Source organism: Daphnia magna, linkage group LG3, assembly GCF_020631705.1.
Source record: "Daphnia magna isolate NIES linkage group LG3, ASM2063170v1.1, whole genome shotgun sequence".
Lineage (NCBI taxonomy): Eukaryota > Metazoa > Arthropoda > Branchiopoda > Diplostraca > Daphniidae > Daphnia > Daphnia magna.
This window is the reverse complement of record NC_059184.1, coordinates 9,857,417-9,995,595: the sequence shown is the minus strand read 5'-3', so window position 1 is coordinate 9,995,595 and position 138,179 is coordinate 9,857,417. Positions and strand designations below refer to the sequence as shown.

At 40.3% G+C, this 138,179-nt stretch overlaps 14 protein-coding genes, 5 long non-coding RNA genes and 4 pseudogenes across 27 annotated transcripts; 10 read left to right on the top strand and 13 right to left on the bottom strand.

The window, feature by feature from the left end:
• Positions 1-2,553: 2,553 nt before the first annotated feature.
• LOC123470659 lies at positions 2,554-3,990 on the bottom strand (annotated as a pseudogene).
• Positions 3,991-13,558: 9,568 nt separating this feature from the next.
• LOC123470500 lies at positions 13,559-14,563 on the top strand. The gene has a single exon (XM_045170803.1). The coding sequence runs from the start codon at positions 13,631-13,633 to the stop codon at positions 14,468-14,470; it is 840 nt and encodes a 279-aa protein (XP_045026738.1). The 5' UTR covers positions 13,559-13,630; the 3' UTR covers positions 14,471-14,563.
• Positions 14,564-15,834: 1,271 nt separating this feature from the next.
• Positions 15,835-17,670, top strand: LOC123470658. The gene is made up of 4 exons (XM_045171209.1): positions 15,835-15,859; positions 16,554-16,766; positions 16,837-17,028; positions 17,114-17,670. Exons 1-4 carry the CDS (start codon positions 15,835-15,837, stop codon positions 17,644-17,646), a joined length of 963 nt encoding a protein of 320 aa, XP_045027144.1. The 3' UTR covers positions 17,647-17,670.
• A 767-nt stretch (positions 17,671-18,437) lies between these two features.
• LOC123470494 lies at positions 18,438-20,636 on the bottom strand. 2 transcript variants are annotated; one of them, XR_006644184.1, is made up of 3 exons: positions 19,578-20,636; positions 18,993-19,519; positions 18,438-18,933 (listed from the first exon to the last, which is right to left on the bottom strand). XR_006644184.1 is itself a non-coding variant. In XM_045170799.1 (2 exons), exons 1-2 carry the CDS (start codon positions 19,089-19,091, stop codon positions 18,607-18,609), a joined length of 426 nt encoding a protein of 141 aa, XP_045026734.1. In that variant the 5' UTR covers positions 19,092-19,547; the 3' UTR covers positions 18,439-18,606. The 2 variants fall into 2 exon arrangements, 1 of the variants encoding a protein (XP_045026734.1); XM_045170799.1 differs by lacking the exon at positions 19,578-20,636 and having other exon boundaries at positions 18,439-18,933; positions 18,993-19,547.
• Positions 20,637-23,067: 2,431 nt separating this feature from the next.
• On the top strand, positions 23,068-24,212 carry LOC116918806 (craniofacial development protein 1). The gene is made up of 4 exons (XM_032924574.2): positions 23,068-23,253; positions 23,321-23,450; positions 23,523-23,726; positions 23,834-24,212. Exons 1-4 carry the CDS (start codon positions 23,196-23,198, stop codon positions 24,147-24,149), a joined length of 708 nt encoding a protein of 235 aa, XP_032780465.2. The 5' UTR covers positions 23,068-23,195; the 3' UTR covers positions 24,150-24,212.
• Positions 24,213-25,062: 850 nt separating this feature from the next.
• On the bottom strand, positions 25,063-37,121 carry LOC116918804 (ubiquitin carboxyl-terminal hydrolase 24). The gene is made up of 36 exons (XM_032924572.2): positions 36,971-37,121; positions 36,538-36,814; positions 36,337-36,475; positions 35,914-36,251; positions 35,578-35,817; positions 35,366-35,521; positions 35,138-35,294; positions 34,858-35,027; positions 34,390-34,656; positions 33,917-34,294; positions 33,651-33,839; positions 33,307-33,587; positions 33,063-33,240; positions 32,883-32,991; positions 32,692-32,801; positions 32,381-32,616; positions 32,064-32,317; positions 31,765-31,961; positions 30,834-31,698; positions 30,643-30,761; positions 30,269-30,571; positions 29,801-30,079; positions 29,371-29,571; positions 28,945-29,307; positions 28,759-28,878; positions 28,312-28,675; positions 27,988-28,193; positions 27,733-27,927; positions 27,340-27,660; positions 27,116-27,235; positions 26,546-26,935; positions 26,361-26,483; positions 26,228-26,293; positions 26,064-26,154; positions 25,542-25,783; positions 25,063-25,480 (listed from the first exon to the last, which is right to left on the bottom strand). The coding sequence occupies exons 2-36, from the start codon at positions 36,772-36,774 to the stop codon at positions 25,310-25,312; spliced, it is 8,175 nt and encodes a 2,724-aa protein (XP_032780463.2). The 5' UTR covers positions 36,775-36,814; positions 36,971-37,121; the 3' UTR covers positions 25,063-25,309.
• On the top strand, positions 37,042-37,911 carry LOC116927563 (zinc finger BED domain-containing protein DAYSLEEPER). The gene is made up of 2 exons (XM_045171208.1): positions 37,042-37,052; positions 37,428-37,911. Exons 1-2 carry the CDS (start codon positions 37,042-37,044, stop codon positions 37,885-37,887), a joined length of 471 nt encoding a protein of 156 aa, XP_045027143.1. The 3' UTR covers positions 37,888-37,911.
• Positions 37,912-44,389: 6,478 nt separating this feature from the next.
• On the bottom strand, positions 44,390-45,616 carry LOC123470743. The gene is made up of 2 exons (XM_045171470.1): positions 45,076-45,616; positions 44,390-45,008 (listed from the first exon to the last, which is right to left on the bottom strand). Exons 1-2 carry the CDS (start codon positions 45,161-45,163, stop codon positions 44,737-44,739), a joined length of 360 nt encoding a protein of 119 aa, XP_045027405.1. The 5' UTR covers positions 45,164-45,616; the 3' UTR covers positions 44,390-44,736.
• A 162-nt stretch (positions 45,617-45,778) lies between these two features.
• On the top strand, positions 45,779-49,042 carry LOC116918801 (pre-mRNA-splicing factor CWC22 homolog). 4 transcript variants are annotated; one of them, XM_045171466.1, is made up of 10 exons: positions 45,779-45,934; positions 46,051-46,228; positions 46,291-46,780; positions 46,839-46,967; positions 47,068-47,413; positions 47,630-47,785; positions 47,853-48,067; positions 48,130-48,410; positions 48,475-48,576; positions 48,640-49,042. In XM_045171466.1, the coding sequence occupies exons 2-10, from the start codon at positions 46,068-46,070 to the stop codon at positions 48,980-48,982; spliced, it is 2,223 nt and encodes a 740-aa protein (XP_045027401.1). In that variant the 5' UTR covers positions 45,779-45,934; positions 46,051-46,067; the 3' UTR covers positions 48,983-49,042. The 4 variants fall into 4 exon arrangements, with proteins under 4 accessions (XP_045027401.1, XP_045027402.1, XP_045027403.1 ...); XM_045171467.1 differs by having other exon boundaries at positions 45,779-45,969; XM_045171468.1 differs by having other exon boundaries at positions 45,779-45,973.
• Positions 49,043-49,554: 512 nt separating this feature from the next.
• On the bottom strand, positions 49,555-50,937 carry LOC116918802 (protein-S-isoprenylcysteine O-methyltransferase). Its single transcript, XM_045171469.1, has 4 exons — positions 50,471-50,937; positions 50,313-50,404; positions 50,027-50,196; positions 49,555-49,963 (listed from the first exon to the last, which is right to left on the bottom strand). The coding sequence occupies exons 1-4, from the start codon at positions 50,687-50,689 to the stop codon at positions 49,566-49,568; spliced, it is 879 nt and encodes a 292-aa protein (XP_045027404.1). The 5' UTR covers positions 50,690-50,937; the 3' UTR covers positions 49,555-49,565.
• A 3,892-nt stretch (positions 50,938-54,829) lies between these two features.
• LOC116928718 (uncharacterized protein C01G6.5-like) lies at positions 54,830-56,637 on the bottom strand. 2 transcript variants are annotated; one of them, XM_045170671.1, is made up of 5 exons: positions 56,210-56,637; positions 55,947-56,030; positions 55,534-55,890; positions 55,158-55,476; positions 54,830-55,089 (listed from the first exon to the last, which is right to left on the bottom strand). In XM_045170671.1, exons 2-5 carry the CDS (start codon positions 55,964-55,966, stop codon positions 54,973-54,975), a joined length of 813 nt encoding a protein of 270 aa, XP_045026606.1. In that variant the 5' UTR covers positions 55,967-56,030; positions 56,210-56,637; the 3' UTR covers positions 54,830-54,972. The 2 variants fall into 2 exon arrangements, with proteins under 2 accessions (XP_045026606.1, XP_045026607.1); XM_045170672.1 differs by lacking the exon at positions 55,947-56,030 and having other exon boundaries at positions 56,084-56,635.
• A 2,538-nt stretch (positions 56,638-59,175) lies between these two features.
• Positions 59,176-60,513, bottom strand: LOC116918628 (annotated as a pseudogene).
• Positions 60,514-66,063: 5,550 nt separating this feature from the next.
• On the top strand, positions 66,064-68,212 carry LOC116915844 (annotated as a pseudogene).
• A 13,328-nt stretch (positions 68,213-81,540) lies between these two features.
• LOC123470746 lies at positions 81,541-82,190 on the bottom strand. Its single transcript, XR_006644519.1, has 2 exons — positions 82,135-82,190; positions 81,541-82,070 (listed from the first exon to the last, which is right to left on the bottom strand). It is a non-coding gene; the product is annotated as an uncharacterized LOC123470746 (long non-coding RNA).
• Positions 82,191-83,476: 1,286 nt separating this feature from the next.
• Positions 83,477-95,997, bottom strand: LOC116936164 (girdin). The gene is made up of 11 exons (XM_032943349.2): positions 95,462-95,997; positions 95,290-95,384; positions 90,393-90,498; positions 90,061-90,273; positions 89,446-89,622; positions 88,331-89,371; positions 87,983-88,075; positions 87,688-87,897; positions 87,007-87,191; positions 85,983-86,943; positions 83,477-85,898 (listed from the first exon to the last, which is right to left on the bottom strand). Exons 1-11 carry the CDS (start codon positions 95,558-95,560, stop codon positions 84,111-84,113), a joined length of 4,968 nt encoding a protein of 1,655 aa, XP_032799240.2. The 5' UTR covers positions 95,561-95,997; the 3' UTR covers positions 83,477-84,110.
• Positions 89,512-90,369, top strand: LOC116936166. Its single transcript, XR_004401620.2, has 3 exons — positions 89,512-89,651; positions 89,721-89,900; positions 90,002-90,369. It is a non-coding gene; the product is annotated as an uncharacterized LOC116936166 (long non-coding RNA).
• A 1,136-nt stretch (positions 95,998-97,133) lies between the features above and the next one.
• On the top strand, positions 97,134-99,963 carry LOC123470745. The gene is made up of 2 exons (XR_006644518.1): positions 97,134-99,285; positions 99,371-99,963. It is a non-coding gene; the product is annotated as an uncharacterized LOC123470745 (long non-coding RNA).
• On the bottom strand, positions 99,691-100,407 carry LOC123470744 (CDGSH iron-sulfur domain-containing protein 3, mitochondrial-like). The gene is made up of 3 exons (XM_045171481.1): positions 100,246-100,407; positions 99,995-100,186; positions 99,691-99,936 (listed from the first exon to the last, which is right to left on the bottom strand). The coding sequence occupies exons 1-3, from the start codon at positions 100,285-100,287 to the stop codon at positions 99,778-99,780; spliced, it is 393 nt and encodes a 130-aa protein (XP_045027416.1). The 5' UTR covers positions 100,288-100,407; the 3' UTR covers positions 99,691-99,777.
• A 1,011-nt stretch (positions 100,408-101,418) lies between these two features.
• Positions 101,419-104,421, bottom strand: LOC116936155. Of its 2 annotated transcripts, none has more exons than XR_006644516.1 (3): positions 103,212-104,421; positions 102,615-102,935; positions 101,419-102,527 (listed from the first exon to the last, which is right to left on the bottom strand). It is a non-coding gene; the product is annotated as an uncharacterized LOC116936155 (long non-coding RNA). The 2 variants fall into 2 exon arrangements; XR_006644517.1 differs by having other exon boundaries at positions 101,419-101,648; positions 102,299-102,527; positions 102,615-104,414.
• Positions 104,422-104,739: 318 nt separating this feature from the next.
• Positions 104,740-106,364, top strand: LOC116936153. 3 transcript variants are annotated; one of them, XR_004401612.2, is made up of 3 exons: positions 104,740-105,593; positions 105,681-105,725; positions 105,783-105,879. XR_004401612.2 is itself a non-coding variant. In XM_032943345.2 (2 exons), exons 1-2 carry the CDS (start codon positions 105,545-105,547, stop codon positions 106,235-106,237), a joined length of 504 nt encoding a protein of 167 aa, XP_032799236.1. In that variant the 5' UTR covers positions 104,746-105,544; the 3' UTR covers positions 106,238-106,364. The 3 variants fall into 3 exon arrangements, 1 of the variants encoding a protein (XP_032799236.1); XR_004401611.2 differs by having other exon boundaries at positions 104,761-105,593; positions 105,678-105,725; XM_032943345.2 differs by lacking the exon at positions 105,681-105,725 and having other exon boundaries at positions 104,746-105,593; positions 105,783-106,364.
• A 5,589-nt stretch (positions 106,365-111,953) lies between these two features.
• LOC116936160 lies at positions 111,954-113,011 on the bottom strand. Its single transcript, XR_004401616.2, has 3 exons — positions 112,741-113,011; positions 112,023-112,669; positions 111,954-111,966 (listed from the first exon to the last, which is right to left on the bottom strand). It is a non-coding gene; the product is annotated as an uncharacterized LOC116936160 (long non-coding RNA).
• An 825-nt stretch (positions 113,012-113,836) lies between these two features.
• On the bottom strand, positions 113,837-117,439 carry LOC123470657. Its single transcript, XM_045171207.1, has 3 exons — positions 115,961-117,439; positions 115,263-115,825; positions 113,837-115,055 (listed from the first exon to the last, which is right to left on the bottom strand). Exons 1-3 carry the CDS (start codon positions 117,437-117,439, stop codon positions 113,837-113,839), a joined length of 3,261 nt encoding a protein of 1,086 aa, XP_045027142.1.
• Positions 117,440-136,442: 19,003 nt separating this feature from the next.
• Positions 136,443-137,397, top strand: LOC123470656 (annotated as a pseudogene).
• Positions 137,398-138,179: the final 782 nt, after the last annotated feature.

Sequence of the window (138,179 nt, the reverse complement as noted above, 5' to 3'; positions counted from 1 at the left end):
TCCACTTTCTAGCGGCAATCAGGTCGGCGTTTCCAGGCCCCCTCTGAATTTTTGTCTGAAACGACAAAAAGATTAGGATCCATATAAAAACCCAGTCACTAAATAGAGTATGAGTGTAGGACTAAACCATGGCCACTTACGCCAACCCCCAGGCAGAATGCTGCCAACGTGGGGCTGAGACTGCGGGTAAAAAACCCGGAGCTAAAGCCTTTTAATCGGGTTGGTCGATTAAAATGGTTCACATGGAGCGTCCAGAAAACCTCGTTTTTGATGCTCAAGCAAAGTGAGTCAAAATAGGGGTTTTTGGTGGGTAAGAAAAAAAAGTAATAAATAAAATTTTGTTGTAAAACACAATGTTGAGGCATACAAACATTTAGAAAAACGCTATTTTTCTAACTAAGATAATTAAACATTAAACAATAGATAATTAAACGCCTTATCAGGGATGCAACCCCGATTGCAATCGATTGATCGACGTAAAAAATAATCGATCAAGTCGAAATTGATTATTATGATGAAAATCGGGGAGTTCACCCTGGTGGCCCCGATAAAAACCTGACCCAACTTCGTAGTTTGAATTCAGGCGCTATTTTTGAAAAAGGCGTAGGCATCAGCGGGTTAACCTCGATTTGTGCAGCCACCCCACCCCGGCTGACGAAATGGCACCCCGATTCATCCCCGATTGCCCTTTTTCGAGGCAGGGCGGTTAACCCGATTTTGGCTAATCAGGGCCGATCGCTACACACGACACGTCACAACCGAAAGAATTACAATGATCAAGATTTTTCGTCTGCAATTTGAAATTCTCCACAGTTGCATGTATTATTTTTGAATGGCATGTAAAATGTTTATAAGCAATAAGTGCATGCTACTAAATTACAAATAAAATTGTTTAAATATAAAACAAATAGACGATGAGAATTTTTAGAAAATTAATAACTGTACCTTATTTAAACGTAATTGATCTACATAGACTAACACATTCTTACCACAGCTTGATTCAAACCAACAGTCTTATATTTAGCAGTACTGCGCTATACCACTCAGCTACCCAAAACTGCATATTCTTTCATCATTATTAAGGGCTAAGAATAATAGATCCGTTCGTAGACATGATGAAATCAATACTAATATTACGTAAAAAACAGAATCCAATTTATAATAAATGAGTTTAGTAAAGTATTACTTAACTACGCTTTTTTCAGATTAGATAGTAAAATAGTATAATTAATTTTACTTTACTTTTTAAATTAAAATATTGTTGAATAGTAAGGAAAAAAGTAACATTACTTTATAAAAACGTAACTTAAATACATAACCTAAGAATATCTAACCGTTACTAGATTTGAACCATAAAACTAATGCAAAGCAACCCAGTTCTGTACCACTGAGCTATCCCATGCTACACTTAATTAAAATTTTACCTTAGTTCAATAAAATATACTTTATCAAAAAAAAAGTATAGTATAGTATAGTGCAGAATAGTACAGCGAAGTATAGCATAGTAAAATATATCATAGTACAACAAAGCAAAACATACTATAGTCTAGAAGTAAACCATAATATAGAAAAGTATAATATATATTCAATAATCGTAGTTAACTCGGTGGGTAGAGAGCACTGAATTGCATTCACTTAGTTAGACAAGATGTGATCTCAACACCAGCTTGACGTAGGGCAGACTGCCGCTCGCTCTCGGCCCGCTGGCCTTCAATGAGTGAGCCACACGACCTCTAGCCCAACAATATAGTAAAGTATACAAAATGTAAACATACCAAAAAGCCCAAATTTTAACTTAAGAAGTTTAGTAAAGTATTATTAAACTATCTATTCCTCGGACAACAATAGAAATACAATACTTAACTAAACTTTACTTTTTAAATATATATTGCTGAATAGTAAGGTAACACGGAGAAGGCCGAATCTACTCGACGATTGTATTCGTCGCTGGAGCAGCTAAGGCCCATGGACGCTCGTAGAAAGTGGTAGCGGCCCCACAGTCATGAAAGACGTTAAGTGCTGGCTATCTGGATGAATGGGGATTTGATAGTACCCATTGGCCGCATCAAAACAGCTGTAAAAGGTTGCATCACTGTCAATTTCTGAAACTGCATCTCGTGGTGTGCGTGTTGGGTGAGTTGGACGCAATGAGAACCGGTTCAAGCGGGTGTGGTCCACGCAGATGCGCAATTTACCGTTCGGTTTCCGGATGACAACAAGAGGGGCAACCCAATCCGCGGGTTCCGAAACCAGAGAGATGACGCCGGCCGCCTCCAAGTCGTCCAGCTGCTGCTTCACCGCCGGACGGTCTGCGTACGCAATGGGGCGGGCACCTGATACATAGTATGGCACTGCGTGGTCTGCGAGATGGATTGTCATGTCAGGTCCGTTCATGCGTCGTAGACCCGAGGATTGATCGAAGACATCGTGAAAATGGCCAACTATGGCCACCTTGACGGTTGCGACCTGTTCGGCAGAAGGAGAGAGCGGAATGACTAGGTCGGCGAGAAAAGACGTGTCGAATGCCGGCAGGTGGGTTTGAAGAGTCTTAATTTAATTCATGAAGTGAATTTGTTGGATCGTAAGCGAGTAATCCTTGTGTAGAATATGCAAAGCGATACAGTCGAGCCAACTGAGTAGGACGCCGGTGATTTCTGGGCATATGACGACAATGATGATAGCCGACTGGTTCCCGTATCTGAAGCGGATGTCCCTTTGGCCGATGGAGAGGAGGGACACCGACTTATCTGCCATAACGAGGAAAAAGACGACAAAGCGAGGTCGGGTTCCGTTAGACCAATGGCCGAGAGGAAATCCAGGCCGCCAACGGTCAATTCCATGCCGGGGTCGGGCGTAACATTCCAGAATGACTGCAGAAAGATGTAATTGTCGTCTAGTAAATCCAATGATATTAGCGGGGTGCGGCGTTCACGATGGGTCGTCTGCACATTCCCAATGAGTAAACGCGCCATTCGATTCTTCTGCCCGGTACTGCTATCTGTCTTGCCCTGCTATCTGTCTTGCCCCCGGGGTGCCGCCTCTGCCTTCCGCGCTCAGTTACCGCCTCCACTTCCTTCCTGACGCGTGCCGTTAGCGCTGCCGCGTGTACCACTGGCTTTATTTGGACATTTGGGCGCAAAATGGTTGGCTTTGCCACAGATGTGGCAGTTCTTCCCGGTAGTGGGGCAGGTTTGGCCGAAAGAATGTTGCGAGCGACCATATGCATTTCATTCGGATGTGAAAGGCTTCCCGTTTTGTTTGTTGTGCACCGATGAGACGCCAGATGAGCTACTGAGAGCCTTCTCGTTTGTCCAGGCCGATTCCTCGCTCCTACACAGGTTAACCGTCTCTTGGGCGGATGGAAATGGGCTGAGTGCAAGGAGCTTCTTTTTCGTCTCAGAATCGCAGACCCCCACTATTATTCGGGTTGCCAAGCGGCTATCAAGACATGTACCGCATAGATCCACCGATTCCGCGAGCCGTCGAAGCCCGATGTAAAAGTCACCAAACGTCTCGGCAGGACTTTGGTGACGTTCTTTGAAGGCGACCCGGTCGAGAACGACGTTTGCTCGTATGTTGTATGTTGAGAACCCCCTCCACAACTTGCTGCATAGAAGGATCGAGGCACATGCGTAGGACCGCCATTTTTTCACCGACAGGGTAGGAGAGAAGCTGATTGAGGGCTGCATAATCATTCCACCTATTGCTCCAAGAGCGTAGGTGTAATGTTGACACGTCACCGTTAAGTTTTTCCATAGCCGAGGGATCCAAGCGCCTTCGTTGAGCAGGCTGCGGGCCCTGTGGGGCTGGGCCAGGGGTAGGTGGGCCTGATTGAGCGTTTGGTCCTGGAGGTGGGCTACCGACAAGGACTGCCTACTGGAGTGTGATAGGGTCAAGTGGTGCCGTTATATTGGTCTAGCCGGCCCCTATAGCATTGATACGACTTTCCACGGCCGCCACCGCGTCCAAAGCGTCCTGAACACTTGCCATCGCGCCCTGATTCCTAATGCAAGGTGGTCGGTGTGAATTTTGCTCCCGCAGGTTATAGGTGTGGGTCATACACAAGAGGGAATGTAGTCGGAATGATGAAAGTAATCGATCCAACGGGGAAATGGTGTCCGAAAATCGGTGGAAGTGATTTATGTAGGACGTACAGCGAGAAATAAAACGGCCAACAAGAATGTGGTTGCAGAGTAGCCCGCAATGTACCGGCCGGCTAGTCTGAAAGACGCGACCAGGTAGGCTGACGGGACCAACTATATAGACAGAGAAGCACAACGTGATGGCAAAAGGACAAAGACTAAACGTGGTAGAATGCCACGCTAAAACAGCGCCAAGGCACCGAACCCGTGATAACCAATATGGCGGTGCCACGCGATAGAACAAGGTTTTTTTTGGGGGGGGGGAGGTGGTGACGGGGCCGACCAAGAAAAGATGGCGGAACTCACCAGACACGAGACGAACAACCAAGCAAAAGCAAAGAGTATGTCGCACCGACACGAATATGGAGAATCACAAGTTTATGACTGAGTGAAGCACGTAGGTAGGGTAAACCAACTGCGCCATGTTCGATAATCGTAGTTAACTCGGTGGGTATAGAGCACTGAATTGTATTCACTTAGTTAGACAAGATGTGATCTCGACAGCAGCTCGACGTAGGGCAGACGGCCGCTCGCTCTCGGTCCACTGGCCTTCAATGAGTTAGCCACATGACCTCTAGCGGTCAAGTATACAACAATATAGTAAAGTATACAAAACATAAACATACCAAAAAGCCCAAATTTCAACTTAAGAAGTTTAGTAAAGTATTACTAAACTATCTATTCCTCGGACAACAATAGAAATACAATACATAACTAAACTTTATTTTTTAAGTATTTATTGCTTAATAGCAAGGTAAATAGTAAATTTACTTTATTTTACTTAATTATTAACTTAACAAACTAAATTCAACTACATATACTTATACAATTATACCACAGTTAGATTTAAAACATAGATCTTATTCTTTGTAATCCAGTACTATACCACTAAGCTGCCCAATAATACAATCATACGATTCTTTACACAATGTATAAACCGATCTAAACATGTCATTTAATAACGAATAATAGATCTTTATAATAATTATAATAGATTCATTCGTAGAAATTATCGAATCAACTAGTATTACGTTAAATACTCGCAATAATTTAACCAATATAATTTTAGTGAAGTATTACTTAACTACATGTTTGTCAGACAAGAAATAGAAATTCTACACTTTACTAAACTTTAGTTTTTAAAGTATAATAATTTTTGAATAGTAAGGTAAAAAGTAACCTAAACGTAGTTTACATAAACGTAATTTATTAATAAAAACTAGCAAAGTCTTACTTTTGCTAGATTTGAACGATTGACATCATCAACAAAATCCAATGTTATACCACTAAGCTATCCAACACAGCATTCGTATAAAATATTGCAGATTATGTAAACCATTTAATACATAATACCATTTAATGACGGCAACATGCCTTACCTCGTTTTGAAACATAGTAAGCTCTAATGTCAATCAGTAGAATACAGAACAGTTCAGTATATTTGTGTTTCTACATTTAGTACAAGTTAAGTAATAACAATGTTACCTTGGTCGGGTAAAAAAGACTTTATCGATGTCGATGTGTGATTTCAGTCTTAGAAGTTTTAAATTTCCATTCAGTGTGTTGGCTGCGTTTTCTATCCACAATAAAAATTACACTCTTGGATGTACAGAAAGTAAACTATTGTGATAATATTTTAAAAATTAACACACTCATCAAACAGGTAACTTATTTTGCAAAATTTCAATGTTATAGCCCTGACATCACTCTTTTATTTTCCCTTTCCAGGTATTGGCAGATATAAAGAGATGGCTCACTCTATGTAAAGTCCAGAAGTCGACATTTTCCCAACTCCACCTCCCTAGCAGAGGAATTCGACTGCGCTGATCCTTTTTCGAGCTCCGGAAGCATTTGGCGGATAAGGACCAATGTAGGGTGGGTGTTGGGAATGTAATCGCCCAACAGACGACGACAACCCGATCCGGCCGCCGGACGACTGCACCCGCGCATTTGCGCGACTATTGTCTCAGGGGCCCCCGATAGGTGGCCCCAAACCCCCATTGTTTCCCCTCCTTTAATTGTTACCCCCCCACTAAGTGACTGTAAATCTATCAGTGTAAATCAAATAGACGGTTGGACCAGACACAGTTCTTAGTGTCAATTTAATTCTCAACTTAAACTGTAAGTACGGTACGACACACCGCAAAAAGTATTTACAAAGTTTACATGGTCCTTCGAATCCTAAAAAGTTAATTTAAGCCAGTGAAAAACTGTGTCCTTCCCATCCATCACATTCAAAAATTTAATTGCTAAGCTGTTTGGGGCCATTGCTAGAAAGGCCCCTCAAAAGAGGGGAGTAACAATCCTGAAAAAAAAAAAAGTCTCTTTGAACAATTAGGTAAAGAGGGGCGGCCATTAACCACGCTTAAGTCACGTGTAGGCCTAAGGCTTCCACTACAGCACACAGTTAATAGCCACCGTTCTTTCTCTCTTTCTTTATTTTCTGGGATAGTAATCGCCTCTCACAAAAAAAAAAACACTATCACGTCTAACTAACTTTCCCCTTCTGATTATTGGCTATCTCGCCCTATTGTTATTTGGGATTGATAATAACAAGCTCTATCTGTTTCTCACCTGAATTATAGAGGAGTACCGTAAGGTCTCCAAACAAAAATCAAAATAGGCAAGAAGAGTCAGCGAATCAAAAGGGCGCAGTTGCGCCGAGACGGGCTTTTGCCCGCATGGGTGGAACCGCCCCGTCCTCCCCCGGCACGAGAGCGTATTCCGGACGAGCAGTTGCCAGCAGGAGCCCTCGCTCCTAGTCTACAACCATTTTTGGAGATTGCCCGTAGACACATCACCGTCGAAGAACTAGTAGAAGCGACCCGCCCACGATACTACGGCGATATCCGCTACGCGCCTCCAGGAATTCCGGTGGGTTACCCTGCACTCGTGCCCGTGCCAGTACCTGCACCGCAACCCGTGCCAGTACCAGTACCTGCACCGCGACTCGTGCCCGTGCCAGTACCTGCACCGCAACCCGCGCCAGTACCAGTACCTGCACCGCAACCCGTGCCAGTGCCAGTACCTGCACCGCAACCCGTGCCAGTGCCAGTACCTGCACCGCAACCCGTGCCCGTACCAGTACCTGCACCGCAACTCGTGCCCGTGCCAGTACCCGCACCAGCATCAGAACCAGGACCCGCGCCCCAGGATCCAGCAGCTATAGCTGCTGGTCCAACCAAGCCGCTAGTTTGTAGGCCAGTTGAGGAGGAAGACGAACTACAACTTTGCTGGATAAGTTCGTGTGGCTCGTCAGAAGAAGACGATACCTCCACAGAAGAGGACCAGAGCGGATACAACCAGTCAGTGGAGAGAGCAGCTTATCTCAGAGCAGACCAGACAAGACAATTGCGTGGCAACTTCACCGGTCGACAGGGTCCGAGCTGGACTAGAAGAAACACCAGAGGAAGGGAACAACGGTAATACCAGCATTGTATTCATTGGAGAGGGCAGCAAATGAAGACTGCTAAATACATCTGGTAAAATAAAAAATTGCAAATGCCGTCCATTCTTCTTTAAAAAAAAAAAGAATTTTTTCTAGTGTAAAGAGCCCGGGTAATCGGTGACTTCAAAAAAATAAAAAAAGTCTTGTCTCTCTCTTGTGTAGTGACCACCGCATGTGGCGCTACTAGTAAAAAAAAAAAGTCTTCTCTCTCTCTTGTGTAGTGACCACCGCATGTGGCGCTACTAGTAAAAAAAAAGTCTCCTCTCTCTCTCTTGTGTAGCGACCACCGCATGTGGCGCTACTAGTAAAAAAAAAAGAGGTCTTCTCTCTCTCTTGTGTAGTGACCACCGCATGTGGCGCTACTAGTAAAAAAAAAAAGTCTCCTCTCTCTCTCTTGTGTAGCGACCACCGCATGTGGCGCTACTAGTAAAAAAAAAAAAGTCTTCTCTCTCTCTTGTGTAGTGACCATCGCATGTGGCGCTACTAGCAAAAAAAAACACACCATTTCTCTCTCTTCACACTAGTGTTACCGCAACAAGCGGTACCATCTAAAAAAAAAAAAAAAAAAAAAGAAGGGTTCTTGGTTAAAACTATTTAAATTTTCTCCTTCCTTCTAAACTCTCAATCTCAAAAGCCCTTAGGAGCCACCTCTCTTAGGAAAATGGCTCCGACAACAAAAGGCTCGAGAACGGCCATTAAGGGCCACATAACAAAAACAATCAACCTAATCAATGGGTTGAAAACTGTGATGACGCAAGAAGAGCTCAGCAACCTAGAAGTCCTGGAAACTAAGCTTAAAGGATGCTACGAAGCCTACAAAGGGTACTCAACAGCAATCCAAGACGAACTCAATGAAGCGGATGCAGCCCAGGCGGAATACGACGCCGAAACTGACATCACGTACCAAACACAAGATGAGGTATCAAATGCCAACGCAGTCATCAAGTTAAAACGTCAGGAATGGCTAAATATGTTAAAGAAAAAAGAAAAAGAGGAAGAAGAAAGAAAACAAGAAGAAAAAGAAGAAGAAAGAGACAAACGAATTCTAGCCCTCATCCAACAACAAGTGATGAATCAGGCAACCATAACCCGCGACATAATCACACAAGTGATTGCAGCCATACCTACGCCTCAAGCGCCAGTGGTTAACGTAACCGCAGCAGCTCCGCCCCAATCGACACATTCGATGAGGCTGCCACAAAGGCAAATTAAACATTTCAAAGGGGACATTTTAGAATGGACCCAATTCTGGGAATCGTTTAATGCGGCGATTCATTCCTCAACCCTTACCAACGTTCAAAAGTTTGACTATCTCAAAGAGTATTTGAAAGGCGAAGCTAACTTAATTGTTAATAATCTTGAATTAACAGATGCTAACTACCAGGTAGCCATCGACGAGTTAACAAGAAGATATGGCAAAAAACAGGTTATGATCGACGCTCACTTCAACAAACTGCATACCTTGCAGCCAGTGAAAGACGGAAATGATGTGCCAGCCCTCAGGAGTTTTCAGCTGAATCTCCAATCGCACATCAGTGCCTTGGAGACACTAGGAGTCCCAACGTCTTCTTTCGGGGGACTCCTCGGTACTCAACTAATCAAATTAATTCCTTCAAGTTTACAGCTAGAATGGGCAAAATCAGAGTCCAACAAATCAACGGACATTGAAGGAGTAATAAAGTTCATCGGCGACCAAATCGATGCAGCCGAAAGATTCAACAGGATTAGAGGAGTAGAAAAGGAAAAACCATCTCCAGCTTCTAAACAACCAAAGCCTTTCAGCCCACCTCTAGCAACAGCGTCCCAACTGGCCGTTGGCGCTAAATCAAAGCCAGCTCCACAGTTCAAACCAACTTTAACATCTAAAAGTGTTAAATTTAGACCTAATTGGATTGAATGTGAAAGGCCTTGTATATTTTGCGGGCAAATTCATTGGCCGACAAGATGTCCAAAAGACTTAGCGGAGAGAAAATCAATCATTAACAATTTAAAAAGATGCGTGAATTGTTTCGGAGGAAAGCACGAAGTCAAGGATTGCACATCCCCCCGGAACTGCAACAAATGTGGAGGGAGACACCATTCCGCCCTCTGCGATAAAGGAGACATCAGAGTCTCCAAACCATCAAAATCGGCAAGCATCGTGGCCAGCAACTCCATCTCGGCCACTACAGCCTGCGCAAGTACGTTCGGGCAGTTAATGTTAAAAACGGCAACAGTGATTGTCAATGGACCAGACGGCAACGAAACTAGAGCAATTTTATTTGCTGACGACGGAAGTCATCGATCATGGGTGCTAAAATCGCTCTCATCACAACTCAAATTGAAAACAGTAGCGGTAGAAAATATCAGCACGAGAGTGTTCAAGAAAAAGGAAGCTAGCCAACCCGAAATGACAAAAACCGTTGAAATGCAAGTAAGGGGCACCTGGAAAGGCGCCCCAAAAATTACATTAATCGCTTTAGAATCAGACCACATTGCAGATACTGGCCCTTACATAGGATCCGAATTTGCAAGGAGCCTCTGGATCCAAAACGAAAAAATGGCTGACGACAGATTTGAAATGGCACATGGGGAAGAAGACCCAATTGGGATTCTGGTTGGAATGGACCAAATGTTCCAAATCATGTCAAATGAAGCAGCAATTCAGAGTCCGTGCGGACTACGCGCATTCAAAACGAAGCTGGGAAGAATGATAGCCGGTCCCTCACAAGAAACTAATTCTAAGACAGGCAATCAAATAATCCAGCACCTAATTTTAACATCTAATTATCCAGTGCCGCAGATAACGTCATCATTCGCAACAAGCAGCCGAATCGAAAGGAAAGAAAGTCCAACCCAGTCAATCAGCACTCCAACGGGAAAGGAGACTGGAAAAACCAGCCTCCAAAATCCACAACCAGGAACATCATTTTCAGATGCACCAACCGGATCCTGCGGAGAAACAGACACCAAACGGGTTGAACACGACGAAATAACGGCAACCAATTTCGACCTTTCCCACTTTTGGAAAATAGAAAATTTTGCGAACCTAGAAGGCGCTGAAGCAGTGGAGTCAGAGGATCGTTTCGACTCCTTCGACGAGAAAATAACAAGATGGCCAGACGGAAGATACTGTACACCAATACCTTGGTCAACAGATAAATGGAGACTCCAGAAAAACCTACCGTTGGCCACTGGAAGAGTAGAAAGCACAATAAGCAGATTGAGAAAAAATCCAGGAGACTTGGTGAATTATCACCAAGAGATCCAAAAACTGATCGATAGCAAATTCGTGGAAGAAGCAAATATGGACTACGACCAGCCCCATACTTACCTTCCACATCATCCGGTCTTCAGAGTCGACAAAACAACAACGAAAATAAGACCCGTTTTCGATGGAGCGGCAAAGACGAAATTTGGTCCTAGTCTAAACGACGTGCTGGAGACCGGACCGAACCTTAATCCCGATCTCCTATCGGTATTAATGCGATTTCGAAAGTGTAAGATCGCCTGGATTGCGGACATTGAAAAAGCCTTTCTCAACATCGCCCTACAGCCTGAAGACGCGGAGGCAATCAGGTTTTTATGGCCCAAGGATCCAGCAGTAGCTGGATCCCCGCTCAAAGCTTACAAGTGGAAAAGGGTGCCCTTCGGCCTTAGTCCTAGCCCCTTCCTGCTACGTGTAACCATAAACAAACATCTTAAATCACTAAAATCTCGTTTTCCAGAAACAATAGAGCAGCTGGAAAAGAATCTATACGTAGACGACTACCTTGGCGGAGCGAACGACGTGACAATCGCCAAACAAAGAGTCGATGAAACCGACGAGATTTTCAGCGACGCCCAACTCAACATGAGAAGCTGGGCAACGAACAGTGACGAGCTAAGACAACACTTGAAGGAGAAAGGGCTGTCGAACCAAGTCGTCGGCCTACTCTCCCCAGCGTTGGACGGACAACAAAAGGTGCTAGGAATCCGGTGGGACACCGGATCCGACTCCTTTCAATTCGACCCAACAGCTATAATTCAAGCAGTAGAGGAAGTAGGAACCGAGATCACAAAAAGGAAAATTCTTAGCATCTCGGCAAGGATTTTCGATCCAATCGGATTTTTAGCACCTACTGTCCTTCTATTAAAAATTATTTACCAGAAACTTTGGGAAAAGGAGATAGGTTGGGACCAAACTGCTCCAGCCGAAATCCAGAAATCATGGAAGCTGGTGATGACGAGCCTAATCGATTTCACCCAATTGAAAATTCCACGCTGGATCGGATTGTCAGAAATGATCATCTCCCATGAACTCCACGTTTTCGGAGACGCATCAGAAGCAGCGTACGGAGCCGTAGCATACGCACGACTTCAAAGGAGACACGAAGAACCGTACGTCGTCCTACTAACGAGCAAGACCAGAGTTGCACCACTACCCAAGAAAAAAGTAACTTTACCTCGGTTAGAATTACTAAGCTCGCTTTTAGCCGTACGCCTAGGTGAAGTCGTCAAAACAGCAATGCAAATCCAGCATTGGAGGACAATTTACTGGTCGGACTCTTTAGTCTCACTAGGATGGATCAGAGGCGAACCAAACAAATGGAAGCCATTCGTTCGAAACCAAGTAGAAACGATAAGAAAGTTCTCTCAGCCCGAGTGGTGGAGACACTGTCCAGGTCTCCAAAATCCGGCCGATCTTGCCTCGCGGGGAGCGCCAGCGCCAACGCTGGTAACTTCAACTCTATGGTGGAACGGCCCGATCTGGCTCAAAGAAGATGAATCGGAATGGCCAGATTCCCCCAACACCCAAATTCCACAAACAATTCAGTTTGAAATTGAATCAGAAGCAAGGAGTACGACGGTCAGCACGACAGCAGCCATCACAGCTCCAACAACCACCATTGAATGGAATTTGGACAGAATATCTACTTGGAATCGACTAGTAAGAAGAACGGCATGGATCGCACGATTCCTAAGAAGGAGTCAAGGGATATTAAGACCCCCTGGACAAGAATTTATGGAGTCAATAAAGGTATTCGAAAAGGTGATCCAAATTAACCGACTATCTAGAGAAGAATTGGATGAAGCGGAGCTGACTATTTATCGGCAGCTCCAACGGGAGCGATACCCCAAGGCATTTGAATCTCTGCAGCAGGACAACACAATCCAACCCAAAGAGAAAATCGCATCTCTTCTCCCAATCTGGGACCAAAGAGACAGACTCATCCGTGTACAGGGAAGAGTGTCACTTGCTTTAAGGGATCGAAATATCGAACCCCCAATTCTGCTTCCTGCAAAACATTTAGTAATCTCCTTTCTAATTACAGACAAACACGAGTCTTTACTACATGCAGGAGTAAAAGGAACACTATCGGAACTAAAGGAGAAGTTCTGGATAGTGAAGGGACGGCAGCAAGTTAAAACCGCTTGGTTCGCTTGTGTTGAATGCCAAAAACTAACGTCACCACCGTTCCAAGAACTAGCAGCCCCACTTCCGTTAAATCGACTCCGCCAGGCGCAAGCATTCCATATTACAGGAGTGGATTTCGCTGGACATTTGTTTTACAAACCAGCCCCATCCAGAAGGAAAGCGAAAGCCCTGACATCAGTCCAGGATCCGACTTCAACAGACGATCCAAATAAAGAGCCAGCTGAGGAGCTTCTCGCAGAAGAAGACGCTCCAAATGAAGCTCCGCTCGCAGGCGAAGAAACGCCAACAGAAGAGGATATCGAAATCCAAGATATCCCACCGACAACGACTAAAGCTAAGAAGACTAATCAGCTCAAAAGTTATGCTTGTCTTTTCACATGTGCTGTCACTCGTGCGATTCATCTGGAACTGATGCCGGACATGACCGCACGCTCCTTTCTATTTGCCCTCCGCAAATTTGCAGCTAGACAAGGACCCATATCGGTGATGTATTCCGACAACGCACAAACTTTCCGATGTGTCGACCGACATTTAAAACTACTCAACTCCGATCCAACTGTCCAGGATTATCTTGCCGCCAGGAAGACTCTCTGGATATATTCCGCCAGCCTAGCCCCCTGGTGGGGCGGGTTCTGGGAACGAATGGTGAGGAGCGTCAAGGATCTGCTTCGACGCTCCAACGGTCGAGCTTGTCTGGACTACATGGAATTGGAAGCAAGCTTAATTGAGATAGAAAGCGTGATTAACGCACGCCCGCTCAGCTATATCGGAGAAGGAGCCGATGATCCGCTTCCAATCACTCCTAACCAATTCCTCAACAATCGACGTTCTACTCGCGCGGACCCGGAGCCAGCTACTAATTTAATAGCTCCTACCTCAACTAGCACCAAGTTGTTAGAAATGGATAAGCTCAGAAGAAATTACGTTGCCGATATCTGCTCCAGATTTGTGGACGACTATTTACGTCAACTGGACAACTTTCACTCCAAGGGGAAGTCCGGAAGAAAAATCCGCCTAGGAGAAATCGTCGTAATCCACGACGAAAACTCCAAACGTTTAATGTGGCCGATAGGAGTAGTTAAGGAATTAATACCTAGCCGTGACGGACTTATTCGTTCCGTGATGCTTAAAATTCCCAACGGGAACCTCATTAATCGAGCAATTCAGTCCCTTCACCCCACAGAACTAAGAGAAGATCGAGATGAGGACATCGAGATTGAAAATCCGGATCCGACCCAGGAGCCGGATGAGGATCCAGCTCCACTTGTCCTAACACCGGAAATTGAGCCAGCGGTCAGAAATGTGGTACCGGCCGCCGGAGAGACGGACAACGTCGTCGGAGAAGTCGAGCCAGATGGTACGGGCTCTAGTGGGGAGTATGTTGGGAATGTAATCGCCCAACAGACGACGACAACCCGATCCGGCCGCCGGACGACTGCACCCGCGCATTTGCGCGACTATTGTCTCAGGGGCCCCCGATAGGTGGCCCCAAACCCCCATTGTTTCCCCTCCTTTAATTGTTACCCCCCCACTAAGTGACTGTAAATCTATCAGTGTAAATCAAATAGACGGTTGGACCAGACACAGTTCTTAGTGTCAATTTAATTCTCAACTTAAACTGTAAGTACGGTACGACACACCGCAAAAAGTATTTACAAAGTTTACAGCGGGTTTAACGTTTTGAAACGCAATGACATTCGTATTTCTTATGTATTTGGTTCCGTTCAGTGCACTTTAGTTATTTAATTGATGAATTGAAAAGAAACGAAGATGAAAATTATGTTTCTACTGATTCATAAACAAGGTAAATTTGTTCAAGAGATTTATTTTAGATGTCTTATTTGACAGGTTTTGATTAAACACTTTAGTGAAAGAGAGGAATTTCAGGTAAAGGTTAAAGAGCTAGTCTTTATCTTTCTGATTTTTTATTTGTAAAAAGTATAGTTGTTATATGGGAAAAAGGATCATTTTGAAATATTGGATCACCCCCGACATGTGCTGCATTCGTTGTCCCTACCCGCGGCTATTGCGTCAGGGTAACTTGATTGTAACTTGGGTTCCTTTCTCCCCCCTCGACCCTCTCCCATACCCGACGGCATAGCAGCGGGTCCATAATAATAGTGATGTCAGGGCTATAACATTAAAATTTTGTGAAATAAGTTACCTGTTTGATAAGTGCGTTAATTTTTTTACAATGCCACAATAGATTACCTTCTTAATTAAAAAGTGTACTTCCCAACGTGGATGGAAAACGCAGCCAACACACTGAATGCAAATTTAAAGCTTTGGCTGAGTAACACTGTAAAAATTTTATACATTTCACTAATCCTAAATAAAATTTTTTCATTGGTAAGAAATTCATTAATATTACGTATCAAATAATAATATATTCTTACTTCTGTTCTAATGTCAAATTTGTTTCGTGGTTCTAAAAGAAATGAAATACAGCAAATTTTTTTTTCACTAAAAAGTTTATTCTTTTTAAACATATATATAGATTTTAAAAATACAAACACAAATACAACTCACTTTAAAACCAAATCAAAAGAAAAAAAACAAAACAATAAACGTAAATAATGGCTGCGATAACTGGCAGCTAGACGATAAGTTTCATCTACTGAATAAGTGTCAGCTAGACGATAACTATCACTCACCTCTACAGAAAAAGTACCAGTGCAGCTTTTCCATAGGCTTCGTCTAGGCGCGCGCGACCAACCTTGTTTTTGAGGGATTTTAAGCAATTTCAGTTTTCCAGTTTCTCGCTAACACAACATAGGGTAGCACAATAGTTAAGGAAAAATCTTAAGGGAGCTTATGGGCAGCTGGAAAAGAGCTTTAAATTAAAAATGTCTCAAACGAAACCGTTGAAAAGTGTGAGGAAACAGTATAGACCAGTTTCGGATGCTGCGTTGCAAAATTTAAAAAAATCCAGGGGGGTTTCGATTGCAGGGGGAGATAGGAAAAAAGGGGTTTTTGATTTATTTACCCTAGTAATACTTTTCCAATTCAGGAAATGTTCTAGAATACTACACTTTAAGACATTTTGCGTCTTATCCAGTCTTTATAAATAATTAATCATCCCTAGTTTATCCATGAAAATTAATTCAAGTAAAAGGCTAGGTAGTAATACTTTTCCAATTCAGGAAATGTTCTAGAATACTACACTTTAAGACATTCTGCGTCTTCTCCAGTCTTTATAAATAATTAATCATCCCTAGTTTATCCATGAAAATTAATTCAAGTAAAAGGCTAGGGATGCTGTTTAGTATTTTTTGCGTTTCTAGTGTCAAGAAAATATGTAAACATGGGTGATTCAAATGTGGATATGGGGATAATTGATAAACTAGGGATGATTAATTATTTATAAAGACTGGAGAAGACGCAGAATGTCTTAAAGTGTAGTATTCTAGAACATTTCCTGAATTGGAAGAGTATTACTAGGGTAAATAAATCAAAACCCCCTTTTTTCCTATCTCCCCCTGCAATCAAAACCCCCCTGAATTTTTTTTAAATTTTGAAACGCAGCATCCGAAACTGGTCTATTGTGTAATTTGTGGATTGATAGATGGAGACGAGAAAAGAATACCCTCTGTTTTTAAAGTTGGGAATAAGTGCATAAAATGGCAATCAATTATTCCTGGACTTAAAAAAACATCCAAACTGTGTGTTCGTCATTTTGACGAATCCGATATTGTCAAAGGCGTTACAGTTGGGCATGACTTTTACTCTGCAAAGAGATGGAGATTCTCTTTTAGTGCCCAACCAAAACATTATTTAGGTGTAGTAAAAATTATTCCACAAATAAGGTGATGGTGCTTCATTTTTAACTTTTAATCTTTTTGTTACAGATGGATGTTTTGCCTCTGCTTTGAAACAAAACAAACAACGCATTCCACTTAAGCAGTTGTTTCAAAACGAAAACAGAAGTTTTCATGGCCAGAAGACTAATGTATTGTCAACACATTCTGTGCAAGATTGTTCCAATTCAAGTGCAGCTGCTACCAGTATTGACTCTTTCGTAAACTCTCCATCATCACAAGGTAAACCTTTATTGTGTTTTAACATTAAGATATATACAAAACACTTAATGTGAATTCTTTTAAGTATCGTGTTTATTCTTTACAGATTCTGTGCAAGACTGCTTCAACATCAGTGCAGCTGACACCAGTATAGACTCTTTCGTAAACTCTGCATCACCATATTCACTCTGCATATGTGGTTACCTTATGAAAACACGGGATTCAGTGTGGAAGGATTGCGATGCTTGCAAAAACAGTCTGATCACGAAGTATGAGGATTTGTCTCTAGATTTCGTTTCAGCGGAATACACTGCTTCTTGTAATTACGGCGGTTTAATATTCGTAACCGTGAATTTTTTCAAAATTATTAGACTCGTAGAAAGTGTAATATTTAATTTCTTCGAAGAAAAAGAACACATTTACGTAACTAATTGTTTTGAAAAAGTTATGACCCAGTTATGCGAGTTAAAAATTCCCAATCCTTGCTGCAAATTGCACGAGGAATCATTGCCTTATTTAATAATTGAATACGTACAAATTCGGTTCCACACTGAGTCAAAACGTTTTCGAAATTTGTACCTTTCAAAGACCCGCACTGACATGAACTTTAATAAAAAAATTTATCGCACTGCTAGTTAAGACCAAAGAAGAACTAATGCGCAAATGCAGTTCTTAATTGAAATTCAGAGAAATGTGTATAAAAAAGAAATTTTATTTATTTAAATATGTTAACCTATTTCAATTTGACAAAATTTAATTTATTTTTACATGTTTTCGTATGTAAATATTGAATGAATAAACAAAAATATATTGTTCGGATAACGGAAATATTTATCCCTTTTATCTAATATTTATTAAAGACTATTTATTCGTATTAGATTTAATATTTACACCCCTTTTTAAAAGCTTTGCACAAGGGTGTGTAGGATTGACACGTGGTTCAATTCTGTCCACTAGGTGCCACTACCATCTTTAAGGAAACTCTTTACGACGAAGCCTTATGGGCAAAACCGACCCAATGAACGAACCATCCCCTCTATGACTCTGGTTTAACCATAATGGGCTTTAACCTGGATTAACTAACATGACCAAATCAAAGCCCTAGTGGCGACGGTTGCCACTTTGGCCATAAGAAAAACTGTAGGCGTGGATATGTACTACTTAGTACATATTCCCTAGCGACCAGCCTGGCTACTAGGGCTCGGCCCCGTGTCCAATGGGTAGGTATTTGGGCAAATGGGTAGGTATTACCGGGAAAAAATGAGATCCGTTGGGTAACGGTTCTTTAAAGTTTTTGCCCACTACCTACCCGGGTTTTACGTCGGTAATCGAAAAGTGAAACCGGGTCCCGGTTCTAAACCCGGTTCTCATCGGGTTTTTAACCCGATTGCCCCAGATGTGTATTTTTCCTTTATTTTTTTTTTTTCGTTTCAAAATTGTATTTCTTGAACGAGATATACGGCGAAAGCCTTAACAAGTGTAACGGGATGAAAATTATAAATGTAAAGTAATAATAAAATTTTACTCTATCGTTGAATTATTACGATTTAACAGTTTCATAGAAGTTCAGTGCCAAGTTGGCACCTGAATGTTCGCCGGTTAGGTGTTTAAACCCGATGACGACATCAACTGGTCGGAATTTTCATCCCACATAGCGGCAGTGATGCCCATAAACGAAGAATGGTTCGGGGAGGTCCACAGATCAGTGGTCAGGGCTAAATTACAGTTGCCGAGTTTTGGAATGACTTGAAGTTTCAGTTCAACAAAAGCTTGCATAATTTTAACAGCCGTTGCTCCAAGCGGCTTGTACAAGGGTTGCAAAAGTAACAGAAATTTTCGAAATGCAGGCTCCTCCCATAACGTAAATGCGTGACGGTTGGTCACAATGAACTCCACATATGCCTCATGAGCAATACTTCCATTAAACTGAAAATAAATCAAATGAATTTCCATTATTGCATTAAACAACACAAGCTAAGTCTTACCTTGAATGGCCTAACAACTGTGCCCTTAATGTCCAATGTACTTTGATTAGTGTTATCTATCTTGTTGGGATGTTTAGTATATATGGGTTTGGACATCATACCAGTGCCATTAACAACAAAGGTACTTTTACAGTAACTGCATTTGCTTTGCTTGCCTCAAATCTCAGAAAAATTCATCCAAACCCATGATTTTTTTCCCCTAATCTTGACGATGTTACGTGTATGATCCTGTTTGCATACTGCTCGGTAGAGGGCAGGTCGATCAGTGGCCGGGATTCACCTGTCTGTCAGAGATGACAAATAGTTATTTCTCGGATCCGGCTACCGGCAGACCTAAAGAAGAAGCTTCGCGAAAGCCGGCTAGTCTTCGCGTATTGTGGATCTACTTCTGTGTTCTTAAATAAATTGTGCTCTGAAATTCACGGTTGGTATTTGTTCTTGGTTTATTCGGCTCGACGAGTGCAATAACGAAGATGGGCTATTAGATTCTTCTTTTGACTGCCTTGTAGGTGTTGCTTTTGGTATACCTAATGTTAAGTTTCATTGTCAATTAAGTCTACGTAGCTGAATATCATATCAATTTACCTTCAGGGATGCTTTTTCCACTTTTTGATTGTAATTCATCACATTCTTGATCACTATCTTCTAATTCTTTGCTGATCATACTAGTAGAACTAGTATTAGACAATGGACAATGCCGAAATTGCTCTTTTTTGCCCCACTGAATTATTTAATGACCACTTTGACATTCTTGCTTGTTAGTTCAAACAAAACAACATAAAATAACTGCTCTAGTTTTATTATGAAAGTTTAAGTTAAAAGTAAGATACAGAATTCTGAGTATGCCTAGATTGAATACTGGGAATGTGAATACAGTCTGCTATAACAATGTATACATGACGCCACGCAAACAGAAGATATAGCGTCTTCATAAACCATCTTGTTCACAACTATCACAAGTCAATTTGAACCTGCTTGACCGTTGACCTGTCAAGGATGAGGATCTACTTTATACTTAGATCCACCTATTAGAAAAAAAAAATCCTACCCAAACTACCCATTTTAGCAAATAGCCTACCCGGATCGCTCATGGGCGACTTTTTTTGGCGACGAACCGCGGGTAAACCGGGTTTTCAAGAACCGGGTCCGAGCCCTAATGGCTACTACTATGAATTAGGGATCGGCCCTGACCCTAATCGGGGCGCATTTTTCCAATTGGGTTTGGAAATTCGGGGCTCAGGGTGAAAATTTTTGAACTTCGATCTCAATCGGGATTGTATCGGGGTGCCTAATCGGGGATGCAACCCCGATTGGAATCAATCGATCGACGTAAAAACATAATCGATCGAGTCGAAATTGATTATTATAATGAAAATCGGGGTGTGCGCCCCGGTTGCCCCGATAAAAACCCGACCCAAATTCATAGTTTGAATTCAGGCGCCATTTTTGCAAATGGCGTTGGGGCAAGCGGGTTAACCTCGATTTTCTCCCCACCCCGCCCCGACTGACGAAATGTTACCCCGATTCAGCCCCGATTGCCTTTTCCCGGGGTGGGGCGGGGTGGTTAACCCGATTATGGCTAATTGGGGCCGATCGCTACTGCAACCAGAGTAATAGAATACTGGTGTAGCCACGGCCATGTTAACTCCCTCTCTCGGATTTTTTCCCAAAAGTTGTTGCCAATTTCGCGTATCGATTGTGAGAAAATGAGGCAAGATATCGATTTAAGTGTCCCATAACCGTAACGCCACCTATGAATTGAGTTTTAAGGGTTGTTAAGAAATCTCTTCATGCTCTTACTTTTTTCACACTAATTAATTAAGCCACTTTTTGTTTACTTTCTGAAGTACAGACGACGAAAATGAGCGAAAACATAGCGAAAACGTAATACATCAAAAGTTCACAACACAGCCGCTGTGGCGCTTTCGTTATGGGACAGAAAGACTTTCAGGCCAAAAAGGCAATGGGAGGGCCCGCCATAAAGCCTCGCTTACACTAGAGGTTTTTTAAGCTTTTAAGCTTTTAATTTTAAGAAGTTAAGGTCTTAAGCTTTTAAGTTTCTGGCTTACACTAATAATTTTTGAAAGTTTAACAGTTTAATAACTCAAAAGCTTAATATCTTAAATATCAAACTGGTTTGATATTTGAGCTTTTAAGTTGTTAAACTTTTAGGAAAGTTTAAGCTCTAGCCAATAGGAATATTCGGCTAGTGCGTACTTCTTCGTAATTTTTTTTGCATTGGTGCCACCACAAAGGTTCTTATATTTGTAGTTTTATTTCGGATGTCTTTTACGAATAAGATATTTCTTTTTAAGTAGAGTTACCGCAAATAAAAGAGCTGTGAATCCAACAACACATTTCGTTTCCACTGGTACACGTAAAAGTCGTAGTTATCCATTTTGATGACGCTCAACATCAACACAAAAATAGCACTTCGTCTGCTTATATTTATTTGCGTTTGCATGAAAACTAACTCCGCCTTCTTTTTAAAAAAAATTCACTTGACAGTGTAAGTTGAAAAATTAAAAACTTAGCTTAACTTCTTAAGAACTTAAAAGATTAAGGAACTAAAAGCTTAAGAAGAACCTCGAACCAGCCATATTCTATTACCTGCTGCAACCCTGGCTACGAACTCGGCCCTGCGCTAAGGGAGTTTTTAGGACCGGTGCGGGGATAATCTTAATCGGGGAGGATTTTTTTTTTTGGTGGGGTTTTTTTTGGTTTTGGTGCCTTCCCCGATTATCAAGAATAGATCTACATTGGCAGTGCCCTAAAAAAATGTGACCCAAGTCACGTGATTCTCGTTGGCCTATCAGAACTCAAGGTCACTGGTAAGAATCGGTTCATTTTAACCGGGAAGCTTCCCCTGATTAGAATGTGATGAGCCCTCGGCTATCTCAATTGCTGGAAGCCAATTGCAGGGCTGGTAACCAATTGGAAAAAAATGAATACGGCCATTACGTATGAATGCGATGTAACCGTTTCAGTGAATAAAAAAAAAATTTTTAAAAAAAATTTTAAAAAAAAAAAAAAAAAAACAGACAGTTGACTTTTGAATGCAGAGTTTGTTTGAACACTTATCAGGAAAAGGAACTGAATTCCCATTTGCATGCTGCCCAACATTTAAGATCTCTTTCAAGAGCCACTCTACCTAAAATGATCAGAAAACATGCTCGGTGCGGACTTTGATCATCATTGACACCAAAACGATCAGGAAATGTGAAAAAAAAAAAAAATTTTTAAAAAAAAATTTTTTAAAATTTTTTTTTAATTTTATTTATCCAAAAACCAAAAATTTTTTAATTTTCTAGGATAAACACGAAAATAACTCGAGTGCGCCAAAAATTTTTTTTTCCCCTAATTTATTTTAAAAATTTTTTTTTTTTTACAAAAGATTTTTTTTTACCAAAAAAATATACTCGATTAAAGTATTGTATAATTCCTTTCAAAACTTTTTTTTTTTTTAGATGAGAGAGCTAAGTCTATCTTTCTTTACTATGGATCTACAGACCTTTTGTACTCCTGTTACCATGCCAAAAAAAATATAATATTTTTTTTTTTTTTTTATTAAAATTATTTTTTTTTTTTATTTTTTTTTTTTAAATAAATACAAAACATTCCTCCAACTGTGAAATAGTCAACGCCTTCCTTTATGACAAGTCCAGATAACTCAGTTCTGTTGCAATCTAAAGTGTCTATTGAAAGTCTTCTATGTCCGAAAGCTATAAAAAAAAAAATTTTTCAGCAGAATCAGATGCAGTCAGAACACAACAGAAAAAAAATACCCAGTGCGTCTTACAGACCGAACTGCCAGATTCACCGCCTTAGACAAAATTCCGCAAAACACGAGCAATGCAACCTAGAAATCGCTTCCATCTATCCGATTGACAGTTTAATTAAGGGGAAGCTTTTAGCTTATAGTTGTCCCCAAATTCCAGAATGGGGGATATAGGTGACCACTTCAGCCGAGATCACCCCCCCATACTAATACACCATGCCCTAGCTACTGATTGCCCCTAAAAACGGAAATATCCCTATAATTGGCAGCCCTGCACCCATCGAGCTCATGAAGCAGACAACTAAAATTTCATTCTTGTGGTTGACGACTTGACGAATCAAGGATTCAAGGTACGGGGAAAAGAACATTGAGCGTTTATTGCCTAAGCTGCTTCTTAAATTAACGATAGCACAAGTGTCTTCGACATGTTAAATGAAGAACACTATTCTTCTGATTCCAGTGACGAGGACTACATTCCAACTGGTGATTTTTCTGGAAATGACTCCTTGAGACTGCTAACTAGCATGTCTGACTTGTAAATTTTCTTCAGGTGCTGAGAGTGATGTTGAAGAATTAACAGATGAACCTGAGCATAGTTCCAGTAGTGATGGGGATCAAGTGGCAGACCAAGGATCTGCTGCAAAGAAAAAAAAAAATTCTTCAAGAAATAAATTTAAAACGTAAGTTTTCCCTTGGTTAATGTATGTAATGTGATCAGACATTTTCCCTTCAACTGCTAATTGGTTTTCTAGCAAGATAAGAGATTCTGCCGTGCAAGATAAACAAGACAGAGTAAAAACTACTTATGCTGCTGAAGATAACAAAGAAAGATTGGATAGTCTTTGGGCTTCTTTTAAGGATGTGTCTGAATTAAAAGAAGCAAAGGAAATAGTGACACCTGCTATTTCATCACCTGCAACCTCTAAAATCTATGAATTTGCTGGAGAAAAAATTGAGTATTAAATATTTTTAGTGTCATATCTTTAGAAATGTCAAGCTGTAACCAAAGCTAATCATTGTTCTCTGATTTAGTTGGTTACTTAACTATTATATTTGAATTCAGAATTCCAGAGAATGATCAGAAGATTGCATCCCTAAGTTCACAGCAAATTAAAGGAAAAAGGCCTGCTTTGAGAGCAGGTGGTCTTTCTAGCTTGACCAGTCAGTTATCCAATAAAAAATCTAAGCTCAGCACCTTGGAGAAATCTAAACTTGATTGGGACCAATTCAAGAATGATGAAGGAATTGCAGAAGATCTGAAATCATTCAATCAAGGAAAAAAAGGATTTCTGGAAAGGCAAGCTTTTCTGGAACGAGCTGACGTCAAACAGTTTGAGATCGAAAAAAGTTTACGTGCTGGGCGAAAATCCAATTCATAACAACCATTGTCTCTACCATGTCTTGCAGATTCCCAACGATTCAAATACAATTCATTAATCAAACGGCTCGATAGTTTTCACCAAGAGGCTGTCCATGATGTAATTACTTCACGTTTCATTTGTTCCATGATGTCCTTGTCATGGGAACGCGACAGTGAACCCCCCAACAGTGGCCCCCGAGGGTACCCCGACATTGGCCCCCCTCGTTTTTGCAGGGGGGGCTACAGTCGGCGAAGAACGCGACACAGCCCCCCCTGGCAGTAGAAGGGAGGGGGGGGGGAGCCTGTGTCGTGTAGGCATACAACACCAGCACCCCCCCTCAAATTAATTCAATCGAAGGGGCTGTCGCAGTGGCAGTCGACACCAGTGACCAGTCCCGTTGTCAGTGATTTAGTTGAACGATGTTATTTCAGCCATTTGTGAGCTAATTTTATGATTTTTTTATTTCTAGTTTTGGAATATCGAATCTTGCTGCTACTTGTTTTGTAGGTTGTGTTAATTTTTAGCAATTTTTTTGTAACGTAACGACGTACGCGTAATGTAACAAACGAACTCTAGATTAAAGTAAATCAATATTTGCTAAAAAATTAACACAACCTTTAATTTTATCCATTAATTTTATTTAAATCACTGACAAGGGGACTGGTGTCGACTGCCACTGCGACAGCCCCTTCGATTGAATTAATTCGAGGAGGGGGGGGGGCTGGTGTCGTATGATACTACGACACTACGACACTGCCCCCCCGTACTTGAATGATTTTAAGAGGAGGGGCTGGTGTCGTCCCCCCTCCCCCCCCCTGCAAAAACGAGGGGGACTGGTGTCGGGGTACCCTCGGGGGCCACTGTTGGGGTCCAATGACCGCATGCTTTTATTTAGTACATGCGATTCGTTATTTCAAGAAATAAACGCCAGTGGCTATTGAAACTGTATTTGCATGACGCTTAGAAGGTAATTTCGTAGCTTCAGAGAAAGGTGAAACGTCCGTCTGTCTACGTGAAGCGGACATGGAAAGTTGGCACATATTCAAACAGTTTTAAAAGGAGGTTCGGACTTCTCTAATGACCGGCACATGCACTTTGTCAATACAGATATTTCAATGCACGAAAATCGACAACAGCTGGCATCATAACAAGCAACTTAAATAGACATAGTCACCAATTCAAGATGGACCTAAGCTGAAACGACACTTCGACTTCGAGGCTGATTCTAGGGTAGTGGGCGTCTCATCATTCTCGGCGGGTTGAGCTAATCCAAATTCGAGGTCGGTTTCTGTTTCCATGTCTGACGATTCGAACTCCGTTAATAGTGCTGTAGCTTCCTCCAACGTAACCTAACAGCAATAAATGTTCTTATACTTTTGCGAACCAATCCGTTATTAATAGCTGTCTTACCTGGGCAGATGTTGTTCGCTGAAATATTCGCGTGTTGGAATTCTCATTACTTAAGTCGGCATGTGGTGACCAATAGCTCTGTTCTATTTTCTGTTTCAACCAATTGACAGACCATTGCCACTTGCATGGTGATTGCAATAAGTAGTCTTTGGCAATCTGGAGGCGGTTAGCAAGACTGACTAAGAATTTCATAAGCTGGTAGGCACGCCTACTATCACTGCTTTGCTGTGATTGTATCAAGGCTAAAGAAAAAGAAAAAAGATTTTTTTTTACAGGAATAGGATACGCTAGATAAGATTGCTAATCTAACTTACTAAATGAAAGTTAAACATGGAGCATCAAGCCCATTAAGAATTGCAAAATGGAAGTTGAAATATTATGAAATTCTACAGAATATCAGTGTTTCGTATTATGTTATGAAATTCTATAGAATGTAAGTGTTACGTATTATTTGTTTTATGGCAGCGGATTTAGGTATTGGAAATATCTCTTATTTTCTGAACCCTAACAAAACCATTTTACCTAAAACGCCTTCAACTGACTGGCCATCCTTGTCGGTAAAACCATCGATAACGCACTGAAGTCGATTAAACTGCTGGCAATCCTCCAAAACCTAAGACATTATTCGAAAAACCGAAATGAGAATAGACAAACATATATGCATAATTTAGTAAGAGTAACAGCACCAGAATTTCTTGAAGAAGTTGTGTCAAGTTTTTTAGTTCGCTAGCGGAAACAACCGCGCACTGGTGCTATATAAAGGTAGACCAAGTCATAAAAAGGTTTTGCTGGAATCTATCAACAAGTTAGAAAACAAACCAAAGTTTCACGGAGAAGAGCTCGTGAAAAATCCGATTTGCCCCGGGCGGCATACAGCAACATTCGGATTACTGCTGACGTACAACTGATGTTATTCAAATGGCAGCATGCTACGACTAATTCCTAAGAGAAAATATAACAGTATCGTATACGTGAAGGAATGTTATTGATTGAATGGAAAATACCTGGAGGTAAAAAACAGAATTTTGTCCATATAGCGCTGCTGTGACATCAGAGGGTGTGGCAAGCCTTCCACGATTATCAGCTTCTTGAACCTCGGCGTCTGCGTCTTGCAAATCACACTGAAGGATCAGCGTCGCCAATGTCGTGTGAAGGTCGTGGAAATCCTTGGCTTGCGTTTGACTCCATCTTCTTTGCAATGTAGAGGTAGGAGAAGGTGCCGGCAAAGGTATGGCAAGACTCTTTTGACCCATAGTTGTTCCCTTAGAATGGTTTTCTCGGGGAGAAGATGAAGGCGATGGCGGACTCTGTCCAACCCTGTCGGCTCCCAAAAGGAACACCAGAAGCTTACGGAATGCACCAAGTTGAAATAAATGTTGACATTGCTTAACTCCCTAAAACAAGAACGGTCAATACTTTATAAGCCAAAATAAAAATAAAAATAAAAATAAAAATAAAAATAAAAATAAAAATAAAAATAAAAATAAAAATAATAATAATAATAATAATAAATATCTAAATAAAAGAATTATAGATAAATAAAAAATTATCAGAAACAAATTTGCAATACGTACCATATTGGCATAGGCTGACAAGAGGTAGAAAAACTGTGGGCATGTTTTGCAGTTGTCAGGAACATCTTTGTCTAGCATCGAAAGCAGGGATTCGAGGAGTTTAATTAAACACAGCTCAGTCTGGAATAATATAGACACGTGTTTTAATCACATTGTGAAACGAAAGTGGCCAAAGCAGTTCGCTTTGTAAGCATTGTTGCTCTGTTTCTTGTATGATTTAATACCGTTAGACCTCCATGGCTAAAGAAACTCGACAAAGAGTTTTCCAATATTCTTGAAAATTGTTGACGTACACTGCGCGATGGACATTCCAATAGGAAGGACTTAATATGCTTAGTGCCCTCTTCCCCTGACCAAAAATCAATGACCCAGAGAGAACACTCCTTAAATGTGGATGTGTAGTTGTTGATAAGATCAACCCAAGAAGAAAGCCGACTGGATTCTTTTGCACGTATTCGTAAATAAGTGTGACATAGGAAGTGAACCGCAAGATTCACTGATGGTATTGCGCAAGCACCGGTTGTCATGTCCTTAGATGCATTAGCCTATGCAAGAAGTATGGATTAAAAACAGTTTCAGAACATCTAAAATAATGAACTTGTTTCAATTGTTCTTACTTGACACAATTCGTAGATAAATTCGTAATAGTCGGGACAATACACATCCCGAGATTTCAGAAAACGAAGATTTTCTTCTCTGACTGCCTGTTGAACGCGAGCTGGCATTTTCCCACCAAAGAGACCTTGTCGTTCACCATGGTTTAGCAACTCGGACAATTGGCTCAAACTATCGCGCTGCGGAAAACATCCAATCTGACAAACAGAGTTTTATGATTTTCGTCTAATTTATGCTTGCTCGGCAATAGTAGTTACTGAAGCTGATGAAAGTTTATTAGGTGTCGTCGACAGAGATCCAACAGCACGGAAGGATCGGCTTCTAGTCACAATACTTGAATTTGTAACTGAGTTGATAGTTCCCTTACGGGGAGTCCGCGGAGTTTTTGTGGGATCTTCTACTCTGTCATAGAACAGAATGTAGCCATTCCAATATCGCTGCCGTGTTTCTGGAAAACCATTCGCTGAACGAAAACAAAATACAAACAATTAAGAAAGGAAAAAAAAAAAAAAAAACATTGAAGAAAAACAGAATAGACATGAAACAAAGTTAAACACTAAACGTGACAGAGGCTAAATTACTGGTATCGTAGCTCTTTGCTTTATAGGTTCCACCAAAGCATTCAGCTTCTAGCGTTGTGTCATTCATTTCAAATTCCTCAACTGTCGTATCGTTGAATTTCAGCCATCGATTACGACAAGTGTTGTCCGAACGCTTCCTTTCTTTGATAAACGAATAATAATGCCCCGCGCTAGCTTGTCCACTGTGTACAACGACACCGACGAGCTCATAGTTACTTGACGACATTCGGGTACTCTTTAAAGTCAGGCTGTTGCGATTCTTGGAAGAAGACGTTAAAGTTACATCCACGCTAGGACTGTCAGTTCGTTCTCGCTCTTGGATGCCTTCTGACGTGTACGGTGCCATATCTAAATCCCATGGAAACTAAGGAGGAAAAAAATATCCTGTAATCAACGGTATGGTTTTGAAGATAATCAACGGTATGGTTTTGAAGATGATAAACCAACCTGAAAATAGTCATCGAATTTGAGTGACCTTCCCGCATCCCAGTCATAATAGAATCGCTTCAACTGAATAACCAAGGTTGAAGGCAGCGTCTTGATGCACATGCGTTTAACTGTATTCCTCTATTTTGGAAACCAAATGTTAAAAAAAATTACTTAATGGACAACCAAATCTTTTTCATTATTTACCTTAACGCCACACTCTTCACAAAAATAAGCATTATCTCCTTCTAGAAGTTCTCCTTTGACAAACTGCTCCAGTGAGTCGACTAGATTGTGACTCTTCACTGTCAGGTTTAGCGCAAGGAATATCTGCTCTCTTTCATAACGATGCGGGCATTCTTTGCAAATCATCTGATCGCTGAAAACGCCACCAAGCGTGTTTTGAAAAAGTTTTTCCCGTCCAATTTTAAAAAGATGTTCATCAATGCTGTCGGCCAAGTGCGTGAAGAACTCGAAAGAATCCTGCTGTTCACGAACGTTAACAGGTTGGCCTCGAAGGCGTAAGCAACGCCAGAACTTCTCTGGGACATAGTGTTGCAGCTTAGAATCCTAAATGGTGAAAGAAAAAGACAAATGCAAGCATGAACATGGAAACGAAATAGCAGTAGGTACCTGCAAGTGACCCATGACCATTTGGAACTGAAAAAAGAGAGTGTCTTCGTCCGACTCTTCATCATCGATTGCCAAAAGGCTTTCTTTGAGGCCTGGGATGAGAAGAAGTTGCTGGATAACTGAATTCATATAACAAGTTGCTCCTGCATTTTTTAACCCCACATAATTACAAGCAGCTCGACCTTCCACAGCTGGTTCAAACTAGATTCCATATACAATTCATTAGAAGGATGTTTTATCGCACGGCGAAGTTGTTTTTGTAGCACCTATAGCATTTTTTTTTTCTCGGGTAAGCATCGTACCCTTTACACACTTTTGAATAGAGCAGTAAGTGAAACTGTCTCACTACTTTGCCAACCCGAGAAAAAGGTATGCATATCGTAACGTACAACTCGCCAATGTGTACAATGCAATAAAAAGATGGACGTACCTCAAATTCTTTCGCTAAATCTGGGTTGAATCTATGATGCATGGATATTAATTGTTTGACGATGGCTTCAAGATTTTCTCTGCATTCAAACACCAATTCAATGATTAATGCGTATGCCGCGAGTCTCGATTCTGTTTGACTGCATTTCGGATTGATATTCGTGGGCGTGGATAAGAAGCTAGCGCGCTTCAATCCCTCAGCAATTAATTTCGACGCCGGGAAAAGGTATTGGTTAAGAAGGTCGGGAATCAAAAGTTTGCCTGCTTCTTTTCGATTTACCTAAAATATGAATTAGTTTGCGTTAGGGCATAAATTAATCGAAAGATTATTGTGAAACTAAAGAAGATATTGCTATGATTAAATGGCAAAGTTTCCTATTAATCCTCGATAAACTAAGATCGATATTAGTATTTTAATTTGACTTTTTAATCTCTTCATTTTAAAACATATTTTTGTCGTTGTACTTACGCCTTCGCAATTTAGGAGTCCTCTCACCACATTTAAATGGCCAGCCAACAAAGCATTATCAGCTTGTTCCATCTCGTTGGAGGAAGTTCCACTATACGGAGTAAAATTAGATAACCATGCAACTTCATCGTTGAGCATGGATACAGCCACAAGCCCTAGACTGCGCTGATCAGCTGAAGACAGTGATGATAACAAGCGACAGCGTAGATTAAAATATTGACTACATTGCGCTAGAAGTCGCTGGGATGCCCCTCGTGTGGTACACGATGTTATCCATAGTGGAACTGGGGCCTTAACTAATATCTGGATTTTCGGTAAAACAATTTTTCAACTCCTAAGCTTGCCTATGACAAAATTATTTCATGAACTATTACCTGAGTTAGCGAATGCTTACTAAATTGATTTTGCGCTTGGCTGAGTCTGAAAAACAGAGCGGAAGCTTTGTCTCTCACCTCTGAACTGGCACAACCAAGAAGAATGTCGATAATGAAATCTGAATGAATAAAAAATAAAATGAAGGCGATTTTTCTGTTAAGAATTCATGTAGGTGGTAGATAAGGCTTACCTTTTACATACGGGAAGGAAAAAAATGCCGTCAGCTCTTTTGTGCCTCGCACTTCCAGGCACGTAATCAACAATTCAAGAGCTTCACAGGCTATAAGAACATCTTTACTGCAGAGTTCTTTGTTCGAAGCACAAATCCCAAAATATAGCCCCGCAGTATCTGTATCACCACAGCTGCTGCTAGTGCTACTCGTGCTGCCCGTACTACTCTGTCGACTTCTTCTACCAGGATTCGGTAGAGACGATGGGATGCTACAATTGCTGCCAGGGCCACTTTCACTCGTACCACCAAGTTCTTTGTTTGGTAGCGATGATGATCCTGGTGCTGCAGCCAGGTACAACTTCCCTGCAGCGGCTGCCCAACAGACGCGAGCGAAGCAAGAAATCATGTCTAGGAATTCAACTTCGCTCAGTGTTTGCAACACCTGCAAAGCTGCTTTTGCCGTCTCTAAAGATGTTTCTTTAACGGGGCTACAGGAAAAACTCAACGAAGTGGTGACGGATTGCAACTTTATAGGGGAAAGCTGAATTTTCATTGGTGTTGTCTGGCGCATAGGAGAAATTTTCGTAGGCGTCATTTTGGTTGGCGTTAACTGTAACTTTGAGGGAGTCATTTGCGATTTCGTCGCCATACTTGAAGCCGCTTCATCCACTTCCCCACACAACAAAAAACGTGCCAACTGTAACGCAATTAGACAGCAACCCTGTCGAATTTCATAATTTACATCTTGAGAAAAATAATCTTTGCGGAGAACACGAGACACAAAGTTCAGTCCACAAGCTGACAGAAATTCTTGCTTGAAGACGTTACTGTTGTTCACTGCAGCACTGTCGAAAAACGTTGGCATTAACCGCCCAGATAGAACCTAGGATTCACAAGAGTGAGTTGTAACATCTATATTAAAGACAGAGCAAAATGTTCAATGATTTACCTCAAGATTATAAAGTACACGAAAAGGGGACATAGACGGCGCTGTCGGATTTAATAAACCTCTGAGCATGTCTTCCACAGTTTCCTTTGAATCGCTTTTATCTACAGGAAGGTGATGGGGAATACGCCGGAAGCTCGCAGATCGTATATTACTAGCCAATCCGCCCGGCCTGTGAGACACAGAAAGTGCAGGTGCGCCTAAAAAAGTGCACACACCCATTATTGCAAAGAATAAAAAATTTTAAAAAGAGAAACAAGAAAAAAAAAAAAACTGAAGCAAAAAGGAAGAATGCATGGTACTTTTTGTCGGAGACGTCGCGATTGCTGCATGCCCCACAACTGACGACCCACTTGCACGCATAGGGGGGGTTAAAGAACTCGAGTTACTGGCATTTAAAACAACGGAAGGCCGTGGACGCACGTCGACGTCAAACAAGGCGGCGGTCGAGAAAGCAGAAGCAGCAGATCGTCTCGAAGCAACCTTTTCCAGAACTTCTAGCACTGCTGGATCTGTTGGAATTAAATGCAATAGCCTCCGAATAGTTTCTTGAATTCTGTCAATCACAAATAAGGGAGGTGAGTACCTATAGTAGATTAATGTCAATATGGTTTGTTACTTTAAATCATTAATTTCTGAGAGTTGATAAAGCATGGTGAAGACTTGACCACCATTAGCCATAACGATTCCAGGTAAGGATCGTTCTTGTTCTATGTGGAAAGATATGCGAGCAGCAGATGTATTGGAAGTGCAAACAGCAGCAGCCTCCTCCATTTCGTTTTCACCTGCATCTTGCGGTAAGGATCCAACAACTGGGGATGGGGTGCTAGGCAGCTCATCCCAATTTTCTTTCAACTGAGGTCACAGCAAGACACAATGTATGAAATAACGAAATGAATTTGGGCCATAACTTGAGGTTTCAACGTATACCTCAGTCAGCTGTGCACCACTCGACACAGCCCCAGGCCCAGATGCTGATTTAACAACCCAAGTTTGTTTGTCTGTACAACCTAGTTGACTCAAAGATTTTTGTTCCCGACCTAGTTACAAAACGTAGAAAAGAGGTTCTGTTGTACTATTACAATTGACGTAGTCTAATCACTTTTTTTTTCCTGAGTTACCTAGGATAGAAGGGCGATCACCAATCACTAGCATTAGCTGTTCAGCATTCAGGCGTAGAAGAGAAGCTATTTTTTGTTTGACCGCCCATATAGTTTCATGGCTATGGACCTATTAACGATTATTTTTTTTTTTACAATTTGGAACTTGACTATTACATGGTCCTAAATATTCTTTTTTACCAGTAAATCAATGTCCGTTTTGGAGTCTTCTGTTTTTATATGTAACCCTATTGGTTCCCCTTTGAATGATAGTCCATGGGGTAGAATTGTCCTTGGAGCTGGATGGCTTTCTTCAATGACACTTATATATTTCTCAACTAGTTCTAACAGTCGCCTGATGTGCTGGAGACAGCCAGATCTAGAAAGAAAATGATATGCATGAAAAATTACCCTATCTTATGGATGAATTTCATGACCTGATTACTTTTTATCAGGTGCCAATGACTTTAACTGAGCCAATGCAATTGCAGGAGTAGTTGAACCCATAGCTTTGGAACATGGAACTTGAGTTTCTAGCCGCTTGTAGCAATCATTAATAAATTTTCTATGCAACACCGCAGGATCTTTCTTCATCCGTGGTGCAAGATGCAAATACGAGATATCCAAAATGTGTCCCATGGCTTCCTTGGCTAGATCTTCATTTGGAGACTCCAAAGCAACTTGCCAAAAATAATCAGTGCCAACCGGATCTAATTTTTCCACCATCTATCACAGAACCAAAAAATCAACTATTATGACTAAATGTATGTAACACACTATTATTCTTACCGCTTGTGTTCCAAACCTTCGCATTTTACCGTCTGACACATTCACAGATTCAAAAAACGTTTTTACGCATTCAAACCCCTTCAAAGTAAGATGAACAGGGTCACTTTTTAGGATTTTTTCTCGAAATAAAGCACTTTGTGTATCAGGCTGCATATCACCCAAACAGGATGCAAACCATTGGAAACAACACTGTGTCAAATAAATTGAGCAGAGGTAACTAAACGTTAGAATTATTATAAATATGTCTAGCAGTGGGGCAAACAAACCTCTCTGTCAGCTTCACATCCATCTGGATTCGTCACAAGAATGTCCCACATCTCCTTACACCGAGCCCATGGAAGATATAAATCAGCTTCTTTCAAAAGCATTTGCAACAAATCAAGATGTGCCTGAATAAGCTGCCCGTGTCGATAGCCATATCTTGCATCTACAATCGTCTCTTGGGTTAACGGTTTGCACAAAATTTTGGCTGAAGCAACAGCCTGAAGATGACATTTTCCAAGGGAGACTAGTAGAAGTTTAACAATTTCGTGATTAGTATTCCACTCAGCCAAGGCAGTTTTGTCTGGTTTATGGTAGGTTCCACTTCCTTTGACCATGCTTCGAGCTACATTCAACAAATGGCGAAGCAGTGGAAGGGTGCCCTATAGAAATGAAAATAAATGAAGGTCAGATTCTATACTAAAATAGTTAACTACCGAATCATTAATTTATTCGCCCTCCATGAAAGACACATTACCTGATTTCCTTTTTTCAAATCATCGATACAGCGTAAAACGTATGTTTTCCTCAACTGCTCCTTGTTCGGTATTTCCGCCAAGACACTCAAATGTTCATCAAGGGCTCTCTCTACCAAGTGACACGGAAGTCCGGCGTAGCGGGCCAAATCCCATAACGTTTCCAATATTTTCGAACCGGTTTTTGATACTCGACATTCTTTCCCTAGCTGTCCAAGAAAGCTAAGTAGCTTTTCTCGCATTCGATCATTCGAGTTGCGCTGCCATTTCTACAGAAAAAATGTACAACCATTTTTGATGAAGGTAACTAGTGTTACCACATTTGCTTCATTATTTCTTATCTATAAATTTTTTTAGTAATCTAGTTGCAGAGTTCGAAGTGAAATCCTCTCATAACAAAAAACCATAATTGTAAAGTAATATCAGAGATAGGATAACCTGATTGACAACTTTAGTAAGAAAAATTTTACCTCTTGGACAAGAAGCAACAAATGATCCAACTGCGCCGGTGCGAGCTTTGGAGCGGCCGCAGCAAGAACACTGTGAAGATTATCAACAACATGAAAACTTTTTTCTCCCATAGCCCAGATTTGGCTCAACTCATCGGAGCTTAAGCGCGGGCCCAAAAATTCGACAAGACCTAGGTATAAAGTTAGTCTAGAGTTAGCAAAATAGTAGAACAAGAAGAACAAGAAAAAAACAAAACAAACATAAACAAAACAGTAAAAAAAAAAAAAATAAATAGCTAACCTTTAATTCGATCGGTGTACTGTACATGATCAATATTGCCTTCAAGAGCAACGGACAACACCTGATGATCGGACAACCATTCCGCCAACTGGTCTCCAGGAATTGAAGATTTTTTTGGTGATGTGGATTCAGCTTCTTCAACTAGCTTTGATACTTCCTTAAATAAATTGCTATCTTTAGAATTAAGTTGCTAACATCACAGTAACGAAAAGGAAAGGAACAAATTACTTTTAGGGCATTCATCCGTGTGCTAAAATGAGGTGTTTTCAACATACGCAATATAACTTCAAGGCGGATATTGTTCATCCTGTCAGCAAGATCCGGCCACAAACACTTGCACAGTAACTTCAATGCAACCAGCAGTTCAAGGACGGCTCCAATATCCTGAAAAACACAGCTTATAAAATTTTCCTACTATACAATTAGACTGTTGGACTTACCTTGTTCTTTAAATCTTTATCATCTAATTTTGTAACATGATTAAGGGCTTGTTCCAGGCACTTTGTAAGCATAGGACATACAGCCGATGGATTTAATAATTCAGCGCAGTTTCCCAATGGTCTTAATATTGCAGCCATTGAAACAGGATCTAGATCTTCTTCAAAACTATCCTGTATCATTCCAAATCCATTTTTGGCCCCAAAATGATTCAAAAGATCCACAAGCCAACCATATGGGTCCTTCAAAACAAACAAAGATTTGTAAACTACCCCTTTTCAACTTACATAAAACAATGGAAAACATAACAAAAACGGTAAGTAAAAAATGGAAAATACCTGATTAAAATTTTCCGGTGATCTTGCAAATATTTCGCCTGGTCCAAAAAGGTCTTCCCAGTGTTTTTCTTCACTATGCTGACTCTTATTCTTGCAATTCCACTCACAGTCTAAATCACAGGCAAGGGCAAATACCTGGTTAAGCATCTGGACAGGAACCGGTTTGTGCTTCATGCAAACAACAAGGAGGTCAACAAATAGTTCCAGCATGTTAAAGATTCCCTTTTGGATTTCAGAGTTCCATCTTTGCACTGCTCCAGAATTCAGTAATTTTCTGAATGCTTCAGGCATGCATTTATTTAAAAACCTCTGCATGTTTTCATCATTTTCTCCAAAACCTTCATTGAATTAACACAGTGAGTAAAACTATGAAAAATGAAGAAAAAAGAACAAAAACAAGTTAAGGAGATTTTAATTTAATACCTTCTTCTATCAGCTTTGTGGCAGCTGCGAGGCATTTGTGTAAACTTTCATCTTTCTTGTAGGGTATAGACCATTGATCGGTAAACACCCTTGACTCCAATTCATACAGGTGGGTTTCAGGAAAGCCATCTGTTCCACTCTAGAAGTTATAAATGAAAGTTTTAGGGAAACAAATAAAATGATTGCAAATGTAAATTTTACTTCAGCCACAGATGCTTCTTCACTGGATCCTTTTGAAAGACCAGCAACATCTTTCATATCAACATCAATATTTAAATCAGCAACAGGGCCATACGAAGACACAGACTGATCGTTGGTAAGAATGGCAACTGCTTCATTAAGGTCATTCTTAGCTAAACGTAAAGCTCGCTTAATTTCTCCGATGTCTGGAAATCCCATGGCCATTAACGTGCTGATATTTTCATCCTCGACGTCCATGACGTCTTCTCTCCGGCGTTTAAAAATTTTTATTGTTTATCTGAGGATCAAACACATATAAAAATTAGAATAACAGATGTGAAGGATAAGTGGATCTTAAGCACTCTACACATCTTGTCTTTTATTAGTTTTTTGTCTTGTTTTTTTTTTTTTTTTTTTTCCTATCTTTTTCTTTCTTTTTTTTTTTTTTTCTTACTCCGAACACAAGGGGCACGAACTCCTTCGCGGAGGTTTTTGAAAATCTTCTATACACATAGGATAAACTGCATGGAGGAGTGGCAAACAAATCTAATGGCCCACAATGTACAAACGCGCCCTCTCTGATTGCTATGGGGGCTGACATCTTTGTCAGATGTTGCCAGCTCTTTTTTTTTCAATCTATCATTTCCTACCTGTAGCTAGGGCTCGGCCCCGATCGTTTTCGATCGGGGCGAACCGCGGTTTGCCGGCCAAAAATCACCAAACCGTCGGTTCAGTTTAGCCGTTTTTGACTTCGGTGCGGTTCTCGGTTTGGAATTCGTCATACCGGTGCGAACCGCCGCCATTTTGAAATTTTTTGAAAATTTGGCGGAAATTTCAAATCAACCAATCAAATCGCGTTGAGCGTAAATCGCGTTTTTTAGGATTGATCTTATGTGGAATTAATCCTATAGTTTGCCAGCTGACAGCGAAACAACGATTGATAGTGATCCCAAACCCAAACACGGAAGTTCAAAATCCAAGACGGACCATTCTTTCATAGCTGCTATTATATCCACAAAAACTACTGAATCAAAAGCAGATGAATTGAAACAGTATGTGAATGAGGAGACCGAGCCCAGTAACTGTGATCCGACCGATATACTAAGTTACTGGGACCAAAGGTCTAAAAGATGGCCTAAATTATCAAACATGGCTAGAGATATGTTAAGCATTCCAGCCACTAGTGCAGGCAGTGAGAGGGCGTTCAGCACTGGAAAAGATTGTTTTGGAATTGCTAGGATGAGCCTTAATTCCGAGACTGTTGAAGCCCTCATCTGCTTGCGCTCATGGTTTAAAGCCGGTTTGATCAACGAAATTGATTCACGTTCCCACAATCTGACTGAATTCGATATTGAAAACATTGACGAATGATGATTAAGAAAATTGTTGTAATGATGTGGGCAAAAATACAACTGGTTTTTCACATAATTTACGACTTATACTGTTGTGTAAACTGTGTAAAACTTGTTGTGTAAACTGTCTAAAACCGCGGTTCTTACGGGTCACACCGCGGTTTTCTCCTAAAACCGCGGTGTGTCGTTGTTTTTCCTAAAACCGCGGTGTGACCCGTAAGAACCGCGGTGTGAATCAACAAACCGCGGTGTGATCGGTTCCCAAAAATTGATAAACCGAACCGCACCGGTTTGGCCTTTTTAAAAAAAGGAACCGCGCGGTTCGGCCAAAATCGTACCCGATCGTCACGGGGCCGAGCCCTACCTGTAGCTAGGGCCTGCTAGGGCTGTGGCCCGGGTCATGAAAACCCGGGTCAGATCCCGGGTTATGAAAACCCGGGTCAGATCCCGGGTTATGAAAACCCGGGTCAGATCCCGGGTCATGAAAACCCGGGTCAGATCCCGGGTAAAGGAAAAAAAAAAAAACGATAACAGGCAACCTTTAAAGGAATTTTTTTTTTCGGGACGGGTTTCGGTACGGTTCAAGGGGTTCTCGGGCTAACCCGAGATGTGACGCCATCTAGTAGTAAGACAAAGAAGCTTTTAACTCTTACGCTAAGTTACGAGTCGACAAAGCAGAATAGCTTAAAAACATAGCAATCTACAGTAACGGTCAGGAATCGGGGTATCTCTCTGCGTACTTGGGAACTTAGGTCCTCCAACCAAGTCACCAATCCACAGGCGCCTCGGGACGTTTGTCTCAATATAGTGCTGCGACTGGTGACCAATTTTCAAAACAATTTTTCCACTTCCCACAATTTCTACACAAGTTTTACACAATTCTATGCCAAACAAAATCACATATAGTTTTGAACTGCTGGAGACTATGCTAAAAATGCTATGCTTTCCTACTTCAAGTTCTAGCTCATTGTAAAAAAATTTAAAGATATTGTGGATAGTGGAAAAAATCGTTTTGAAAATTGGCCACCATTCGCAGAAAACGTCCAAATGTACCTAAATCCTGTCAATCAGGCGATGCTGCTGGCAAAAAAAGAAGTTTTCCAAATATAAACGTTGTAATGGTTGAGTCTGATGACGAGACTGAAAAGAAGAGAAGAAAAGTGCATTTGACCCGATAATTTCGCGGGACATGACCCGACTCGGGTTGTTTTTTCTGACCCACGGGTCAAGCGGGACGGGACATTTTTTTTGCATGGTTGACCCGGTTCAAAACCCTTTAAGGAAAAAAACCCGTTAATTTTAACCCCTTAAAAAAACCGTCCCATTTGGTCCGGGCCACAGCCCTAAGATTGCTATGTTTTTAAGCTATTCTGCTTTGTTGACTCGTAACTTAGCGTAAGAGTTAAAAGCTTCTTTGTCTTACTACTAGATGGCGCCACATCTTGGGTTAGCCCAAGAACCCCTTGAACCGTCCCAAAACCCGTCCCGAAAAAAAAGTTTCTTAAAGGGTAGCCTTTTATCGGTTTTTTTTCCTTGACCCGGGATCTGACCCAGGTTTTCATGACCCGGGCCACAGCCCTACCTGTAGCAGAGTCTAGGCATGGTGTAAAAGAATCGAAATATGCAGTCAGAATCATCATAATTTGTACACACGCATGTGTAATCAACGGCGAAAGAAAAAATTATAAAGTTTTCCCATGGTCCTAATTAGTAACATTTTATCTTGATTTTACATTTTTTGAAAGCCCTTGACAAGGCGATCATTTTGGGATTAAATGTGTTTATTTTTGTTCGAACTTGGAATTTTAAATAATTTCCAAAGGTTTTAAACATTCCGGTACTTGAAAATTCGTAGTTTTAACCCCTATTCGTATCTTGTAAGCTAAAGAAAGTTGCTCAATTTTAAGTATGTTATTGTCCTTTATATTGTCTATCTTTTTCCCTAATTAAAACTATTTTTGATTAGCTAGTATTTTTTACGCACGTATAGACCACGAACGGATGCTGAGTTGTCAGTTTTCAAAATGGTCGAAAATCTCGATTGTGGTAAAGTATCGTTCAGACTACAACTCTTTTCTACGTATAACGTATAACGTATAACGTTAAGCCACGTTCAGACTACAGCCTTTTTGAGCGTTTTACGTACTACGTATAACGTTTTTACGCTCCGAGTTACGTAGCTGGGAACGGAAGACTGTTCAGACACAACGCTCTACGTAGTACGTAATACGTAAACTCAAAACGTAGTCAAAACGAAGTCAAAACTGAGCGTACGTAAAAATGAGATTGATCTCATTTTTACATAAGTTTTTGGGACGTTCTACGCACTACGTAGCCAAAATCTATTACGCTTGTCTACATTCTTTTGTTTTTTCAGGTTTTCTCTCCTGTATATTCATTCTGGGATATGTCAGGTGTAGAATTGTAAATTTAATAATTAATTTTTTAAATTTTTATTTTAAAAATAAATATTGGGCCTACTAAAGTTGCCAAAAAGAATTCCCCTAACAAATTCAAGTCGCCCCCCAAAAAATCACCGATAAAGAAAATCAAAAAGTAAATATTATTTCATGAAATCTTTTGCAACTATTTTGGTTTATTGCTTATTCTATTTTAGGTCTTCAAGAAATTGGTCAGAAGAAGAACGTTTCGTCCTCAGAACTTTTATCAATAAATATAACAAAGAGCTACAACAGGTACAAAAATCTACAGCAGACGCTAGAATCTCCGCAGAATCTAGCCTACTCTACGTAAATTTGGCAGTGTAGTCTGAACAGTCTACGAACACATTTACGTAAATATGGCTCCGTAAAAAACGCAGCGAAATTTACGAAGTACAAACGTAAACTTTTAACGTTATACGTTATACGTTATACGTAGAAAAGAGCTGTAGTCTGAACGATACTTAACTCGGAGCGTAAAAACGTTATACGTAGTACGTAAAACGCTCAAAAAGGCTGTAGTCTGAACGTGGCTTAAGGCAGCCTAAAATTAACACAGGCTTCTTATGGAGACCCTTTTTAAATTAAATCATTAAGTGAGAAATAACTAGTCTTTTCTATTTATTATTTTTTTTTCTGATAAGTCATCATTCTAGCTAGTACCTTGTTTTTTTTTATTCCTGAAAAACTATGGTATATATTTTAATTTAATTTTTTTCCGGGGTTGTTTACATAAGCTCGTCGGCTAGTCTCAGTTTCAAATTAGTCGGCCGCCATTCTCATCTGTCAAGATGACTATTTGCTTTATTCACGGTTGCAAGAATAATAGTAGGAAATTAAGTGCTAGACATGTTAAGTTCTTCTGTTTGCCATCAACCAGTGTTAGATTTTCAAAAGAACTGAATGATCAAAAGTTAAAAAGAAGACTTGCTTGGCTTAATAATGCAAAGCAAAAGTGTTCACATGACTTAATTAAACCAAGGATCTGTTCTTACCATTTTCATGGAGGTAAGTAGCTTACATTTCCTTATTTATCATTCTCTTCTAGTTACAAGTAATTACATGGTATATATTGTTCATTGAAGGTAAACCATGTGATGATGTATACGAAGAAACTCATCCAGACTGGGCTCCTACTATATTTAAATTTATGAGTATCGGGGTGCCTAATCGGGGCTGCAACCCCGATTGCAATCAATCGATCGACGTAAAAACATAATCGATCGAGTCGAAATCGATTATTATGATGAAAATCGCGGAATTCGCCCCGGTTGCCCAGATAAAAACCCGACACAAATTTGTAGTTTAAATTCAAGCGCCATTTTTTCAAATGGCGTCGGTGCCAGCGGGTTAACCTCGAATTTTGCCCCGCCCTGCCCTGGCTGACGAAATGGAACCCCGATTCAGCCCCGATTGCCTTTTCCCGGGGCGGGGTGGGGCGGTTAACCCGATTATGGCTAATCGGGGCTTATCCCTACCAGAGTAATAGAATACTGGTGTACCCACGGCCATGTTAACTCCCTCTCTCGGATTTTTTCCCAAAAGTTGTTGCCAATTTCGCGTATCGATTGTGAGAAAATGAGGCAAGATATCGATTTAAGTGTCCCATAACCGTAACTGCCACCTATGAATTGAGTTTTAAGGGTTGTTATTGTTATAACAACCCATATGTTTATACATACATTTTTTCACACTAATTAATTAAGCCACTTTTTGTTTACTTTCTGAAGTACAGACGACGAAAATGAGCGAAAACATAGCGAAAACGTAATACATCACAAGTTTACATCACAGCCGCTGTGGCGCTTTCGTTATGGGACAGAAAGACTTTCAGGCCAAAAAGGCAATGGGAGGGCCCGCCATAAGCGTGGCTACACCAGTATTCTATTGTCGATTTCGGATGGCTGCACTCGGTGCAGTAGCCAGTGCACACTGGCTCGGAGCGAGAAGGGTCATGTGACGTCATGCACTCCACCGGGTTGTCAGAAAATGGAGGTTACACTCGAACACTTTTTTCACTTTTTACGCCGGCTGGAGGAAGTAGCAGACGAAAGAAAAAAAGGCTCCTATCACTAAACAACACACTCTCTAAATTCGTCTGCTAGAAATTGCACTGCACCGCTTGCACTGACTAAAAAGGTCGGGCAAGAAAGTGCAGTTTTCGAGTGACCTCGGGCGGTGCCGGAGTGCCACTGGAACGTACAAATTCGATGCACCGAAAAAGTGGATTGCACTAAGATTACCACTCGAACAACTTTTTCTCGGGGCAATTGCACCAGTGCAGAAACAACACAGTCTTCACCAGTGAACTGATACTGATCCGATTCCGTGTCGTTAAAAAACGGATTTTTTGAGGGCCGTAGAACGGATTGGTTTCCGTTCTCTAACGCTAGAGTCGCATGAAGGCAATAACGTTATGCCTACCCTCTAGCGCCTCTAGCTGATTCATAATCGGATTCGTTTCAGTTAACCGATTTTTGACAAAGCAGCGCGTTGTTCAAATCAGTGAGCGGACCCGTTTCCGTTCACAGATCCGTTTCAGTTTATTATCAACTTGTTTTTATAATAAGAAGCGCTAAATAATAAAAACGCTAAATAATTCCCGCCATCGTGCTCGACGGCGATTGGTTGATTAATTTTTACATATTCGGGAAACAAAACCTTATTTCTAACATTTCCGTGGGCATCAGCGTAATCTTTGTGATCTGAGAATCACGAAAATGGTATACTATTTAATTGATTTTATCAAAGATAAGTAATCGAACAGTTAGCTTAAAGTTTGGGTGTGTAAGCTCAGCCCCCCTCCTCTTTAAGTCTGAAAATGGAATAATAATAATCTGAAAAAGAATAAAGCGGTAGGCTGCATAGCATTAGGCCTGTGCGCGTGAAAAAGCGTTCGCGTGAAAAAGCGTTCGCGTGAATCATACGGGCATAGACAGAAAAGTGATTGTTTTTCAATTCATATTCGGATTCAGCGTACAAAGTTGAATACAGACTATAAATTTTAATATTATCGAAGGTAGTTTGTATAGTATAATATGCGTTTGCGTGATAAAGTGTTTGGCGTGAATTACACGTACATGCCTTTATAACGGATTGTTTTTTAATTCAGATATAAATTCAGCGTAAAAAGTTAAATAAATGCTATTAATTTTAATGTTATCGAAGGTAATTTGCATTGAGTAATATGCGCCAGCGTGAAAAAGCGTTCGGCGTGAATTACACGGATATAGATAGAAAAGTGATTGTTTTTGAAATCATATTTGAATTCAGCGTAAAAAGTTGAATAAATGCTATTAATTTTATTGTTATCGAAGGTAGTTAGCATTGAGTAATATGCGCCAGCGTGAAAAAGCGTTCGGCGTGAATTACACGGATATAGATAGAAAAGTGATTGTTTTTGAAATCATATTTGAATTCAGCGTAAAAAGTTGAATAAATGCTATTAATTTTATTGTTATCGAAGGTAGTTAGCATTGAGTAATATGCGCCAGCGTGAAAAAGCGTTCGGGCGTGAATTACACGGATATAGAAAGAAAAGTGATTGTTTTTGAATTCATTTTTGAATTCAGCGTAAAAAGTTGAATATTCAGCATTAATTTCATTGTTTTTGGTGTTAGCGGGGGGGAGTTATTCGTTTTTGACAAAATTTTTCATAGAAACCAAACGACCCAATTCTCTTTCCTTATCTAGGCGACTTTTTTCGAGATTTTTTTCGTCGTCACAAACGGCAAACTCCCGCCAAATTTATGAAACCATTAGATGTACTCAATTTTTTACACTGAATCCGAATCTGAATTCAGAAACAATAAATTTTCAACGCATGCACGTGTAATTTTCACCGATCCATTTTTCAACCCTATAGGCTTATCTCGCTATGCTTGCTTCCGTAAGAAATAATGGAACTAATGATCCTTATTCAATTTTTCACGAGGAAACCAAAAATGAAGTAAAAAACAATCGTCGTCAACAGCGATAGCCGTAATTTTATCTCGGTTTAACAAGTTTCGTTAAGTCGCATAGATAGACGGAATTGGATTTAATTGAATTCCATGTTAATTAAAGAAAAGATACATTTTGCTGGTTACCGGACAAAAGTTTATTAATGATATAGTCCCACATCACAAACACATGAAAACGTCTACAGAGTCAATACAGTGATGGGGTCAGGTTCAGAGACATCACGATCAGAATCTGAGTCGGAGTCTTGGTGAGAGTCACTGTTGAAGTCTTGATGAGATTCACTGTCGGAGTCTTGATCACAATCACGGTCTGAGTCACGGTCAGTATCACAATCGGAGTTACAGTTGAAGCTCCCGTGAATGTATATCTTGAAGAGTGAGACCGCTCTGGCAACTTTCTCTTGAATGCGATTAAGTTCCAAGTTCATTAAGACAATTTTCCCTCTTGAAATTTGTGTCAATATGTCAATATGTCTTGACACAACAGAGACAGCGAGTGTAACAAGCTGCAAGGGACTTTTTACAAATCCAGCACAGTGATGGAATAGTTGCGTAGCTTGCAATAAGGCCATTGACAACTTCATCCCAGTGCACATCCCAATCAACAGCAATTTGGCCCATACGTCTCTCATGTTTCTTCACTTCTTCTCCTAGAGGTACACTCCCGTCAGCATCAATATTGAAGTCACTTTGAATTTGATTCAGATATTGTTCTAGCTGACTCGGAATAGGTGAATCTGTAAGTAATCAAGGAAATATTTAGATGTTTATACAAGACAGGAATACTATCGGACTTGAAATTACCTAAGTTGTTGGCTGCTTCAATATCTTCTCTATCAATTGTCAGGGAATTTTCGTTTTCAGTGGAACAGTCTTTAGAGGTTCTTTTCATTCTTTTTCTTTTGGCTGATTCATTTCTGTTGAGATCTGGGGGAATTGATGAACTAAGTTGTCGTTTAACTTTGGGAAAACTTTTTCTTTCCTTTTGGTTTTTTCTTATTTCCCTCTTGAAATCTCTTTGCTTTTGAATATATAATTCTTTTTTAAATCCTTCAATAGATCACTTTTCTTGTTCGACGACATTTTGTTGTTTTGTTTTTCAATAACACAATTAAAATCGGTTAATATTCTAATAAGCAAACAGTTTGTTTACTAAAAACGTGCTATGGAAACGGAAACGAATCCGTTCAAATAATGGAAAGGTTTCGGCTTCTTATTATAAAAACAAGTTGATAATAAACTGAAACGGATCTGTGAACGGAAACGGGTCCGCTCACTGATTTGAACAACGCGCTGCTTTGTCAAAAATCGGTTAACTGAAACGAATCCGATTATGAATCAGCTAGAGGCGCTAGAGGGTAGGCATAACGTTATTGCCTTCATGCGACTCTAGCGTTAGAGAACGGAAACCAATCCGTTCTACGGCCCTCAAAAAATCCGTTTTTTAACGACACGGAATCGGATCAGTATCAGTTCACTGGTGAAGACTGTGTTGGCAGAAAAGTGCAGCCATCCGAAATCGACATATAACTCTGTCCCTACTCTGCTCATGCTCTGCTCTGAAAGAACCGCACCGAAAAAAAAATTATGACATTTGGCAACTGCGCAAACGAGCATTACGAAGGCGACATTTAATAACGATTCATTCCAAGGGGCAAATCTGGCAAGCGCAAATATTTTCTTGGATTTCAACTTGAAGCATGTTACGACGATCTCTGCTTTAACATTAATTAAGCTTCTATTTGTGTTTGAGTGTAATTTCGATTTTCCTGCAACTAGGCACGATTTTCGTTCAAATGGAGAGCGTTGTCAAAGCTGTTGGCTTACCTGTAAATTTCTCAGAAGAAGTTGAGGATGACCCGGGGAAGAAAAACGAAGAAAAAAGTCCATCCCACAAGTTCGATAACACTCGGAAACGACGGTACAGCTCAGACGAGGAATATAGAAGCCGAGAAAGGTGAATGTGCAAAATGTCTTTCTAGTAATCAGTTACTAAACATCTTTATTAAATTATATTAGGAGAGACCGTTATGAGATTGGATCACGATATTGGGGAGATGAAGGGACCAAATCTCACCGCAGCAACATTTTGAGAGAACCAGATCATCATTCAAAAAAAAGGGTAGATCACCAAAAAAATCTTGATGCAAATTCCATGAATGAAGAAGGTGTGAAAGAGCAAAAAAAAGGGAAAGAGGTGGATCCAATTATGACACGAACTGGAGGAGCCTACATTCCTCCTGCCAGATTAAGAATGATGCAAGCACAGATAACTGACAAATCCAGCTTAGCTTTCCAGCGTTTATCTTGGGAAGCTCTAAAAAAGTCCATTCATGGGTTGATCAACAAAGTTAATGTGTCAAATATCCCTTTGATTATTACATCTTTGTTTAAAGAAAACATAGTAAGGGGCCGTGGCCTGCTAACTAGGTCTATTATTCAAGCTCAAGCAGCATCACCAACTTTTACACATGTGTATGCTGCCCTTGCTGCAGTGATCAACTCGAAGGTACAGTTTTATGGAGTCCATCTCAGAGCTAATAAATTCTAAGTGTTCAATGTTTTAGTTTCCAAACATAGGTGAACTGCTACTAACTAGACTCATTCTTCAATTTCGACGTGGCTTTCGTCGTAACGATAAACACATATGTATGAGTTCCACAAGATTTATAGCTCATCTAGTGAACCAACAAGTGGTAATACCTTCTTGTTAGAGTTTTTTTTTCTTTGATATTTTTTTTTTCTTTTTGTTCTTTCCTTTCTTTGATCCCACACATATTTTGTTTGTTATTCTAGGCACATGAACTCTTGGCTCTAGAAATTTTGACTCTCTTGTTGGAAAATGCAACAGATGATTCAGTTGAAGTAGCAGTTGGATTTTTAAAAGAATGTGGTCAAAAGCTGGGTGAAGTTTCTCCTCGAGGACTAACAGCCGTATTTGACCGCCTTCGGCATGTTTTACACGAAGCGGAATTAGACAAACGCGTGAAGTACATGATCGAAGTCATGTTTCAAGTACGAAAAGACGGTTTCAAGGACAATCCCGCCATTGTGACGGATTTGGACCTTGTGGAAGAAGAAGATCAGTTCACTCATCTGATGTCAATTGAAGAAGAAAAGCTTGATCCACAGGATATGTTAAGTAATATGATCAATTAATGGCTGATTCCAAATAGTAAAATACTCTATTGTTAACTAATTGCTATGCGTCACTGTCAGTTATTCTGGCAAATTCTGTTATCCTTCACATCAGTTTTCATTAGTCTTGTAACTCCAATGTTACATCTACTGTTGTAGCTTAGTTTTTAAATAGTTCATTGCTGTTTTGTTTTCACACTATGTTTAATTTCTTTTTTAGATGTTTTCAAGCATGATCCAGAGTATGAAGCCAATGAAGAAAAGTATCAAGCTGTAAAAATCGAAATCATAGGTGAAGATTCTGGCGAGATCGATGGTTTTGACGAAGATAACGAAGAATCGAGTGAAGAAAGTGCGACTGAGGAAGAAGCCAAAGGTAAAGAAACAAATATTCTTGTTAAGTAGACTTGGTGTTTTCCTTTCTGTTTCTGTCTTCTGTTCAGAGGGTGACATAGTTGATGAAACGGAAACCAATTTGATAGCTCTTCGTCGAACGATTTATCTGACTATCCAGAGCAGTTTAGACCACAATGAGTGTGCTCATAAAATGATGAAAATGCAGATGAAGCCAGGACAGGAAACTGAATTATGCCACATGATTTTGGATTGCTGCACGCAACAGAGGACGTACGAGAAATTCTTTGGACTTTTAGCACAAGTATTACAACATAAATTTGTTAGAAACGTTTTTGGATTGTAATGTTTTTCTGGTTTCTTAAGAGATTTTGTCAGATTAATAAGGCCTATATCCCACCTTTCGAACAAATTTTCCATGATACGTACGACACGATTCATCGGTTAGACACCAACAAGCTTCGCAATGTTGCAAAAATGTTTGCTCATTTACTTTTCACGGATGCCATTAGTTGGCAAGTCATGGCCAATATTCGGCTAACCGAGGAAGATACGACAAGTTCTTCTAGAATATTTCTAAAAATTTTATTTCAAGAATTGTCCGAGTACATGGGTTTGAGCAAACTAAACCTGCGTCTCAAAGATCCGTAATTGCATTATTTCATTTTATACCTAGAGCCTCAGTTCCTAAATCAACATTTGTATTTTTAGAACTCTACAAACATATTTCGAAGGCATTTTTCCCCGTGATGATCCTCGGAACACTCGATTCGCCATAAATTTCTTCACTTCAATCGGCTTGGGAGGCTTGACGTAAGTTAAGCTTACACATTTTAAAAAGTTAGGGCCACAAATAAATGTTTGCGTATCATGTAGAGACGAATTGCGTGAACATCTTCGAACGCACCCTAAACCACCGCCAGTCACAGTTCCTGCACCGGTATCTACGCTGTCAGCTGCGGCCGCACAGTTATTGTTGGAGTCTTCTGATTCAAGTTCATCTTCTTCCTCCTCGTCATCATCATCGTCATCATCAACAACTTCGTCGTCGTCGTCGTCGTCGTCGTCGTCGAGTAATGGAGATGGCAAAAACAAAGGTTCGAGGAAGAAACACCGTGCCAAAGATCAGCCGCACGACCGCCATCAACCTGATCGAATAAGGAGCAACCGACACAGGCACTTTAAAGAAAAAGATTCTAAAAGTAGTTTGCGCCGATAAGGTGAAAGTGATGAATGCTTTGTGTTCATGTTGCAAGGAAATATACTTCTTTTACCTCTCGTTATCAATTTTTACATATAATTCAAAATTAACATTTTAAAATGTTACTATATATTCTGGTAGGAACAACTGACTAGGCTGGTAGGAGAATAGTATTTTAAGCACAGAAGAAATTTGGATAGGTATGAATTCTGGTTTTCCCCTTTTTGGAATCCAAACTGAGTGTTCATTTTTCATGTCTATATATGATGCGCTGCGCTCTTTAAGGGATACTATTATAGCGTAGCCAACAATTAGATACTATACCAAAATATTGTTCAACTTCAATGCTAAACACAATTCTCATGTCAGTTTTCATCCATCCTGTTTCTATGCTGCTGGTTCGTATAATTGCACATGGTAAGGACTGTTTCCATAATCAGTTCTTAGATAACTTTTGGACATCATGTTATTTACAAAATAATAATTTATATATTATGATATATTAATATATCTAGTACAATACATCTTGTATACATTCGCAATGTAGCTAATACTGAAAGAAGAAATAGAATTTCGAATAGAATTTCGAATAACAGATGATTTAATTTATATTATACCCGTGAATAAATGGCAATCCAGTAGGCACTTTAGATTGATACGCAACATATTCCTTACCAAAAAAATTGAGAAGAGTCACTTCTTCTTCAAAAACACGTTCGTTAAAAAACTTCCATGATGCGATCAAATATGCAACAGAACACAATGGATTACACAACATAATTTGTGTACCGATGGACCAATAAAACCATCCTACATAACTCGGATGACGGCACAGACTGTAAATGCCTCCAGTGACAAGTTGGTGATGTTCTTCACGCTGGGTCCTGATTAGGTGATCGAAATTATGGAAAGCGGTCAACATTGCAGTTTTCCTTACAATTTCTCCTCCAATACAAAGAAACAGACCAATCCCGCTTATCCAGTAACTCTTCTTTAAACCTTACAATTTTTAAAAATTAGTATTAAAATCATAAATCATGGCAACCAAGATCTATTTCTTACCTGGGAAAAGCCATAGTTCAGTCCAATATTCAACCCAAGAAACTAAGGCTGCTATACCATATGCTTTACTGTGGTTAAGCAAAAAGCTTTCAGATGTCAGGTTTTGGGGTCTTATTACTGAAGTCACAACAAATTCAGAAAAGTGGAAAAAAGACATAACTGAAATGTACCTGTAAGAAAGTAGGTATATATATTTCAAATGCCAACTAATGACGTAAAATATTGCACCAAAAATATTTAAAAGAAAAAAAAGAAACGGAAGCAGAAACATCATTTCAGAACTTACCATCCTAGTGAAAGGTAGTTTGTACTACAATAAGATGTAACTGTAATTCCAAATGCTTGGCATGATCCAAGTAATACGGATCTCCAAACAATCTGCAATTAACAAATTAAATTCATTAAGATGTTTACCTTAACATGTTGTGTTTTAAATTTAAATACTTCATAAATTTGTCCTTGACAACAAATTCGTGATAACAGACAACTGATTATTAAAAAGACAAATGAAATGACTGTGGCATAATGAAATCCAATGGTAGATTTTTCTTCACGATGAGAAAGTTCAGGTGAATGTAGATGAAACGTGGCAACAAGAATGATGAGATTAAGAAGGAAAGCAACCACAAAACTAAAGCACCCTATTTTCCCATGCAAATGCATGATTTATATATTTGATATACAATAAATATCTTTAACAGCAGCTGATTATGATTCGTCTTCAACAAGAAATGGATATTACTGGCTTCATTGTGAAGAATGCTTTCAATTTACTTTTCTAATTATACCCACAAAATTAACAAATGGGAGTCCTAATTACTAAAAAATTAAGAATAAGAAAGATAATTCAAAAGGAAATTATTCCAACACGGGTTGTATCGAGCTGTTGCATGGACTACTCTATTGTTAAGGACGGGACTCTTCGACATTTCCTATGCCACCCATGTAATTTTTTTTTATTTTCTATTAAATTCAGTTTAAAAAAATAATTATTGACTTACCAAATGTCCCTATATTGAAAATTAACCCTTAACGAGTTATTAATTATTTTGTATCAGAAAATCGGGAAATTGGGCGGGCCGCCGGTGCCATCTGGGAGCCAAAAATCCTAACTCATTGCTTGTTTTCTTTCTACAATTTCAAGTTCAGTTGTCAATCAGCAAGATCATGCGATTTTAGTTGATAGATGGCACCCGACAATTTCGAGTTCAGTTATCAATCAGCAAGAACTTGCGATTTTTGGTTGATAGATGGCACCGGCGGCCCGCCCAATTCCCGCTCCTACCAAAATTAAAATCACAATATCTTCTAAAATGATTCGTTTTATAAAGAAAAAAATAGATGGTTACAATTGCCTTTTAAAGCTGCATTTAATGGTGTATTTTTTATTTTTCCATGAAAATAGCCCACAGTGACACCCTTTAACAAGGCAAGATAGGGAAAGAGTCCCGTCCTTAACAATAGAGTAGTCCATGGCTGTTGTAGTTCTGCCCGGGCAAGGCCTACTTAATGCTTAAGGCCTGGAAACTCGTATAGTCGTATACCTCCTATGGCGATGACGCGTTACCTGGCAACTAGGGCTGTGGCCCGGACCAAATGGGACGGTTTTTTTCTTAAAGGGTGAAAATTAACGGGTTTTTTTCCTTAAAGGGTTTTGAACCAGGTCGACGATGCAAAAAAAAAAATGTCCCGTCCCGCTTGACCCGTGGGTCAGAAAAAACCACCCGGGTCGGGTCATGTCCCGCGTAATTATCGGGTCAAATGCACTTTTCTTCTCTTCTTTTCAGTCTCGTCATCAGACTCAATCATTGCAACGTTTATATTTGGAAAACTTCTTTTTTTGCCAGTAGCATCGCCTGATTGACAGGATTTAGGTACATTTGGACGTTTTCTGCGAATGGTGGCCAATTTTCAAAACGATTTTTTCCAATATCCACAATATTTTTAAATTCTTTTACAATGAGCTAGAACTTGAAGAAGGAAAGCATAGCATTTTAGCATAGTCTCCAGCAGTTCAAAACTATATGTGATTTTGTTTGGCATAGAATTGTGTAAAACTTGTGTAGAAATTGTGGAAAGTGGAAAAATTGTTTTGGAAATTGGTCACCAGTCGCAGCACTATATTAAGACAAACGTCCCGAGGCGCCGGTGGGTTGGTGACTTGGTGGGAGGACCTAAGTTCCCAAGTACGCAGAGAGATACCCCGATTCCTGACCGTTACTGTAGATTGCTGTTTTTAAGCTATTCTGCTTTGTTGACTCGTAACTTAGCGTAAGAGTTAAAATCTTCTTTGTCTTACTACTAGATGGCGCCACATCTCCGGTTAGCCCAAGAACCCCTTGAATCGTACCGAAAACCGTCCCGAAAAAAAAAATTCCTTAAAGGGTTGCCTTTTATCGGGTTTTTTTTTCCTTGACCCGGGATCTGACCCGGGTTTTCATGACCCGGGCCACAGCCCTATTTGAAAGTGCCGCTCTATCTTATTAACGCGGGAAAAAGGCTAATGTTGGAAAAAAAATGTACGACTTTGCACACTTGTTTTATCGTTATTCGTTTCAGGAAGAAATATGACTTTAGGTTCATCAGATGCCCTACTTATTTCTTAACGTTTTGGTGTGTTTAAAAAGGGCGAATGAGATAGTTTTAATGGCTTACGAGCCCCAACAATAGTAGAGGGTTCTCATAAAATGTGACGCCATCTTTATTTTATATCCAATCTTGTTTATTTGTTTTTAACTATGATGCTTTAGCATATGGATGTAAAATGTACACCATAATTTCCCTCATAATTCGGTCTATCGAAATATATTTGAATATTTAAAAAATAAAATGTTGTTCAATACATAATATACAATACAATAAATAAATCCCCTCCCCCAGAATGAATCATAAAATTGTAAAGATGAACTACGGCTAAAATAAAGCTGTAAAATTTAAAACAAATTTCAGAAATGGATAGTACTCGTCGAGATCTATCGATTTCTGTAAAATTTGAGTAAAAAAGTGTATAAATGAAAAATCGAACACTTTTTTTTTCACCGTTTTTGCGATCTAGCTCCATCATAGACTACAAGGTAAAGACTGAACTCCCCTATAACCCTCCACAGGCGATGCTTCTGCATGCCGGTAGGGGTCAGGCCGTACCGGTTAACAAGGCAATTAGTCGTTCCCCGTTTCCCTACTGATTACGTGCTTCACACACACGCATTTTCGGGTATATGGAATTCATATTGATTTTTATATTTTATACTATACTTTTATATAGCCCTTCCACGTGTCTCTTGAATTTTTGCTTAATTTTACTTGCAAATTCGGGTGTAGAAAAAAAAGTTTTATGTGACCATCGTTTCTCATGAATATTTGGATTTTTAAATGAAATCTTGAAACACTGTTGTGAATTTGTAGGCGTCATTTACATTGTTTACGTTGTGGTTTTTCAAGGATTATGTTGTTCTGTGGTGTTCAAAATAAAACAAAAGGTATTTAATTAATTTTTGTTATGAATCTCGCTAGGCGATAAATGATAAATATATGTGATAATTCGATTCTTGAGTGATCAGAAGTCAGTGTTTAAAAGGTTGTCAGTCACTGAATAATACATACATCTTGAACATATTTTTAAATTTTTGTGTCTTTTTATTTATTTCATATACTAAAATATTAATATAGGGCAGATACAAACGGCGAAATTAGTTGTATCAAATGAGTGTAGTTTGTAGCTCGCGCCTACTACCTTCTGTTGAAATCGAAAAAAACAACAACCAGTGTTTCACGATTTCTTTAAAACGAAATATATTCAAGGGAAAAGGGGGTCACATAAAATTAATTTTTTCTACACCCGAACTTGTAAGTAAAATTGAGAAAAAATTCAAGGGACACGGGGAAGGGCTATTCAAAATCATGGTATAAAGTAGAAAAATCAATATGAATTCCATATACCCGAAAATGCGTGTGTGTGAAGCACGTAATCAGTAGGGAAACGGGGAACGACTAATTGCCTTGTTAACCGGTACGGCCTGACCCCTACCGGCATGCAGAAGCATCGCTTCGGACGATTCCTCTCGGGCTTATGGAGCCGATCGCCGTCTTTACTTCGTAGTCTATGGCTCCATACTGGACCCTGTTGAGAAAACTTGAAAAAAAAAAGTTGTTCGATTTTTTGCTTTATGAGGGAAATTATGGTGTACATTTTACATCCATATGCTAAAGCATCATAGTTAAAAACAAATAAACAAGATTGGATATAAAATAAAGATGGCGTCACATTTTATGAGAACCCTCTACTATTGTTGGGGCTCGTAAGCCATTAAAACTATCTCATTCGCCCTTTTTAAACACACCAAAACGTTAAGAAATAAGTAGGGCATCTGATGAACCTAAAGTCATATTTCTTCCTGAAACGAATAACGATAAAACAAGTGTGCAAAGTCGTACATTTTTTTGCCAACATTAGCCTTTTTCCCGCGTTAATAAGAAAGAGCGGCACTTTCAAACTGCTTCTGAGTGTGTTATAACTTATAAATTTCATTTAAAAATTCATATTTTTTAAAAACGGAATTTGCAAGATTTTCTATACACACGCTCGTGTTAGTTAATATTTTATCTTCATTTTGAAATTTTGACTTGCGCTGTGAAATTGCTGGTCTATGGGTGGCAACATGAGCCAAGGGCCAAAAATAAAATAGCAGTCTAATAAAAACACATCAACTTACCAACACATACACACGATACGTCGTTCTGTTTATAGACCTGATTATAAGATTGTGATTCAAAGAGAAGACAACCATTACCCAGGAAGTCGACTGTCTTTGTACCGGTTTTATTCTTGAATAAAATACAAATTCCAAACAGGGATTGGAAATAAAAAAACAACAGTTTCAACATTTCAAATTTAATTCAAGTTTCTTTGTTTTTGGCATCATCGGAGGATTTCAATTGTAACAGGCTCAACAGTTACAACATTTGAACACCTTTGGAACTTGGCTATCCTTTAGCTTGACACAGTAAAAATGATACCATTGCTTGCAGTGGCCACACTGAACCCATTTCTCTAATTTGGGAAGCTGTAATAAAAATTCAACATTGATAGGTTTATTCATATCTTTTTTTTATTTCTTGACCTTTTTTATACCTTTTTATAGATGCAATTTCCACATTGATCCTTTGCAACGTATTTGCTGCCCGATTTAACTTCGGCTGTTGACGAATCAAGCTTAGCAGGTGGCTTCTTAGGGCGAGAAGCGCGATCCAATGGAATCTTGGTGGGCTGAACCTGGTCACCTTCTGGTACTGTTGCATCATTAGAATTTTCCTTTGCAGCGCTCGCATTTTCGCTGGAACCATCAGGTATTTGCCCGTTAGGCCCCTCTAAATCTTGAGATTCATTTTCCAAGAGTTTTGATTTAAAAACACTCACTGCTTCAGAAAGCAATTTATCTCTCTCTTCAAGTCTAAATTTAAAAAATAATAATTTGAGAATGATATATCAATACACGTAACGAAAATACCTTTTTTGTGGAGACAGTTGGTTCAAAAGAGTGTGCTGTTTTTTCGTGAGTGCGACTTTGTACTTGTTTGGCACGCCCGGAATAGCAGTGACCTTTGCATTGTTTTTGGGCCAATTTTGTGATGTAGACTGCGGATTAGAGCTGATTTGAAGAGGAGAGATTGGCACCATCCTTGGTAGTGTATGCTGTTTTTCACGGCTGTTCTCTTTAAAGCTTGCAGCAGAGCTAGAAATGATGTTGTAATAGGGTTTCCATGTGAGGACCGACCATGTTGAATTGTATATTGTTTTGACCGATGGTAGGTACATTAAGAATGACCATCGATTGGATTCCAAATGCTTTCCAAAGATAGTTGGGCTGCAGAAAGTAATAGAATAAAATTAAAGCAATGAGATGAGGGAAATGGGTCTTACTCTGGGTAACGGGTAGGCATGTGGACTGGATTTGATGTGAAAGCAGGGAGTGGGCATCATTATTGTTTTGAATGTTGTTGATAACTAGAATTGTAAAACACAAAACCATTAAAGATAAAGTTCAATTGCATGCTTACCCACAAAGTAGAGAGTTCAGCTGAGTATCTCTTCCGGCTAGCCTCACTCTCTCCAGTGTATTTAGTCCCTCTCACTAAGGACTTTAAGAGCCCTTTTTTCGACAAACTGGGTGGGATTTTGCTTACCCGGTCACCCTCCTCGTTAAAATACCCAGGCGAAATTTGGGGCCAGTCGATAGATTCTTGAATTTCTTCATAATGGTCACTTTCTCCAGCCATGTTACGATGAGCTGGGTCGAACGTCATATGAGTTTGTTTTTCAACAAATCAGTTCTTGAATCTGACACAATGTCACTAGTTGTCACGGGCTTTGCCTATCTGAAAAAGTCCGCTCCTTGGCTCAAAGGCGCGTTTTGGCGTCTACCTGGTTGATCAGGAATGAGGTTGAGTTGCGATCAACCGCATTTTTGTGTCAACCTGATTGAACTGAACCAATGTTTTGGCGACAACTGATATTTCCCCCCTTGGTTGAGGTTCAACTTCAACCGCCAGTCCATATGGCCGAGTTCTACCATGGTCCTAGAGCATGGTAGAACCAGAACCGAAGCAGACGACCCAATCCCTTTTTCTTTGCCGAATACAATTGTTATAGACCAAGATCGGATGCTGAGTTGCCAAGGCTGAATTCCGACCTGCGGTATTTGTCCTCTCGGGCCCTATAGGAGGGAAATGAAAAATAATATATTTAATTAAGTTGTAGTTAGTTTTATTACAAAATCTTTTGGAATCGTGTACTATACCTCTGTGCTGATATAATACAAAAAATTTGATCTCCAAAAAAGCTGTTATTTTTCCAGGAAACTTTTTGAAAGGTACTTGTTTACCTTTCCACAACACCCCCCCCCCTCCCCGTATTACAACTGTAGAACAAGAAGCAGACGTTTTTCTAAGTAAATTTCTGTTTCCTTATGAATAAGTCCTTTAGCATAATCAGATAACTTAAAAAGACTAATTGTGTCAAATAACTCATTACCGACATCACAAACTACACTACTCATGACATAAAAAACGAAAACAGTTTGACACTACAGTCACTAGTCACAGTCAATCACTTAACGTCTGCTACGGTACATTGTAAAAATGTAAACAAGTACCTTTCAAAAAGTTTCCTGGAAAAATAACAGCTTTTTTGGAGATAAAATTTTTTGTATTATATCAGCACAGAGGTATAGTACACGATTCCAAAAGATTTTGTAATAAAACTAACTACAACTTAATTAAATATATTATTTTTCATTTCCCTCCTATAGGGCCCGAGAGGACAAATACCGCAGGTCGGAATTCAGCCTTGGCAACTCAGCATCCGATCTTGGTCTATATGGCAACAAAGCGTTCACGAATAATTAAAAAAAAACTAGCAGACGTTATTATTTTTTTTTTTTCATTTTCCCTTGTCCACCGTTTTTCTTGAAGACTGGCGGAAAAAAATAGAAGGGGTAAAATTAGGAACAAGAAAATAAAAGAATTAACAAAACTTTCAAACCTGATGCAGTAATCAGTTGGGCACACTGAATCGAGAATCGACAGCGTATAAATTATAAAATTAATAAATATTGACAGCACATAGCAGACAACCTAAGATAGAGAGAAGGGGAGAGGGGACACCAACACCACTGCCACATTTTATGAAAATTGTGGTTTTCGCCGAATAAGGAAGTGGTGGGCGTGACTTCGGCTCAACTTTCATTTTGGTGTCAACTGAAATGTAAACTTGGTTAGTCCGACTTCGACCAACCGAGTTGATCTAGAATCCATTTTGGTGTCAACCTTATGGTTGAGTTCAACTCAACCAGGTAGACGCCAAAACGCGCCTTTAGTCTTGTTAATCGTGAATACAACGCATTGCCACACTATTTTAAGTCACGGCAGGTTAAGGCCGTTTTGGGCGGCTTTTGACAAATCGTAAAAGTTTCTATTTATAACGGGCGTGCCGAAAGTTTTTCTCTCTGCTTGTTATATTTTCTAGAAAGTCTAATAACCAGGTCAAGTTGTTGGGTATCAAGTTAAGGAGAGTTTAAGAAATAAGGTCCTAGTCTAATTAAGCAAAAAAAAAGGGGCAAGAAGGGGCTTCGCTTGGCGTTTCGTTACATCGCTCCCCGTCATACTAGATTGCGTCCCGCAATCCAAAGGAAAATTCAGGGACCTGTGGGTCGGCTGCTTCTCGGCTGGTAAACTACTGTAGGGGGAGGACTTGGGGGCTTACAACAACATTTCCATATCAAACCACAAAATCCGAGGGCGTAACAAGCAAGAGCGATCAGCAGGAAGATAGCGAAGAGCAGGATGATGAATGAGTAGACTTTAAAATTCTCGAACCAATTGGTAAAGGTTCCGAGACCTGCTACCTCGGCGGCGGATACGACGATAGCCGATGTCCCTGTAATTTGATTGGGGACAGTCAGGGAGTGTTCGTTCATGGAGGATGTGATATCGGCCGTTATATCCATCGGGATAATGAGGACTTCCGTATAAGCGGGATTGGTTTGATGTTGGTATTCGAAGAAGTTGACGTCTTGATATCGGAAAGCGTCAGCCAAATTGCGCTGTGGGATGACGACGATGCTTCAACCGGTTGCCACGTGTTATTGCGATAGGCGTGAGGTTTGTCGTTAAAATTCACGATACCTCCAGCCCAGTAGAATGGCGTGAAAGCAGTGAGTTCCCAACCGGACCGGCCAATGGTGAAAATGTTGAACCGTGTTTGAGGTCCAAAAGTGGTTGTATCCGTCGTGAAATTTGCTGTTGTAGGGGTGCATTCTGTAAAGAACCAAAACAATTTATTCTTTATTATTTTCCTTATTTTTATTCTTACCCTTTATTCTTACGTAACATTAATTTTCTATACGCCCCTCTTTTCTATGTAATTTCTTCCTTAGACGTCTTACAGACTAATTTACCCTTCAAACATTTCAACTTAATTTTCTTGTAGTTCGACCTTCACGAACCCCGTATAAAAACTTTTGTTCTATAGAAAATAGAGAGAGACACTTTTCACAATTCAGTTCCTAAAGAATTGTTCCCCAATTTTTTGTGCTACTGAAATATATTTTCCAAGAAACGACAATGAAAAAGTAAGTTAAAATATTAATAGCTTACAATTCTAGGGCTGAGACGATGTTTCCGAAAGCGATCAGTTTGATGCATTGCCGAAGACCTAGCTGTGCGGCTGCCAGCCATACATTGTATTGGGCAGTTGACACGGCTTGTGCGTGTTTAGCACGTCGTTGGTCGCACTGCATTCTCTGGATGACGCGGATAAGTTCATTTTCATGACGGATGGCGGCGTCCTCCAAATACTGGATTCTTGCGTTTTGTCGGATGTTGATGTTTAATGAAGACCAATGGTTGTCTCCGATCACGGTCCAACTGTCAATTTTTTTGTCGTATTTCACGGTTTGGCAGCATGGCGTCAACCGTACGTGAAAGTCCAACTGTTTGGAGTCGTCTTGGAGGATCCAAGTCCCATTCGTTGAAGATTCGTACCAGAATACCACGCCTTTCTCTAATTGTCGGATTGCGATATCAGTTGGTTTTCCGTAGGTGTCGATCAAAAATAATGTTACATGGTTATGGGATAAGGATCCATGGGATACATTGGCTTTGCCTAGTGGCGTGTTTATCATGTCTCCTTCATCAATTCGGGAAAGGACGACTTCTTCTAACATACAGTTGACTGTACCCACAGTAGTGGTTCTTACAATATCCTACGTCCTCCGGCTCTTGGTTAAATATCCATTTGTTTTCTGATGTCATCATTGGGCTCTCGTTGCATCGCCTCGAATGTTTCATTATATCACACTCTACTGCCGTCGTTTCCATGGTGATGCGTTTCGGAACGGTAATAACTTGTCCTACGAAATTGATCGTGATATGCTTAATTGATTTCCATCGACCTCAGATGTATCCCGGGAAATTAAAAGCTGCCTTTTTGTCGGTCATGACTCGATAGTCGACTTTTGTATTCAAAGTGCGTGTGGCAGGTTCGCAGGAGCCATCGGAAAATTGGAGGAGTCCGACTCTGGTTGGCTTGTTGCAGTCGCATGTCGTGATCTGGAATGCGTTTGTCGAGGAGAGTAGTAGGAGTACCGCGGGTCGGCATAATACTTATAGGGTTGGGTTGGACATATACATGGAAAACAATGGGGTAAACAGAGCATATGGGGCCGTATAGGTTGCTATGCCACTGAGTGGCTGAATATTTTTATCTATCTATATCTTAAACATCCTATCTTACATGGGATTATTAGTATTAGGGGTTGATGTTTGGATAAGGGAAGTTACAGGGGGAAACATGGCGTTGTCGCAGGGAAGGAGGGGCAATGGGGGAAAGTGAGTAAGATGAAGATGAAGGGAGAAGTGAGAGATGGCGAAATGGACTGCCGCAACGTACGTTTGCATACGCTGTTTGTATCCGGCTTTATTCCCGACATCATAAATTGGGGGGAGTTCGTTTATCGGGGGGGTTACAAGAAGAAAAGTGATTCGCTATTGCGGGAGCATGCAGAGGGGTAAGGAGTGGGGTTGGGTGGGTTATAGTATACGGATGGCTGATAATGCAGCCTATTTAATCGTATGGCTGTTGGAGTCTTATCTGTTTTTATTGGAAGAATTCTATGGTATGAAGGGGTGGGGAACAGTCTACGTGACAGTCGTGTCACGCAGGGTTATTATGGAAATATGGCAGGTTGGTTTTTCGTTCACTGTAGGAGTGAGAAAACGCAATACAAGGGGAGTGCTATATGGGTGTACGAGTAAAAGGGGTGAAAATATCATAGAGGGCGCATCATATTGTTGCCTGGGGCGTTTCCCCGATATATGTGTACGGCAAAAATTTTACGGGGTGGAAGTTGGGTAAAGGCAGAATGAGCAAGGGTGATATAGAGCAAGGAGATGGGGAAGACGGTAGACGAACTTAGAGTTAGCGTATCAACTATAATTTTATTGCAAGTTTCTTCCGCGTTTATCGGGCGCATCCTATATCATGGCCGATACGGAATCTCGGCAGTTTATGCAGCGTTAGTAGGGTGTCCTCGAAAACAGCGCACCAGTTATACTTTTACTTTTAGATTGGGCTCCATTGGTTTCTTTTGTTAACTATCTATCATGGTATTATTATTATTATTATTATTATTATTATTATTATTATTATTATTATTATTATTATTTTTTTTTTTTTTTTTTTTTTTTTTATATATATCTTTTTTTTAGTTTAGTTTAGTTTGTTTTTGTTTTGTTTTTTTTGTGCTTTGTTTGGCTTTGTTTGTTCTCATTGATTTTGTTTCGTTTCGTTTTTTCGCATTGTTTTGTTTGTTTTGTTTTTTTTAGGTTTTAGTTTCGGTTCAATGTTTCTCATTGATCTTTTGGAGTCGTTCACCAATGAATTGTATTTCTAGCTAATTTCAAAATTTTTTTCCCCCTCTAGTCAAGGTTGGGCCTTAAATGATTCTTCAAGCTTGAATTTTCTAGTGCTTTTGGCAAGATCAAACGTTTTAATACGTTTTTCCGTAAAGCTTGTCCAAAGTTCCATCGATTCTTTATTGTGGAAATGAAACTCTTTTCTTAAAAATTATTGAGCTTCCTTTGATTGCTTCGAAGCAAAGCTCTCTGCTTAAACCACTAAATTTCCCTGAGAGATTTTCCTTGGGAAAGATTGAAGGCTATCCCGTGGTTATGGGCCCCAAAATGTTTATTGTCTCCCCAGGGGTTCCAGCCGGGTTTTGATTGGTTGTCAATTTGGGGGAATTATCGCGTGTAAACTGGGGAATTTTTCGTTTCATTTATTTCTTATTCGATTCGCCGTATTAAACTACGTGTCTGAGAAGAATTTCAAATCTGTTGGTGTTTGTGTTCATTTTATAATTTTTATTTTTTGTTTGACTGTTTGTTTACAAATATGGTAGGTGGCTGTCGTTTGTCATTTGTTTTATTAGCATTTTAAGAACAATGACGTCAGCCGTGAAAACTGCTCAACTACAATCAGTCATTAGTGTGGTACCATCTAGTGGCAAAGGCAACGACGAAATGTGCGATCCTAACCTAACCTAACCCACCGTAGCGTTTTGGCACTAGAACTATTTTACTTATTTTAGCCATCGCGGGCCTTTTATTATTTTTATATTATTATTTTATTATTGATCAACCTAACCGGTACTTTTTTTTTTGTTTATTTTTTTTCTAATTACTTTTTTTTAATGTCCCAATCTAGATTCTGTCGCAATATTTTAATAGTATTGTTTTGGAAGCGCAAATTTGTGTTTTTTTTTGTTTTTTTTTCCTTTTACATTCGTATTTGCTAAAAAAATTAATCTTGAAATTTTCTTCAGGGGAACGAATTCTTGACCTGGAGATACTTTGCCTGCCAGTTGACAAGATAATCGGTTTTCCTCAGACAGTCAGACTAATTTACACGAGTACGACCGATTTCTTTTTTCCGCAAAAAAAAATTATTTTTCACTTATTGTTTGTAGCACTGAAGAATTACGTATCGTATACCCTAGGGCGAATCCTCACTCTGGGAAGGTACAAAAAGGTGAGGTGATGACTACACTATCACCTTTCTCTTGTATTGCAACCTCATCTATTTGAGAAAACCTGGGAGACGAACCCACTAAACCATGTTGTGCTCGTTTTATATTAGTGGTCTACATCTGTTTCTGATTTAAACTCGATTTCTGACCTTTACTTCATGGAAACAATTCTTGACTTGTAGATACTAAGCCTATCAGCTGACAAGAGAATTCTAATCCAATAAGGGGACAATCTCTCGGTAGAGTGTGTGCCATATTATAATTGTTTTCTACAACAAACTGATATTATCTGTGTTCGCAGCGTTCACAAAATTACTTAGATATATTCCCTCGGGTACTCCGTATATGTTCCCCTACATACTCCGGGAGAAAAAAGATAGAGCTAGGGCCTAATATATCACCCTGCTCCTTTATTGTTGCCTCTACAACTTAAGAAGATCTAGACTTTTAAATATCTACGTTGGACTCAGAGCAATTTTCATTAATGTTCCGACGCGCTTTCATTAAAGGTATCTATGGGTAGAATCTTCTGGCTGCGGCAGTATCGAATAACTTCCACGCCTTCCGGTAAATCCATACCGAAAACAATAGAAAATAAGAGCCGGTTACTTAACTATCACCTTGCTCCCAGATTGTGGTATATACTACCTGAGAGTTCTTTGAGATATAAAATACCCTTTTAACTGCGATATTGACTGTATTAGCCGTCGTTTCGCCACCCGCAGCGAAGTAAGAAACGGCAAGGGAAATTATTCAAAGTAATATTTTCTTATCGTGTCCCTCATATAATTTCTGTGTCGGACTCAGAGCCATCTTATTGATGTTCCGACACTTTTTGTTTGCATTACAAATATTTTTGTGTTACGGTTTTTCGCGTCACCAGGATCAAATGTTGCTTTCATTGAAGTATACCTTGGTTTTCCATAGAGTTCTTTGAGCTACCTGTGAATTTGATACTGTATTATTATTATTATTATTATTATTTAAATAAATATGTTTTTTTCTACTGATTTAAGTTTCTTGGGATCCATTTTATTATTATTATTATTATTATTTTTGTTTTGTTTAAACTTACCCTATTTTACAGCTCCTACTACTTGTTTTTCTGGTTTAGTAAAGAGTAGATACGTTAGACCTAATCAGACTGTCTCTACTCTGGCACGAATTTGCTTTATGTCCTACTTGTTGACAAAAATAGCAAGAAGGCGGTTTTTCCCGTACTTTATTTTGACTTGAATATTGAAAACACATTTCGATGTTGTGGTTTGCAATGCCGCAATTTTAACACCCTATGGCAGACTGCATAAACCTATTGTTTTGTCTAAAACTATCTTGACCTGAGTTGTTTCGGTTAGTCTTTCTGAAAGGCTTTACGTGTGTCTGTCGGTAGCCGTAGGCTTGTTTTTGTCTAGGGAAAGTATTTGGAGAGGCGAGCTTTGTAAAATTGATTTGTTTTGATTGGTTTGACGCATAATTGTGCCTTCCCTTTGGTGGGAGAACCGTTCAAATTTCTTGCCAGAGGTTAGACTGTATCAAGCTGTCTAGATTTGCCATGAGGTCTATTAATCGGTCTATTTTATTGTTCAAATTTGTAAATGGTTTTGTTTCGTGCTTAGTATACTCGGTTGTCTCAGAGATAAAATTTGGGGCATGATAGAAACTGTAGGATTGAAGAGTATTATTAGTCGATTGAAAAATCGGAAAATATTCTATGGTCTGGTCGACAACATCGGAAAACGAATCTGACGCTAAAGAGGAATAACTAGAATTCTTTGAAATTACACTTTCCCTTGTGGTTTTGCCAATCTGCCTGTTCGCAATATCGAATTTTTTTATTGTGTTGTGTGTTAAAAAAATAAATGTCTTGTCTTAGGCTTAACACCAGTACACAACGACACTGTAAGTGAGTTCAAAAACCGCTGCCACCAGATGTAAAGGAATACATGACGTTGTCATGTTGTCTCCAATACGGAAAAATTAAATTTAATGCGGCGTCTTTACTCACAATGTCTTGTTTACTTAGCAAGCGTAAAATAACACGCACGCAATAAGTAAACAGCCGTGTATTATAAACCGATTTGCAACAGGTACCCGTAGGATAATTAAACAAACTCGTAAATTGAGGAATAAAGACTCATGAGACTTAAATGTTGCCAATGGGTACTAACTTCAAGGCATAGACGTAATAAAGTAAGAGTCAAACAGCTACTTAGTGATTACTTAAGGGCAGGGTTGTTAATATCGGTATCGGATTCGATACAGATAGTAGCGTCGCTAGCGATACCCAGTATCGGTACACTATCGGCGCTTCTTTCAAAAACAGGTATCGGAAGACTATCGGTCGAGTATCGATCGATACTCGATACAAATACTTCGTCTTCAAACATTTTTTTTTTTTGAATTGAAGAAAAAAATTGAAGTCATGATCCAAGCTGATTCAAAATCTGTTCCAGGCATGGAAAACGATGTAGTAGACGATGACAGCCCAATAGATCCGAAAGACTTTTTTTCGCCCCTTAAATCTATTTCAAACCCGCAAAAAAGATTTTCGCCAGCAGATGATGAAATCAATCGGTTCTTTGAAACGAAAACGTGCAACGATTTCCGGGTACTTGATTCTTCATTTCCATATCTTCGTCGGTTGTTTATTCAACTTAACACTGGTTTGCCCTCAAGTGCCGCCGTTGAACGTCTGTTTTCTCTGGGTGGAAGAGTTTTTACGCCAATGCGTACTCAATTGAGTGATCAGCGCTTTGAGTCCTTAGTTTTTCTTAGAGCTAATGCTTGTCTCTTATAGAACCAATAATATACAGAATTAAAACTAAATTTGTTTTTTTTTTTCACGGACTATCGTTATCAGTATTGGTATCTATATCGCCGATACCAGCCAAAATAAGGATCGGTATCGGAATCGCCGATACAAATACAAGCCAGTAACGGTATCGAAATCGACGATAGTTTTTTTAAGTATCGTTAACAACCCTGCTTAAGGGGTACTTATTCTGCGGCTTGCAAAAGTTACGGTAGCGGGCTCAGTGGGAGAGCGGCAGAAGCCTAAGTTGACACACGAAACAGGCAGAGTAGATCTGACTGACTTTTGGGAGTTTGCGGTGGCTTTTTAAGTTAGTCATCATCCCGTGGGGGACATACGGAACAATGTTAAGGTATATGCGGACAAAATCGGGCGGTATCGGGCGATTTTGTACGTCACGAAGAGGTATAGGCGGACAAATTCGGGCAGTATCGGGCGAATTTGGACGATTGTTAAAAATAGGGCGGGCAGTTTCGGGCATTACCCAACAGACAAAAATATATCTATTTTTAGCTACGGCAGGTTAAGGCCGTTTTGGGTGGCTTTTGAGAAATCGTAAAAGTTTCTATTTATAACGGGCTTGCCGAGACTTCTTCTCTCCGCTGCTTCTCTCCGCTCTAGAAAGTCTAATTACTAGGTCTACTAGTGGGGTATCAAGTTAAGGAGAGTTTAAGAAATAAGGTCTTAGTCTAATTAAGCAAAAAAAAGGGGCAAGAAGGGGCTTCCCTTGGCGTTTCGTTACACTTTTATTTATGAAAATGTCCATAGAGTCTTCCGTGATATTCTCGGTAGTGGCAATAAACCAGTGGAGCAAATACGCAATCGCTTGACGGAAAGAAATAAGTATCTGTTACCAACCTCAGCAGATGGCTTGTTCTTGTCTCAAGCAGAAGATTTTTACACTCAAGCAGAGCTTATGGAGCAGAAAGAAGCCGGTTCAAAACACTTCTTGTTGGAATTTGTGGATAAAGGAGAAAGGTATCCAAAGAAACTCCGGTTTGCTAAGTTTACGTTGTCGACGGTGTTCCCCGACAATATTTGTTTGCTCAACAATGGAAAAGTTTTTGTTCGCAGGGAAATTTCAAAGAACCCAAGAAACAATAATTTAATTGTGTTAGGATTTAGATTTCAGTCCACGACTACGGCCTTTCAGCAACCATATCCATCATCAGACTACCCTTTACAAATTGTGTCTAAATTAGAAGAATATCTCCACGATATTTCAATCCAGCAAATCAAAGGGAAAATGTACGCGTTGCCTATGTCAATAAGTGGACAAGAGTTAATAAGTGATGAAATACCTGACATGTCGTGTAAGAAAACCAAGTGGTATGTATCACCACTATTTCACACCTTATATTAAAAAGCAATCGAATACAAAATTATACCATGCAATATGCAGTATTTAGATGATTCACAGTACTATAGAATACTAATTTGCTCACACGGAATCCACCTGAACGTTGAAGAAAGACGAAACACTTTACAGTTATAATCTTCTATTATGAGATGGCTGCGAGTTCACTGAAATTAATAAAACAAACAATTCTTGGGAAATATAAGAAAATGTAAATAGCGAGTGCATGATTACGCTTTCGAGATTAGCTGGGAATCGGAGATCCGGAACTACCAATCATACTACATTCCATAAACACAGCATTTTCGCGTTAGGGATTCTATTGCCAAGGGCAACACCATTCCCCACACTGAGAGCCACTGAGGCAAGCAGACGATATTCAACGTGGTCTGTGAGTCTGTGATGAATAACTTTTCATAAACGTTTAGTTTATTATACAATATGAAATCAAAACTGTTATTTGAATTTACCGATGGTGGAAACATTGAAATTTTCTGGTAAGTTCTCTTTTTATACAAGTTTGTGTCTTCCCAAAATAACATCTTTTACTCTTAAGTAAAAGATTAACCTGGGAATGTCTTTCTCTTAGAAGTCAGGTTGGAGTAATTCTTGAAAAAATCTGCCATATAATAATTATGAGAAAATAATTGCTGCATTAAAAGTTGGACAGAATGAAGAAAAGCAGTCTGTTGTTCTTCTAGCTACCATTTAAGGTTCTAAGATAACATGGTCTATGTATGCTCGATTCATTCTGAAAACTTTCGACTATGTTTAAGGAATTGAACAGTGTATTGGTAAACAAGTCATCATTCATTTATAATTCTTGGTATGTGTGTTATATAGATATTTTCAATATAGGTGGCCCCAAAGGAGGTTATTACGTAGCAGAGGAGTACTTTCCTCCATCAGCAATCTCTATGTAGCTAATGTGCCCAAGGAAACTCGTAAACTCATCCAAGCTGGTGCTGAGAAAGTCAACCAAACATTCAATAATGTTCGCAACACTTTTGGAACTTGGTCCCAGGTTTGAAGTGGAACTCTTGTTATTGTGTATAATTTGGTAGATTCATATCATGTTTATTTATGTACAGAAACTCAAGAATAATCCATCCAGAATCGACAAAGGCTAGTGAATAGTTCTCCATACACAAAAGGAAGAGGAAAAGACACTCCCAAGATCAAAACCGTTGTTGGGACGAACTCCAACTAAACTATACAGGTTTTTAAAATGTATCTGGAAATAATTAAAGAATTTAAAAACTAGTTACAGTGTTTCTCTATCTATTCAACAGCCCTTTTGGCATTGAGACACCATTGAATAAACGTCAGCGAAATCATCAGAGTTTTTACGGCAAACCTGGCCCGTAGTATCAAGTGTCGAAAATTTCTATTGTATAAATTATCAATTCAATAAACAATTTCTTCTTACTGTTGATAGGCTGATTATTTCTCAATTTATTTCCTCAATTTATCTCAATTTAGTAATATAAATTTCATACATCAATAGAAAGCGTAACAATCAGCAGCACATTTAATAATCAAATACCGAGTAATAACCAATAAGGTTGACTAACGGTAATTTTATGCTATGCATAAGAAGATACACCCCTTGGTTTCGTAGCGTTATCCGCCTGTGGCAGTCAGTGCCAGAGAATGGGGAAACAGGGGAAAGGAAGACTTTAAATTAGTTGTTTAATTCCCGCACAATGATGCATATTGAAACAATTGGGGTGATGATGTTTATTTAAATTTGACACCAATTACATTTCAAAACACAGCGGCAAAAACAAAAGGGAAAAGGTAACAGACGGAGGGAGGAAGACTGACTCACTGACTGCCTCGCTGGTCGACTGGTGACTCTCTTCTGCTGGTGAAGTTTGTCCGTCTTTTATATGGCAACGCAGAGAGTCGAATTTAAAGTCAAACGAGGCCAGGCGTGTTCAAAAATATAAGGTCGGCGGAAGAAGGCTGACTTTACCGTTAGAGTAATAAAAGTAGAAAGTCGGTCATTCGGGGCAACAAGTTTGGGGTCAAAACAGGGCAATAAAAGCAACGCGTTAAATTTTACCGTTTGAATTTTGATTTGGTCGGCGGATCCTTACATGGGTCCCCGTCAAAATAGATTGCGTCTCGCAATCTCTTTTCTCAACATAGTAAAACATGCAGTTCAAGAGAAGAAAAAGTAAGCCAGGAATATTCGAGGAGTTTTATCGCGTTGGTAGCTTTCTCAGATGGAATGGGAAATTTTTTTAATTTGGAACGAAATACAGCGAAGGAGAAAAGATACAGCATTAAACGAGTAGTGACGCGGACGTCTGGGAGCGCAGAGCTCAGTGTGGCGTGTTCCGTTGAAGGAAATACGTACGACTTTGAGCACGGAGCTCGATAAAAAATAATCTGAAGTAAAGTGTCTAAGCCTAGACGGTCTTTTGAAATCAGATTTTACAACAGCAAAACAAAGAATATGAAGAAAGAGTGGTGACGCAGACGGCTACGAGCGCGGAGCTCAGTGTGGCGTATTCCGTCGAAGGAATTTTTACGCCTTCGAGCGCGGAGCTCGATAAAACAAATCTGAAGCCAAAGTGTCTAAGCCTAGACAGTCTTTACGAATCAGATTAAAAACAGCAAAATAATGAATATGAAAAAATGAGTAGGACGCGGACGTCTGGGAGCGCGGAGCTCAATGTGGCGTGTTCCGTCGAAGGAAATATGTAACGCCCTCGAGCCCGGAGCCCGGTACAGATACAATTGCCTCTGCAAGAGGTGTGCCTAAACCTAGAACACAGCTTCGCAAACAGATGTGTCAATAAGAGAAGAAGCGAGATTATAACCTCAATAAAACTTCAGCTGTTCCAAAATAAAAAAAGATAAAGAATGGTTTGCATGAGAATGTCCTCTTTGGTTAAGTGGAGGTATAGAGGGGGAATAGAAGTGGAGTTGATTTTCTTTTGCCGTAGTCTATATAAATCTGGAGGTGTCAAATTCAAAGGGGAACTAGTTTTAGGTGGAAAAACTATGTAAGAGAAGGGGGGTCTAAGATAGTTAGGAAGTAAAAAGATCGGTTTCAAATTGTAATGTTGAATTTCCAATGTCGGTTTGGTCGGGTCTTCGCGTGGTCTAGGTGATGAGGGCTTAGGCGGCTGGGCAGACAAGCACGCACCGTCTTTGCGCAAAAAGCAACGGCTCTTTCGTGCAACCTCTGCTTCGTTTCTTAATTTTGGCCGTTGGCCATGGGCGATCAAAGACTCTGAAGGTTTCGGCTTGGTGTACGGCGTTTGAAGCGCGTTGATCGTCGCCTGGCGTCAAGTGAGCATCGTGTAGGATCGAGTGTAAGAACTCCAACTGGTCCAGTTTTTTCAGCCCGGGTTGGTCTTCGTGGTCACCAAGGTGGTCGGAAGTCACAGCGATTTTTTGTTCCTTTGTTTCCTCACTTGCCGACGTGGTAACAGCTGCGTTTTCGCAAGTTGGTTCAGGAAAAGGGATGGAAAAATGCAACTTACAGTCGTTTGAGGTTCCAACTCTGATGGTCGTATGAAAGATTCATCCGCGAATATGCTGTTTCCATTTTGGTGATTTTCCTTGTCTTGGTGTTTTTCCGGGTGGGAAGAGGCTTTCTCAATGGTGACTCGGCTTGCGACAATAGCAGTCGAAGAAACAGGTCGAGATATTTTAATTTTCAGTGTTTTACTTACAAATTTTTTTAGTTTCTTGAATTTCTCCAACCACAATGCCTTTATTTTCTTCTTTAAAGGTTTTTCTTTGATGTCGGTGACAGAATATTTGTCTTCAATTTGTGCCATCATCGGCGAAGAACTGCTGTAGTAGAGTTTTTGGTAACGCGTCCGTAACGGCCAAGACTTCGGTCGGCGGGTTCGTCCTCGCTGCCACCAGATGAAACAATTGGGGTGATGATGTTTATTTAAATTTGACACCAATTACATTTCAAAACACAGCGGCAAAAACAAAAGGGAAAAGGTAACAGACGGAGGGAGGAAGACTGACTCACTGACTGCCTCGCTGGTCGACTGGTGACTCTCTTCTGCTGGTGAAGTTTGTCCGTCTTTTATATGGCAACGCAGAGAGTCGAATTTAAAGTCAAACGAGGCCAGGCGTGTTCAAAAATATAAGGTCGGCGGAAGAAGGCTGACTTTACCGTTAGAGTAATAAAAGTAGAAAGTCGGTCATTCGGGGCAACAAGTTTGGGGTCAAAACAGGGCAATAAAAGCAACGCGTTAAATTTTACCGTTTGAATTTTGATTTGGTCGGCGGATCCTTACATGGGTCCCCGTCAAAATAGATTGCGTCTCGCAATCTCTTTTCTCAACATAGTAAAACATGCAGTTCAAGAGAAGAAAAAGTAAGCCAGGAATATTCGAGGAGTTTTATCGCGTTGGTAGCTTTCTCAGATGGAATGGGAAATTTTTTTAATTTGGAACGAAATACAGCGAAGGAGAAAAGATACAGCATTAAACGAGTAGTGACGCGGACGTCTGGGAGCGCAGAGCTCAGTGTGGCGTGTTCCGTTGAAGGAAATACGTACGACTTTGAGCACGGAGCTCGATAAAAAATAATCTGAAGTAAAGTGTCTAAGCCTAGACGGTCTTTTGAAATCAGATTTTACAACAGCAAAACAAAGAATATGAAGAAAGAGTGGTGACGCAGACGGCTACGAGCGCGGAGCTCAGTGTGGCGTATTCCGTCGAAGGAATTTTTACGCCTTCGAGCGCGGAGCTCGATAAAACAAATCTGAAGCCAAAGTGTCTAAGCCTAGACAGTCTTTACGAATCAGATTAAAAACAGCAAAATAATGAATATGAAAAAATGAGTAGGACGCGGACGTCTGGGAGCGCGGAGCTCAATGTGGCGTGTTCCGTCGAAGGAAATATGTAACGCCCTCGAGCCCGGAGCCCGGTACAGATACAATTGCCTCTGCAAGAGGTGTGCCTAAACCTAGAACACAGCTTCGCAAACAGATGTGTCAATAAGAGAAGAAGCGAGATTATAACCTCAATAAAACTTCAGCTGTTCCAAAATAAAAAAAGATAAAGAATGGTTTGCATGAGAATGTCCTCTTTGGTTAAGTGGAGGTATAGAGGGGGAATAGAAGTGGAGTTGATTTTCTTTTGCCGTAGTCTATATAAATCTGGAGGTGTCAAATTCAAAGGGGAACTAGTTTTAGGTGGAAAAACTATGTAAGAGAAGGGGGGTCTAAGATAGTTAGGAAGTAAAAAAGATCGGTTTCAAATTGTAATGTTGAATTTCCAATGTCGGTTTGGTCGGGTCTTCGCGTGGTCTAGGTGATGAGGGCTTAGGCGGCTGGGCAGACAAGCACGCACCGTCTTTGCGCAAAAAGCAACGGCTCTTTCGTGCAACCTCTGCTTCGTTTCTTAATTTTGGCCGTTGGCCATGGGCGATCAAAGACTCTGAAGGTTTCGGCTTGGTGTACGGCGTTTGAAGCGCGTTGATCGTCGCCTGGCGTCAAGTGAGCATCGTGTAGGATCGAGTGTAAGAACTCCAACTGGTCCAGTTTTTTCAGCCCGGGTTGGTCTTCGTGGTCACCAAGGTGGTCGGAAGTCACAGCGATTTTTTGTTCCTTTGTTTCCTCACTTGCCGACGTGGTAACAGCTGCGTTTTCGCAAGTTGGTTCAGGAAAAGGGATGGAAAAAATGCAACTTACAGTCGTTTGAGGTTCCAACTCTGATGGTCGTATGAAAGATTCATCCGCGAATATGCTGTTTCCATTTTGGTGATTTTCCTTGTCTTGGTGTTTTTCCGGGTGGGAAGAGGCTTTCTCAATGGTGACTCGGCTTGCGACAATAGCAGTCGAAGAAACAGGTCGAGATATTTTAATTTTCAGTGTTTTACTTACAAATTTTTTTAGTTTCTTGAATTTCTCCAACCACAATGCCTTTATTTTCTTCTTTAAAGGTTTTTCTTTGATGTCGGTGACAGAATATTTGTCTTCAATTTGTGCCATCATCGGCGAAGAACTGCTGTAGTAGAGTTTTTTGGTAACGCGTCCGTAACGGCCAAGACTTCGGTCGGCGGGTTCGTCCTCGCTGCCACCAGATGAAACAATTGGGGTGATGATGTTTATTTAAATTTGACACCAATTACATTTCAAAACACAGCGGCAAAAACAAAAGGGAAAAGGTAACAGACGGAGGGAGGAAGACTGACTCACTGACTGCCTCGCTGGTCGACTGGTGACTCTCTTCTGCTGGTGAAGTTTGTCCGTCTTTTATATGGCAACGCAGAGAGTCGAATTTAAAGTCAAACGAGGCCAGGCGTGTTCAAAAATATAAGGTCGGCGGAAGAAGGCTGACTTTACCGTTAGAGTAATAAAAGTAGAAAGTCGGTCATTCGGGGCAACAAGTTTGGGGTCAAAACAGGGCAATAAAAGCAACGCGTTAAATTTTACCGTTTGAATTTTGATTTGGTCGGCGGATCCTTACAATATCGTCGTTTACGTTTACGGATTTTATTTGCCTTTAGTTCAAGTAATTTATACCATGTAGTTAAGTGAAGAACACGATTAATAAAAAAAAATTTGTATTTTTCAAAACGACGTTTTGACTAAATATAGAACTAAATGTTGACTTGTTATAGGAGGAAGCACTTCTTTCACTTTTTTTCCACTTTTATACACTGATAGGGGAATTGTAAGAGGGTCAACACACCCCAATTCTTTTAATTTTTCGCAGTACAACTTCTTCTCCTCTGGGATTAAACCCTGAGCAAATTTAGAGAGCTTTAAACTACAGATACTTGTATCACTAGTCATAATACAGCATAATCGTGTAATCCAACATATGACAGACAACTTTTGAAAAAATGTGGTAGTCGTCTGCTACCGTTGAAAAACCTAGGGAACAACCACATCGGGCGAGCCAAATAAAAAGCGGCTGTTCACGGCACCCCTTCACACTGCAACGCACCGCTAGGGGGTCGGCTTGACCCATACTTAGAGATACTAATAAGGTTTATACATCTAAAAACTAAAAGAGGAAAAAACATTTTAACGTTTGTCATACGCAAAAAAAAGGGAGAAACTCCGTATGATTTCGGTACTACAAACTATACTGCGATTGTACCAGCTTTTCGTAGTAGGAAAGATAAAAATCAATTAAACTGGATTTTAGAAAACCTGTCTGACATAGTTATAATCAAACTTTACTTGGTTATTACGTTAGATAAGATTTTAAAGTGAAAATGGTGTTGAAGCAGAGCCTTTTGGTTGGTTACTGTGGTTTACGGCTGACTAATTGGATTGGCATAGCACCGGTGGGGATAGAATTGACTTTTTTCAGTTAAAAAATCTTTTCAAGAAGATTTATTATGCCGGCAGCAGAAGTAGCAGTGGTAATTGATTGAGGTTGATGAAGATCATTCTTAAATTATCATTGTTCTGCTTTAGCTTCTGCTAATGTCATTGCATATAATAATGACTGATTTCCTTTTGAATTGTTTTCAACACATCAATAGCTGATTCCTCATCAATGCTATTTGCATCAAAAGCTGTATTAAAGAAACTATGTAGTAAAATCACTACAAAAGGCCACTTGATCAATAACAATACAAATCTTACATTTTAATAAATATCGGGACTACTCTGTTCATGAAGAGCGGAGTAAAAAACATCAGATTTGCCTCCATACTGAATATAAAACAAATTTTGCCAAATCCTGACAAAGAGTAAACATTACAGAACAGAAGATTCCACACAACAACAAACTTTAGTGCACCAAGTCTTGTAGTCACCATTATCCAATATTGGTTGAGTGGTATTGAAATATTGAGCATGTGATGAGTTTTCTTTGCAAATTGTATGAATCCACACCTTTTAATTTTTTGTGAAGTAAGCTAACAGTAGAATTCCACCACCAACATATATAGAAATTTGTGTTTCCTGATTGAAAGAAAACTATAATTAGATAAAAAGAGCAACCAAGAAATTGTAAGGGCAAGTTGTAAGACCAGATATTCCATGTGTTCCAAACGCTTTTGGTTTGAATTATAGTCAGAAGTGTGACAATCTCATCTTTTAAATGATTTGCCACAGTTGGAACATTGCTTTGAAACAGTGCTTACTTAAAAAATTTAGCTAGCTGTTTGTGCTTCATTTCGTAGATATCGCTGGCATATGTGTAGAGGTTCAGCTTATGACGCCGGAGACAGGTGTTCGATTCCTGATATGATGATGTTAATTATGTGATATTTTTATAAAAATATCATAAATAAAGCTAAATATAATCAATAAAGCTAAATTTTTTTAGTAAGGAATGTTTCAAAGCCTTAGCTAAAATTTCCAACTGTCGCGTAAAAAACGCACCCCCTAAGGGTTTCAAAAATGACCTGACCTGTTACTTGCCCTGAAGAAAAAAACAAGGTGTAGACTTTCTGAACCCTGTCCTGTCGTGTTCTCACCCCGTCTACCCTACCCTACCCCTTAAAAAAAAAAAAAAAAAAACCGTAATCCCGCCAATAGATGAATTTCAACATTGAAATCACTGGTTGGATTTTTGTGCAGGATACTGTATATATTCCCTCGCAAACAGCCTGCGTTTTCCTTATGAAGGTTGCCGGGTGTCAACGCCATCTCTTGGTATTGAGTGCAATCTTTTCTTTTTAAAAAAATTTAACATTTACGTTTATTTTTTATTGCTACCAATGCGCCACGGATCCTTGGAGAGGTTTCCGAAGGTCTTTTTTGTCATCTGTAACTATGGATGTGAAGTAGACTTGTTTGTAATGTTTTAGTGTGTTTTTGCCATGAATATCGCAAAGTATCGCTTATTTGTGGAGTATGGGTACTTGAACAGAAATAGTACTTTTGCGTATGTTGGAAGACCATATTGAAATGTAGGCAATAATGGGATTGTTAGGCCTGTGTTCCGTTTGTGTTGGGGCGGTAGCTGGAAGTTAGATGATTTTTGTAATTGTAATACGGGGAATGGTTTTCTAGTTTTCCTTACTTTTAATATTGAATATGGGGAATAGTTGTGTGTGATGATGATGAGTTTATTGTTGCACAAAGTTTTTGCCAAAGACCGAGATAACAATTAACAAGACAAGTCGGATTAAAAGAGACTTACTGACGAAGACTGCAAAGAGACTCGAAGATGAACGAAAAGCGACTGAAACATGACTGACACCAAACTGACTGACAATTCTGAAAAGGGCAACATTTATACGAAGGAGCAAGGTCACTTAGGGTTAGGTGTCGCAAAGGGAATTAATATTTTGCGTGTAAATATAACACCTATGTGAAAAATTCACACGTTTGAAGGCCAGGTAGAAGGGAGATTTAAGACCGAAGACATCAATAGATGACCTATCGGCGGAAGAGGGGAAAAGGATTGTAAGCGTGGGAAAGGAGAAATGGATGTAAGGACTGCGGCTGGCCGTTCCTTACATAATGATTGGGTAAGAATTTTGTGACAGGAGGACGTTTTTGGTCGTTGTGGATCTCGGGGAAGTTTTTTTTAATTTGGTAAAGAAACCGATGGTTGGTGGGATATTTGTCTCTTGCCTCTTCGGAATGCTAGATGAATTGTCGTGATTCAACCTCAGCCATTTTGACGTTTATTTGTTGTCGCACCGCTAACTTTGATACGCATCTCGTCATGGGTGATAGTGCTATAACGGTAACTGGAGGCGAACAGAGCATTAGGGGTGTTGAAAATGCTGAAGATGGGGGTTTGGCGAAAGCCACTGAAAAGCTGTCCGTGAAAAGCTCGCAAGAAGGTGATGTGTATGATTCCATATGTCCTTTGAAAGTGAACGCTATCAAGTGAGTTGTTTTGTGATTTTTATTTGTGGAATGTTGATTGTGATATTTTTTTTGTGTTATTTTTTTGAAGATTCGGGGTCACTGTACTCACAAGTCTAAAATCACGTTGTATGAATCCAGCTAAAGGGAAACCAGGAACCATGATGAGTTATGATTTTGAGGACGGTAGCGGAAAACAGATTAAAGTTGTAGTTTTTAATGATGCAATTAGGATATAGAGCAGTAAAACATCCTGCGTTGCGCGTTTTCCACAAATGCGAAAATCTCATTTGTGTCCAAGTTGGTCTGCTGCGGCTGCAGCTTCTTATGGAGAAACCATCTTCTTCACGTTAAAAATTAAGTTTTCATAACTATAATTTAGATTTTCCCCTTTTCTTCCTAGCAGTGGGTACCCTATTCATCTTTTCATTTCCCAATATTTTTTTCTATCTCCAGTTCTATCTACTTTATTTTTATTTTATTTTTGTTTGTAAGTTGCTCGTCTCTTTTAGCCGAAGAATTTCGTTTGCTGCCAGAAATTCGTCTGCTACAAGGGGATGAACAACAAACCATTCACAAACAATAGCTAAATAAAAAAAAACCAGATAGAACTAGGACTAGAAAAAAAATTGGGAAATGAAAAAAATGAATAGGTACCTCTGCTAGGAAGAAAAGGGGGAAAATCTTAATTATATTTATGAAAACTTATTTTTTAACACGAAGAAGTTGGTTTCTCCATAAGACGCTTCAGCCGCAGCAGACCAACTTGGACACAAATGAGATTTTCGCATTTGTGGAGAACGTGCAACGTAGGATGTTTTACTGCTCTATTAGATCAAGAAGTTGTTGTTGGGAAAAATTATTCCATCTCTAAAGTGGTTATGCAGAAGAGATTTTGTAGAAATGGTTTCTGGTTATTACAATTGTAAGCTGCGGTTTTTACACAGCCAGGTAATGTCGTTACGGTTTGCTTTGTTTTTGCGAAGAATAGTTTCTCGATAATTTACCTTTTTTATCTCCAAATGTTCCTCATCCTGCTGGTTGTGCTATTATATTGAAATGCGCTGTTGTTCTGAGTCGGGAGGGACTTCTAAGTCTGAAAAATTGTCGTGGGTGAAAAAGTAGATTGGTTATCTCTTCGCAGAGATGAGTCACCCGCTCCTTTGACAACGCTGCGTGGTGAAGAAATTATAAGGAGAAGTCCGATCTAAGAAAGATACGGGGATACGCAGTCCGGAAGAGGAGAAATTCACGCGACGGTATAAAACGTTACCCCGAATCTGCGTGGGATGATTCTCCATCGAGCTATATTATTGGATTTCCCTGATTTCCCAAGAGGTCTTCAGACGCTTCTCCGAGTCTGGATAAATTGTTATTCCTCTTTTGGTTTTAGTAAAACATTGTTTAGTTTAAGCCATCACTTGTTATAATATTTCTTGTATGCAAATACACATTCGTGTGACAATATACAGGGCTCATGGATGTTTGTTTAAATTATCAAGTTTGTTTAAATTTTAAAGCCACGTTTCGTTTGTTTGAATTTTTTAACCATTTATGCGATGTTAAACAGTTTAATCTTAAGACTGATGCTATTCAAGTTTTAATTAGCTGCTTTGATGGTGGCAAGAGCGTCATGCGTGTGAGTGGTCGGTACGTTGAATATGTTCTATTGATGAAAGATAAATGTTAGAGAAACAGGTGATTGAGGGAAATTGAAAGAAACAGATTGTAATACGGCTTTTTTGTGTCCCTTTATGCGGCATTTGGAGCCTTTGTCCGTAAGATGGCACGTAAAATATTTTTCATTAGCTAAAAGCAAAACCGCATTTAATTAAATATTCCATCCACAAATTGTTAAATCTGGTATAGGAATATTTAAAATATTGTGCGGATGTGTTTAACTTTTTGTGGTGTGGACTGTTCTGATGGGATGTAGCTATGTGTGTGTGATATATAGAAAGCTCTACGTGACGTGTCGGGGACAGTATAGTATAATGTTGTTATGGTGTTGGGTAGTGATGGTGTTTTCGAGGATTTCCTCGAAGGAGCTAATAGCTTATAAGGGTAAGTCCTTCAAAGGTCCAATGCAAACCCCTTTGAAAAGGTTGTGAGTGACATTATTTGATATTTTAAAGTGTTTTTATTTTGGGTAAGTCGAGGAGGTGGGACCCAATAACAGTAAATTATATTATTCGTTGTTTTTTAAAGTTTGATCCACACAAGAAATAAGCAAACGCCTGACTACATTTTTTTGTTAACTATATTTATCTGAAAGTTAAGCATAGTTTGCATTTACAAGATCCCGAAAATGGAGCACATACTAACCAAATAGAGGGTAAATTAATTCATATTTAGTCTAATAAGTAATAAGTTAATTTTTCTTTCAGGGTTGTGGAATTTAGCCAAAAAAAGTCTTCCAAATACAAACAGAAGGAAAAAATTGTTTGCTGGATATTTCGCAACCTTTATGCTGCGGACCAAATGGAAAGGAAAAGATGGATTTAAGTCATTTATGCAATATGCAGCTAAACTGTATTCTGATGAATCTATTACAGAAGTAACTGAAACAAAGCGGCTAAAGAGTGCTTGTAAGGAGAACATACTTTACTTTATTTTACTTGTGTTACAAAAAATTACTAACATTTGTCATTCGTGGAAAAAAATGGATTAAGAATTGGTGTTTTATCGACTATGCATGTGGAGAAGTTTAGATTTGGGGACTCTACACTTAACGTATAGTTAGATGCCTATAAAATAGTTTTAGTAAGTGCTAGAGTGGTGACTGAAAAGGAATATTTAATGCCGTATAGAGTGGTTCGAGGTTGCCATCTTGGATAGGTGTTTCTCCCAGTTTGGTGCAACCTCAAACAAAAAAGTATTGGCAATTTTAGATAAATAGTGCCAGCCAACTGTCAGTTTACAGATTATTTCTCATTCTCTTCTTTGTTAAAAAAAATGGGTAGGCGTTATTGCTGTGTCGAATCGTTACCGGCTTTAGTTGAGTACCGAAAATGCCAACGGGTTGTTAATATCGGTATCGGATTCGATACCGATAGTAGCGTCGCTAGCGATACTCAGTATCGGTATACTATCGGCGCTTCTTTCAAAAACAGGTATCGGAAGACTATCGGTCGAGTATCGATCGATACTCGATACAAATACTTCGTCTGCAAACCTTTTTTTTTTTTGAATTGAAGAAAAAAATTGAAGTCATGATCCAAGCTGATTCAAAATCTGTTCCAGGCATGGAAAACGATGTAGTGGACGATGACAGCCCAATAGATCCGAAAGACTTTTTTTCGCCCCTTAAATCTATTTCAAACCGCAAAAAAGATTTTCGCCAGCAGATGATGAAATCAATCGGTTCTTTGAAACGAAAACGTGCAACGATTTCCGGGTACTTGATTCTTCATTTCCATATCTTCGTCGGTTGTTTATTCAACTTAACACTGGTTTGCCCTCAAGTGCCGCCGTTGAACGTCTGTTTTCTCTGGGTGGAAGAGTTTTTACGCCAATGCGTACTCAATTGAGTGATCAGCGCTTTGAGTCCTTAGTTTTTCTTAGAGCTAATGCTTGTCTCTTATAGTACCAATAATATACAGAAGTAAAACTAAATTTGTTTATTTTTTTTCACGGACTATCGTTATCGGTATCGGTATTGATATCGCCGATACCAGCCAAAATAGGGATCGGTATCGGAATCGCCGATACAAATACAAGCCAGTAACGGTATCGAAATCGACGATAGTTTTTTTAAGTATCGTTAACAACCCTTTCACCCCTTCATTAATTACTGTAATTGTAGTTCTGATGTTTTTGAATTTGTAGCAGATGACAGCAGTAGTTAGTTTATCCAGTGTTGTGACTTTATATATATATTTATGTAATTTATAGTTTTCATGAATGATTCTTAATTGACTTTATTTGTTTGTTAGTAAAATAAAGTAAGTTTGTTTGTTTAAATAAATTTAGTTATACTTTAGTTTTCTGAAAATGAAGTGATGGAATGTAAATTTTATATATTTAGATTTTAAAAAATAACATGCAACAACGGATAATTTCAAGTTGCAGACGACAAATTATATTCTTTGTATTTCATTCATTTTTCAAAGTTTGAAGTGTGTATATCTATACTGCAACGCTTTTTGAAGACGAGTCAAAGTTTGAGATTCGATTGTTCGTAGACGTCTCATTTCTCTCATTACACCCAGACGAGGTTTGTACTTTTTGACGTCCGTACAGAGTTTCACTAGTAGGAATAAACCTGAGATGGTGCGAACTCTGGACAAGACAACGTAAATCCATCCAGTAGTGGCGTATTGGTGTATTTTTGACAGGGTACCACAAATTATGGAATTCAGCGATTAGCCTTCAACTTTGATTCAGACTCAATTGAAATCAGAAATTTTCGGTTTCGGATGATTGTTGTCTGCAAATTCATCAGAAATTAGGGACCACCCACGCAGAAAAAAAAACAAAATTTCTAATTTCGGACAAGTGTCGTCTGCAAATTCAGAAATTAAGAACCACCCACAACACATAGTGGTCATAGAGTCGATTTTAAAATAGGAGGAAATTATTCAAACTTTAACGAAAAAATTTATGCACTTACATACGTTTTAAAATAAACAAGATTAGTTCGATAATGTCCTTCGGGCAATTTTTTTGAAAAAAATTGTCTATAGACATGTAACGTGGGCCAAAGATAAACAGATTATGGATCCAAGGTTTCTAAATTTCAATCAATTTATAGTGTTTATCTGCTGTAGTCTACTGTCCGGAATTAGCAACATGGGAGCTTAAGTAAAAAAATGAAAATGCAATAACGAATTTGATGAATTTTATACAACAAATGTACTACCGAATGCAATAGTTCTATAAAATACACTTCTGGGAATCTAACCATATCAATATTGGCTAGGATAATATAAGTTTAAGACCTATAAAGCGACTTAAAAAATTTTTCCAAAAATTTGAAAAACAATGACATTTGAAGAAAAATTGTTTTATTTCCGCATGAGTATTGAACAGTTCAACTTAATGATGCCAGCGCAACACCTTACCACTACGCTGTTATTGACATAATGCTGTTAGTATGAATAGCAGTGTAATTTTACATCATCTGCAGCAGTATACTGTCCGGAATTAGCAACACGGGGACTTATGTAAAAAAAAATGAGAATGCAATCGTGAATTAGATGAAGATTTTTCCTCAAAAATAGACAACGTAAAAGCAATTTCAGGGAATGTAACCATATAAATATTACTTAGGATAGTTTAAGTTTAAGACATACTAAGCGACTTAAAAATTTAACAAAATATACGCATAAAAAGGAAAAAACTAAATAAATTTTGTGTTTCAAAGAGTATTGATCCAATGATCTTGATGTTATGCGCCCAACACCTTACCGCTGAGCTATCACACACATTCATGTTAATATAGCATCAAAAATTAGGTATCTCGTCGCCGCTGTGTAACTTTCTTCTCCATAGTCTCCGTTCTGGCAGCATGTTTACTACTGCAATATAAAAAAATATATAAAAATCTACTGTTTAAAACATTTTGTTAAAGAAAACACTTACTGTTTAGTGACTGTTATACAGCCTTCTGCACTGACTGCAATGCATTGACAGTTGTAAGGTTACGCAAACAAAAGCGAATTCACTGCCTAGGATTCGGCAACCAGCTAGGTAACAATTACGCAAATTAATTTTTTTAAACTGTAATAGAATCAAATGAAAAAGCCACTATACCACGTATCAAATTTTGACAGAATTTTGTACAAAATTTGGGGACGATTGGTCATTCAGGGAAGAAACGTATATGGAAATACATAATGGACATTAAACCTTCTGAGATCTACTACTACTACCCTACCCCCTACACACCCTAAAATTTTTATAGTCCTTCGGTATATATACATATATACCCTCAGGGATAAAATTTTTATAGTCCTTCGGTATATATACATATATACCCTCAGGGATAAAAAATACCACGCAAATCAGCGTGAAAAACTGAGTCGACCCATATTTATTTAAACTAAATCCCTTATTGATGCAACGACTCTATTGCGATCACTCTCTTTAACAAGATCGCTGAGGGTTTGGGACGGTTGGAACAAAATCAATGCCCTTTGGGCCTACAGTTCTCTCCCCATTGCTCGTTCCTGTTCTCTTGAACGGTCGTTGTCATCATCTTGTTCCCTCTCCAAGTTCAAAATAACAGGCAATCGTTTCGCTCGGTAAACCAACCAGCATTTTCTTAAACATTTTTTATGACAGTGGGTCGCTTGATTCCGATGTCAGTCAAGAAATTCGTATTTTTCAACCTCGGCAGAGTTCCATCGATCTCGACTAAAGTTTTAATGTTAAAATAAAAAAAAAAAGAAAAGAAAAGTATTTGCAATCATTTATCATCAACAGTTTTCAATTCTGTTTGTAAAACCAATGAATTAAAAGGGAAATAGGTGTAATCAACTCAGGAATGTAAATAGATTGCATACTTTCACACGGGTGTTGTATTTGATCAAGCTTAAAATTAAATTAAATTAATTTAAATTAAAGAATCCACCGAGCCCCATATAGGGATCGTGGTCTTTTACTTCGTAGTCTGTAGTTCTACTATCGCTGGAGTTCTAAATAGAAATGGAGTTCTACTGTAAGCAGTTCATATCAAGAGACAAGTGAACTGCAATAAAATAGCCGTTGCTGTAATCACTAATCAGTAAAGAAGGAGACTTACGGACAATTCAAATTATTCAATTCATGATTTTGAACCCAAGAACATCATTTTAAAAAATATTTGCAGCGCTGCATTGCATACATAAATATTGACTATTGATGCGAAAAAAGTCTCGCCTCAACATTCTGCAGTAGCAAATTCTAGGATTTCGAAAGAATTGAGCAACCAGCGTTTTGACGATTTACAGGAGGGACATTGACTTTTATTAAATTTTTGGGACGTCTCCTTCAAATTCATACGGAAATGACATAACGCTAATAGAAAAACACGTGGAATGAATGTAAAAGTAAAAAATTCGAATTTTATGTGTAGGTTAATGATTTAATACCACCAAACATTGTTATTCGCATCAAGCTGAAAATCCGCAACTGAAAATCAGAAAGCATTTGATTGGGTATCTTGGTGTTATGAACTGTGCTGTACGAATCCTTTACGGGGCGTAGTCAGCAAAATATGCAGTGATGCTCCTCCTGTGCATTTCACCGTCGTAACTCATTCGCGCTTTGGAGTGTTAGGTAAACCCAGATTAAAGAGCATGACACTATGCGGGGTTTGAGAAGTCAGAAGCTGCACAATAAGGCGGATCAAACGATTACGCGCTAGGCTAATGACGTTTAATAACATTCATTCATTTCATGTTTATATACTTTGAAAACGATTGATGAAGCCTACCGAGTAAACAACACTCCACAAAGACATCGCACATGCGAAGAAATGAGAAAGATACGCGTCACTGACTATTATAGAACAAGAATTCTTTCACTCCTCAATAGGCTGTTGCCATAGGAGGGCTAGTGCAAAATGAGTTACAGGCTCAGACGCATCCGTATTCGTACCATATAGAGCTGGCACTGCCTGCCCCAGTAGTGCTGCCGTTAATGTTGGCGTCCTCGGCAGGCTTTTCTTCCACGGCTGGTGCTGTGCTATTCGTATACAATCGTGGTGGTAATGCAGGTTTGTCTTGATTGGTCACCCTAGCTGGCAGAGGGGGTCCCTCGGAGGAGGATATCCTAGGCGAAGGTCTAGGTGGAAGTCGCAGAGAGCCTCTTCTTTCTAAAGGACCAGGAAGCAGAGGGGACGAAGGAGATGGGGATGACGTGAGAGGAGTAATGGCTGCTGTGCTTATATTAACATTGATGCGAGTGGTGCTGGTGAGATGTGGAAACAACTTGGGATTGGGAGTGCTTGTGTCAAGAGGCGTCGGACTGATTCCCGTCGTTGATGTTTGGACTAGAGTAGCAGGTGTCCCACTTCGGCTTGAGCTGCTGCTGTTAATCTGATTATTATTATTGTGGTTCTTGTTGTTGCTCATGCTACTGGGGACATTGCTGACCATCGGAAGCAAGTCGCTACCGGATGGACTCACGTTGCGAGGCGTCATTAACGGTGACGAACGAGACGCCAGTGGCAAAGCCAGGGGGCTGGAGGAATCACTCAAGACTAGAGACGGATCGACTTCCGAAAGGCAAAGAGGCTGCCTCGATCCAGCGCGCTCCAGCAGCGCTAGGCTGCGCGACGGTTGGGCGAACCTCTGTAACGCGCCTACTGGGACGGTGTTCTTCGCCGAATTAGGTGCGCAACTGACGTGGTGGAATCCGGAGGCAACGCCGTCGACTCTAGGAGAAGGCTGTTGAACATGAGGAGAGCAGGGAGTCATCATCATCAGCGGGGCAGCCGACATCAGACTGCCGCTTAGCGAGCCTTTTGCATGCGGTGTGTTGGTGGCGGCGGAATTGTGCGTGTTACACTCCAACTCCACGTCGTCCGAATTCCCGTTCATCGCCGGTAGGCTAGGCAGAAGAGGATTGCCATTGATTTGACTGCTACTATTCGTAGTTGGGGAACCATCGCACATGCCATCCGGAGAAACGGAATGACGCACAGAACCAGCGCTGGTTGGAGCGCAATTTCCAAGATCGCTATGCTGATAATGAATGACGGGCAGGGAATGTCGATTGCGATCGCGGTCATTCCAACTCCGCCCGCTGCCTGGAGGAAGATCTGTCGAGGCACCGCCGACACTGCCCGTTAGACTGGTTGGCGTTGCATCCCCTTCGCCGCCACTTCCACCGTCTAAAGATCCGCATCCGGAATTGGAGCCAGAGTGCGACCCCGATTCCAAACTGAACGTATCCATTTGTCCGTCATGCTGATCTGGGCTTTCCCGGTCGCCAGACACAAGTCCGTCGCCAACCCGATTGCGCGATCGTGAACGCGGAACGCGACTGATCAATTCTGATGAGGCCCTCCGCATTTTACGGACAAAGAGAGCGCCAATACTGGCTTTCGCGTTCTTCTTGAAGGGCGATCCGCTTCCTCCGCTCGGGCAGTTCTCCATCCGGCGATACTGTTCCATTATTTTGTCCTCGAGAATTTCCTTCTGCCGTTTGAGGTGGTTGAACTTATCGCTAAAGTTCTTGGTTTCTTCGTGGAAGTGGTCTTTTTCCTCGAGCGTCTGGCTGAAGAGTTCGTGATACTGGGCCAGCAAAACCGACACTTGATTGACCAGATTACGCTTATCTTCTTCCAAAGTCGTGTTCCATTGTTGTAGAACATCGCACTTGTTGTTCAGCTTGCTAAGTTCTACATCCAGGTTGGTCACCTGTGATTGAAACCCAAAACAAAGAGAGAGGGAGAGAGAGAGAGGTGAACAAATGTCACGATCTGCGAACGACATTTTGATTACCTGATGACGCGATTCGGCAGCTTCTCCTTGTAACTGGGTGTGCTTTAATTTCAACGTGTTATGGTCGCCGCGGAGGCTCTTGTAGTCGTTCTGCAAACACTTGTACTCGCTTTTGAGCTTCTCATTCGCCACGAAAAGCGAGCGGAAATCGTCTTTGAGACGCGAATGCTCAGCTCTGAGGTTAGTCAACGACCGCGTTTCTGCCCTCGACTTATCCAGCTCTTCTTGTAGCTCCGTTCGTGAGCGTTGCCATTCCTGCTCGGCCACGACGCTTGTAGCCAACTGGTCGTGCAAGGCCCTTAATTCCGTTTTGCTTTCGCGTTGGCAGATTTTCAATTGCTCGCGCTCGGCCAACAGCGCGTCGTATTCGCTCTGAAGTTGTTCGTGCAGCGTCTGCAGCTCTTGCTGATCGCGAGAGACGCGTTCCAATCTGCTGTCGGACGACTGCAGTTGAGCAGCCAGTTTCTCACGCTCGGATTCGACGGCGGCCAGTGCTGCCTGGATGCCGGAATTCTGCGTTGTCGTCGAATCCAGTTGGGAGGCCAGGGTTGAGTTCTCGACCTGGAGCGTGGCCAGCTGTTGTGACAATGCGGCCAATTGCGCCCCGCTCTCGTTGACTCGCTCCCTCTGCGAGCAGATCTGAGCCGTCAGGTTGTCTTTCTCGGCTAACAGCACAGCGTTCTGGCGCTCAAGCTCGACCAATCGATCTTTGACGGCCAGCACTTCTCGACCCAGCTCTAGCGTCGGGGGGAGCGATTCCTGTTGCTGCGCATATCCAGCAGCTTCTGACTTGTTAGCGGCCAGTTCGAGGCTAGCCGCCGCAACACAGCGTTGCGTCAATTCTTCATTGGCACTCTTGAGCGTTTCGCGCTCGACTCGGCCGATCTCCAGCGTTCGCCAGTTGGTGTCCAGCTGGCATTGCAACTGCTGGCAGCGGATCTTCTCTTGAACCAATTCCTCTCTGCAAAAGAGACTTATCGTGAATGAAAACGAAACCGAACATGCCCATTCGTTCGATAGAAACCTGATGGCGACCAGAGTTTTGTGCTCGACAATCGACGACTGCTGGAGTTCCTTGTTGTCGCGTTCCAGCTCGCGCAGCTTACAGCCTTGCGCCTGCAACGCACTCACCTCCTTCGCCAATCGTTTCCACTCGCGTTCGGCTGTCGAAAGTTTAGAGCTGAATTCGTCCAGCGAGGCGTCTTTTATCTAGAAGAAAATCGAAGGCATTCACGTTAAATGAACCAAAGTGAAAAGTGTTTCGTATGAGAAGGAGAGGATGTAAAGATTGTGGTTTCTCTCATGTTTAGGACAGCAGTTAAGTCACGACAGCAAACTCTTGATTCCAAGGCTGCCGGTTGCGCTCGGGGAAGTAAGATAATAGCAACTATCGCCCGCGCACGATGGTCAACGAAACGGAGCCGACAGCTTGTCGGTGGGTTCAGACTAAGTTTTTCAGTTCTGTCATAGGACACGGCAACAACACACGGCGAAGGTAATTTCGTGGTCTGAAAGGATATCAGCAATGCCTGCGGGCACACACAATGTATGGAAGGAGGAAAACAAAGAAGAAAGAAGAAGGAAGAAGGCAGAACGCAACCACGCGATCAAAGAACTCGTGTTCTATCGCTATTATCCATTTTTTTGTTTTCTTTTTCTTTTTTTTCTTTTTTTTTTCGGGCGGACGGGGGAGGGACCAACAAACCTCTATGGCTTGCTTCAGTCGAACTATCTCTTTGTGGAGTCCTTTGCTTTCGCGATCGAGTCGATGATTCTCGCTCTCAAGGTCTGTGTTCTCCTTCTCCAAGTCGTTGAGGCGTCGAAGCGAATGACGCAAACTCTCCACGGTCTTGTGGAGTTTAGTATTCTCCGATTCGAGGTCTCGTGACTCGTTCTGAACTGAATCCACTCGTCTCTGGCAGAAGCAAAACACGAAATATGTGATCGGTTGTAATGATACGCACAGTATATGGACATGGAGGCAACGAAGTTTTCTTTACCTGGAAGAGATCGGCGGAGCGCTGCAGTTTTTGATTTTCAGCACCAAGCGAAGAGACTTGTAATTCTAGTTCTTCTATCTTGCATCGTTCCACCTAAGCGAGAATAAAATTAGAAAAAAACAGGCTTTCACGAAAAATGCGATTTCTAGAAATTAGAATTTCTTTTTGGTTTTTTTTTTGGGGGGTTTTTTTGTTTTGGTTTTTTCAATTGTAGAATATGTTTGCGTCGAGCGTGTTCGATGGAAATATGGCAGCACCATACGAATGTTGCGTATGAATCGCAGGCGATTCGCCTTGCACCCTTTTCCCAAGTTGAATTCCAGAAACCAAAAATCACGTGATGCGAACCTTGAGATTTTCGATGAGATTTTGTTGTTCCTGGTGGTTGCGATGGAGATCCTGGTGTTGCTTTTCGACTTCAGCAGCGCGCAGGGTGACGGCTGCCATCATCTCGGCCACATGGCTCTCCTTAGTTCGCCGCTCTTCTTCTAGGTCTACTAGACGCAATTTGAGCCGAGTGCATTCTCCTTCGAGTTGCAATATTTTTTCGCCATTATCGCCTCGCACACCCGACTCTTTAGCGTTGGTCGACGAGAGAAGGTTGGTCAGCCGCTGGTTTTCCATCTCCAAGCGGCGGGCTTTGCCCAGCAAGTCCACAGAGCTCATCTGTTCGCCCAAATTGGTAAACTGATCTTTGCTGGCGTCAGCCGAAGCTTGATGGGCTCTTAACGATTCGAGCTCGGCCGTTAGGCTCGCCGATTCGCTCAGACAGTTTTTGGTGCACAGCTGCCAATGAGCGTTCTCCTCGGCCAGCTTTTTCAGCCGTTCCTTATCAGCCTCCTTCTCCACGAGCAAATTGGTCAGCTGACTCTTGCATTTGAGCAGCTCGCCTTCCAAGTCCAGCACAAGTTCGGCTCGTTGCCGGGCGCTTTCCAGCTGACCCTCCAGAATGACTTTGGTCTCTTCCAGCAGCCGATTGTCTTCGCGGAGCTCATCCAGGCGCGCCTTGTAGTAGTCGATGTCATTGAGTTTGTCTTTATAGCGGTTCAGTTCGGCTTCCAAGCGATCGACTTTCGACGCTCTTTCTCGGACGATGTCTAACTCGTCTCGCAGGGCCTTTGACAGCCGTGCTTCCTGTACCAAATCCATGTTCTCCTGCTTGATTTTAACCGAGTGCATTTTGAGAGCGTCGAGCTCATCGCGCAGTTCAGCCACTTGTTCGCATTTCTCCTCCAGTTCTTGGCGCCAGCGACGGATCTTCGCTTTGGCTTCGGCCAGCTCAACGACGACTCCACTTTGCGGCGACGCGTTGCTGTGGCGCTGAATGGAGGACATTGAATTGGCATTGTTGCTGTTCGACAGCTCCCTCAGCACGACGTTCGTAAATTGCTGAAAATCAAAGAGAAACAATAAGAACCAAAGGCGGCCGGCAGGAACGGCATTCGTAGAAATATGAATCTTACGTTGGCGTAGTCGTCTCTTTCTTGGACGAGCCGACGTAGATGTTGAACCAAAATTCTAAACAATTCCTCGCGATGCTGCTGTTGCTCTTCTTTGTCCGCCCATGTTCCATGGCACGATTCGATGGATTCCCATTCTGTCCAGTCTTTGTTCCACACGCATGCTGGGTTGTCAGCCACCTAATGGGCGAATTGTGAAAAATGCCAGAGTAAATAAGTCATCCAATACGCACGTGCAGCCTGATGGGCATTAATCTATAGCAGCTTTCCTCACACAGATCTCAATCAATTACGGAATATGGATTTGGACAACATCACGGACATTATTATTTGAAAGACGTACAGCCCCTATCGATAACAAAAAAGACGAGATTGCTAATGGTCTGGTCGGCTAATCAATCTAAAGCTTGAAGCGCACGAGGCTTCAGCATGGATTCAAACTCTTTCGCAAACAAAAGGTAAAATTCCTTTTATAGCAATTACCATTATCTTTTTCCTTTTTTTCTTTTTCTTATTTGGTTTTTTGGTTTTTGGTTTTTTGTCTTTTGTTTTTTTATAGATACCCAAATAAGAAGTGCCTTGGAAATAGTTGGCTACTAAGTCCCGGTTCTCGTTTACCTGTTGTATACAATTAACTATGTCGTGTTGAGTTGCCAGAGGAAGTCTTTTTATGTCTTCAATGACGCTCTCTTTGCTGGGGCCCTGAACAGCACAGCCAAGAACCAACAATAAGAGCGTCTGCATTCCAGCTAAACCGGTCTCACTGTCCGGGTCACGACCAAGTGTCACTGGATCAGGTAAGCGAACTAACACAAATTGACCCAAAACGTCCTGCCAAATGTCACAAGAAAACAACAAATATAACTTATGGAATGTAACTGAAATATCTACGTACAGTACGCTTTATATATACTGTATACGTATATATATATATATATTTTATGCTTTACCTCGTAGAATCCTTTAACGGCTCGTACCAGGGAATCGAAGTTCCGGATGCGAGTGTAAACATCTTCTGCCGGCTGGATATGGGCTCTTCCATTCGTTCTTGGGTCACTAAATAAAAATCGAAGGTCGACATATGCTAGGTTAAAAGTAGAAAACACACACTGGGTTGCTGCTAATAATAAATCCATACAAGGTTCGGTCTCCAAACTTAAAAAACAATGAAAAAAGGATGGCACAAATGTCTTTCACGAGTTTTTCGTCATATTATGGAAAGGACTTTTTTGTTTGTTTTTTTTCCTTTCTTGCACCTTCCGGTTCCCCCTTTAATTTTATGGCCTCGGGTTATTTTACGGCTAACGGTGCTAACCCTGTGGTGCTTGCGCACTGCAACGTTGAGTGCCTCTTGCGGCGTCGCCATTTTGCTTGGCTAACGTAGTGGCCTCTGCTTCTATGTTTCACGAAAAAAAAAAAAATAAATAAATAAAATATCATATCAATAAATTCTGGCTTCCTCTATTGGCACAGAGACGGCCATTTCTGCGGCTACCATTACATCCAAGTTCACTACTGACGTCCGGTCGCCTTTGGTTTTTATCTGATTATTGGTGCTATTCTGCGAAATTCAATGAACTGCGATCAAGGTTTTGCTACCCTTCGTGCCAATAGAAGAATGCAAAGTCAATTACTACTTTCCGCTCTGCCATGTTCTCATTCCTGTCATATCGACCCCGCGATCCATTAATCGATTTTAGGTTGTTTCTGCTGATAAGTCCAGCACACTCTAAATCATTAGCATATTGGCTCGGTGCGGCAGGGTTCATACCTTGTGACTTGAGAACGAGAAAATCGCCAGCGAGTCATAAGCAGTATACATGTTTATCGTGGTTGCATGTTCACCATTAACCAGTTTCTTGAAAAATCGACCATTATCAGGACACGAATTCGCTATTAAAATTTGCTGCCTTCGCACATTCTCGACGACGAATTCCAAGCAATGGAGGTTGATCGGTTAGCCGATTACGTTTGAAATATTAATTTGTTTTCTTTCTTTCTTTCGTTCTTTCTTTCTTCTCATATTTAAAACATGGGAATGGGAACACGACTTTCATCATTGAAATTTTGTCGGTCAAGACCTTGTACATTATGTACAACGAAAGCGAATGGAAAAATAGCTGCCTGTATAAGGAGAGAAAGTTTAGTTGCGTTTAGCCTTCAATCTTGCAGTTTGCCTACAGCAGTCCATACGTCACCTGAAAGGCGTTTTAGTCTATTTCTTTTTGCCTTTTTTTTTTTAGATGAGGAACTAGCATAACTTTGTGTTAACTTTGTAGGCTACAATTGAAGTTCTCTTGCACATTGCGGTCGTTGCTGGTTTGCTTTTTTTCATCTTTTGTGTGTCCACATTTTTGTTTTTGTTTTTCTTCCGTTCCCTCGTTTTAACGCACTTTTTTTTTCCAAACTTTCTCTTGTCTTTTGCCTTTTTGTGTGTGTGTGTGTGTGTGTGTGTGTGTGTGTGTGTGTGTTTGTGTATGTATGTAGAGAGAACTCCATGAGGGAAGAACAATTCGAATTATTGTTTTCTTCGTTGCAACGGTGAAGTCGGACTTGGCCGGAACCTTTTTCCCAGCAATGTTTTCTCCAAGGTACCGAGTTCATTGCGCTCCCCCATTTTATTTTCTCTCTTTTGTTTTTGTTTTTTTGTTTTTTTGTTTTGGTTTTTCTTTCTCTATTTCTGTTGAGTAGTGCGCATTAATAACGCCTTCGATTCATTGCGCTATCGATTAAAAATGGCATTTCTACGAAACGGTTGAGCCCTTCATAAGGAGATGAACGTGAGTCGTAGGACTTGTTTCAGAAGCCGCTTGTACCGTTATGACATCGAATCGTGACCCGATAGGTTTCACGGTCAACCTACTCAACCGAAATCTCTAGATGTTTTCAACACCTTTTTTTTTATTGTTATTTTTGATTTATTTTTTTCAGACATGTGTCTTTTCGTCGATCATATGACTTCCATTGGGGACCGGATCGATCCGGAATAATCAGCAGCATTAGACTCTAAAAGAAAAAGTGTTGAGAACGGTATTTAAAAGATACCGTCGACTGCTTTATACCGACAAGCGCCGAGAGAAAGTGAGAACGAATGTCGACATAAAGGGCGAGTGTCAGAGGCAACGTTAAGGCCTTTGTTATGCTGTTTTCTAAATTGAGGCAGCTTCTTTCAGGACGAAGCAAAGAAATGCGAGCCGTTAGATGGAAACGAATGGAAACATTGACAATAGTAAGGCGTTGCGTTGTCCTCGTGAACAATCGAATGAACATCTCTAGTTGAATAGTCTACGACCGGTTGATGAACTCGCCAAAAAAGGAAGATTTAACGAAGAAGCCGGTTTTATCTTAACTTCCTTTTTCTTCTCTTAAGCTAAACTACGGGTTTAAATATTAATCCAACGATGAGTGAGGTCTTTCACTGAAGCGGCTCTTAAAGAGGTGTAAAAAACAAAGGATGATAACAACAATTTGATTCCGTGCCTTCGTCTTAGTCCTCCCCGATGACGTTAGCTCCACGGTGCCAATATCAATGGTCTCTATTCTTCGACAGAGAAATCAGGGAGAACAAGAAATAATGAAAATAAATCAAAAAGGGTACGTCACGAACTGGACGTGACGGGTTCAGAAGAGAAACGAATGAAAGGGAAAGCGAACTTCTTCGACACGCTTTTATATTCCGGTGAGAACGACAATATTGACAGACAATCTTCTTTCCACATAAAAACTAAAAAATAAAATAAACGATAATAAATGAAAGTGAAATCTTAAAAAAGAATAATGACCGAGCATTAAGCTGATATAAGCGGCAGTATTGCCAAATAAATGGCTATGTGGTCGCGTCCGCAGGATTGCCCCCACTTAATGGCAAGCAAAATGACGTTCTACACTTGGTGAAGGCAGTTACTAAGTGAAACGGATCGTTGTGAGATGACCATATTTGTCGTCTCCGTTAAAACAGGTCGAGGCATTCTTTTGTTCGGGCCCTTGTGCAGCATGTTTTTGCTCAGTTATCAGATATCCAAGTGGTTCGGCAGACGCCGTTGTAGAAAGTTAAACTAATATTCCAAGAACCGAGGGTATCGGGCAAGTGCGCGCCGGTGGTACGCCTACTGACACGACATCACGGAACATCGACTTTTATTGCGGTTTCGTGCAAATGCTATTGTAAAATATTTTCAAATAAGGCGGATGTGATGCAACAAAATGCGACGAAGACGGCGACAGTCGAAATCTTAACGTCCGACCTGGGATATCCTACGTCGGATTTCTTGGAAATTGAATACGAGTTATGGTGGATTGGGTACGGTACTACATAGAGGAGAAGAGAAAGAGGATATCCAATGACAAACGTCCTATTGTAAATACGAATTATTTGTTCGGGTACAGATAAACGAAGGAAAAGTTTTTTTTTTTTTGTTTTTTTTTTTTTAAGGGAAGCTATACGACAAAATAGAGGCCGAAAAAAGACTTCGTCTGATAAGATTCACCAAGTCAGAAGCTATCAAAGCGATAAGAAACAAAGGAACCATCAGACCTGTTGGAAACTTCCGAAATTTCCGACAACTGAAAAAGAAAAAGACGAAAACAAACAACAATGAAAAAAAAAAAGGCGAACTTGCGAAGGCATCCGAAACGGAACGGTTCCAGCCGTTGGTCGCCCACCGGCGAGAGAACTAGTGGATTCCTATTGCCACACCATCAAGTTTCCCCTTTCTCGACTCATTTCCTCGTCCGGGTGCAACACAAAAGGAAGTGACGTCAGCCCACCGACAAACTAGACGGGTTTCCATTCACTTTTTGTGGGGGTATTTTGCGCCAAAGACAGATGGAACCGACCAGTCCATCAGCGGAAGATGACGCCATTTCAACCACTCGGACACTCTCGCCCACCCCCACTCCTAAAGCAATATGAAGCTAGGTAGTTGTAGGTAGTTGGCCTTGCATGTCTGCTTTCGTTCTGCATGGTACAAAATAGAGGCCCAATTTCCGATGTCCTTAACTTTGACAAGTCCATTCAAAGAACCTGTAGGCGAATTTTAATGATCCTCATCTTCGGCCTACTGAAATGCTACGGAACTCGAAAGGACGGATCAGAACAATGAAGACGCCAGTTTATTTATTTATTTATTTTTTTATCTTTACTTGCCAACGGTAAAATCGATTCATACTTCCGTTTCGCTCCTTTTTCTAAATGAAAACGGTGCCTGCTCCGTACTGTAGCGCCTTACCGCCTCTAATTAATAGATTTCCTTTATTCGTCTCTCGTAAACAAGCTTTCAAAACTAAGCTCTTCATTTCCGAACAATGAGCTTCCGTTGATTGAACTTTAGTGCGGAATTGTTTATTGGAAATGGATTTCTTTTGCAGTTAACCTTCATTGCACCCCGTATCCAAGGGCGAACACCAGCATGACAATCAACCAGAACCACCTGATCGTCTGAAACTTGTTTTCGGTCACCCGTAAAAATTAATCTTCTCCCCCCCCCCCTCCTCGTTTGTTTCTGTCGACCCCTTGATGTCCATAAAATAAAAATAAAAACTCTCTTTTCCCTTTTGTCAAGTGACGGGTCTAAAATAGGAGCACAACACAAAAAAAAATCAATGTAATTGCTTTTAAATCCCACCCCTCCCTCATTCTCTTGTATTTTTTATTTTTTTCCCCTTCCGGTCAACCTGCTTCGTTGCTTGTGTGAACATCCGGCCGTGGTGTTAGGGGGGGGGGGGAGCGAGTTGGAGATATTCGTTAAGTTATTCGTCACAGATGTGCTCGTTAAAATATAAACACGCAAAACAATACTCAAATATATATTTTTTCTTGAAATAGGTGTAGAAGCAAAATGGACTCACAGTCTGGAGAAGACGTTGTCAAGAAAGGCTCCATCGATCAGCTGAGAGTAATCCAGTTCTGTGCGGTTTTCGTCGTCATCTTTGAAGGTTCGCACCTGTCCGTCGCGATAATAGAATGACAATAAAACCAAGGTTGTAAATAGCGATTGATGAGGGCTAGTGGAAAACATACCCAAGCCACCAGAGGTCCCTGCATAAGTTGATCCATTGGGGTGGCAGCAGGCATTGAGTATTCTGGATGCTTTCGATATTGTTGCTGTCCGCTTGCCATCACACGGTGCGATTTACCGTCTAAAAGCTGATGTGCAATTCAAAAGCAGCAAACCACCACTAGGGAAAATCTAATTTGACGTTTCCTTATGCCGAAACACGATTCTCGCTCACTCTGCACATTGTGTCCGTCATTTCTCCTTCACGACACATGCTGGCTGAAGACGACGAGAGTTCCACTCGGGTAGAGACGCAGGCGCACTTGATATGGTTGGGATGGATTTGTTCACTAGCGTTAGGATCTTCTTGCTTTGTGTAAGACTATTAATGGAGACCAGCTCGCTTTGTTCACTGTCGACGGCCAAGTCCTTTCGACTACTACAGGCGAAACCACTGGCAACTCGGAAGAACCAACTTGAAACTAGGGGACGCTCTTACAGTCCCCTTTTCTTTTCCTACTCTTCGTACATTGCCCACGGCAAAACACTTCTACTTCATTTTCCCCTCAGGCTTCTGCCTTTTGTTCCTTTTTCCTGTCACCTGCCACCGACACGAAAGCCATCTAGCGGATCTTTTTGAACAAGCCAACGAATTGAATATTTAAAAAAATTAAAACCAAACGCACTTGGACTGAACGAACCTCCTACATTGTGCTCCTGCTATACAGACGTTACAATTTTTTGCCAATTTTGAAAAAAACAAAAAAACAAACAATAAAACAATAGAAATAAATAAATTGTATTAATGTCACAAAAGTATGGCGCTTTTTCACCGTTAGATCGTGGTTAGATTTTGACTATTAACAGCTTAGCGCAGCTTAGATACATATAGTAAAGGAATGCCCGAATTGAAAAAACGATTCTTTTTCACTTTGGTCTGTAATCCAGCATTTAAGTTTAACTTCTTTAACAAACTCTGTAATGCGATAGTTGACGTTTAACCATTTGTCCACGAGACGTGAAGGATTAAGGTGAGAAGCAAAGATTGGGGGCGGGCGATTCTCTGTAATGGCGGTCATGTCTCTGTCTTTGCATCATCATGTAATGCGTGACTGGGCATGTGGCTCCCTATCTACCATTAGATTTTCTCCGCATTTAAATAAGGAGCGGAAACAATAGTTCCTGTTTGTCTGTTCGTCTGTTTACTTTTCGTTAGGGTTCTTGTTCCTTTAGAGCCAAACAAAGCTTTTGAGAAATTAAGGTTTAAAAGTAACCGCAACAACGTACTTAAAGAAACTTTGATTAAACCAGTCTAGCTTTCTATGCTGACGTAGGTTAGAAGATTAGGCCTTGATTAAAATAAATAAAATGAAACGAAAAAAAAAAAAGAAAAAGGAGCAATTCCCATGCAAGTTGTTCAGCTATAGGCTACCAGGTGTCTATTTTTCGCTGGTAGTCATGGTAAGGACGAACGAATAAAAATTCGTCAGTATAATTTATGCATGCTTTGTTATTTTTGCCATTTTATGGGTCAAGATCTCTAAATTCCACTGTCAAGATTAAGTAGTTCTAAGACCTGTTCGCCCTTTTTTTTTTTTTTTTTTTTTTTTTTTTTTGTTTTTGTTTTTTGTTTTGTTTTGTTTTTTAAAAATTCATATTGCGGTTGTAATTTGTACTTTTCCGGTCAGTCTAAATGATTAAAAGTGAACCAGATTCGCGACAGACTCGTCTTTGTTTGCTTAATTATCTGCCTAATGCTTGTTATCGTCCGATGAGGGTTTTCTTCATTCCAGTGTTATAGAACAAGCAACAGGCTAACACCCAAATTCTTCTTTTAAATTTTTCTTAATTGGGTCATTTAGAAGCAGCTTTTATTTTAGATAGATTTATTTTTTTTTATTTATTTTTTTTTAAAATCCGGAGCTAGAGATCTGCATAGCATTCCTGTCTTGCAAATTGTACTAGACGAACGAATGAATTTTGCCATTACCACAGATTTAAATCATTTGGCTTGAACCGGCTTATACTTGAAATGAGGAATTGTCTTCGCCTTGATATGTCTCACAAAACAGGCAGAGGAATCCAAGCGCGACTCAGTTGGCATGGCGTTTGAAGAACGTTCCAACATTTCGAATAGTACGTAAGAATTATTTCTATCACATTTCAGTATAACGAAGGCATTTAGACTACTTGTTTCTGGATCATCACCGAAAAACTTTGTCCATCGCTTAACGAATGGCTAAGCCCTCTCGCACCAATGATTTAGAAATCTCAAATGCGGGATAACAAATGACTTTTTTTTTACATGAAGACAGCAAAGGGAAAATGGGATAACAGAAAAAGTGAACTTAAAAAAAATACAATTTTCCTATACAAAAGGGGCAGATAAAAAATTGTGAGATCAATATTGATAAATTGGGATCATTAATGATGAATTAGGAAAATAATCCCAGTAGGGGTCTATGTCGCTGTAATTCACCCTACACGTCGGTAAAAATACAAAGTAAGAAAAGAAAACGAAAAACAACAACCAACAACCAGATACTAAAAATTCAAATAGGTAAGGCTTTTAATTGTATTTGCTAGACGAAATTGGGATTGCGTTCACTGGGGATCAAAATATGCATAGCTGACATTTCAATCAATTTTGGAAGACAATGAAAAATGGTTGTCAGTCAACAGATCGTTATTAATGTCGGCCTAATGGATATTTTCAATCAGTTCTTGTTGACTGGAGGTTTGTTGGTAGACCAAGCATCCCGCAACTGGTTTACGATTAGGTTGGACCACTTCCAAACAAAATAGGAGGATTAGCCCCAATAGAGTGCTCACAGCTAAGGTGCCCAATAATATCATTCTTCCTAGGAAGAATGAGTCGATGATCTAAATATAAATTTAAATATATTATTTGAGAGTGTGTTTTTTTTACACGAATCTTCCAAATTTACGTATCTTACTCACGATTTCAAATTTGGACGAGCTGATTTTGTTGAGGGGATAGCCATCGTCATCCTGCTGGTCCGCCCGCGGGAGAGCCAAGAATATAGCAGTTAGGACGGCTGCCACGCAGGTAAAAATTAGCGACAAGACAGTGCGGATTCGGCAAAAGATAACTATCAGAGTCAAAGCGATGAGCCACAGGACGAGGATAAAAAAAACGCCCAAACCAACATCGAATCCAAACACACGGATGGCCATTGCTATACCAAGTTAATGCGTTGCATGAGGCAGCCAAAAACATTTGGCTCTGGCATGTTTCGTTTGCTTTGTTCATGGCTTTTTGTTGCCATGGCAACGCATGGAACAGACGTGGTCATAAAATGAGAGAATGGAGTTACTCATAGCAAAACATTTGTTTAGTGCTACCGATGGCGCCCTCACTTCCATGGGGCCGTTACTGACATAAAACGAAACGCATAATTATCAAGAAAACCATTTACCATTCTTGGTGATTGGCCATTTACCAGGTAGATCAGAAATCGAACAATTAGGCCAACTTTTTTCTTTTCTTTGTAATGGTACCGACGTTCACACTAAACGAGACAACAGCTTTGTTCTAAGACAACGCTAGTGTCAATCACTAAATATAGGAAAAGGCTGATCTAACAACTGACTAGACGATGATTTGGTAAAAATCGGTGAAAATATACATACTCTTGAGAAATTCACAATGTCATGTGCGTACATAAAACAGCTGATCTTAAAACCGTCCCTGTTTTCAATATCGTTGCCCGATCGTTACGTCCCACTCCACGAGCCAGAGTGCTTTTTTTTCACGACGAATGACAATTTTCATTGGTGGAAAAAGAATGAACACTCCCATGGGGCTCTATCCCCTTTCAAACGAGTAGGTATTTGGGAGTTTGGATAAGTCTTATGTTTTATTAGTTTATTTATTTTTTTTTGTGCCCACAACCTACCCGGGTTTCAAGAGGGCAATGAAATATCCGGTTCCATCACTGGGTTCCAAACCCGGTTTACGCCAACGATTACTCGAGCGATTACTTCGTTTATCCCGATTTGTGCCCAGAAATATTATCTTTCATATCTGGATTTCAACCACGCTTTGTTAATTGCCATCCAATTCAATTCTGAACATACTAGTCGTACTCGTACTCGAAGCATCGGGCATCGGGCTTATAAGAAAAAAATGCATTTGACTAAAGGTTCATGTTAAATATAAGAACTGCGGTCACCAAACTGGATAAAATAGTGGGACTTTATAGTTATTAGCATGTTTGGAGCCATCTTATTTCACTATTTAATTTTGTATTACAGGTATAGGCTGTTAGACATTTGGCAGTAGAGCAGTTCATCTCATACATGCCAGGTTCATCACTCACACTGTTTCTTTTCTGTGGGATCCATCACAAAAAGGGCGGCTATTAGTTTGCTTGCAATTGCAGAACCAGTACTCTTTTGTTTCTTCGGGGACAAAGCGAACTGGCCTTAACTTGATATTGAGAAAGGGGCTCTTGTGTGTGCCATCACAAAAGGGCTGAGAAATAAAAATTATGGGATCTAAGTGAATGCTAAGTCATATAAATTATTGTTACCTGTGTTTTGCTGTGACCACAAGAACACCACATGTAAGCTTTACCCTTTTCACACATAAACTTGAATGGTTTTTTATCATACATTTTGCCTTTTTCTGGTTGATTAGTTGAAGCATGGAATTGCGATACAGCATTTACTTCAGGAACGTTATCACGTTTTCCGCGAGATTGTGTTCGTACAACTAAACGAGCCTAGTGTAGTAAGATAAACTGTCAGACGACTTATTAAATTTTGACCAGAAATTTCATACTGAAATGCGATTTGTTAACAGATATGTACGTAGGAGGGCCATTTCAGTTATGAATGCCAAATGTAAACAGCAACAGTGCAGAATATCGTGATCACTTTAACTGCATGGACCAGCGTTTCCGCTATAGATGTTTTTCACTCCTTTATCGGGTGAGTAGGGTTGGGACCAAAGCGGCTGTTGCGCTTTGGTACAACACCGCTAGGGTGTCAACCCTGACGCACGGCAACGTCCTTGACGCGTTGTATGCTCAATCCCCAAGTCTTCCAACACAGTCTTCATCTGTCCACGGAAACAGATCCGTTTAGATTGTCGGTCAAAAACGGATCCTCCAAGTGGTTGGGAACAGAATTGTTTCCGATCACTCTGCGTACGGCTTATTCCGATTCGTTTCCGTTCAACATAGTCTCCGTGGCGGGCGTTCCAATTTTGTGTGATTGTTTAGCTATGCTGTCATTATTTACGCGCGTAATTCAAATTTGAATTCTAACTTCTCATTATTATTATTCCAACGTTTCAAATTACCAAGAATGTATGTAAACACAAGTACATTTAAATAAAAACTCAATGTGTTTTAAAGAGTAAGCAGCAAGTGTTTTATTCATAAACAACATAAAGCAAATACAATGAGTGAAGAGTGACACGAAAAAATTGTTTTGATTATTTCATTATTTAATTACATTTGAACATTGAAAAATACCTAATTAGCTTTATTGGTTTATTCTTAGTTATTGATGGTAGGCTTAGAAGGTTGCTTTTTAATTGACTATTCAATTGTTGGTTGTTGCCCCGGTCAACCTAGTGGGATTCCGATACCTGGAAAAGGAAAAAAAAGAGTGATGTCAGGGCTTTAATATTAAAATTTTTTGAAATAAGTAACGTGATTGATAAGTGTGTTAATTTTTTTACAATGCCACAATAGATTACCTTCTTAATAAAAAAGTGTACTTCCCAACGTGGAGGGAAAACGCAGCCAACACACTAAATGCAAATTTAAAGCTTTGGCTGAGTAACACTGTAAACATTTTATGCATTTCACTAATCCTAAATAAAATTCGTTAAATGGCAAGAAATTCATTAATATTACCTATCAAATAATAATATATTCTTACTTCTGTTCTAATGTAAAATTTGTTTCGTGGTTCTAAAAGAAATGAAATACAGCAATTTTTTTTCACTAAAAAAGTTTATTCTTTTTAAACATATATATAGATTTTAAAAATACAAACACAAATACAACTAACTTTAAAACCAAATCAAAAGAAAAAAACAAAAACAATAAACGCCCGCCACGGAGACTACGTTGAACGGAAACGAATCGGAATAAGCCGTACGCAGAGTGATCGAAAACAATTCCGTTCCCCACCACTCGGAGGATCCGTTTTTGACCGACAATCTAAACGGATCTGTTTCCGTGGACAGATGAAGACTGTGTTGAGTCTTCATCTTTTTTCATGGAAAGCAGACTGCCGTCTGCTGTCTCAATTGAATTACCTCGAAATTCGAAAGAGACTCATGTCTTGATTAGTTAAAAACGTGTTGTTTGTGAGTAAATAGTTTATATTGTGAAGAATTGTGGAAAAAATGACTGAACATTTCAAACTATCGTCCCATTTGATCAGCCTTTGCGTTTTGGAAAAGGCGAGATATCTAGAATTGTGGAAAAAATGACTGAACATTTCAAACTATCGTCCCATTTGATCAGCCTTTGCGTTTTGGAAAAGGCGAGATATATAGAAAAACTCAAACTAGTTCAGTGTGACTGCCCATATATCATCCCAGAAAACTTGTGGAAATATAGTCCATTTCTTGCAGGTTTCATTCCACCAACCAACAAAGAAGAAATATTCAAGCATTTGATCGTGAAGCATAGTCATTTTTTCCACAATTCCTCACAATATACACTATTGACTCACAAAAACACGTTTTTAACTAATCAAGGCTTGAGTTGCTTTCGAATGTCGAGATAATTCAATTGACATAGTAGAAGGCAGTCTGCTTTCCATGAAAAAAGAAAAGACTTGCTGATGGCCATAAAAAAAGCAACTGAACTCACGGAAAATGAGTCCACGGCAGAGATTCGCATATTTTCGGACTCACTTAGCGCCATCCAAGCAATAAATAGCCCACGCTCCACGAACAAGCTCACAATCAGCATCCGAAACAAAGCTCTGCACACCCTTTCAGCCGGGACAAAAATCACCCTATTCTGGGTTCCAAGTCACATTGGAATTCCCGAGAACGACGTAGTAGACTGGCTGGCGAATGCTGCCAGGGTTGATTCTCTGTGCGAAAAGATAGTTAGTACCAGTTCAGCAAAACATATCTCGAAAACTTTCCATGAAGCGTGGTGGAAAATCACAACAGCCTACCTAGAAAGCCACCATGTTTTTTTTCCTCCCACCCGAGAAGATCTTTGACGCCTGACCCATGGTTAATTCATCCCTGCCGACAAAAGAAAAGCATACTCCACAAGATTCGTTCAAACAGTCTACACCTAAACGATCGCGTTTCAAAATTCGACTACACAGTCTCACCGCTTTGCTCCTGTGGCTGCTCCAACCCTGAAACACCGCTATATGTCCTCATCGAATGCACGCACTACGCTTCTCACAGAGAAACATTGGCGACAGGGCTGCCACTTTTTGAGAAGGGGGAACCCTGGAACGTTGCCAGTCTAGGGACACAAAACCCTAAAAGCAAAAAAAAAAATACCCAGAAAAATCCCTAAATGTATTTTTTCTAAATCCCTAAATTTTACCCTAGATTTTTCAATAACTGTTCAGAAATTTATTATCCTTATAGTCATTACCTTTTAAGTTTTAATAAAAAAACTAGAAATCTTTGTACTTTTGTTTACTGGATTAAATAAACGCATGAAACAATCACAAAAACATCACATTAGAAATTAAAAAATTGCTTCCGTTGATATTAAAACAACAAAACATATTAACAAAATGTGTTCATACCATTTGTTTTTTAATTTTAACTTTCTAGATTCACAAATTGATTCTGACGTCATTCACGCTTCGTCTAAAATCGCCAATCGTCATAACTCGTAAGTGAATGTTTACGCCTGTTGCCTCTTGGGTCTTGGGCTCTTGGCTGTTGCTGTAGTAGTAGGCTAGTAGTAGCTGTAGTTGCTGTAGTACCCCAATTCACAATTTAGATGTATTTTTTTACCGCGATTGACCACTTGGTGGCTCTCATAACATGTCTTTTTTTTAAAGGCGGGAATAGCAATTTGGCACCAGTGGTGCCATATTTATCACCCACTAACCATAAAATCCTTAACGACCAATAAACTAAGGCGAAAAAAATTTTAAATCCCTTATATTTTTTTAATCAACCTGGACAGACCCTAGACCCTAGATTTCAGAATCTTCCCCCCTAGATTACAAAAAAAGGACCAAAATCCCCCTAAAAAGGGAAATATCCCTAGAAGTGGCAGCCCTGATTGGCGAAATTCTTTACTGAGCAAAACCTTCAGCTTAACATGCCTACCTTATTAAATCCACCTCAAGACTGTGAATCGAAGATCAAGTTCAAAATACGAGACTTGATGCTAAAATTCATCTGGGACACCGGTCTGTTCAAACGATTGTAAAAAAAAAAGAAAACGTAACTACGTAGACTATTATACTAGCAAATTCGCTGGTGCCAAAACTTGGTCTCTCAGGACAACCCGCTCCTGGACTGGCAACGCCACACGGGAGGCACCAAAATATACACAGAAGAAGAAGAAGAAGAAAAGACTTGTGGATTGGGCATACGACGCGTCAAGGACGTTGCCGTGCGTCAGGGTTGACGCCCTAGCGGTGTTCTACCAAAGCGCAACAGCCGCTTCGGTCCCAACCCTACTCAACCGATAAAGGAGTGAAAAACATCTATTGAAAAAATATAATACAATACATTTACAGTCTGCAAGTATGTACATCAACAATAGCCACCTAGGCCAGAGCATGGACTACTTTAACTAAAGGACGGGACTCTTTCCCTATCTCTCCGTGTTAAAGCTTGTCGGGTGGGCTCTTTTCACGAAAAAACAAAAATATATATCATTAAATACAGCTTTAAATGTTATTCTAACTACATAAGTTTTTCTTTAAAAAACGTATAACTTAAGGAGATATTTCGATTTTAATTGCATAAGGAGGGGGAAAAGGGCGGGCCAACGGTGCCATCTATCAACAAAAAATCACAAATCTTGCTGATTGACAACTGAACTCGAAATTGTGGAAAAAAACAAGAAATGGATTAGGATTTTGGTTCCCATATGGCACCAGCGGCCCGCCCTATTTCCTTTTTTTCTGATAGAAAAGAAAAAATATCTCATTAAGGGTTAATTTTCCATACATCCATTGGATATTTGGTAAATCAATAATTATTATTTTATGTTAAATTAAATTTTTAAAAATAAAAAATTACCTAACCGATATAGGAATTGTCGAAGAGTCTCGTCCTTAAGTTAGAGTAGTCTATGGCCAGAGTAATAGATTAGATGGTTCAAGTACTTCGTTGTTAATGCCTGTAAATAAGCCCCGCCCCACGTGTAATTTTCGAGAACAAAATTTTTAAGACTTTTTTGGGCTCACTACCTGCGAAAGTGCTGCACCAGGCAGAGATTTCATGCACTACAACGCTATCTCTCTAGACTTCCGCTTGGTGCTGCACTTTTGAAGGGAGTAACATAGTCTCCAAGTCTCAGGTTCAACCTTGGATTTATTTAGCGGTCGCCTGTTAGGTCCGGGGTTGGACCTGAGCCGTTTGCCTTAACTATTGGTAATCGAGTCTCCAATCGATTTTTCGAGGCAGCTGTCAAGAACCAGGGCAGCCATGCTAATTTATTCCTTCGTTGTTTCTCGTTTTACATCTGTGATTTTTTTGCAGCAAAACAGCTAAGGTTAGGTGGTGTAGACAGTTAGCAAATTGGTAGAAGGGATGGATGAAAAAGGGGCTTAAAATTCGTCGGTTTCGACTGTTAAAGAATTGCGAGCAAGCTTGAATTCTGAAAGGAAAGCATAAAGTGATGTTCATAGGAGAAGAAATATACGATCTACTAATCGAGCTTCAAACCTAAGACCAACTGTGGAGTAAAAACAGAACTTCATTTCACCAGTCAATCTTAGAAAGTTTGCCAGTATGTAATGAAGCAGCATGTTCGAACTGCCGCAGAGTAGGCTCAACCCCAGTTAAATGTCAAACTTGCAGAACCCACCTATGTGCTGCATATGACAAAGTTGTTCACAGAAAGACTGTTACACACCAGCGAGTATGTGAAGTGAATGACAGTTTTCATCAAATGTTTCCAACTGAATTTCTTAATAATGTGGATTCCTTGGAGACAATAAGTATGTATTGTGCTCTGGGGAAATGTGTCAACAGTATACTAATTTTACTTGTATTATACGTTTCTGTTCCAATTCTGGAACTAGTAGCGTGAGGATCTTGCAATTCAATCGGTTCTGTAAGACTCCACGCAGGTGCAACGTTTATGATGATGATAATGATCTCCAACTTATTTTAATTTTATTATGCAGGTACCGTCGCCGAAGACTATGATCTTATTGATGATTGGATGCTAAGCCTGAATTATGTAGAAGCTATCGAGCTCAATAAAATTGAAATAGCAATGTTTATTCGATCGTGCGATCGTCTTGTTGATGGGCTAGATGGTCAGATCCAGCAAAGGAAGATCGACAGAGAGAAAATGTTAGCGCCAGAATCGCTCCTGTCCGTGAGTCTCGACCTGCTTCAACGCCTGGAAATTTCCCGTCTGCTTAAAACCATAAGCGACGCCACCGATCTCTATGAAAAAGTGGAAGACGGTTTTACGTACGAAGACGAAGGTTTTTTAGATCGTATCGAAGAAGGTAAAGCGGGAGAACTTTTATTTTATGGTAGGGACGACGACGCCGATTCAACCAGCGATGCAGATGATTGTGACTTATCATTGGAGGAAGACAAGGATTCCGAAGATGCTGATGATTGCTGATGAGAAGAATGTAGACTTCATCAGATTAATTCATTCATTAAAATTATCAGAGACTCTAGCTAATAATTATCTGATGATGAAATCGGGTGAATGTCTTAATTAATTTACAAATACAATGCGTTGTTTCCTTAAATATTCCTTGTATATAATTAGTATAGGTCTTGTGCATCAGTTATATCTTGATCACGATAAAAATTAATGAAATTTAACGTTTTAATAAAGCTGCCGTGTCCAGCTATATAAATCCAAATTACAACTAAACGGAGAGTCAGAAGAAGTTAAATTTAATATAAATGAAAAACCCTTGTCAAGAGCTTTCGATTAAGGTGAAATTTAATTCAAAATGCTGAAGCCCAAATTATCCTGTAAAGAATAGATTTTTTAGTTATTTTTCCGTCTTGCGCGAGACTGGAATCATGGTCTATAAACTTAGAGGGCTACGGACTGTCGTCTGCTTATTCTTGAAAATAAAATTGGGGCATCCGCTTGGGGCGCTGGCTGTCCTGGTCGGTCATTCATTTCCATGGTGAAGTATGCGGAAAGGAAGGCATTTCGCTGGAATTTAACATTACAAATTAAACTAATTGTTATTTATCAGAACGTATCAATTTATTTTTTTTATCAGACATTTTCAATAAATAACGTAACCATTTATGACATTTTTCGGTGTTTATGTTAGCTACTTTTTAATTATTGGAGGGCATCATTTTTGAAGCGCTTGGCTTCAATGTGATAGCGCAATACAACATATTCGTAAATGAGAAATGATAGTTGTTCATGTCGATGCGCTCCACAGCATATGGGGGGAAGACTGAGGCCATCACCAACAACTTCCCTAATGACTAGCTGGAAGGAATCCCTTATTAAGGCTTGATGTGATTGTTTGAAGTGCTTCTGAAGGATCCTCTCCGCCTTGGCAATGGTGTAGTAAAAACCGAGTGAAGCGAAGCGTAGAAATCCTTTGCTCCTTAGTTTGGTAATATGTGCAGCGTAGAATTCACTAGGAAGTTCACTTTTTTCGGCAGTTAGGGCATCTAGGCAGTTTTCACAATTAATCTCTTCTTTTCTGGTGAAAATAAGGCAACCACAGTTGTAGTACGTTCCATTGGACTGAACCAAATCCAAGTTATCTTTTTGTTCCGTTTCTCTATTCTTAGCAAAAATCAGCTCTTTCAATAGAGCATCTTTTAAGTTCTCCCTCATCTTTTTTGATTTGTCTACGTTCTCTTTAAAACCTTTTAGCATACAATATTTGTAACTTGTCAGGATATGCATTCTCTCTTCCTCGTCGATGTTGCCGTCAATACGGAGAGCATTATTTACAGGAACGTAAATTGAAAGCATCCTATAAATCCGCAGAAAAGTACTAGCAGTGGCGGCATCCTGCCAACCTCCACAGGATCTGACAATACCAAAAAATCGCTGAAAATATTAAGTGCAATTAAGTCATCATATAAAATGTGTAACCAAAATGTTTTGATGTTAGATTATACCTCAAGACAGTCTTGGTTGAATTTTTCACTGAGGACGAAAGCATATTTGCATGTCGTTAGTAGAAATTCAATTAGCTCAATTGCACTGGTTATGGTTTTTCGCATGGCCATTAAACTGGTATCGGAAAGGAAAGAGCACCTATTCGATTTAGACTCCAAGGAATGTTCTTCTGTTTCATTTATCGCCTGAAGGAGATTGAGCGAAATTTTCTTTTCGGTTGTCCCAAATATAGATGGTTATTCTATCTTGGTATTTCCTTCCGTTTAAAACATCAAACGCATCGTTAAGCGTCTGGCACATGAATTAAGTAGTTTCTGTTTATTTGAAAGGTTCCCTTATGTCAGGATTTTTCAAGCGATAAAATTCAAAAGCTTTTGCAACGGAATGTGATAAGATCTGAAAATATGTAAGGGTAAATGATGAGTGGCTGACCAAAACGTTTTTTTCATTATAATACTATTAGCCTGTGCCATCAACCTAACATTCATTTGCTTTGAACATACTAGTAGCTACTTGTATCTTTTGATCGATAAAGTATGGTTTGGGGGCTGGTAATGACGATGCAAGCACTGGTAATGACGATTCAGTCGCTGGTAATGATGATGCAGGCGCTGCTAATGACGATGCAGGTGCTGGTAATGACGATGTAGGCACTGGATCCTTGGTGCTTACCATGCCTTTTTCTTTTACTGGTTTCTTCTGTCGAGGTTTCACCAACCTTCTTTGGGAGAAGATGTGATTTCTCACATACTTGAACAAGTGCGGAACATCTTGGAGAAACCATATCCTCTCGCTTTCTTCCATTGCCGTTGGATGCTTCATTGAACACGAAATCTTTCCACCTTTGTCGCGCTTTCCACTGATTCCGCAATCCACCCATGCTCATTTGTTCGTTTGAGCTCCATCACAAGTGACCAACGTTACTCGAGCAAACACTGCTTCTAGGACTACAATTGATTTTGCAAGCAGTCGCGAAGTGACGTGACCAGGTGCCGCTCCTTTAGTGGCGAAGACAGTGATAGGCTGGATCCATGACGATCTGTATGGGCGAAATATGAAGACAAGGGCATGGTCTGCTAGCTGATCGGTAAACTCCGTATGGTTATCTTCAATCTCTTCCTGTCCGTAGTCGATAAATCCCTCAAAATGCATTTTTTGGCGTCGTATTTCACATCTTTAGACAAGGACATCTCATGTTCTCATCCCAAACCAGCGATCCTCGCCAAAAATCCAAATCCAAGGCCTGTAACTGCCGTTTGATTGAGAGTAAAGCCTCCCATTGAAACCAAAATTACACGGCATAGAGCTAAGAAGTCGACGGATAGTATCAGGGCAGGGGAGGGGTAGCAGATTATTTGCGCGTAAATGTTTGTAGGTCCGAGCTCGAGCCTAAGAGTCCTATGACTCTTAATTTTCATAAGGAGGCATTCCATTTACCATTCTGCATCGTAACGCATACCTTTCCCAGGGCCTTTTTCATCCATACAGTTTGATTTGTCTATTATCATCTCCACTACAAGCTGTTCCATAATAAGAGTAAAAAATTAAATAATTATTTATGAGCCAGTTATACAGCAATGAAATGTAAATTGATTTTTTTTCTATTTCATTCATAATTTCAATAGGAACACTGACAATTTGATTAAAAAAAAAAGGTTTCCATAATCATGGTCTGTGAGTTTTAGCAGTTCATACGTAATAGATTGTGTTTGAAAATTATGAAAAGCATAGATGAGTCATTGAATCATGGTATAAGAACACGTGATAGACCATGTTTGAAAATAACAATGAGCAAAAATGAAGTGTCAATGAATAATGGAATACAGGTTTATCAAATGCTGATAGATCATTTGGAAAAGTTGGCGTGAAAAATTGAGAATACTGTCTATCATCTACTACTTTAATCAAAACAAGCTTATTCACTAAACAGCAAAAACTATACCATGCCTATAATATCTCATCATACATCGGTGAGTCCTCAAAACAATACTTTTGGATTGAGGCTATCCCCATATAGCACATTTCTGCCGTCGGATGTCCGAATCATGGCCGAACATCCATTAGATATCCATGTACTCACCCATATAGCACATTTCTGCCGTCGGATGTCCGAATCATGGCCGAATATCCGTTAGATATCCATGTACTCAATGGGTAGTTCCAGGGATTTCCGTCGGCTAGTCTCCTTGGAAGTGCAATGGATGTGCGGAAATTATATTCTACGGACCTCCTTCTAACAGCCAAGAAGAATTTCAATGGTTTCATTTAAGGATCATCCTCGAGCCAATCGGGGCGCCTTTTTGCAAATCGGGTTTCTCATTTCGGGCCATCGAGGCGTGGCTCAGGGTGAAAAATTCTTCTCCCCGAATTCAATTGGGGTTTGCAATCAATTGGATTGCAATCAATCGATTCATTAATGCAAAAAACGTTATCGATTGACTGTTTCACCCGATCGATCCGATAACAACCCCGACAATAGCTCGTTCTACCCGCTTGCCCCGATTTTTACTCTGAAACCGAAAGAAAAGCATTTTTTAAAAAATTGCGTCGGGGCAGCGGGTTAACCTCAAATTTTTCCCCGCACCGCCCCCGATGAAAAAGTGGCACCTCAATTCAACCCTGAATGCACCTTATCGGTGCGGGGCGGTTAACTCGATTAGAACTAATTGGGGCCGATCACTAAGTTTCATTATTAATTGTCAAAATTTCTTTTTTTCCAAAAAGGGAGAACTTAACCATGTTCAAATTTTTCCCTTGAACGTATTTATATTAAGTCCAGCATTTAATACGAAAAATTTAAAATAATAAGGAGTAATTATCTATTTGCTGGATGGTTTATTTAACATTTAAAAATGAATATTTATTATTAAAAAATGAATAAAATATATGTTAGTCGTGAGTTTGTTTGCACAGGCTTTCCGTTTAGCTTACGGGAACCAAGCCATTGGAAATTAACTTACAGAAAATATATATTATTCGGCATTTAATAATATTCGAAGCAAGTATACTTATGATAGGATTTTCATTTCAAATAATAAAAAACTACTTTAAACTTAATAAATCATGCTGAAGTTTAAAATTTAAAAAATATTTAGCATAAATCGTTTAATTTCAATTAATACACTTCTGGTTTAACCTAAGTTCGACATCATCTTGACTTCTTAAAAATCCTGTTGGTGATTTGTTATCGAAAAAAAATCTAGTGTCTTACAACAATTCGATTGGATTGTTCGAAAATGATGATTAGTATATCTGTCGATTGGCACAGTGGAAAAATATTCGATTTTGGTGCGGGAGACCTGAGTTCGAATTCAAATATAGCTTTTTTAAGATTAGAGGTCCATACATGTCATATTTATAGCCAAATGAAAGCCCGTTCCGATATCATTAGAATGTCCGACGGCGCTGTTGAGGGCGGTCAAAACCAAAAAAAATTACATTCATAGAACATCCAAATCGGATGTCGGGCTGTCACGGATATCAAAAAGATGTACTCAACATCCGACCTCGACATCTGTCGGACATCCGAGGGACTGCATTGTGTTATGTGGGTGAAGAACCTTTCTACATTTCTATTCGCTTTCTTTAACTTTATTTGCTTGCTCGGCAAATTCAGTGCGGACTTGGAGTAACTCAACAGCTTGAAGATCGATATTTCCTTGCTTCACAATTAGTTCTGCTGCCATCTGACGCTTTTCCAACATCAAAATGTGCTCCTGGGCCTCTATAGCAGCAATTTCCTTTTCCATGTTCTATTGGGATAAATTCGACATATTATTTTCAAATGTATTTATAAGTAAAGAACCAATAAAAACTTATACTCAGTATTTCCTCTTTACGGCAAATTTTTTGTTTCGCCAATTGATAATCACTTCCCAACTTCGCCAGTTTTTCTTTATCCGAAATAGTAGCCGGCTTACTCGCTAACCTTACCAGAGCTCGCCTCATGGTGTAGCACTCATAGCACGTTGGTGTTCCCATTTCTATGTTTTTATTAACACCTTTCAAGACTTCCTCAGATGGCGAATTACTGCTGGTAATAGCGGAGAAAACGGGTTTGCAATGAATTGATCTCCAGGTGTCATTTTGTAGTACGGCTCCAGCGCCAAATTTATTTGTATCTTCTGGATTAAGCGCCGTGCTATAAAGGACTTTTGAGACCAAAAAACAGACTTGCGTATAAGTGAACTGACTTAGATTCAACAGCTTTCCCTGGGATGAGCACAAATTGGGACCTAGTGATAATATTTAACTAGTCAACAATAAAACAACTGATAAGAAAACACAGTACCTCAGGCCCATCATTTGAGTGAATCCAAAACCAAGCTGGAGGTACGGGACAGTTTTGAGGTTTAAATGACACCCATGGGTCGTGCAGGGAAGAATGACAATCATCATCAACAGGTACTCCTTCTCAGTTTTCTAAAAAATCATCGGTATATTCTCGAAGCTCATCCACCTGGTTACAATCCGTTCGATTTCTCTTGTTGGCACTCTGCCTTCCTTTTGGTAGCTTTCTTTTGGCTGATTTTGGCTTGTTTAGATAACTCGGACAGTCTATGTAATATAAAGAAAATTGGACTGTAAAAGGAGGATACTAATTTTAACAAACTTGAAAAAGAAATATGATAGCCTGGAAAAATTCTTAGGATGGGTCCTTCTTTAAGACTCCAATTGTTCCAAGCATAGAACAATTCTTTTCCATCCTTCCCTTTAAGCAGCCGGCCTTTGATAATGTCATCTTCTTCGAAGTGACCTGAGCATACTCTTTATAAAACTTTAAGATTTGCATCCTTGCGTGGAATGTACCGCTCCCATTGTTTGAAGAGAGCTTCATCTTTGGGTGGAGCGAATAAAACTATTTTTCTACAAGGTTTGAATCCTGGATTTCCAGCCTTTCAATTGGGCACAAAGCAACGATATGGCATTTTCTTCTTCCTGAAAGCATTATAAAATCTGTTGATAACCGAAATATGGTGATTGAAACATGAAATCTAATTTTTTCTTACCAGTTTCGTCGAAACAAAACGAGAAACTATTTTACATCTATCTATATCTTTTATCATTCTAACAAAAATCATATCATTAAAACCCAACAACTTACACACATTTCCTGTGAAGCTTAACTTTGTGATAGCCTGTCACTAATTTTAAACGAGAAAACATTGTTTCCTTATTCAAAATAAGAAATATGTGACGTGTTCACACTCTTCTCATTGGTTTTCTCCTTTGGCTTCTGTGATGAACTTAGAATGAGAGAAATAGGATGCGGCTTGGATCAACGTGTATTGGATACACCTGCGACCAGTGCTCTATGACGAGCAGACAGAGACTGACCCAGAGGGCAAGGGGTTCTCCCCTATATATAGAGCCGACAGGTGCAGTGTTGCCAGATGGCGTCATCACACGCCCCTTTCAATGAGCAAAGATAACGTACATTGTTAACTTTGCTTTTTAAACATGTTAGAGAAAAATAATAACTGGGGACACACAACACACACATAGCCATGAATAAGTAAACATGAGACTGGGATGGGTGTTATTGTGTCCACTCTGCTGGGAAGAAGTGGCGCCGCGGCTGTTTTTTCCTTGTTGAACGGCGTAACACCGGTGGAACAGCATTTTCTTGTATCGGTGGAGCAGGATTCTCTCGTACCGGTGGATCGGTTGGTTCCGGTTGCGGCGGTTGAACGACTTCCAGCTGGACTGGTGTAGTAGCTGGTGTAGTAGCTGGTGTAATAGCTGGTGTAGTAGCTGGTGTAGTAGCTGGTGTAGTATCTGGAAATACGGGTACGCGAGGGCGAAGAAAACGCCGATTGCGCCGAAAAATCCGCCCGGCTGGAGTCTTGATGAGGTAGTCTCGATGATGGCCGACTTCTACGATTACTCCGGGGGTACACCACAGCTTACTGATGGGATGCTGGATCAGGACATGGTTGCCTATGATAAACGGAGCGAGGGGTCGCGTATGCTTGTTGTAATGAGCTATTTGCAGCTCCTTGGACCGTCTCGCCCGTTTCTCAAGTACATCGGCTGCTTTTTGCCATTCTGGTGCGAATGAGCGGCGATGAGCTGGCAGACAGTCACGCACCGGACGGTTGAAAATCAACTGTGCTGGACTTGCTCAGATCGCGGCGCGTTTCGGAAAAGCAGGATACTTTTGGCGAATTTCTCTTCGTTAAATGCGCCAGCTGTCCATGATCCACGGATGAGCGTCTTCATTGAGTCGATTTCTGCTTCAGCCCGGCCATTGGATTGAGCATAATATGGTGAAGACATGAGGGAAGTAATCCCCCAATCCGTGAGAAAACGCTGGAACTCTGCTGCACCAAACTGCGGCCCGTTGTCGGACCAAAAGGTGACTGGAGCTCCTACGCTAGAAAAAAAATTACGGATATGGCCAATGACATTGCGTGCTGTTGTTTTTCTGTCACGAAATGCAACCACATGAGGCCAACCACTGAATGAATCCACCATCACTAAAAAATGGCGGCCATTCACTTCGCCTAGATCCGCATGGATTTGTTCAAACGGACGCGTTGCTGGTGGACGGACTCGAAACGGCTCTGGTTGCTGTGAAGGTAGATGTTTTGTACACGTTTTACAATTTCTGGTGGCGTTCACAATGTCATTATCAATGTTCGGCCAGTATACCGATAAACGGGCTCGTTGACGTGTTTTTGTTGCACCTTGGTGCATCTGCACTAAATCACGCAGGATGTTTGCACGAATAGAATGCGGAATAACGACACGAGGTCCCATTACAATCATGTCATCTGAGTCATCGATTGCTAAACTTTCTTTTACACTCCAAAAGGGACGCAAGTCACTGTCTAAATTACATTTGTCGTTTGGAAAACCTGAGATGATTTGATTTCTCAGTTTTACCATAACCGGATCGATGGCTGCAGCACACTTAATCTTTTCTAACACTGGGTCGAGATTCGGATCAGTTTGTGATAGCTGATTGCCGGAAAGACTCATCAGAGCAATTTTTCCCTGAAAAGATGGCAAACCTTCACCCAGTTCATCACTAGTGGTTGCTTTATCGACCGGCGCTCGAGAGAGGGCATCAGCATCGGAGTTTTGTTTTCCGGGCACCCAACGAGCAATAAATGAGTAGCGCTGCATCTTAAGGCGTAAACGAAGCAAACGGGGGTTGTCTAGTTTGTCTAGAGCGTAACTGTTCAGAATGGGCACTAATGGTTTGTGGTCCGTCACTAATTCCAACGAAGGAAGTCCTTCAAGAAACTGACGACACTTATTCATAGCCCATGCCGCACTTAAACACTCGAGTTCGATCATGGCATAACGTGTTTCAGCACTAGAGAGAAAACGAGATCCCGCTTGCACAACACGCCACACTTTTGAATCGTCGAGCTGTTTTAGTAAAAATCCGAGTCCATTAAGCCGTGATGCATCAACATGAAGACTTGTCGGGCGCTTTGGGTCGTAAAACGCTAAATCACGAACGGTAGACAAGAGTGTTCTTGCTGCCGTGAAAGCTTCTTCATGTTTAGTGGTCCATTACCATGTGTAGCCAGTTTTGAGCAGTGGGGGTAATGGATCTAATGCAGCGGCCAGCTGGTCAGAAAAATTGCCAACTTGCTGGCAAAGTCCAAAAAATGAACGGACGTCTGTAATCGAGCCGGGTGTTGGAAACTCGCGGATAGCTCGGGTGAGCTCTGGATCCGGGCGAAAACCGTCAGCATCGACGACGTAACCGCCAAAAGTAACAGCGGGCTGGGCGAAAACTATTTTGGTGGTGTTGATGGCCACGTTGTGAGCTGCTGCTCGATGGAATAATTTTCGTACCGCTTCGATGTGCTCATCGTACGTTGCGGAGTATACGAGAATATCTTCAACGATGCGTCGACAATTCAGGAGATCATCAAACACTTCCGACACTCGACGGCAGTAGTCGTCACCTGCATGCGAGACGCCGAACGGAAGACGAAGGTACTGATATCGCCCGAAGGGAGTAGAAAATGTTGTCAGGTCGATCGATTCGTCATCTAGCGGTACCTGATGATACCCTTTCAGCGCATCAATGACTGTGAAAAATTTCATTCCGGGCGGAATGGTGCGCACTGCCTGAAAAGGTGAGGCCGTCTCAAAATTTGGCCTAATTATGCACTTGTTCAACTCACGAAAGTCGATTACCAGACGGATGTCACCATTTTTCTTCGGAAGAGCTATAAACGGATGTACTCAAGCTGTGGGCTTTACCACTCTTCGGATGATGTTAGCAGATTCGAGATTGTCCAACTCTGCCTTAACTCTTGGCAGCAAAGGGACGGATATTGGGCGAGAGCCCCTCATTGCCACAGGCTGCGAGTTCTCCATCAACTGGAAATGGCATGGTGGTCCCGACATCTGGTGGCAGGTTCCGTCAAAAATCCGCGGGCATACGTTCATGAGAGTTTTGAGATCGGCATGTCGTTGTTTGTCAGTAGGTGGCGTGCTCGCCACCATTCCAACGTATGCGTGCGGATAGGCGGCTGGAAGCATTCCCAACGTCTGTTGGCTCCTTTTGGACAACACTGGCTGCTTCAATTCGCGCAACACGTGAACGGCGGTGTTTACTGATCGGGACACTTTGTCACGTGTCGTCCACACAATAACCGCACTAAACACGCCAATGCTGATAATCGGGCTCCCAACTGCTGTAACTGGTTGTACACCTTTTTGCAGCGCCACCTTGCTTAACTTCCGCTTGTAGAGGGATTCTGGGATGGCGTCTAGGTCAGCACCTGTATCTGGGAGAAAATTGATCAATAACGATGATGTCCATTTTTCCGGATTGACGGCCAGTTCCACTAAATCACTCGCGTTCACAGCCCCCACTGTCGGAGGGGAGGGGTCAATGTAAATGCCCTGTTGTTTTTTAACTGTTTTTGGGTTCCGGCAAACTCTAAAGTAATGGTTCAGTAGGCCGCACTTTTTACACTCTTTCCCTTGGGCCGGACAGGCCGTCAAAGGCTTACAACGTGTCTTTGATCCGCAATTCCAGCAACCCGTGAATTTTGCGCCTGCTGAACTGCTGCCACCTACTGGCGGATTGCTGGATTTTTGTTTGAAACGCTTGTAAGAAGAAGTCGCGCCTTGAATTGCCGCAGCATCACCTGTCTTTAAATTCTTCAACTGCTTGTTGGAGGCTTTTGCAGTTCGAATAATTGTCAGCGCCTGATCAAGTGATAAAGTTGCTCCGTGTTCAAGTAGTTTAACACGAACTTCGTCACTTTCTACGCCGAAAATTAGTTGGCCTAATATGCGGGTCGGTTCACAGCTAGCACAACAATCTGTAGCAAATTCACATTTACGGGCTAAATCCCGCAACTCACACAACCAATCGTCTGCTGCTTGTTGAATGCCTTGCTTTTTGGCGGCAAACTGTTGGCGCCACACGTGGCGGTTGCGGCCGGCATTGCAACGAGCACGGAGATGGTCGATGACAACCGTATGGTCGTCAAGCTGAGCGTCGGTGAGGCCCATGGAAAGTACAGCTTGAAGTGTGTCGGTTGATAAACACGATAGCAGAGTATGAGCCTTGTATAAGCCCCGATCACCTGCGTTGAGTGCCGAATCAATCGTCGACAAACTGAGAAAAATTGTCCATTTCTTGTGCCATAATTCAAAAGAGTCTTTGTATTCATCTAAATCAAAAGGAGGAGGTTTACCATACGGCTTGAATGCCGTAGTCGCCATGTTGCGGTAATTGCCCCAAAGCCAGCCAATGTCAAGCCATTCACTCACTTCCTCCAGCTCGGAAAAAAGACGGACGCTTGTTGCCGACAAATACTCAAAAGGACAAAAACTCAAAATACACCGCTCAGTGGCCCATCAATCACGATTGCTACTATGACAAGGACCGACTAGCGCATGGCGAAAAAAATGTTCCATTCCAATCCACAAAAAAAAAAACAGCTCAATTGCCCATAAATCACGATTGCTATCATGAAAAGGACCGATAAAGCGAGAATTTCACCTCCAATCAATAGTTAACTGTCAGATGCCTTTTGATGCCCACTAATTAGGACATGGCAAAAATGTTAGGCCAAACAATTGTCAAGAGTCAACTGGGTAGTGCCGTGCGCAGCCATGCGGTCAAAAACGATACTGTCGTGACGTCACATAAACTGCAGTACACAATAACTCTGGTCGGGAAATTCACCAATAAATTGTCACGATAAATGTACTAACATTGAACCAATTACCATCTGCGCCATGTGATGAACTTAGAATGAGAGAAATAGGATGCGGCTTGGATCAACGTGTATTGGATACACCTACGACCAGTGCTCTATGACGAGCAGACAGAGACTGACCCAGAGGGCAAGGGGTTCTCCCCTATATATAGAGCCGACAGGTGCGGTGTTGCCAGATGGCGTCATCACAGCTTCTACTGACTTATTCTAGGGAAAGTTATGACCGACCCGAGCAGTCAGCGCCCCATGCGGATGCCCCAATTTTATATTCAAGAATTAGCAGACAAAACGTCGAAATCGGGTCTAGCAGACGACAGCCCGTAGACCTCTAAGTGTTGGTGACTTTTGACGTTAACCTAAAAAAAATCCCCGACTTTGACGTTGACCTTTTACGTTTAAGGATAAAAAAAACCATAGTTTTCCATCAAAGTCAATATTTTGGCACCTCCGTTGTGTACTGTTGGTTAACGAGTACGCTCACCATACGAGAGGTTCCGATTTCGAATCCCGGGTTAATGTTGCTTAAAATGTCTTTCAAATAGTTTCGGACAACTACCGATCTAATTAAATAAATGCAAAATGGAAATTTGACGTTTTTATGACTTAAGTCATGACTTTTGACGTAGGGAAATTGTTTGATGACGTTTGACGTTTTGACGTTGAATTTTTACGGAGGAAACTTCCGTGACGTATGACTTTGACGTTTTTTTTTAACGTCAATTTTTTTGGTTGACGTACCATTCACTGGCCAAATTATATAGTAAATCAAGTAGATTCTCTGGAAGTTCTGACTTTTGAACCGAGTCTTTAAGCATCTCCCAAACATTCATGGTAGACTTGAGGACACGCAGGCGTTGATCAGTGAAACGACTATTGGCTGACGTTTCTCCTAGGCCGCAGAGAGAAATTTGGCCTTCTTTATTGTTTGCCGAAGTGTCATAGTTTCGCGTTTTCTCTTCAGCGACTAAAAGGCCGATTGTGATTGAAAAGCGACTAGACGAGCATTTGTTTCTATTTTTGACGGTCTGCTGTTACTATTAGTAGCAGTTGATCGTTTTGCAACATGATGCGTTGTGGCCAAAAACTTTCCCCTATTCGAGCAACTAGAACCAGAAGAATGACGGGCAATCATAAGTGGCTAATCTAGGTCAAGTCGTTGAAGGTCTGGGCTAGTAGGCAGGGGTGTTTCTCTAGTATTTCTTCCTGAGCCTATAATACCACGTTGTCTAAATTTTATAATAAAAAATGTTAATATTTAACTTAGCAATATCGCAAATAGGAATATGACTTACGCTTCGTCGCTCGATTTATTAGACTAAGACTATCGTCCTCTTCGTCGAAGTAATTCATAATGGTGCTTTTAGCTTTGGTGCTTCCCAATATTTGCGTTGAAACCAATTGTTGCTGTTTTTCATCAGTGGTTTGGATTTCCGTATCTATGCTGCCCTGCATGTGATAGAAATGAATCATTGGCGTTTCAGAAAAAATAGTATCATTGTGATAGTTTACCTCAATTGCTGTAGCTGCAACGCAAGGGTTGTCATGGTCTAACACTTCCTGATAATACTTAAAATATGATGAACGTAACACACCACTCACTCCAATTGTTCCACCCACTTAACTAAAAATTTACTTTTTAATTAAAATACTATCAATGACTTCCTAATGATTTGCCGGTTTCCGTCAGTCCATTCACATAATTTCTGATAGAAGGCTTGGCTGCTCCAATCAAATTAAGTAATTTCTTTTTTACTACTTGGTGAACAGCCTTAGTAATTTCAATCCAAATAAAGATCTTTGAAATCTTTTAGTTTTTTTCATAACAAACGAGTTAAAACATGATAACCAATCACCGTTCGGGCCGGGGCCATTTTGGGGGAAATATTGGTGAGGGTGCTTGAGGCTATAAAAAAATGTCTGCTAAACAAACATTTGATTTCCGACAGTGCTGGTGTATTTTCTCTTTGCTCTTAATTTTATATTTCCTATATGTCACTGTAAAGGTATATAATTTCATAATTTGTAATCGTTCTATTCTGCTGGCAACGATAAAGTACGGCAAATTGTAAGAAAAATGTTTATAATAAAATCTAATAGCTAATATTACTTCATTACATACAGCTTATTCCATTTCCATTTGATGCAAGATTTGGCATTCCTAAGCACATCAAGATTCATGAAATGAATGCTGCTGTATGATAATCAATCAGAAACCACCGAAATAACTAAGAAATGTATTTGTCATTCATCTTGTATTCCTCTCCTGTTTTGTTTTAAAATAATCAAATATTGTATACGAACAGGGATTATATAAATATATAATATCACGATATATTTGGTAGTTAGAGATGTGGGTCTAGCGGAGAGCGGGGTCATACAGGACAAGTACCAAACAGGACAGTAGCAGTTACGGGTCTTGGTGATGATGAACAGGGAGGAAAAAAATACTGGAATGTTGTCAATGTCAATTTCGCTATGTTGTGACAAAAAAATCATCGTGAAATTCTTAAAAATACTCGAGTTATAGAGGAAACAAAAAAAAGTGCGCTATCTTTTCATTTTTATTTACAGCACATTTTTTGGTATTGCCCACCCTATGACTCGTCAAAAATTAATATAATAGTTAATGAAGCTAGTTAATTCATTTACTTATACAGAGCCGGTATAATTTTTTTTTACGGATTACGGTTTAAGAGTTGTTAATGAATAAAAAATGGACCCTCATTGGGGGTGATACTGGACACGGTTTTGGGGGTACAATCGGACGAAATCGGTTTTTTATGGGCGGAGCCTAAGTTGGTCCATTCATGGTCCAAAATTGTTGTCTGCTTCAAAAAATGTGTTTCCCTAACAATCGATCAAGAATCGATCACGCAATATCTATGATGCCTCTCCCACTTCTCCATCTGGTATCAAAATTGTCCAGTCCTCTCCCCCCCCTAACTTCCTTCGTTAATTTTCTTCATGTTAATTAATTTTTTTGAAATTTAATCTATGCTAAAATAGATGTTCTATTGATGAAGTATTTAGGGATATTTTTTTTAAACATTAATAACTCGAAACTTTTAGTGCCATTAACCGTGTCCAGTATGGGACACCCTCTGTCCAGTTTTACCCCCACATTTTTCCTCTACAACAATTTTACCCCTATTGTTCCAAATTCAATAGCTCGTAAACTATATTACGTATGGCAATGAAAAAATTGCCTAATCTTATACAAACAACGCTCTTTACACTAATTTAATTTATTTTAGCCAAACATTGTTACACACTGAATTACAGAGAAAACTAAGTTTTTGTCCAGAATGACCCCGCTCCCCTATACATAAAAGGCAACCAACGGAATGGGATGAAAAAAAAATAGAATGTAATAATAATAAAATAAAAATCCTGGTGTGTGACTAGATGTGTTGATCTTGGTGTTAACCAATTTGTCACGAGCAGAACACAGGTTCTGCAAGATTGACACTTTCACCGCTGTTGAGCCTACACATTCAAAAACTGTTTCAGACAGTCTGTGTTTCTTGGTAGGCATATTTCAGCATCAACGGTACTCCAGTATCTGTAGTCATGGGCTCTCCATTGTTTCCTAAAAACCAAAAGTGGTAATAAGGATGGTAAAATATGATAAAGAAGAATAAAAGTGCATTAGCCAAGTAATGCATACAATTGTTAGTAAAGATATTGCATGCTATGTGGTTATCAGATGACTGGAAACGGGGAGCCTTGTTTGGAGCTATGACTGCTGCCCCATTAGACTTCTTTTGAATCTTAGGCCGCTTCTTAACGCCATCCACTCTCGAATAACACTTGCCGGCTTTCAGGCTTTTCGAAGCTTGATGAGTAGCTCGTATATTTCTTCTCCTATAAACATCATTTTTTGCTTTTCCTTCAGAATTTAAGCTTGCTTGCAATTCTTTAACAATCAAAACCGAAAATTTTTGAGCCATTTTTTTTCATCCATCCCTTCTACCAATTTGCTAACTGTCTACACCACCTAATGTTAGCTGTTTTGCTGCAAAAAATCACAAATGTAAAACGAGAAAAAACGAAGGAATAAATTAGCATGGCTGCCCTGGTTCTTGACAGCTGCTTCGAAAATCGATTGGAGACTCGATTATCAATAGTTAAGGCAAATGGCTCAGTTCCAACCCCAGACCAAACAGGCGACCGCTAAATAAGTCCAAGGTTGGACCTGAGACTTGGAGACTATGTTGGGAGGGAGCGAGATAAAAAAATCTGGTTTGCGAAAAGTGACACTAGGAGTACTGTAAAAGTTTTAACATTTAATCTATTGCCGATTTCGGATGACTGCACTTGGTGAAGTCGCCAGCACCCCCTGGCTTGGAGCAAGAAGAGGCATGTGACGTCATGCACCACACCGGGTTGTCGGAAAATGGAGTTTCCTGGAACACTTATTTCGCCGGCCGGACGAAGTAGCAGACGAAAGAAAAAAGGCAACCATCACTAACCAACAACTAGATATCGATCATCGTGACGGGTCTCAGAGCAGAGGTCTGCACAAGCAAGATTTTCTTGCTTGATTAATTGGTAGATTTTCGACACAATTGTTTGCTTGTGTAAAGCATCCTCCCTCTCGGGTGAATGACTTTACGGATTAAGACAAATATATTACCACGGAACTCGGAGGCGTTTACCCACAATGATGACAGTGTATTACTAGACTAGGCCATAAGGATTACACGGGAAAGTTCATACAATATGACAAGGAAGGGGATAACGAGCCAAACCATAATGACCAAAAGAATAAGGGCAATTTGGAAGCTTACCGATGTAGCGCGAGCGTTACGGGAGCTCACGTTGGTAAAACGATACGAAGTGGCTTGTGGTAGCGAGAGCGGGACACGGGGAAAACAGAAACGAAAATGGAGACGATTGGAAATACAATTCAGATAGGCACTTACGGAAACAGGTAGTCGGAGAAACACTTGTAAGAGAAAACACTAAGGCAAGTTAGGTGTCGAACTAGTGTTATTGAAGGCAACTGAACATTTAGCGAGCTGCTAGTTGTCTGATCTTTCTTAGATTTTGGGTTCACCATGAAACCTCGCATCTCGTCAAAGTGGCGTGATGCTGTTGACGCGTCGCTATGTCGCGAGTGCAGCCAATCAGCAGGTGTTTGTTTAATGGCTTGATTGGCGTCGCGCGTGCGACCAATCCAACGGATGTTTATTTAATGGCGTGATATGCGTCGCACGTGTGACCAATCACGGAAGTTTGTTTAGTGGCGTGATGTGCGTCGCACGTGTGAGTCAGACAGCAGGTGTTCAATTGGGTCAACGCTAAGATGTCTATGACAAATGGTTACTATGCGGATTACAATATTCGAATAATATGCAAAAGGGGAGTAAATGCAAGAGAGTAAAATGTAGACATAATTATATACCAAGGGAGAGTAAACATAATATTATAAGAATGTGGGTGTCATAATTAAATGTATTTGTAGGCCTTCGTTACATCGCTCCGGGCGGCGTGAGATTACGTCCCGTAATCAGACTTCATGTTCGTGATAAGAAGTTTTAACTTATTTAATTGGAGGACAGCAAACACCGAAGAGGCCAAGACAGCAGCAAATGCGTATGACGATGAGGACAAGGATGAAAATGACGGTGACGACCAAGGAGATTATGATGACCTCCCACCAGCTGGTATATCTCTCGACTCCTGCTGCTGTCAGTAGAACATCAGCTGCATGAGGACGATGATTTGATGGGAAATCAGCAGGTGATTGTTTATTCATGGCAGCTACGATGTCAGCTACAACGTTCATGTGGTTGAGTAAATTATCGTTATAAGCTGGATTGCTGCGATGGTCATAGTCGAAAGCTTTCACGTCTTCATAGCGGAAGGAATGAGCCAATGTACGCTCCGGCAGTACAATATTCGGGTCGATCCTTTTCCAAGTGTTGTTGCGGAAGGCGTAAGGTTTATCGTTGAAATTGACGAAACCATTCGTCCAATAGCATGGGGAAAATTTCACTAATTCCCAGCCATCGCCATCATTAATGGTATAATTGTTAAATTTCGGTTGTGGTCCACATGGTGTGATTATGGTTTCAAATGTGGCATTCACAGCTTTACACTGAATCACTACGGTGGTTTGTCCAAAAGCTTGCAATTTTACACACCGAGGTAATTTCAATAATGAAGCGGCGAGCCAACCATTATATTGGGCGGTGATAATTGCTCGTTAATTTTTAGCTTTGCGAACATAACATTCAATTGTCTGTAACATACGCGCTAATTCATTATCACGATCAATAGCACGATCTTGAATATACTGTTTATTGGCCAATTTATCCAAATCGGGGTCACTAGATGGTGAGGTGGTTTCCATAGAGACGCTTGGTTGGGCCTTCTCCTTGATGGGCGCTGACTCAGCGGTGAGTGATAGAGATTTATCGACGAAGGGCCACGTAACCAAAACTAAATTTGATTGGCTGACGATTTTAAAAGTCGTTGTTCGGTTGTTGCAACTTCGATGATTGGGGTCGCAGGGTGGTTGAAGAGTCAAATGAAAATCTAGTTGACGATCATCGTCCAAGAGGCGGAAATATTTTTCATTCGTCGTCTTCATCATAAGATTTCCGATTCCAGATTCAACTGGACGTAATTCGTGTTGAATCTTATGGGTGTATGTCGTATCCCAAACCAAAGTTAGATGGTTGTGAGACAAGGTACCGGCGGTTGCGGAAGCTTTTCCGATCGGCGTTGGAAAATCTTCATCTTCCATTTGTTGAAACAATTGTACTTGTTCAAGCGCACAATTCAGAATTTCCGAATCGACGGTTCGCATCCAGTAACCGTCAGATCGAGGTTCATGCGAAAATACATACTTCTCATCCGAAAGAGTCATTTCATAACCTTCACACTTTTTAGTGTTAATCATTTTATAGCACTCAGAAGCCGTTGTGTCTATAGGAATTTTCTCAGGCACGATCACTGTTTGACCGAAAAAGTTCATAGTCACACGGTGAATATTTCTCCATTTGGGACAAATAAAACCCGGAGATTTCACTGCGGCGCGTTCATCACTGTAGACAACATATCTCACTGGAACAGCTCTCGTGGAATTCATTTTCGGCTTGCAATCAGCATCAGGAAATTGAATAATTCCCATATTCTTCGGTTCAGCACAATCGCATACGGTTGTTTGGAATGTGCGCGCGCGTAGGTAGAGACACAGCAGTAGCAATAGTAACGGCATTGACGACATTACTACATGTAAAAATATATGGTAAATGACATAACAAAAAGGAACAGTATACTGGCCAACTTTCAATCAGCTAAATTCCCTACATAGTCAGATACGGATTTAAAAGTTTGAGGGGAAGCGTCTAAAAATTCATTAATGGGAAGATTAGGGTCTCTACCGTGAACTAAATAATAAGGGGTTTCAAGTGTCGAAGAGTGAACTGAACTACGATAAGCGAATAAAACATCGTCTAACATATTTTCCCAATTTGCATGTTCTCCGTCTTTCAATTCTCTTCTTAACATCGCGGTTAGTGTCCGATTAAACCTTTCTGTCTCGCCATTACTAGCGGGATTGTAGTCCGTTGTCAATCTTTGGTCAATTTTTAATTTCTTACAAAAATAACGGAACAATTTCGAAGTGAAATTCGTTCCACGATCGGAAATAATGGCTTTAGGCATACCATGTCTTACAATTATTGTTTTATATACACATTCTGCCGTGGTTTGGGCAGTTTGATCTTTTAGAGCAACTGCTTCCACCCAGCGACTAAAATAATCAGTAATAACTAAAATCTAACTATTTCCATTAGGCGAAGCGGGAGTAATAGGGCCTAAAAAATCCATGCCTATTGCTTGGAAAGGGGCTTTAGCAATTTCATGGGGGTGCAAAAGTGCTCTATATGTGGAAAAAGTGTTAGCTATACAAGTTTCACAAGCTTGACAATATTCTAAAATATCTTTTCTCATTGTAGGCCAATAATAATGATTTTTGACCTTCAGATACGTTTTATAAAAAGCTAAATTTCCACCCATCGGTGCGTCATGTAATTCTTTTAACACTAAATGGCGAAGCGATAAGGGTAACACTACTTGACAATTAATTTCGTTACGCTTACTATTTTTGGAAGGCACTTCGTGGCGATAAAGTGTACCTTCTAAAATTTCAAAATATTCAAATTCTTTAGACTATTCAGGTTTAGATTGGCTATTTTCCTCATTGAGCTCTCCTTTCTCTAAATAATTTCTAATGGCTACACAAAGGTCGTCCTCTAGCTGTTTTTCACAAATTAACTTAATATTATTTGGTACCGGCTGAATACTAGCTACTTTCAATCGTGATAAACAATCAGCATTTTGATGAATACGTCCAGGCCTATACTTTAATTCATAATTTGTAGCAGCTAATAGTATAGCCCATCTACCTAACCTACCATTATTATCTTTCTGATTTTTCAGCCATTGCAAAGGACGATGGTCACTAATAGTTTCAAAGGGTTTATCTAAGAGATAATGTCGGAAATGTTTAATTGCATCAATTACGGCTAATGCTTCTTTTTCAGTTGTACTGTATTTCATTTCGGCCTTGGTCAATTGTCTACTAGAGTAGGCTATTGGATGTTCTTGCTCATGCTGCATTTGAGACAGCACGGCTCCTATTCCATAATCGCATGCGTCAGTAAAAAGCAAAAATTTTTCGTTAAAATTTGGATAAGCGAGGACTGGGGGAGTTACCAGAGAAGTGCGCAATTTCTCAAAAGCAACCTGTTCCTCCGTTCCCCAGGCAAAAGGTTTTCTACTTAGATCTTTATGCGTTAATCGAGTTAACGGCTTAGCTATTGAACCGAAATTTTTAATAAATCTTCTATAATATCCAGCAAGCCCAAGAAATGATCTCACTTCGTCAACAGAAGTTGGCGTTTTGTAATTCCCTATCTTATCAATTTTAGCAGGATCGGGTTTAATTCCGTCCGTTGAAATGACATGACCTAAATAATTTACGGAACGTTTTATAAACTGACATTTGTTAAGTTTCAATTTCAAATTTGCTTCTTTTAATAGGGTAAAAATTTCTCTGATATCTCGTAAGTGATTTTCAAAAGTGTCTGAAAAAATTATGACATCATCCAAATATACTAATGCTTTACTTCCTAAGACGTCTTTTAGTACGTAATTCATTAGTCGTTGGAAAGTGGCTGGTGCTTTACACAAACCGAATGCCATTCTTTTAAATTCGTAAAGATTATTTTCTACCACAAAAGCGGTTTTTTCAATATCTGGATCATGAACTTGAATTTGCCAATAGCCGGAAGCTAAATCGAGAGTTGTGAAGAATTTTTTTCCATATAATTTATCTAAAGTTTCGTCAATTCTTGGCATGGGAAAAGAATCTTTCTTTGTAATACCGTTTAATTTCCTATAATCGACGCAAAATCTTATTTCTCCATTCTTTTTCTCTACTAATACCACGGGTGAAGCCCATGGGGACTGCGAATATCGAATTACGTTTGCTTGAAGCATTTCTTGCACTTTGTCCTCTAATAATTTCCTTTGGTTATTTGTTACTCTACATGGGCGTTGTCGAATGGGGCCTCGTCCTTGGGTATCAATTGTGTGTTTAATAAGGTTAGTAATCCCTAGTTCGGAATCTTTTGAAGCAAACAAGTCGTGAAAGTCATTTAGTAATTTAGAGAGCGGTGCTTGAAATTCAGTGTCGACTTCTGAAATTACAATAGGCTCAGTTATTTCGTTAGGCTTAGCTTCTCGTTGATCTAAAGCTATTTTTCCGATGACATGATGAATAATTTCGATTACGCCTAATTTGGTGTTTCTTGGGATTTTGACTTGATTTAACGAATGGTTTTCAACTACAATATTATACGTTCCATCTCCCGATACTTTTCCGATAAATTCTTCAATATAAACTCCTGCCGGCAAATTTTCTACTGGTGTAAATATAAATGCGGTGTTAGGGAAAACATACGGAAATGAACCCTTTAGCTGGCCTACAATTACGAGCGACGTCTGACGAGATAGCGTCGTCTTTTTGACCGTCGTAACTGCCATTTCCGGTACCCTAAAAACAGAAGATGAGCCTTGCCCATCTCTAGCTAGATAAATGCTCTTAGTTTCTCCATCAAGCTTAAATGCGTGTTTCTGAATTGCGTCCCATCCAAGGATACAATCTTCAGAAATACCATTTGTAATAATAAATTCTTGTTGTAAAATTGACTCTCCGTATCCAACGGGCAAAGTCACTTTTCCCAACGTATGTAACTTTTTCTCCCCTTCATCATATAAATCGAAATCAAGCTGACTGCAGATCACCTGACCTCTAGGGGGTAACTTTTTAAATAATCTCTCGTGAATAATACTTTTAGACGCGCCTGTATCAAATAATGCTTGTAACGGGACCTGAAAAATTTTTAATGGAATTCTTGGAGTTGATTCATTCGTAATGGTTGTTAACTTCGCGACTTGTCGGGATTTAAAATGAGGCTCTTCATCAACTGACCCGAAGCTACAGTTGATCCCTACTGGTTTCCCTGGTTTTGAGGGGAACCTGGTATGTTAGGCCTATTGGTGCTTCTGAACTTAGGGCAAGTATTAGATTTATGGCCGATGTCCCGGCAAGAATAACATATAGGAGGCTGAGCTTGTTCTAGTTGTTGACGTTGATAACTACGACAATTAGATTGAATGTGACCGCGATAGCCACAAAAATTGCAAATTATCGACAGCTGTGTAGGCCTATTGTTGGTGTCGTTAGATGATCTCGGAAACGATGGTGTAGCGTTTGTAGGCCTATTCTGTGTGTTTGAGAAATTTCGATTCCCACTATTGTTAGGGAAGCGCGGTGGAGGTGGTCTACCATTACTATACTGGTTAACAGTAGGCGTTTGAAAAGAAACTTGCTTCCTGTATGCTGCGTTTGCCGGATAAGACTCGTCGTTTTTATTTAGTTGAAGTTTTTTCACGGTTTGGATAAGCTCATTAAGTACGTCTTTAATTTCTTCGCTTTCTGTTTTCTTTTCCACGACAGGTTTATCCCCGTGGCGAATATTGGCAACTGCCTTATTCACAGCTTCTTTTTGGTCTATTATCATCTGCTTAATTTCTTTTAACTCTGCACTGCTGGTGTCTTGTGACCCGTCTATGGATCGAATAAATTCCTGTTTTTCGCGATCGGTTTCCAACGCTTCTAGTCTGAGGGCATACACCCGTGTTGCTGCAACCAGTTCGTTAAAATCTTTAAATTCCTTATATTTGACTTTTGTCTGCAATTTGGAGTCTAATCCCTCAATAAATTTTTGCATGAGAATAACTGCAAACGATTTTTCGGAATGACCTAAGGGATACGCGCGTTTAAAAATTTCCTGTATACGTAGCGTGTAATCGACAACTTTTTCACCTGGCTTACGTTTGGCTTTGTTAAACTTTTGAAGATATAAATCAACATTTTCATCGCCATGAAAATGGTCAAGCAATGCTTCTTTAATTGACTCATAATCATGCGGATGTTCTTTTAAAATTGCCTGAATGACGGAAAAAGCTCTGTCCGTTAATTTAGCACGTAACATCTGAATAGTTTTTTCTTCTGACCATCCCGACCCATCTACTATACTTTCAAATGATTCTAACCAAGAGTCAAAACGAGTAATCAGGCTTCCGGTGAAAGAAGGAAGTAATTGTAACCGCGAGAAAGTATGCTGGTTATTTTGAAAATCGTCCAAATCTCTGACTGTTGCTGCTCTGGTGGGGGAAGTACAGTAGGCCATGTTGTTGTTTTGAACTGGCAATCGAAATCCTAAATTTCCCTGTTGCGAAGTCTGAGACTGTGCTGGAACGCTGCTCGTAGACGATTGAGATTCGCTGTAACGTCTGCGACGCTCCTGGGTGGTGTAATCAGTATGCGTGGGCGTCGGGTCGAACATCGACGACGGGCGAAGCGAATAGGGCGGTGGACGGTGTGTCGCACTGGTATCGGTGGTTGAGGGGTTCTCTCCTCTTGATGGTGTGCTGGTTGTTGGGCCGCGGGTTGTTGAGATACGTCTTCCGCCATATGGGATGGTAGGAACCGTTGCAATCGGACCTTGATTTGGGAGAGTGTTTGTTTGATCTCCTCCGCCAACTGCACGTTGTTCGGGTTGACTGCTCCCGGGAAGTTGTCCAATTTCCTCAGCAACGAGTTGATTTCCGGAATTAGCGGTTCCAGCGGAGTCAGCAGGCGTAGCTCCCGCAGGTAGAAGATTAAGTTGCGGATGTCTATCAGGAACGACTGTTGATGGGTCAGTAGCTGCACTTCCAGGTGGGAGGATAACTCTCTCACTTCATGCGTTAGATGTAGGTAGCGTACTTCTCGGTGTCTGATTGAAGTTCCAAAATTCTGAAAAGAGGCTAGGACTGTCTCGTGTTTCTGTGGTGTCACGCCTTGCAGTTCCGTGATGCAGTGAATTTGACTCAGCAGAAATATCAGGAATTGTCTCGCATGTGATATGAAGATCGATGTCAGCACGGACGCTTGGGCTTCCGATTGGGTTGTTTTCTTCACCTGTGCGTGTAGTTTCACCTGTAGGATCGACGTCAGATGTCTCAGCAGAATCGTTGGTTCTGTCCACACCGTCGTTGGATTCGTTTCGGGTAAATAGTGGTTCGATAGACGGATGTCTTGAATCAACCAAATTAGCTGTACCCAGGTCTTCGGATCGGTCGACTGAAAGTCCGCTTCTCTCTCCTTCAGGCTCTTGATCGCAAGGATAAGGTACGGAAGCTGGCTCGTTTTGGGCTGGAATATCTTCTGTTGATTGTTCTTGATTTTGTTGAATAGATGTCGTAGGCTCAGGGTCAGTTGATTTTCCATTCGGGGAGTTCCTCGTGAAAAACCCTAACACAGTTTTTGCTACTGAACTAGACTTAGGCGAAACTTGTGGAGGAGACTTAGCTGGAGACATACGCGCAGCAATTCTAGCAAAAATAGAGGGAGAACGCTTCTCTGAGACGGTACCAGAGGCCAAACTACCTCTGGGTTTCCGTCTGGAAACAAGATCAAGACGAGCTACGGCTTCGTACGCACCGTTAGATCTAAGCTTACTTAACTGAGAACTAACTCTAGATGGTTGTGTACTTACAACGGAAGAAGCGGGTTTACTAGCCGGTTCAGAAATTGGTTTGGGAGTGGTACAAGCTGGACATGAATCAGGTGCAATTTGGGGTTCAACATGCAACTTATCGAAATTAAGTGATCTAGCAACAGTTGGCCCACTCGGCCGGGGAACGTTAATTTGGGGCACACTGGGTTGTATGGGAGTTCGTGGAATTCTAGACCCGCCAGTAATAACATCATCATGCATTGTGGTTGAGTTCAAAAAGCGCTGCCACCATTATGTAAAGCATCCTCCCTCTCGGGTGAATGACTTTACGGATTAAGACAAATATATTACCACGGAACTCGGAGGCGTTTACCCACAATGATGACAGTGTATTACTAGACTAGGCCATAAGGATTACACGGGAAAGTTCATACAATATGACAAGGAAGGGGATAACGAGCCAAACCATAATGACCAAAAGAATAAGGGCAATTTGGAAGCTTACCGATGTAGCGCGAGCGTTACGGGAGCTCACGTTGGTAAAACGATACGAAGTGGCTTGTGGTAGCGAGAGCGGGACACGGGGAAAACAGACACGAAAATGGAGACGATTGGAAATACAATTCAGATAGGCACTTACGGAAACAGGTAGTCGGAGAAACACTTGTAAGAGAAAACACTAAGGCAAGTTAGGTGTCGAACTAGTGTTGTTGAAGGCAACTGAACATTTAGCGAGCTGCTAGTTGTCTGATCTTTCTTAGATTTTGGGTTCACCATGAAACCTCGCATCTCGTCAAAGTGGCGTGATGCTGTTGACGCGTCGCTATGTCGCGAGTGCAGCCAATCAAAAGGTGTTTGTTTAATGGCTTGATTGGCGTCGCGCGTGCGACCAATCAAACGGATGTTTATTTAATGGCGTGATATGCGTCGCACGTGTGACCAATCACGGAAGTTTGTTTAGTGGCGTGATGTGCGTCGCACGTGTGAGTCAGACAGCAGGTGTTCAATTGGGTCAACGCTAAGATGTCTATGACAAATGGTTACTATGCGGATTACAATATTCGAATAATATGCAAAAGGGGAGTAAATGCAAGAGAGTAAAATGTAGACATAATTATATACCAAGGGAGAGTAAACATAATATTATAAGAATGTGGGTGTCATAATTAAATGTATTTGTAGGCCTTCGTTACACTTGGGGTCAATTAATTGCAAATAATATTCGAACAAAGTGGATTTTTTCAGCTTAAATTTATTTGGAAATTGTTTAAAGATTGTTCGTTTAATTTTTGTTTGCTTGCAAAAAAAATTACTGTTTATAGCACCTCAGGCCAAAAATGAAAAAGAAACTCATTAAGTCATAATTCCATGTTTTCCAGCTTGGTGCATACTGATACATCAAAATATTCTAATATTAAGGTTATAATTTTAAATAATGAAAAAAATACATATTTTTTTGTAGAAGTTGAACCAAACTCATAGACTACCTGGTTTGAGAACTCCATGTAAAATGCCTGTAAAAAAGCCATGCCCCACGTCACTTTTCGCGAATCTCGCTAACTCATATAATCTTAGACCATGGTTGAACTACAACATTGATTGTACTTTTAACAAATTATTTGGAAATTGTTTAGAAATTGTTAGAAATTTACTTGCAAATAATTAAAAACAATGATGAAAAATTGTTCGAACATTAATGGACAATTGTTTGATTAATTGCCAATTAATCAAACAATCGTTGTTTGCACAGACCTCTGTCTCAGAGACGCTTTGTGGTGATTCTGAGCGATGGTGGTTGGCAGTGCGATGCACTTTTTTGCACGGCGCTATGCATTTTTCTGTATGGTGCGATACATTTTTTGGTCCACACTCTCAACTAGGGATCGGCCTCGACCCCAAATCACAGCGCATTTTGCCATTCGTGTTTCGATATTCGCTGCTCGGGGCGGGCGTTCGAGGGTCAGGGTCAAAATTTTTGAATCTCGATCTCAATCGGGGTTGTATCGGGGTGCCTAATCGTGGATGCAAACCCGATTGCAATCAATCGATCGAGTCGAAATCGATTATTATGATGAAAAACGGGGAGTTCGCCCCGGTTGCTCCGATAAAAACCCAACCCAAATTCGTAGTTTGAATTCATTTTTGATTCGGCGTTTTTGAAAATGGCGTAAGGCCAAGCGGGTTAACCTCGATTTTTGCCCCGCCCCACCCTGGCTGACGAAATGGCACCCCGATTCAGACCCTATTACCTTCCTCTGGGGCGGGCGGTTAACCCGATTATGGCTAATCGGGGCCGATCACTACTCTCAACAGTTGAGTTTTGCAGGGCTGCCATTTGCATACATTTTTTTCTTTTCTTTATTTTCCTTATTTAGTTTATTGTTTGTTTTTTATTTATTTATGCAAATACAACGTTTCTAATTTTTTTTCATTCTGTAGAATAGAAGTTAATTACGCATCTGTATGTTTTCATTAAATTTACTGTGCATTGTCACCCAAGTGCCCAAGTGCCTATGGGTCAAACCCTTTTATTACATTTAGTACATGAAATTAAAATGATATTTTTGGTAAAAATATCTGTAGGATATAAAAAAATTTATTTCGCTTATAATTATAATTTTCCAAATTATCGCTTGAAAAGTGCCTAATTGAGTAGCAAACCAACTGGCTATTTTTTGTCGGTGTGGTTTAACGGGTCTCGGAGAATTTCCTGTCCCAACAAAACGAAAAATTAATTATTAATAGGAAAGCTAAAAGTCCGAAATTTTAAATAATTATGGAAATGGTTATGTTTCGATAAAATCTTCCAATTTCTTTTTAAAAATGGCTTAAAAATTACTTCGTGGAGCTGTAAACCGATTTGCCATTTGTCGGGTAGGTCGGTGCGGTTTAGCGGGTCTCTCCATCTACCAGTAAAAAAAAAGTAAAGGATTTTTTGCGGGAAAACTATAACACTAAAATAAATAAGTTTTACATAAATAAATAGCTCTTAATGAGGGCTATCCATTTCTGTAAAATAATGAAAAGAAGTTACATAAACAAAAGAGTTTTTGACAAGAAGGTTTTTGTGGTTTTTGCCCTTTCTAGATTATTCGACTCAATAGACTTAAGTAAAAATTGTATTTCTTTTTCAAACTTTTTCGGCTATGAATATTTGTTTACAAATTATGCAGAAATAGATAGCCGTGAGCAAGGGCTATCCATTGCGTGTCCATCCATCCATAGCGTGTCTCAGGTAATCCCCATCTCCCAAATAATACGTAAAATTTAATTAATTTATCACGGGAAAACTATAAGACTAACATAAATAAATTTTACAGAAATGAATAGCTCTTTGCAAGGGCTATCCATTCCTGTTATTTAAATTTCACTTATTGCTGTTATATGGGAATCTCCTGAGACTCGCTAAACCACGCCAACCTACCCGATATTTGTCTAAATTTGAATAATTCTTTACGGCAAAACTGTAAGTCAAAAATTAATATATTTTACAGAAATCGATTGCTCTTATTAAGGACTATCCATATATAATACCATTTAAGGATGGCGACATTGCTTTACTACGTTTGGCAACATTGTTGTTCTAATTGCATTGTTAGTCTATCAACAAGTAGAAAACCCAACAGTTCTTTTAATACTTTTTCTCCTAATTAAGTAACAGTTAAGTAAAAAGTTAAGTTTTTTTGGTCGGTAAAATAGACTTTAACCCGTTTTTTTTTTCATCGGCACCAGAAAAACAGTGTTTATTTCCCAGTCGGAAAATCTTGATAGTGTTCATGACTCTGATAAGAAGGATGTTGGCAGTACCTCTAACACTGGAAACAAAGGTAACCATTTAAAGCGTTAATATCTAATGATTAACACCAAAATGTATATTTTAACGCACATATCTATATAAAACACTCACCAGTTTTGCAAATTCGTTTTTTCCTTCAACCAAGGCATCTTAAAGTAAAACTACATTTCCAATCACATAAATAATAATAATCCATTTATGGTTAGGTCTCAACTTCCCAAGTCTTTAGTTAGAGCACAGACTAAGAAGTAAAGAACGATATCCCCTATCTCATTGTGAAGGCGATGCTCGGTCTTAACCGCTAGGGGCATGGCGTACGTATTGGACAAATTTTTCAGCTTTTTCATATTTAAGTACTGAATACGTGCTTCACACACACGTATTAGCGGGAATTGTGGTTAACTATATTTCTTCAATTGTACACCTTAATTTTCTAGATCCCCTTCCGATATCCCGTGAATTATTTCAGAATTTAATTCTGATTTTCGGGTGCGTTTCTTAAAATTCTTATTTACCCCATCTTTTGGTAGTATACAGCTCATCATGAAACGCTGCTTTTCAGACAGCATTATTTTATCGCTCTGAAATGAGCGCGAAGTTCTGTTTTACCGTTGCTACTCTGTTATCTTTATGTTGACATTTATCAAGATCAAATTCTTATTAAGTCAATAGTGTTTTAATTTGATGTATTTTTGGGACTTGAACTTTGAAAATAATTTTTTTTGTATTACTATTCTTAGAAATAATTAGCTCACAGCTTACTTTTTGACTATTATCCTCGGTCCTTAAATCTTATTTTACTACTGTGTAATTTGTCATTGGATACCGTATAACTTTAAATGACTGCTACTTGATAATGATTCCTTCCAAACATTATTCAATGTATTTTTCTGACATGCCCATGAAGTGAATACTACTCAATGTATAACAAAGATGGTACAATACCTTTTTCTTTGTGCAGATGATCCCAAAAATACATCAAATTCGAACACTATTGACTTAATAAGAATTTGATCTTGATAAATGTCAACATCAAGTTAACAGAGTAGCAACGGTAATCCTGCTAATCTGACAAGTCGTCTGACAGCAGGCTCCGTCTATATTATTTGTCTTTTGGTGTTTTTCTCCCCGGTGACTGTTTCCCTTGCATCATTTTGTTCAGTTCTTCTAGCTGTGTCAGTTGCTTCCAGTTTTTTCGGTATTTGACTCCCATCGTGTTGTGCTTATTTTCCTGTTTTTCCCCTCTCAGCCACTTGGCTGATGATGGGGGACAGCGACGGTGGCTCCCCGTCCCCTATTCCAACTAGAGTCTGTATACACTGTCAAATACCTTTTTTCCCCAATCCAAAGTTCACCGTTCTTGTTGCAGTAAGGCTCGCTCCAACTCTCTCAATGCTAGTCTTTCTCAGCGTCCCTCCTCCACTGATAATGACTCGCTTTTTCCAAGCCCCGCTTCCAAAGGTGACAAAAGGAAGAAAGATGAGCAGTCTCCCAACACCACCGACTCAACGGGCCAAAAGAGAGGCAGAAGTGATCCATCCACCCTATTCCTTGAAGAGACCGATACTACCACCATCCTCGACTGGCCTAAGGATGTACTTATTGCTAAGCTATCTCTGTGCATGTCCCACCTTCTAACTCAATGTAATCTTGTGTCAGACCTAGAGTCCTCTAACTCCATCCTTCGTTGTCAACTGAACGATCATGTGCTACAAGTTGGTAAGCTCGAGGCTGACATTGTGAACATCAAACTGGCCTTTGCAGACAGCGTTCTCGGCGCTAGTCATTTTTGTAACCCCTCTGTCTCCCCAAACCCTTCGTACGCTATGGTTGCTCGTGGCCCTGCCACTAGTTCGGTGCTAGTTGCCAAATGTGTTGCTGGTTCAGAGCCCCCAGTACCAGTTGATCTAATGGCGGTGAAAAAGATGTTGGACACCCTCAATACCGGCCTTATCCCCTCTCACGTCCGTGTTAAGAACGACAAGATGTTCATCACTCTGGACAACGAAATGGCGGTTTCCAAAGCCACCGACATCCTGAACAAACAACCTGAGTTTCGCTCTCAGTTTTCCCATGCTTCCAAGCTAAATTTTTTCTTTCCTGTTGTGGCTCTGTTTGTTGATGTCACAGACCTCGACCATCTTAAATTTGAATTAGAGCACCGTAACAAGCTAATGAGGGGTCAAATCCACTCCTTAAAGAAAGTCTATTCTAAACCTAATTCCCCGTTAGGTCACGTGAAAATCTTCCTTCAGTCGCGGGAAGCCAGAGACAACATTCTGCTCCAAAAAAAAAGTCTCTGTCAATGGTGTGAACTTTCGCGTGGTTCCCATCGATCTCGATCGTGAGGTTAGACGATGCTTTCGTTGCCAAAAATACGGTCACATCCAAGGGGTTTGCAAGGCAGTTACTTCTGGTAAATGCTCTAAATCACACCAAACTAGCGAATGCTCGGCAGCTAAAGATGACTGGCGCTGTGTAAACTGCGACGGCCCCCACCAAACGGGCTCCCCTTCTTGTCCTGAGAAAATTAAAGCTGTGGCCCGTTACAGATCTTTTTTACACAAATATGTGTAGTCCGACAGTCATTCCTTCAAAACCACGGCTTCCTCTCCCGTCGCCGCTCAAGTGTATCCAAATCAATTTACGCCATTCTAAAACTGCCTCGGCATCTTTGGCTCAAGTGATGTTGGACCTGGACATAGACATTGCCCTTGTACAAGAAACCTACGCTTCCGGCACTTCTTCCCCAGTCGTGAATAATGCCCCACCTGGCTTCTCTTCCTTCCACCAACTGTCCGAACTCCATGCCTATGGCTCTTGTATCTTAGTCCGTGACTCGGTATCTAAAACCGGAAAGCTGACTACCAAACATCTGTCAAACCATGTTGCCTGCATCGACTTACAAACTTCCACTGGCCCTCTACGTTTTGTCTCCGTATACCTTCGGCCCTCCATAACTGACTTTCACTCAACAGCCCTATCTATCCTCGATCACTTGGTAACCCCCAACTGTGTGTTTGGCGCTGATGCAAATGCAAAGAACATTCTCTGGAACAGCAGATCCACGGACCCTAGGGGCATGGAGTTAGAGTCCCTTTTTTTTATGCGAAACTTGTCTATCGCCAATATTGCTAAATCTAAGCTCGACTTCGTACCTGGGGGTACCTCCTTCATCGATGTGACCTTCGCCGGACACCAAGTTAAATTCAACCGGTGGCTATTCTTGCCCATCCCTTTCCTGTCAGATCACCCTTACATCTACTTTAAGATCCACTCAGACGCCCCATCTCTTTTTCCTAGTCCGTCAACGCGTAAGGGAACTAATTCCATTCCATCTCCTCCCTGTATCGATCAGC

What these genes read in the sequence shown, in the direction of transcription:
- LOC123470500 (XM_045170803.1), top strand. Translation starts at nt 13,631, where the DNA reads ATGGTGAGGAGCGTCAAGGATCTGCTTCGACGCTCCAACGGTCGAGCT.
- LOC123470658 (XM_045171209.1), top strand. Translation starts at nt 15,835, where the DNA reads ATGTCTCAAACGAAACCGTTGAAAA. An exon ending in TCAAACGAAACCGTTGAAAA is followed by an intron (nt 15,860 to 16,553) that starts GTGTGAGGAAAC and finishes GTGGATTGATAG; the next exon opens with ATGGAGACGAGAAAAGAATA. An exon ending in AAACTCTCCATCATCACAAG is followed by an intron (nt 17,029 to 17,113) that starts GTAAACCTTTAT and finishes TATTCTTTACAG; the next exon opens with ATTCTGTGCAAGACTGCTTC.
- LOC123470494 (XM_045170799.1), bottom strand. Translation starts at nt 19,091, where the DNA reads ATGATGTCCAAACCCATATATACTAAACATCCCAACAAGATAGATAAC. An exon ending in CAGTTGTTAGGCCATTCAAG is followed by an intron (nt 18,934 to 18,992) that starts GTAAGACTTAGC and finishes ATTTATTTTCAG; the next exon opens with TTTAATGGAAGTATTGCTCA.
- LOC116918806 (XM_032924574.2), top strand. Translation starts at nt 23,196, where the DNA reads ATGTTAAATGAAGAACACTATTCTTCTGATTCCAGTGACGAGGACTAC. An exon ending in TCAAGAAATAAATTTAAAAC is followed by an intron (nt 23,451 to 23,522) that starts GTAAGTTTTCCC and finishes TTGGTTTTCTAG; the next exon opens with CAAGATAAGAGATTCTGCCG. An exon ending in TTTGCTGGAGAAAAAATTGA is followed by an intron (nt 23,727 to 23,833) that starts GTATTAAATATT and finishes ATTTGAATTCAG; the next exon opens with AATTCCAGAGAATGATCAGA.
- LOC116918804 (XM_032924572.2), bottom strand. Translation starts at nt 36,774, where the DNA reads ATGGACGTCGAGGATGAAAATATCAGCACGTTAATGGCCATGGGATTT. An exon ending in CGCGACGTCTCCGACAAAAA is followed by an intron (nt 31,962 to 32,063) that starts GTACCATGCATT and finishes GCACTTTTTTAG; the next exon opens with GCGCACCTGCACTTTCTGTG. An exon ending in CTCTTCTCCGTGAAACTTTG is followed by an intron (nt 26,294 to 26,360) that starts GTTTGTTTTCTA and finishes ACCTTTATATAG; the next exon opens with CACCAGTGCGCGGTTGTTTC.
- LOC123470743 (XM_045171470.1), bottom strand. Translation starts at nt 45,163, where the DNA reads ATGAAAAGAACCTCTAAAGACTGTTCCACTGAAAACGAAAATTCCCTG. An exon ending in TGAAGCAGCCAACAACTTAG is followed by an intron (nt 45,009 to 45,075) that starts GTAATTTCAAGT and finishes GATTACTTACAG; the next exon opens with ATTCACCTATTCCGAGTCAG.
- LOC116918801 (XM_045171466.1), top strand. Translation starts at nt 46,068, where the DNA reads ATGGAGAGCGTTGTCAAAGCTGTTGGCTTACCTGTAAATTTCTCAGAA. An exon ending in GAATATAGAAGCCGAGAAAG is followed by an intron (nt 46,229 to 46,290) that starts GTGAATGTGCAA and finishes AAATTATATTAG; the next exon opens with GAGAGACCGTTATGAGATTG. An exon ending in AACCTGCGTCTCAAAGATCC is followed by an intron (nt 48,411 to 48,474) that starts GTAATTGCATTA and finishes TTGTATTTTTAG; the next exon opens with AACTCTACAAACATATTTCG.
- LOC116918802 (XM_045171469.1), bottom strand. Translation starts at nt 50,689, where the DNA reads ATGCATTTGCATGGGAAAATAGGGTGCTTTAGTTTTGTGGTTGCTTTC. An exon ending in GTCAAGGACAAATTTATGAA is followed by an intron (nt 50,405 to 50,470) that starts GTATTTAAATTT and finishes TGTTAATTGCAG; the next exon opens with ATTGTTTGGAGATCCGTATT. An exon ending in AACTACCTTTCACTAGGATG is followed by an intron (nt 50,197 to 50,312) that starts GTAAGTTCTGAA and finishes ACTTTCTTACAG; the next exon opens with GTACATTTCAGTTATGTCTT.
- LOC116928718 (XM_045170671.1), bottom strand. Translation starts at nt 55,966, where the DNA reads ATGCCTACCCGTTACCCAGA. An exon ending in CAACTGTCTCCACAAAAAAG is followed by an intron (nt 55,477 to 55,533) that starts GTATTTTCGTTA and finishes TTTTAAATTTAG; the next exon opens with ACTTGAAGAGAGAGATAAAT. An exon ending in GAAATTGCATCTATAAAAAG is followed by an intron (nt 55,090 to 55,157) that starts GTATAAAAAAGG and finishes TTTTTATTACAG; the next exon opens with CTTCCCAAATTAGAGAAATG.
- LOC116936164 (XM_032943349.2), bottom strand. Translation starts at nt 95,560, where the DNA reads ATGGCAAGCGGACAGCAACAATATCGAAAGCATCCAGAATACTCAATG. An exon ending in GACAACGTCTTCTCCAGACT is followed by an intron (nt 90,499 to 95,289) that starts GTGAGTCCATTT and finishes ATTTTTATTTAG; the next exon opens with TGACCCAAGAACGAATGGAA. An exon ending in AAAGAGACGACTACGCCAAC is followed by an intron (nt 89,372 to 89,445) that starts GTAAGATTCATA and finishes TTTGATTTTCAG; the next exon opens with CAATTTACGAACGTCGTGCT.
- LOC123470744 (XM_045171481.1), bottom strand. Translation starts at nt 100,287, where the DNA reads ATGGCCCTCCTACGTACATATCTGTTAACAAATCGCATTTCA. An exon ending in TGTTAACAAATCGCATTTCA is followed by an intron (nt 100,187 to 100,245) that starts GTATGAAATTTC and finishes TTACTACACTAG; the next exon opens with GCTCGTTTAGTTGTACGAAC. An exon ending in GTGGTCACAGCAAAACACAG is followed by an intron (nt 99,937 to 99,994) that starts GTAACAATAATT and finishes TTTATTTCTCAG; the next exon opens with CCCTTTTGTGATGGCACACA.
- LOC116936153 (XM_032943345.2), top strand. Translation starts at nt 105,545, where the DNA reads ATGTTTCCAACTGAATTTCTTAATAATGTGGATTCCTTGGAGACAATA. An exon ending in GGATTCCTTGGAGACAATAA is followed by an intron (nt 105,594 to 105,782) that starts GTATGTATTGTG and finishes TTTATTATGCAG; the next exon opens with GTACCGTCGCCGAAGACTAT.
- LOC123470657 (XM_045171207.1), bottom strand. Translation starts at nt 117,439, where the DNA reads ATGGCGACTACGGCATTCAAGCCGTATGGTAAACCTCCTCCTTTTGAT. An exon ending in CTAACATCATCCGAAGAGTG is followed by an intron (nt 115,826 to 115,960) that starts GTAAAGCCCACA and finishes TCACCTTTTCAG; the next exon opens with GCAGTGCGCACCATTCCGCC. An exon ending in CTCAAAACTGGCTACACATG is followed by an intron (nt 115,056 to 115,262) that starts GTAATGGACCAC and finishes TTTTCTCTCTAG; the next exon opens with TGCTGAAACACGTTATGCCA.